Source organism: Plecotus auritus (genome assembly GCF_963455305.1).
Source record: "Plecotus auritus genome assembly, chromosome: 8".
Lineage (NCBI taxonomy): Eukaryota > Metazoa > Chordata > Mammalia > Chiroptera > Vespertilionidae > Plecotus > Plecotus auritus.
In genome coordinates, this window is record NC_137782.1 from 93,550,973 (window position 1) to 93,692,843 (window position 141,871).

At 54.4% G+C, this 141,871-nt stretch overlaps 2 protein-coding genes across 2 annotated transcripts; both read right to left on the bottom strand.

Moving 5' to 3' along the window:
• Positions 1–8,928: 8,928 nt before the first annotated feature.
• Positions 8,929–17,269, bottom strand: ZBP1 (Z-DNA binding protein 1; the record flags this gene model as incomplete). Its single annotated transcript, XM_080683933.1, has 7 exons — positions 17,163–17,269; positions 15,089–15,310; positions 13,831–14,013; positions 12,462–12,626; positions 11,270–11,461; positions 10,040–10,279; positions 8,929–9,074 (listed from the first exon to the last, which is right to left on the bottom strand). Exons 1-7 carry the CDS (start codon positions 17,194–17,196, stop codon positions 8,929–8,931), a joined length of 1,182 nt encoding a protein of 393 aa, XP_080540059.1. The 5' UTR covers positions 17,197–17,269.
• An 11,107-nt stretch (positions 17,270–28,376) lies between these two features.
• PMEPA1 (prostate transmembrane protein, androgen induced 1) lies at positions 28,377–81,904 on the bottom strand. Its single transcript, XM_080684565.1, has 4 exons — positions 81,353–81,904; positions 37,034–37,188; positions 32,841–32,894; positions 28,377–32,415 (listed from the first exon to the last, which is right to left on the bottom strand). The coding sequence occupies exons 1-4, from the start codon at positions 81,462–81,464 to the stop codon at positions 31,867–31,869; spliced, it is 870 nt and encodes a 289-aa protein (XP_080540691.1). The 5' UTR covers positions 81,465–81,904; the 3' UTR covers positions 28,377–31,866.
• Between the last annotated feature and the right edge of the window lie 59,967 nt (positions 81,905–141,871).

Here is a 141,871-nt window from a genome sequence, read left to right on the forward strand (position 1 = left end):
CAGGGCTGGGCCACACCGCTTCCTCATGCTTCTTCTAGAGCTAAGATGGGGGGTGGGATGAGACAAGATTAGACAAGAAACGGACCACTGCGGTGAAGCTAGGGGGCCCCAGGGATCCCCGACCACCTAGAAAGAGGGGTCTCTTCATGCCCTGGGCGAGGCTGCTGATTCACGAGCATCTGTACCCGGCAGTGTGAGCCACAGTGCAAACGGGAGTGAGGAGGCGGAAGTGAGCTGGGTGGATGGTTAAAAAGTGTTCATGTTTATTGAGCATTTACTACATGTCAGGCACTCAGCGCTCAACATCTGCCTGTCTGCTGCCCCATCTGGTCTGTCCCGGGGACACCCATAGCCTCTGTCACCCCAGGTTCACTTTTGCCCAGCACAACTGTCTCCAACAGAAACTACTGGGCGGCTAAAGGCCAAATCCAGGGCCACACACAGCCCTGAGGCGGTGCCTGGGGTTGTGGGTCCTTGCTGGGAGAGCAGTGTGAGCCCCCTGCCTGGAAGAGGGACACCTGAGCTGAGGCCTGCAGCCACATGAAGAGGGAAGGGAGTCCATGAGAGGGAACAACATATGCAGGGGCTCAGAGGCCAGGGCAGGGCTGAGGGGTGCCCAGTTCCAAATGCAGCGGTCATGGCTGGTGTAGAGCTGGGACGGGGCAGGGAGACAAGATGGGGGGATGGAGAGGCCAACAGGCCCGAAAGCCAAGATCAGGGGCAATGGGGAGCCATTGAGGGATGCAGCAGGGGAGTGTGGCAGGACTGGCATTGCATGTCCAAGTCCCCTGGATGCTGAATGGAGAATGGACAGAGTGGGCTGGAGGGGAGGCTGCTGCAGTGTCTGGAGAAAGATGGTGGTGGCCAGAGGGCTGGCTTGGAAGGGGGGCAGGGTGGGTGTGCTGGCACTAACAAGTGAGCGTTGTCAGGAGAGTCCCCGGAGAGATCTTCCTGGTCCTGGGAGGACTCGCTGAGCAGGGGTTGGGGATACCCGAGCCCCCCAGCTGGGCCCTTCCTATTCCTGGGACACTGGGAAGGGTCAGGACCCAGAAGGCCTGGCTCTAACTCAGGAGGAGGCAGGGCCACCTCAGAGCACCAGGGGAGGCAGGCTGGAGGGGGGCGGGGGCAAGGGGCGGTCACAGTGGGGTGCACAGGCGGCGGGCTGGGGTTGAAGTCCCAGCTGAAGGCAGAGCGGAGGTTTGGACTGGGCCCTGAGTATCAGCCCAGGAGAGAGCGAGGGGCCAGGAGGTGAGAGGGCGCCTCCCGCACCTCAGGCAGGAGGAACCCCCCAGTGCCTGGCAGGTCCCTTAGAAGGCCCCTGCCCGAAGCCAGAATCAGCAAGGAGAATCAATGCTTAACCGGTGCCTCCCAGGGAACACGCCGCCACTGCGTCAGCACCTGGACAGAGACCTGGGCCTTTGGCAGTGCCCCAGTCTGAGTGAGGTCCCTGCCCAAAGTCCCCGCCGTCAGTGGGGTTCAAGTCCATGCGCTTGACTCCGTTTGGGGGCGCTTGGCAGCTGGGACCTAAGGGAAGTGGGTGAGGAGACGGAGGGGTTCATAGGGCACCCCAAACTTCCTGGGACCCCAGGGCATCTGAGATGCAGCCCTGCTGTGATGGCTTCATGGGGGACCACAGTGGGGAGAGGAGATAGGAGCACAGGGACAGAGGGAGGGATGATGAACTGGGCCCCGAAGGAGGGCGTGGAGGGGCGGGCAATGCGCTGCCTCAGGAGCCCTCAGTCTAGTGGGAGGAGGGCCCTGAGCTAAGTTCCTCACTTCTGTCCAGAAACAAGGCACAGAGAGGGTGCGAACGTGCCCACAATTGCACAGCCTGGGAGAGGGTTTGACCTGCTGAGGCAGCCCTGGGGCAGAGCCCCTGCGCTGGGCCAGGTGGACGAGGAGGCCGCGATGAACTGCGCAGCCCTGGTCGGCGAAGGGCCCAGGTGGGGCGCTGCTCCGTCTGGTTCCATGTCCCTGAAGGAGCAGAACTGTCACCAGCTCATCCTGGGAGGCGGCTGCTGGATGCTGATTCCTGGGCCACACCCGCCCTGCAGGGCAGCACCCCTGGTCTGGGGGCCCTGGAGTCGGCATTCGATGGTGCTCACATGGGGTGCTGCCGACCCCCAGGGTGGTGCTGACCCAGGGAACACAGCAGGTGCCTCGGGCCGGATCCCGAGGGGCTGATAACGTGTGGGTGGAGCTTATAGGACAGGAAGACAGATGCTGACTCCGGGGAGGGCCAGGAAGCCTTCGTGGTGGAGTGGGAGCACCCAGGTGGAGGGAGGGCACTGCCCAGCCAAGGCCGAGGGTGCTGCCGGACAGACGGAGAATGGATGGGAGTAATCAGGTCTGGGGAGCCAGGGAGGCAGTGGAGACAGGTGGGTGGGGCCAAATGTTAAAAGCCCCTGAATGACAGGCTAACTGTCCAGGTTTCCAGCCCCAACTGGGGGTCAGTCACTTGCAGGAGCGAGTTCATTTGTCCATTGTTCATTCATGAAATGTACATTTCTTCCTTACCTGTGGGCCACCCTTGCTCTTGCACTGAGGGGACAGTACAGAAACCGCAGGCAGATCTCTGCCTGGCTTTGCTGAGGGTCGTCGGAAGAGGCTGGAATTGCAAGAACAAGGAAGTAGAATGATGGCCGAGTCCTTGGGTGCTCAGGAAGAGATGGCGAGGAGGTGTGGCACAGAGAGCCTGGGTGAGGAGAGGACATGGGAAATGAGACCCTGCAGATGAGTCAGAGGAAGAAAGGAAGCCAGAGAAAGTGTGCATGCAAAGGTCCTGGGGCAGGGAGACTTGACTACATGCAAGGTTGGTGAGGCTGGGGCTAGTGAGGGAGACAGAAAGCCCCGGGGGCCAGCAGGGTAGGCCAGCCCTCCACACCAGGTCAGGGGTGACTTTGAGCAGTGAGCTACCCATGGAGGGTTTCAGAGGGAAGAGTCGAATGAAATTCACACAAAATGCAGGTTTCTGGGCCCCACCCATACCTGTTGACCTGATGCTCTGCAGGGGTGGGGCCTGGGAATCTGCATGAGCAGACGCATTGGACAATAAGATGTGATCTTGTAGGAGGGGGTAGTGAAAGGGAGAGACAGACGGAGACATGGAGACAGAGAGAGAAAATCAGACACAGGCAGAGAGAGACAGGCAGCCAAGGCTCCAGGCGCTGACCAGGAGAGGGGTGGGAGGTGTAGCTGGCAGGAGCCCCACGGAAATGAGGGTGTCAGAGATGGCTGGGAGGGGCCAGGACAGATACACCCCAGAAGCCCCTGCAGGGACTGGAAGAAAGGTCACTTGGAGAGCACACCTCTGCGTGGAGAGGGTGGATGTGCAGGGTGGTCTCCCCTGCTCTCACAGGAGCTGCCAAGTTGGGGTGCATGGAAATGGAGTAAAAATGGAGTAGGGGAGGTCTTAGAATCCAAAGGTCCAGCTTTGGAAAGAACCCCAGCTAGTTGAGCTTGACGTGGAGGCAGAGAACTGACCCCCTGTCCTACTGCCCAGGTAACGCCAAGCTTGGGCTGTCCGCAAAAGAAGACCAGGGGCGCCACCTGGTGTCGAAGCTATGGCTGCGGCCCAGGTCAGGGCCCACAGTGTCCAGGGCACCCCTGCTTTGGTAGGTGTTTGTAGCCACCCAATTAATACATGTGCCCTGCAGGTAAAGAAAAGGCCCAGAGAGAGCTGAAGGAAACCGGCCCACCGGAATTTTCCTGAGCGAGCCTTCCTTCTCGATTTCTACCCCCAACTCAGCCCCCCTATCTTTTAACCCAAAAAGAGAATCGGACCCCACAGAGTTCTGTTAGCTGCCAGGGCTCCCCAAGCACCTCTCAGTGTGGCTGCCTTGCTGTGTTGGTGGATTTTTTTTTTAACAACATAAGCTGAGCGGCTGTGCACACACCAGGTGTGGCCAGGGTTGACTAGGGCAGGCTCAGCACCCAGATTGGATTTATAGGAGCAAAATGCGTTTTCCAGTGTCTGTTTCTGCTTGCCTGGAAGGAGTCAAACTTTAAAGCCCCCAGCACCGTGATGGGAAGGGGTGCTGACAAATCCGCATTAGGAGACAAGCACCGTGGCACTGGGTCCCCCAGGGTCTGCCTGGAAGTGGCCCCTGACCCACTCAGACTTGGAGTTGGGGGTCCTGACTGCCCATAAGGAACACACAGGGGTTGGGCGCATGGCAAAGTGTTTGCATCTGGTAAGTGGCTGAGTCCTGATGGGGCCCTGGCCTGGCTGCCCTCGGGGCTGGGCTGGAAGAGGGCCTGGCAGCGTGGCCATGGTGCCATGTGTGTGTGATGGTGAGAAGGGGGTCACCCTGTCGGGAGGTCTGTTTACCTCTGCCCCAGGCACTAAGCCGCGTGTCCATTGGGAGGTTGGGGTGCTGAGGTCTGAGGTGGGGGGGTCACTCAGGGCATGTCACAGCCCAAGGGGTGACTGTGTGTCACCCACTGCCCACCAGGCCTGGACCAGGGCGAGCTGGGGGTGCTGTGACTTCTGATTCTGTCATATCTGAGCCAATTTTCAGACTAAATGCTAGGACTATCCCAAGAGTCAGGGGATGAAGAAGGGGCCCAAGAGGGCACAATGCAGAGGAGGCGTGCCTCTGAAATACGGACAGGTGTGCCAGGCGCACAGTCAGCCACGGTGCTGACACGGGACTCCTGGGAGCAGGCATGAACCTAGTTCATCCTGAAAGCCATCTTGAGGGAACAATGATCCCATTTTACACAGGTGGAAACTGAGGCACAGGCAGACCAGGTGTCTGCCCAAGGTGGGCCAATGTCAGGGCATGCGGGCTGACTATGCTCAGATGGGGTTGTCCCCCTTCAGGTCCTGCAGCGCTAACCAGGGGGACCCAGCCCCACCTCCTCACCTCCCAGCCCAGCGGCATTTCCCAAGCACGAGATGGGACTGCCACACACGAAGGATTCCTTTCACCCCCACTTTGCCTTTCCACCCACTTTGACCTCTGGGTTTTATCCTGGCTGTGTGACCTTGGGCAAGTAGCTTAACCTCTCTGTGCCTCCATATTTTCAGCCTGTAAAATAGGGTGAGAGTCCCTTTCTTCATAGACTGGAGGGAAGGTTTAAGTGCGTTGGTATAAGGAGCCCCATGAGCATCAGCTCCTCGGGGGCTCAGGGCTGCGACACTGCAGTGGGGGCTGCAGTCAGGGCTCTGGGCTCCTGCAGGAGCTGGGCGGGGGTCCCAGCCCACAGTGGTGCTCCCCACCAGGGAAGAAAATCAGCCCTTGCCCAACATTGCGTTTTCGATGTTGGGGTGCTAGTATCAGCGGGAAAGGCAGCTCCCTGGGAGGGCAGTGCAGGAACTTAACTTGAGGTCTGTGGACAGGCTTAGGGTGCTGTGCTCCACCCAAAACCACGGGAGAAAGGTCGTGAGTTTGGCTCTTTTTGGCGGGGACCCTGGAAGTTCACAAGCTCTGCCAGTGCCGCAGCCGATGGCCAGCAGAGGGCGCTCGAACCAAGGCTGTGAAAGGCTGGGAGCTAGTTCAGCTGGTGGCTGGGCGGAAGATGCCGGCTGGGACTTGGCTGGGGTTCCTCTTCCCCCAGAGGCGCTCCTACTACAGAGATCAGCCAGATGGTGGTGCTGGGTCCGGGGCTGCTGGGGTCATGACTTTGCGCTGGTCCATTTAAAAATACCCCTGCCCAGGCCCCCCTCAGAGACTGTCCTCCGTTGGTCTGGGGTGGGTCTGGATCAATGTCCCAAGGGCAGAGAATCACTTGGCCCTCCTGTTGAACTCCTGGTGAGCACTGTCCTTATTTGTACCCATCTTACAGAGGAGGAGCCGCACAGCCAGGGCGAAAGCATTGTCCCTGAGAATCCTGGAGGCTTTCCTCCCCCTCCAGCCTGCCATTTGAAATGCAACATACTTTTTGGCATGCAGTCCTGTTTCGTTTAATCCCCAAAGGCTTTTAGCATCTTCTCTTTATCCCTCGTTTTCCAAAATTTCATTATAACAAGTCCCTCGGTTGAGGCTTGTAGTCACTGTGCCAAGTATCAGGAGGGATTTTCCACCTAAAAATTCAGTCTATCATTTGGCGACTCTTTGTTTTTGTTTTTGATCATTCATGCCTCCTACTTTATCCATACTCTCCATTTAGGAGCAATAGGGCTTATTCAATTAAGCCTGTAAATTTCTCACCTTTGTTATTGTCCATTTTACAAACAAATATTTATCTACTATCTGGAGAAAATTTTCTCACTGTCTTCTAATTCTTCTATGACTTTTTTTTCTTCAGATTTCAGCTTTCATACTTATAATGTCAAGGAGTTTCTCATTTCCTAAACTTCCTTTTTTTTTAGCAAACCATTCTTGTTTCCTGGTTGTGATATACTTTGCTCTTTGGAGGATGTTAATGACAGAGCTTTGGTGTTTTCTATTGTTCACTGCATTTTTTTTTTTCATTTTTAAAATTGATTTTAGAGAGAGAGGAAAGTAGGGGGGGAGAGAGAGAGAGAGAGAGAGAAACATTGATTTGTTGTTCCACTTGTTCATGCATTCATTGGCTGCTTCCTGTATGTGCCTGACCCAGGATGGAACTATAACCTTGGAGTCTCAGGACGATGCTCTAACCACTGAGTGCCCGGCCAGGGCCGCATTTTCTCTAGCTCCTCATAATTCCTCTTACGTTTGTTTGCCTTTTGTCTGACCTTCAAGTTGGAAGCTTATCTCAAATGTCTTGTGAAATATCTTTTAAAATAAAATCTGAATAGGGTTTTTTTTCTGTAATTTACAGGCCACTTAAAGACCTCAGACCTGCCCACCATGCACACTCCCCAATTTAAAGCTGCATATGCCCACCGATTGCACCTTGTCCCCCCAAAATTCTGTGAAAGAGGCATTCTTGATGTTGTGCAAAGTAGAAACTGACACACAGAGAGGGTTAAATGACTGGGCATCCACACAAATCCATGGAGTGACTCCACTCCATGATTGCCCCTCAAATGAAGTACTTCCTCTTTCCTTCAATAAAGAAAGCCTTTCCATGCTTAGGGAACCCTGGGAAGAAGCTCCCACACCCCCTTCCTGAAGTGGACACCTGATTTCTGCCAGCTCAGCACCCTTCCTTCTCCTTCCTATGGACTAGGTCCACGTGGATGACCTCACTTCCCCCATCACATCAGTCAATCAGATACTCCATTCTCCCTGGTTGGTTCAAGAATCAGCATGTGACCCATGCTCAACCAATCAGAATCTTCCCTGGGACATTCTACCAGCTGTATTTGGCTTGAAGAATTCTCTTTCTAAGTTGGCAGGCCATAAGCCTTGGGTGACTGGTGGCCACATAGAGAGAGTCAGAGATTTGGAAAGAAAGGGGCCTAACAATAATGCTTGAGCCCCTGGATCCAGTCATTCCTGAATTGAGGTATCCCTTGATTTCCCAATTGCATGAGAGAATAGATTCCCTTTTTTAAAAAAAATTATTTTTAAAAATATATTTTTATTGATTTCAGAGAGGAAGGGAGAGGGAAAGAGAGAGATAGAAACATCAGTGATGAGAGAGAATCATTGATTGGCTGGCTCCTGCACACCCCCTACTGGGGATCAAGCCCACAACCCAGGCATGTGGCCTTGACTGGAATTGAACCTGGGACCCTTCAGTCTGCAGGCTGATGCTCTATCCACTGAGGCAACCAGGCCAGGGCCAGATTCCCTTTTTAAAGCCCAGGTGAGCTAAGTTTCTGTCACTTGCAGCCCAGATGCTCTGGAATTATGGCCAGACTCTTTTTCTTGGTCTAAGCCCCTGCTGGGCCCACCTGTGATGAGTAGGGAAGCTGGGGTGAGAAATTAGAATTGCCTTTGTGAGCAGGTCATGGTGCTTTTGGAAAAGCACTTCTAACTCATAGGGTAAATTCCTCCCCCCCACCTCCTAGCCCCACCCCCACCCCCCATCCAACTTCGGGGGCTGCAAGCTCTGTGCACATGAAGGGTGAGGGAGGGTGGGTGAGCCAGGACAGTGGGGGTGGGGGACGAACAGGCTTAACCGTTCTCTGCGCTAACAGTAGCTAGCTAATTTTCTTCCTGAAGAGACCAGAGTTGACCTTCACCTCCAGTCCCCATTAACTGCCGCACGCTTTGTCAGCATGTTTATGACAAATTAATTACACAGAGAGAAGTCTCGCCGCAGCAGCTCTGGTGTGGGGGCCGAGGCTGAGCTCTGAGATGCTTTCTGATCGTGCTGACAAGGACCTGGTTAACCACAGACCTCGGGCAAACGTGGCGGCAAGCTGTGGGTTTTCAGCTCACCACGGAGGGCAGACAGAGCCAGGAGCAATGAGCCAAAGCCCATGTCAAGCCCCTGTACCTGGTGGCATGTTTGCAAACCGGATAGCCAATGGGAGAGTGATTTGGGGGCCCAGGCCACCGTGGTGGCCAAGATAACTTTGTCCCCAGAAGGCTGGGCAACTCCAGCCCATGGGAAAGAACCCCCAGCCCCTAGCGAATCCAGGACCTGCCCGGTCTCCCTGGAATCCGTGTGCAGGCAGGCTGGGCTCGTTCAGAGCACAGTGTCCCGCCCAAGTCCCAGGAGCACGTGGTCCGGCTCATTTCCCTCCCCCACACCTCCCACCCCCGCCGAGAAGGTCAGGCCTTAGTGAGGAGAGAGTGGGACCTGATGCAAAGGGAGTGCGGCCTGAGCCCTGCTGGCTGCCGGAGCACCCCTCCCATCAGCCCACCTGCTCTCCGCACCCGAGGTCCTGGGGTCGCACCGCAGATGCAGCCTTGACCCAGCCCCCGTGCTCACTCATGCTGGCCACGGCCAGGAGGCAGGAAGGTCAGCAGTGACACAGTTTATGGGACACAACTGTGCAGGGTGAGGGTCGCTGGCGCCGCTGGCTCCCTCCCGGCCTTGTCCGCCTTCCGCTGTTGGTTCTGAACCCCACCTCCCCCGGACCCTGTGCTGGGGCCAGTCCACTCAGGGGCTGTCCTCTGGGGCCTCTGAATCCCGGTTTTCAAGAGTCATAGCTTCCAGGTGGGAGGTGAACGCAGACATGTCGGGGTCAGCAGGACCAGTGCCATCTGGGAACTTGCCTCTGGGCTCCGCAGCTCTGGGCCGGGGCGCTGGGAAGAGATGGCGCCAGAGGCGTGTGAGCCGCCTCGCCTCAGTGGCCAGGTGATTGGTTCCCTGGGGACCACGACAGTAGCTCCCTGCTTCCCACCTCCTTGCTCTGTCCCGCCCTGTATCCATGGAGACTGAAGTCAAGCAGCTTATCGAGGTGCCCCTCCAGGGACCAGCTCACTTCAGCTAAGTCCTGACCTTTCCTTGGGACTTCCTGGCTCATCAGGACCCTCACTCTTGCTCCCTGGATGGGCCCCCCTTGTTCGCGCCTCAGGGCCTTTGCACTGGCTGTTCCCTCCACCTGCAATGCTGCCCTCAGATCTTTGCGTGGCTGGTTCAGGTGCCCCCTCCTCCCAGAGCCTCTCTTGCCTGGCGCAGGCAGCCCTCCCATCACGCCGCTGTCCGCCGCCCGCTGCCCCGTGGGCCCCAAGTCGGTGTTGTTGTTTTGTACAGCGCCCATCTCTCTTTGAAAGCGTGATTGCTTTGTGAGTTGTCCCTGTTCCCCCTGGCCCCTGAGCCCCGTGAGCAGAATCATTTATCTGTTTTGCTTGTTGCTGTGCCGCCAGGAGACGGGGGCTGGGACCCATGAGCACACGAATAGCTGCTGCCTCTCCTGTCTGGGGACTGAGTGACTAAGGCCAGGCAGGTGAGAACGGGAGGGGACATGCTCTGGGAGGCTCCCAGGAGGGGCAGCATCACAGGCGTGGGGCTGAGTAGGTCTTACTTCCCAGGTGGAGAAACAGGCTCAGCGCTCAGGGATGGGCTAGGTCTCGGCTAGAAAGATCTGACCCGCACCTCTCACAGCCTCGTGACTATGACGCTCTACCCCCAAGCCTCCGGGAATGGGAGGCACGACTGCTGAAGAAATGAATGAGAGAGAGAGAGAGAGAGAGAGAGAGAGAGAGAGAGAGAGAGAGAGAGAGAGAGAGGGAGAGGACTTTCAGGGGCCACCAGGTCCCAGGCTCACCCGCGTCCTCGGCCGGCTTCCCTGGGTCCCCACGGCTGGCCTCTGGCCCTGCCCCTGCTCTGAGGCCAGCTGCCCGCGGGCGGACACTCAGGCTGTTGCTGTTGCCGATGGCGGCGTCCTCCAAGAAGCAGGACTTGATGAGGACTCTCTGGGCCATGTCCCCCTCCTCCTCAGGGTGAGGTCCTGGTGTGGGCATTCGAATTTCAAACGAAGCTTCTGGGCCAGCAGTGGCGGCAGAGACTGTGGGTCAGCATGAGAGAGATGGAAGAGGGGGTGGTGAGCAGCTGGGCGGGCCAGAGCCAGATCCCCAGCCTGGCTCTCAAGCCCTCCCTGCGCTGGCGCCCCTGGCCCCCCACCTCCCCTGGTGCCTCTGCGGCTTGTCTGGGCTGCAGGCTCTGTCCTCTGCCTCCAGGTGGGCAGCGTGGGTCCCACCTCCTCCTGCTGCCTAGCTGACCTGGTCCTCCATGCTGTGCCTGGGACTCAGCCACCCGCTGCCCGCCTCCTGCCCTCCTCCCTGCCTCCTGCCCTCCTCCCCGTGTCCAGAAGCTCTAGAACAGTATCTCCAGCTTTGGTTAAAATGTTCTTGAGGCCCCCCAGCCCGGCCCAGCCTCTGCTGTCCTGCTCCTGCCCGTCCCACCCAAACTTCGGAAAAGACTGTCCACACTCAGCCAGCCTCCTTTCACTCCCCACACTCCTCTGTCCCCTCAGGTCACCGCTGACCCTGGTGGCTGGACCCCATGGAGCGCCTCAGGCCTCACTGGGCTCCCCCTTCTGGAAACCGCGTCCCTGGCTTCCCCTCCCTCTCAGGCCTCTCTGCTGGCTTTCTCCCCAGCTTGCCTCTGATTACCCGTGACCGGGAGGATACAGCCTAGGCCCTCTGGTCACCACCGACAGTGCTTAGTAGGGCACCAGGTACTTCGGTGGCTCCTGTCCTCCACCGTCCGAGATGCCATCCCAGTTGGCCATCTCTTCTGTCCCCCCTTCAGCTGCCCCGGCCTCTTCTGCTGCACGCCCATTGTACAGATGAAAACACTGAGGGTTCCGAGGGGCAGGGGCGTAGTAGGGCTGGGATCCTGAGCACTGGCTCTAAAAGCCCCACCTGCTCCACTCTGGTGGGCAGAAAGGAATTTCCCATCATGCCTCTCTCCCTGCAAAGACTGGCTTAGGTTCCATCCATTGAGGAGCCGAGTGGGGTGGGGTGGGGCGGATGGCTGCATGACCCCCAGTTACCTGGGGGGCTGTGGCCAGGGCCCATGGCCAGGGTGCCGTGCAGGTTCATCTCGTTGCCATGTCCCAGCTGCACCCGTCTGAGCACAGAATTGTCTATGCGGATGTCCTGCGGCCCCCAGGATCCAGCCGGGGGATCCTGAGCGCGGGGACCCACTGCTGGTGGAGGAGGGAGGTAGAGTGGGGCCATGGAGCCTGGCAGGAAACACAGCAACATGACCTCTGGCCCTCCCAACACCCCCACACACAGAGTGCTGGCTGGGCAGAGGAGACAGGCCTCCGGACTCTTCCTGGCACCATAGGAAAGGTGGGCCCAACAGAACAGTCAGCACGGGGTCCCCCAGGTTTTGGAGTGTCACTGGGGCACTCGAAACCCAGACAGTGAGCCTACCCTCTGCCTCCTCGTCGCCCTCAGTCCTCGGAGCCCTCGGGAGAGTCCCTCTTGGTGTGAGCGCATCTCTAACCGGCTCAGAGCCCCCCACGCTTTTCTCAGTGTTTCTTTTATGGTGACCTTCCTGGTTTCCCACATGAGGTAATGCTGCACAAATTTACTCGAAAAGTACATTTGAGCAGAATGAAAGGGAAACCATTTAACATGGAATCAACAATCAGACACGGGCATGGCTGGAATCGGGGTGTCGGGGAAGGCTCAGAGGATTGACGTTGGGCAACCGTTGATCTAGATTTTCAGACAAAGTTCTTCATTTCACAGTAGGGGAAACTGAGGCCCAGAAGGGGGAAGGGTTCTCTAGAAGTCACAGGGAGTATTCCCACTTTGGGCCTGATGCTTTCACTGTTGTCCCACGCTCGTCTGAGGGGTGGCCCTGCCCCCTCTCACCACAGTGCCTGCAGGGCCGTGTTTCATCATAACTAGGGCACCACTGGTGAGATGCATCCCAGTGTTAGAGATGTTTTAACATGGAGAAAACAGTGTGTCTCGGAATAAACAAAATGCTGCCGTGACCCTGAGGCCTCCTACTGAGGAGAGTGACCTGAACTGCTTCTCATGGGGAGAGATGGGTCCCCTGGAAAATGAGGCTAACGGTATTAGAATGAAAGGGAATCAGGAAGGGTTTGATCCAGGCGATCTGAAAGCCGCCCTTTCTCCTCGGAGGGTTGATTGCCCCCATTCCCTGACCCACCCAGACAGAGCAGCTGCCCCAGGTCCTCCCACGGCGTCTCCCAGAGGACTCACCGCTCTCTGCAGGGGTCATTTGTTTCATGATGTTGTTCCCGTGTCCAATCTGCACGGCTTCGGAGTTCTCGATGGAGATGTGGCCCTGTGGTCCGTTCTGACAGATCATGATGGGGGTTTGCTGGTAAATGATGGGGATGGTCTGACTTCTTCCCCTGGGATTCCCTGCGGAATGACATGCCACTCAACCCCTCTACATCTCCCGACGGATCAGGGGCTCCACCTGCCGACTGGAGCACTACGTCTTCTGGCAAGCCTGGACATAGAGTCCCAGTGCCCACCGGGGTGCTGAGTCCGGAGCCCCTAGCCAGGAACTGGCATGTCTGACAAATGCCACTGGCATCTCGGATGACCCTCCCCTGGACATTGTCACGGCAGGTCACCCTACCTGAGTGTCCTCTGCTACCCTGAGAGGATGGGGGGAGCGTCCTGCTCACCCTGCCCTCTGCCCCTCTCCCTTCGAGCAGCCACACGCTGACCATGAGCACCCTCCAGCCAAGGCTGGCGGGCTATCCACAGGCTGTTTCTGGCCACCAGATAAGCTTCGCTTGCCTCCCAAGGCATTTTTAAGAATTTGCCTTTGTGACGAGTGTTTAAAATCTGGCTGCTGTCACAGGTCATCATTCCTAGGATGTGAGAACCCTTGGTGTAGGGGTGTCCACCCATGCGGGCCAGCTGGACACCTGCCTGGGGCTTCGCCGCTGCACACACGGACCACATTCCCACCTCCGTGGGCCCTGGGCTCTTGCCTTTGCGGGCCCCTTCCTCCATTAAAATTTTTTTTTTAATTACATGTTATGACTGCATTGGGATAAAGACATATAATCTAGGCGAGAGTCGTTGTTATGATTATAATGTTCACTTTTTTCTTCTGATTTTAAGAGAAATGAGAACATTTCTGTGGGCCTGTAAAAGGACCGTGGGCTCTAGGCCCTGCAACTGCTGCACCTGGTGGATAAGTCGCCCTGGGACTCCGCCCCCGACTATCTGAGCCCAGACTGGTCTCCCTCAGCAATGCCAACTCCAAGTTGAGCAAAGTGCCTACAGAAAACTGCCAGCAACCTCAGGCTGAGCCCTGCCCCCAGGCCAATACAGTCAGGAGTGGGCCGCCCCTCCCAGCCCCTTGTCTTCTGCAACTACAGCCTCAGGCCCCACCTCCAGGAAGCCCTCCTTGGTTACTCCCCCATCATGCCCCTCCCTCCTGGAACCCCTTCCAGTGACTGGTCAGCAAGACAAGTGCAAGCTTCTGGGAGATTCTGAAGGTGGAGCAGGCCAAGTGCTCAGCAGGGTGCCCAGCAAGGAACACATGATGGGCATCCGAGTGTCTCTTTCCCTGCCCTGCCCAGGTGGGAAGCATGTCAGGGCCTACCTGGTTGGTAAATTTCCCATCTATTTGACTTCTGGTCCAAGTCCAGAAGGTGCTTTTTCTGCATGGCATACAGGTATCGGTTGACATCCTTTGACGTCTTCATCCCCAGGGACTGGGCGATGCTCACGGCCCTCAGGGGCCCGCTGGCGGCCAGTAACCTGTAGATCTGTCCCTGCACCAGCTCTGTGGGAGGCAGGATGGTGGGTGGTTAAGGAGGACTCTGGAGTTTGAGTCTGCTCCACTGCTTACTAGCTGTGCGACCCTGGGCAGCCGCGACCCCTCTGAGCCCATCCCTCATCCATCGGACGCGCATAATCACAGTGCCCACCGAGGCTGTCCTGGGGCTGGGGATGGGCACGGAGCCTCCAGGCGCGCCTGGCACACGGGGCTGCACAGTGATGTCAGCTCTCGACCGGAGACATCGATTCTCAGGCAGTTAGCTTCTTCCACCGCAGAGACTGAGCGCTGCCTCTGGGTGCTTTGTGGGAACCTTTCAGTGGGGTGGGAGGGCCTCGTACCCCAAACTCTTATAGCATCTCCTGTGGCTAAGGAGAGCTGGGGGTCAGAGGAAATGGGCCCCTGTCCCAGGAGCTGAAAGGAAGCCGGATGCTTCCACCAGTCACCGAGTGGAGAGCCAGGTTTCTGGGAATTGCAACTGCGTCTTGCAGGGGCCCCTCTGCTGAAGAAAGGAAGACGGCCAGGGGTGGTGGAGCAGGAAGGGGACGGGACTCTACCAGGCGAAGGCGGCTGGGTCGTGAGCTCTGATCCTGCCCTGCCTCTTTCCAGCTGTGCGGCTGCCCTGCTACCTGTCTTCCCTGGGAAAAGGGGGTTGAGTACCGTCTCTTAGCACCGAGGGAACCCCGGGTGCGCCCGGGCCCATTGTAAGAACTTGATAAATGTCAGCTCTTTTGGTCTGTGGGCTACAGAACTGGCTAAGAGGATCTAGTGTGATGTTAACTTGGTTCTATGATCATCACCATCATTGTCATCATTACTTTCTGTTGTTATTGTACTTTTCTGAGCACCTACTATGTGCTGGCACTAGGCTGAACCCTTTGCATCTAATCCTCTCGAAATCCCACAAAGCAGCCCTGCTCTTGTCTCCATTGGCCAGAAGAGGAAGTGAGGCATGATGAGGGGACATTATGCATCCCCGAGGGGCAGAGCCTCTATTCAAACCCAGGCCCAAATCCAGGCTTGTCCGTTGCCAGGACTGCTGGTGCTGGGTACCCCCCACACCCCAAGGTTGGCAGGTTACCATGGCTGGGCTGGGCCGGTGCTGTGGGAACCATTTCTCCAGTCCCACCCTCTCTCAAGCACCATGTCGCAGAGCCAGCATCATCCACTTGCAACTTAGCCTTCATCCGGTAGAGAACTTGGTTGATGTTCTTTTTGGGCACTTGGCATTCCTTTGCCAGCTGGGCAGCCTTCACAGGGGCGTCAGCATCCTTCAACACCCGCAGGATCCTCTGCTCAAGGTCTGGGAGAGGAGAGAGGGGCAGGGAGAGAACTGAGTGCCCAGGTTGGAACCTGGGCTAGAGGCTCTGGGGCAGAGGAGGCCCATGGGGGAGGGGCCCAGGGCAGAGCCCGAGCAGACATCCACCAACGACACTTCTGTTCAGTGAGTGGTTCATGGGCTGATCAGAAATGACCTTGGCTGGACAGCCTGGTGGCCAGAGGAGGTGGTCAGGCCTTTCACATGTCCTCCACTTGCTGAGAGTGGCTAGAAGGCAGGTGGGCGCTTAGCTCTCAGGTGTCCTCAGAGCAGAGGGGCGTGGAGGTGGCAGGATGGGGAGAGTGAGGGCAGAAGAGCAGGGGGTGGGGGGGCAGGGCAGTGGGCCAATTGCCCGAGGGAGGCATGCCACTCTGTTCCCAGATCCCAGCTGCCTCCTACCTTCAAAATCTGCCCTCCTGGGGCCTGCCATCCCTGCCTGTGTGGTCTGCCCTGGGAATGCTGTTCCTGGCTCCCTTGAGGCCCCTCATCTCCTCTTCTCTGCTTCCACCTCCTCAGGGCAGGATCCCCCAAACCAAGGGGATATGAGTTCAGGATGCAGAGGGCGCTGTGGGCAGCAGCCCCACCTATCAGCAGGAAACCTGGACCCCAGGAATCCCGAGGGAAATGCAAAGCAGGGCCCTGCTTGGGAAGTTGGGTCCCCTTCCGGGGAGGTGACCCTAGCGGGTCCTCTGTCTGCTGGTTTATCCGGCTCTGTGGTGGCAGTTCTAGTGGGGGATGGACCATCCGGTTCCATTGCTACAGCCCGGGCTGCGGCTCACCTTTGTCACAACGTTTTCACCTGCCGGCAGGTGAAGTGCAGTTAGAATACCTGGGGGTGCCCACTCCTTCACCCCAATTCTACCCCAAGCAGTCATCAGCTGCCAGAAATCCTCGTCCAGCCAACCACACACGGGCTCTGCCTTGTCCTGAAAAGAGTTTTGATTCTTGAAAAGCTGGTCCCTGGTCAGCCCCTTCCTGCCCCCTCCACCCTGACTGCAAAGGCCAGTGAAGGGAGCGAGCCCCCAGCAACTGGGAGGCTGTGAAATGGACGAGGTACAAGCGGCTAGTGATAAGGAAGGGGAAGCCACCAGAGAAGAAGTAGCATGTGGTTACCGAGTGCCCTTGACTGGTACCTGCGTGTCCCCTTGGGGAGCATGACAGGAACCTGGGAGCTGAGCCAGTCCACCTGGGCCACACCCTGCCCTCCCCTCCCTGCACCCCCTTTGCCTCCTTTTTGTTCTCTGAGGCTGGTTCCCCAGGTGTGAGCCCCAGCTCTGCCGCCTACTGGCTGTGTGACTCTGCGCCTCAGTTTCGCCACCTGTGAAGTGGGGTAATAGCAGCTACTTCAAAGATTGTGGTGAGGATGAAATGAGCTAATGAGAACAAAAACAACAACTAAAAACCAAAACCCCACCCGCAGCCTGCAGCCCCCAGGGGCACCCTAGAGCCCAGGGATTGCTCAGTGCTGGCCCCTCCACTGGGGCCTCGGGAGTGAAGCTCTCAGAGGGAGAGACAGCAGTGAAATGTGTGTCTCATCATATCGGCTTGTGCTGCTTCTCAAAATGCGTGTGAAGACGGCGCTCAGCCCCCAGCATCAGCCGATGCCCTGAGTGTTTTGCCTCTCAGGGCCTTGGTGGTCTCATGTGTGAAATGGGAACATCGCAGCGCTCACCACTGAGGTTATTGTGAAATGCATGGGGCATGTGGCCAGGCGCCTAGGGCAGAGCCAGCCTCCCAGACCAGCCCACACTCTCCTCCTTCTGGGCACTGTGTCACTATCATTGCTATAATCAGTCCCCCCAGGTCCCCACCATCACTTGGGAGGGAGTACTAGTACCTGTCTCATTGATATCTGCAGAAGCCTGGGCCATGCTGACAGCAGCAGCTAGGAGCCCGGGGAGACTTGGGGTCCTTGAGAAGGTGGGCTGGTCGAGGCTGGTGTCCCTGCGTGGCCGAGGCTGGGGCTTCTGGCAGCTGTGACGGGAGGCTGGTTCACAGGCAGGCACCAGCTGTTTATACCCCAGAAACAGGCCTAGAGAGCCGGAACTGATCAGCATTGTGGAGAAAAAGAAAATGAAACTTCTGTGTGTGGCTTTCGAAAGAAACAATATCGAAAGCAGAATTGATGAGTAAGAGGAAGTGGACTAGATGTTGGAGGGAAGAGCTGAGTAACTTCACTGATGTCCACCCTGACCCTCCCACACACAGAGGCTAGGACACTGGGTGCCCATGATCGTGTACACTTCAAAACGACAACTCTCTTTAATGAGCACCTACTGTGTGCTTTCAAATCTCATGGGCCCCTCTAACTCACCTACAGGGTAGGGACTAGTACTGGCCTCTTTTCTCAGAGGGAAACTGGGGCTCTGGTCAGTACGGCCACTTGTTCAAGGCCACAGACATGCTTGGGTCCTAACCCAGCCCCTCCCCACAGGTTTACTGCCTCTGTGACCTTGGGCAACTTATTTAACCTTTCTGTGCCTCCATTTACTTCCGGTTTCATTTACAGTCATGAGCACAATTGGGTACCCGCATGTTTCAGGCGAAACACCCCATCACTTTCATAAGTGATCCCCAAGCAGTCCAGAGCCATTGTTCTCTTTAAGGTAATAGAGGGAAAACTGAGGCCTACAGAAATGAAGGGCGTTGTGTGAGGCAGCCAAGAGGACCAAGAACTCAGCCCAGGAAGTCCCTGGGCCCGAGGTTCCAGCTCAGAGGCCTGGGCGGGCTAGCGGACATGCCCGTTCCCTCGGGGCACACTCACCGGGCAGCCTTTCTGCAAACGCAGGGGTCGAGAACAGCGATAGCAGCGAGGGAACGGGTCCGGGGGCTCGCCCAGAGGCTGCCTTTGCAGAGCAAGCATAAGTCCTGATGCCCAGTCCACAGCAGATCAACCAACTCCAACCTCCGCGGGCGGGGCCGAGCGTCCCAGGTGATGTCATTGGGAGGGTGTGGTGTGGAGAGTGTGACCACTCAATAAAATCAGGAAACCACAAGGGTGCTTTTGTTCCTCTTTTATGTAAAACCGAAGAAACCTGTATCTCTATATGAACTGACGATATTCACTTTAAATGCAGAGTGGTTACGGGTGTTGAGGAAGATTGTGGAAAGGGCCATGGGTGAGCCCCGGTGGATGCTGGGAGGCTCCGTACCGGGACCGGCCACCAGGTGGCGCCCGCTCACCAACCCAGGTGCTGGCCCACCTCCGCCTGGTCCCTCTGATTGAGGGAGGACCTCCCACCCATCATCTCCCCAGGGAAACCCGAGTCCATCTGGCCCTACCTTGGCTTCTCCCACGTCCTCTCCTCCTCAGGCTCCTTAACTCCTCCCAGGGTGGAAGCAGCAAGCCCAGGCCTTGACCCAGGTGCCTGGCCTCTTGGGCTTGCAGGCCAGGCTGAGGGCGGGCTTCATCCTGAGGGTCCAGTTGGCTTCTGGAAGGACCACTTGTGTTTCAGTGGTGATGGCTGGCCATCAGGCAGTGTTTGAATGGCCCTTCCTGTCCCCACTGTCCCGTCCTGAAGCCACGTGTGGCCTCCAACCTGGCTCTCTGAGTGATCCCCGGAACCTGCGGCAGGAGCCACTGTGCAGGAAAGGCCAAGCGTCTGGGAGGGCCGGCTGGGCAAGGATTCTGTCTTGCCTTCTTCAGGGCATGCCCTACTTCTCGCTGTGGGTCAGGACCGCTCTGAGTCTTAGTTTCTTCAACTGTAAAACAGAGATAATAAAGAAGAAGCATGTCTATATGATACTCGGTAGGTTCTCACAAGTTAGAAAATGTGCTGGATGCCTCTCTACCATATAACTGTGGGCACTAGGCAAAAGAAAAAAAAGTGAGAGAGAAAGAGAAAGAAAAACAATTGAACATGGCTAGGTTCCAACTTCCCTAGCATTGCACAGCACGTCTAGAATTCAGGGGAGCCATGAGCCTGCTGTGAGCGTCTTGCCACACTGAGTGGGATTCTCACTTTTAAATAATCCAAATGATTATCTTTTATTTCTCTTCTCAGTTTAAGAGATTTTCAAGGTAATTTTGACTTTAAAGATTGTCTTTAACCCAAATATCAATGGCTTACGCCATCCAGATGCTTCTTTCTTTTTTTCTCCTCAAACAGTCTGGTAGGTGGTCCAGGTTTGGTGTGGCACATCATGAGGTTAGGACTCAGGTCCCTTCTATCTTGTTGCTCTGCCATTTGTGGCCTCCATTCCAAGACTGGCCTTGGGTTCTAGAATCGCTGCTTAAGCTCCAGCCATCACATCTGCATTTTTTTCCAGCAGGAAGAAGGAAGGGGAAGAAGGGCATGTATCTCCCTTTTAAGAACACTTGCAAGTTGCACACACATTCCACTGACATCCCATTCATCTCACGTCCCAGCAAGGGAGGCTGGGGGGAAATGGTCTTTATTCTGGGCCGCAATGCACCCAGCTAAAATTGGGGCTTCTGGTACTTAAAAATACGGGACAACAGATATTGGAGGATACCTAGCTATCCCTTCCATTGAGAGGCTCAGGTGTTCCTCCGTGGAAGGAGCCAAGGTACCTCCTCTGTGCCTTTAGGTGTGGCCTATTTATTGATAGGTCCAAGTTCAAGGGCAGTTTCCACACTCTCAGAGCCTGCCACCCAGGGTGGAAGGCAAAAGGGGAGAGGAAGGGAGACAGGGACACCGGTGTCCTCTTACCCACCTGGGAAGGGCCTCAAAGGCCACAGGAAATCCCAGATGGCACCACTGACTGCTGGATCCCAAACCTCCTTTTGCCCTGAAAAGCAGACCCATTTTCTATGGCTTGTTTTTCCTAGAAACTGTTAAGAACTCTCCGCCCAAACCAGATGATAATGACACGTTACTGATCTCGAGTCTTTAGATTTCTCCCTTGCTCTCTTTGTGAAGAGAGATATTTTTACCGCACATTGTTTTGTCGAAACCCAGTCTCCTTTCTCCCAGGCAGCCTGATGTTATCTTCACATTTCCCCTGTGCATTCATCTCTAGGATCAGAAGGCACCAATGTGGGAAGTGACATGTCTTTGGTCAAGGGCAAAGGTCAGAGAACTGGAGGTGGCCAGAGAGGATTGCACAAGGTCCCAGGAGGTAAAGGAGAAGGGAGAGAAACCTAGATCAAGCAAAGCTGCTGCATCGAAGGCTCTGTTCGCTGCCCTTCAAGCAGAGCTTGGTCACCCATGTCCTCAGAGTCAGGCAAACCGGGGGCTCTCGTCCTGGCACCCCCACCTTTTAGCTCTGTGCCTGGAGCAAGCCACTACTCATCTGAGCCTCAGTTGTGGGGTTGTTGTTCAATGAGGTCATGGCTGAAGGTTGTAGCAGAGCACTGAGCACGTAGCATGTGCTCATTAAACAGGAGCTGGTTGTATCATCATCATAGGATCTCCAGCTGTCCCTCTCTCAGGTGACAGAGCAGTCCCATTTATTCAGCTGGTCATTCACCAAATGGTTTCTTGTGCCTTCTTAACCCCAGGCCACACGTTGGGGCCCGCCCAGGGAAGGGGGAGCAGGAGAAAGGCCCCTTCACTGGTTCCTGGTTCCGCTTCCCACTCTGGCTGCAGAAGAGGCTACATTGCCCAGTCCAGGGATTGACAGGTGGTCCAGGTTGAGTCCCGGGTCCTCCCATCCCCAGCTCTCAGCAGCAATGGATAGGCAGGTGGATAGGCAGGTGGTACTGAGTTAGGGAGCTGGGCAGGGCCGGGAATTAGCCGTGGTAGTAACCTGAGATTTTCCCCAAGGGCAAAGGAAGGGGAACTGGAGGATTTTCACACAAGGGGAGATGGGGATTTGGAAAGGTGTCCTGGGGCTGGAGGTGGGCAAGGGAGAGGGGTGTGGCCAGCACTGGGCTGCTCGGGCCCCTTCCTCTCCCACCAACTCTTTTCAGAAAGCCCAACAAATTTACTGGAATGAATTCACATCTAACTTTTATTTTTATAATCAAATGATTTCTAAAAATAATTTCACTTCCAAAATTATTTGCCTACAAGAAATTCATTTAATTACAATTGGCCACAAATTCTTCACCGAGTGTCCAGGGGTCTTGGGAATTCTCTCAAAGTGGGGCGACTTCGCCTGTAAATTTGTTTCAAATAATTAAGTGTGATGCAATTTTTAATGATGATTAAATGGAACAATTAGTGAACTTGACATGTTAGGTTTTCTAGGCTTTTAGTTAAACACGTATGGATTCCGAATTTGCAATGCTCCCCCGCCCCTATATTTTGCAGCTCAAACATTTTCAAAGGCATCTGGAAGACAGAGGTGCTAAGACTGCCACGTCCAGAAGGGAAAACGAAGGAAATGGGGAGACACATCATAAAAGAGAGGAGCCCCCGGGGCTGTGGCTCGGAGTGAGTGCAGGAAGCGGTTTCAGAGGGGCAGGATTTGAATCTGGATCAGATAGCCACAGCGCCAGCCAAATGGCTCCCATGCTTGGTGGCTCTGCTGGCCATCCCTGTGAAGAGCAGGCAGGAGAAGCCGAACACCATGGATCTAAAACAATCCGGTTTTAAACTTGATCACTCAATCAAGTTAGATGCTTTTAAAGACAAATTTAATTATTCCGAGCTCAATGAAAGCCTTTTAATAAGCTGAACACCATGATTTCAGCCTCCGCCCGCAGGGCTACCAGTCAAGGCAAGGAGGGAGCACAGAGGGGAAGGAGGGGAGGTGGTGGAGAGGGTGTGGGAGGAAATGTGGGGGAGGAGCACAGGGTCCTAGCAAGCACATGCGCACACACTCACGCACACGCACACACACACAGACACACACACAGACACACATGTGCACACACAGATGGGCATTTGTTTTAGAAATGTATTTGCACATTTAAACCCATCACTTGTTCCAAAGCGTCTGATTGTGAAGCTTTTTATAATGTTTTGTTTTATTTTTAGAAACAGCGCTTTTTCTTGGGGACAACTGTACAGAGTGCGAAAGGAAACGCTAGCCGTTTGGCAGACGCCCTGTGTGTTCTGCCTCCTTGGCTGGCTCGCACATTCTCCTCGCTCTGAACGTTCCATCGATGCCTGCGACAGGAAGCCAGACACACATGCTGAAATAATTTCAACAAATATCAACTCAGAACCAACTCGAAGGGCTGGTACAGGCGCTTCTGCCTCCCCCACCCCTGGTGCAAAGGAGACAGCTCGGTTGCGCAGTGCGAGAGTTGCCGTGTTTATAAACAGCTTTCTTTTTCAGAATTAACGCATTCACTTGTCCAGTCTAATGGCCTCTGCTGCTTTTATTTTTAAGATCTATTTTTATTGATTTCAAAGAGGAAGGGAGAGGAAGAGAGAGATAGAAACATCAATTATGAGAATCATCGATCGGCTGCCTCCTGCATGCCCCCTACTAGGGATTGAGCCCACAACCCAGGCATGAGCCCTGACCAGGAATCGAACTGGAACCTGGGTCATAGGTCAACACTCAACCACTGACCATGCCAGCTGGGTGGCATCTGCTGTTTTTAGCTACCTAGCACCCAACCTCCTTCTTCTGGTAAAACCGCCCCAATTTTCCTTTTTTATTAATTGATTTTAGAGGGACAGAGGAAGGGAGAGAGGGGTAGCGGGGCAGGGGGGAGAGAAACATTGATTTGTTATTCCACTTATTCATGCATTCATTGGTTGATTTTGTATGTGCCCTGACCAGGGATTGAACCCACAACCTTGGCATATGAAGATGACACTCTAACCAACTGAGCTACCCGGCCAGGACTCCCAATTTTGCTTTTGAGAATCACCTCTCTCCCTTCTCAATCCATGTGGTTGGAAGGGAGCTGACCCCACTTCCAGGTCCAGGACAGAGCATGTGACCCAAACCTGGCCAATCAGAGCACTAGCTTCTTGTGGCTCCGTTCAGGGATGGGCACGTGATCTAAGCCAAGCCAATGGGATTTAATTCTGGAACTTTTGGTGGAAGAATTGGAAACCAATTTCTTCTCCTTTGATTTAGAGCTGTCAGAAACAAACCAGGGAGAAGACACCACCAGGACAGGAGAATCTGCTTGAAAGGAGAACCAGTAGACAGAAGAGAAGCTTGATGGTGAGGGACAGACACCTTCCTAACGTTGCATGTGCACATCTGTACCTGGTGGTGTGTGATCTAGCCCAGCTCTGGCCTGTTGCTTTTCAATTACAAAAGTCAACATTTCAGACCTACTAAACATGTTCAACAGGGTTGCAGGATACAATATCCTAATATATAAAAACCCTGGGTCTGCAATGACCAGGAGGGTTGACCAACTGGTCTGCTATGACTGAAGGCATGGTGACCCAGTATTGACTGCTGAGGGGACTGCGAATCAGGCCCAGAGAGAGGCCTGAAGAGAGAAGCAGGGTCTGATCTGTTGATCAGCACTTGCCTCTTTCTTTAGCTCCGGACCTGGTCAGCAGCTGTGCCTCCATTTCTCTCCAGGCCTCCACCGGGGCTGCTGATCAGCCCCACCTTTCTGATCAGGCCCCGTTGATAGGCCCAGAGATGCTGACTGGCATAGAAACCGACCAATCAGAACCAAATTGGCTGGCAGAGGAGGGAAGTTGGGAGCAAGATCAGGCCAGCAGGGGAGGGCAGTTAGGGGTGATCAGGTAGGCAGAGGCAGTTAGGGGTGATTAGGCTGACAGGGAAGGGCAGTTGGGGGCAAGATCAGGCCAGCAGGGGAGGGCAGTTAGGGGTGATCAGGTAGGCAGAGGCAGTTAGGGGTGATTAGGCTGAAAGGGAAGGGCAGTTGGGGGCAAGATCAGGCCAGCAGAGGAGGGCAGTTGGGGGCAATCAGGCCGGCAGGGGAGGGCAGTTGGGGTGACCAGGCCAGCAGGGGAGGGCAGTTGGGGGGGACAAGGCCTGCAGGGGAGGGCAGTTGTGGGGGACCAGGCCAGCAGGAGAGGGCAGTTAGGGGTGACCGGGCTGGCAGAGGAGGGCAGTTGGGGGAGACCAGGCCAGCAGGGGAGGGCAACTGGGGGCCATCAGGCCAGCAGGGGAGGACAGTTGGGAGTGATCAGGCTGGCAGGGGAGCAGTTAGGTGTTAATCAGGCTGGCAGGGGAGTGGTTAGGGGGTGATCAGGCTGGCAGGCAGAAATGGTTAGGGGCAATCAGGCAGGCAGGCAGGCGAGCTGTTAGGAGCCAGCAGTCCCGGATTGTGAGAGGGATGTCTGACAAACCGGCAGTCCGACATCCCCCGAGAAGTCCCATATTGGAGAGGGTGCAGGCTGGGCTGAGGGACACCCCCTCCACAGTGCATGAATTTCGTGCACTGGGCCTCTAGTCATTATATAAAAATCAACTGCATTCTTATAGACTAGCAGTGAAAGATTCAAAGTAAAATTTGGAAAAAAAATTCAATTTACCAAAGAATCAAAAAGAACAAATTACTTAGAAATAAATTTAGCAAAAAAACCCACCACCAACCGTTCAAGACTATCACTGAACAGAAGTTGAATAAATTCTACATAAGTGGAAAGGCCTCCTGCACTCGTGAGTTGGAAGACTTAACCTCCTGAAGGCAGCCATAGTCCCCAAACTGACCTCTACAGATCCAAGGTCATCCTTATTGATACCCCAGCTGGCTGTTGTGCAAAAACTGAAAAGCCAATCCTCAAATTCATAAGAATCCTGGGATATGCAAAACGATCTTGAAATATGAGAACAGAATTGGAAGATTCGTGAAAGTTCCTGCAAAGTTACCATAACAAGGACTGGGTAGAGCTGATGTAAGGCGAGACACAGCTCAGTGAAATTGAATCGAGAGCCCAGAAATAAACCCATACTGTTGTGGTGGGCTGATTTTTGACAAGGATGCTGAGACAACTGAACAGAGCAAAGAAGAGTCTTCAACAGATTATGCAAGGAAAACTGGACACCCATGTGCAGAAGAAAGGATTTGCACTCCTACCTTATACCAAGTGCAAGAATTAACTCAAAATAGATCAAAGACCTAAATAGAAGAGCTAACCCTAGAAACCTCTTAGAGGAAACAGGTGTAAATCTGCATAAAAATCAGGGTTTGGGCAATGGTTTCTTCAATATAACACCAAGAAACCAATAAATAAATAAGTAATTCATAAAAATTAAAAACTTTCGTGCAAAAGAAAACACAAAGAAAGGGAGCGTTTTCCTGCAAACTCTATATCTAGTAGAGATCTAGTATCCAGAATACAGACATATTACAATTCAACAATAAAAGACAAGTCACCCAAATAGAAAATGGGCAAAGGGCCCTGGTGTGGCTCAGCTGGTTGGAGTGTCATCCCTGTTGGGGCACATAGGGTACACGAGGCAACTGATCAATGTCTCTCTCTCTCTCTCTCTCTCTCTCTCTCTTTCTCTCTCTCTCTCTCTCCCCCTCTTCCTCTCTCTAGGATCAATTAAAAAAATGGGCAAAGAGTTTGAATGGACATTTCCCCAAAGAAGAAATGCAAACATTCAATAAGTAGGTGAAAACATGCCCGCCATCATTCATCCTCAGGGAAATGCAAGTCAAAACCACAATGAGATGCCACCTCCCATCCACCAGGATGGCCTTAAACATAATACTTTTAAGAAAGGGAAAGAGCAAGTGTTGGTGAGGATGTGGGAATGGGGGCCTCATACATGCTGATAGGATGTGAATTGGTGCCGCTGATGAGGAAAGCAGTTTGGCAGATCTTCAAAAAGTTAAATATAAAACTACCATGTGACCCAACCAGCTAGTTCCTCTCTGAGGATGAGAAGTGAAAACCTATGTCTGCACAGAAACTTGTACATGAGTATTCAGGGCGGCATTACTCAGACTAGCCAAATGTGGAGACTACCCCAATGTTCATCAACTGAGCAATGGATAAACAACTGTAATAATCCACCCATACAATGGAATGGTACTCAACTGAAAAGTGTATTGATGCTCGTGACAAAATGAATGAGCCTTGGAAAACATCAGGCTAAGGAAAAGCAGCCAGACACACAATATAAGAAAAAGATCACATATTGCATGACTCTGCTTATACAAAATGTTTGAAGTAGGCAAACCCATGGAAACAGGAAGTAGATTGTGGCTGACCGGTGCTGGGGAAGGACTGGAATGGAGCGAAGTTTCACTGGGGATGATGTGAACGTCCTGGAATTCGATCCTGTGGATGGTTGCACAACTTTGTGCCTATACTAAGCCCACTAGGTGTTAATGGTGAATTTCGTAGTATGTAAATTTTGCTCACCTTCTAAAAAAAGAGAACTTTTATTTTTACAGGGAACTTCTGTTTCCGGTTTGAGGTGCAAACAGCCTTGAAGTCATCACTCTTATTCTCACAAGAGGAAACAAGCGGACAAACTAAAAACCAACAACTTTTTTTTACCCAACAGAGAATGGAGGCCACGGGACAGCCTCCACCTGAAATCTGCAGACAATTGAATCCAGATGGTTACAGCTGAGCTGCGTCCCGGGCGCTGGAGTGGGGCCCTGCTCATTGGACCGGCTCTGAGGGGACGCTTCAGCCCTTTTCCCGGCCGCATTCGGATGGCCTGTGTGATGTTCCTAACCATGTTCTCGGTGCCCCACTCCATATCAGGCCTCACCCAGCGCCCTCCCTGGTCGTTGTGCACAGTGAGGTTCAGCCTCCCCTCCAGGGCATCACTTTGCGGGTCAGCGCAGCCCTGCCAAGCCCCCTGGCGTCCTGTGCTCACGCAGCCACCTGGCTCACCCTCTCCCTCCTTTTCTTCCTCATGCCTCTGAGCTCAATAATGCAGCCTTCCGCAACCTCCCTCTCGCTTCTGACAGCCCACTCTCACCCTCTCGGGGTTGTGCTGTGGTCCCAGGTGAGTTCTTTGAGGTCTGGGGTTGGGCCTGATGCACTGGTACCCCCCAGGAGCCTCCTCAGCACCCCAATGCACAGCCACCTTCTATCATGACTTAGCATCTAATCATGCTTGCAATCTAATAGATGCTCCCAAAACATCAGCTGTTCCGAGTTCAGCCATTATTCTGGACGGACACCGCTATATTGCTTGGGCTGTTCTCAAAAGTGTGTGTTTGCGGGGTCTCCTTCCCATTGGAACCCAAGGCTCCCCTCCCTCTGGGAAAGGCTCTTCTGTCCTGACTTCCCGGAGGAGGTGCTGCCTGTGAGCTCAGCCCAGGACCTACAAACGGGCCCAGAAGCTCCAGGGGCACTGGGTTATTGGAAACCCATCCTGGGAGCCTGTTATTAATAAAAGCGGCTCACATTTGCATGTGGCAGGCACCCTTTCAGACACCAAGCGCAAACAGCTCACAGGTACTGCTATCAACCCATTCTACAGATGAGGTGGCTGAGGGTCAGCAAGGGAGGCACTGGGGCTCCAGAGCCCCGCTGGGGCACAGCGCTGCGATGCCTGCCCTGCTCCTAGCACTGAAGCATAAATGAGCTCTTTAGGTTTTCCCCCAAGTCTTTGCGATCTGAGGTTTTTGTACACCAGAGGGAGCAGGTAGCGTAGACGCGTGCTGAGTTCTGTCCCCACGCAGTGGGGCAGCTTTGTAAGCCTGTGGCCTAGAAGCTTAGGAAACCTTGGGGCTGAGACCAAACTGGTCATCGCTGTGGGTTATGGACCCTGTTTAGGCTGATTGAAAAACAACACTTAGACATGAGAGAAATGTTACAAGTTTCTGTCGTGGGCACTGTGGGTGCCCCACTCAGACCCCTGAGATCCCTTTTGGGGTTCTGTGATCCACTTCCCGACTCCCTGGTCTCCCCTGGGAGACAACCGTGATACAGCCCTTCAGACAGGGGCACCTCTCAGAGTTTACTTCTAGAAGAACCCTACCTCATACAGTTTCTTTCTTGCAGACCTTATCAGAGCTTTTGTCATGCTTTGGTGATTTAAAAATTTTCCAAGGAGGAAAAGTAGGTAATGTTTTGGAAATTCCTTTAACCCAAACACCACCCTCTTGTTAAAACCACCCGCCCGAGCTCGAGTTTGCTCGGGACTGCCTGCCCTAAAGCAGAGGAGAAAGGAATTGGCCAAGGTCTCCAGGCAGCTCTGTGGGGCCCTGGGGTTGTTGCCGAGGGCGGTGGGGGCAGGGGAACGACCAAAGAAATAAACCAGCCTCATTCCAAAGATTGTAAAATTTATTGTGTAAGTATTGCAGCTCTTCAGAATGTCATCCTTGCCACTAACAATTATTGATAACAAGCAATTTCATCAGGCCTGTGGACTGCATCGAATACAAAGGCTGCCGCAGCAGCGGCGTGAACCCTGTCCAAGTGACACGGACAGTTAGCAGTTTAACGAACTCAGGGTGGCAAAGGGGAGCAGTTCGGCAAGGACGCAGTTCGGCGATGCAAGGACACCACCGGAGTAGGTGGCGATGCCGCACCGCACACCACAGACACGGTCAGGTGGCATTGGGAGCAGAGCAGCCTTCGCAGCCCCACAGTTACAGCAATGTTTGTGTTCGATAGTGGGAATGTCTTTATTTCATGTGTCATTGGGGATGCTTTAACCTGGAAGCTTTGTGTTACATGTAGAAAAAAGGAATCTCTGAAGAATCAGACAGAGGACAAGGACAGGGATGGATTCGGTGCTCGCCTGGCCCTGGTGCTCACTGGATGGGGAAGAGGTCACTCTTAGCTCTTTGCACAAACACTGGGCTATGAGGGAACATGGACAGCTCACGGTGGACTTTGCTAAGTCCGTGTGCCTGGACAGGGCTTTGTGGGAATGGGGTGTGGGGGATGTGCTGATTGACAGCAGGAAACAATGAGCATTACAGACAGCTGAGCTCCACCGCCTTTTCTGAGCCCAACCTGGTCCCCCTCCAACCAGCCGCTTCTAAAAACCCCCAAATCTCTACTGGCAACAGGGGGCCTCCTGAGGGGTGCACAAAGGCTTTTCAAAGATAACAGCCTGACAGTCGAAACCTAGAGGAAATCGTGCCCCCCCCACCCCCCCGCACCCCAGCTCTGGGGTCCAGAGAAACCCAGAGCTTAGCTACGGCACCAATTTCTGGAAACACACACCACTGTTCTCTTGAGATGCACGCCCCAGCTGTCACCTGCTGGGCACAAGCCCAGGGACAGGCCGCACGGCGACCTGGCCTGCAGCACCGACTGGGACTGATCAGAGGAGCCAGCTCTGCCATCCAACCAGCTGAGGTCGGCCGCCCGGCCGCCCGGCTTCCTCCTAACTCCGCAAGTATAGCAGATCGGACCACGCCACTGGCAACGAGGTTCAGAGGACCTGGGGGCGCTGCTCACTGGCTTTTGGCTGATGCTGCTCACACAAAGGAGGCCCTCTTCCAGGTTTCCACCCAGGGGGGCAGTAAGCACAGTACTCGGCCAGGGAGGCTGGGGCAGGAGGGGTCACCTGGCCCAGGGAGGAGTGCAGGGTGGAGGGCAGGTGGGCTGGGACGAGGGAGGGCAAAGGGGGGTTTGAGAAGCAGCAGCCCTTTGCAGGCCAGGAGCGGGAGGCGGGTCCGGGCGAGCCAGGCAGCGCCAGAACGCCGGCCCGGCAACTGGAGCCCAGTGTTTCCTCAGTAAGGCACTAGGGAGATGCCCCGGAAAGGTACCTTTAAAACTGTTCCCTACAAATTGTCCCTGTCCTGTCAGCACAAGATGGCAGGGGCTTCTCTGCTCGGCCTTTGAAAAGAACCCTCTTTGAGGGCAGCAAGCTTCAGCCTGAAGACCCACGGAGAGGCAGGTGCTGTTAGGCGGACACCCTTGCCAGGCTGGCCGAGGACGCAGCGGCCCGTGCCTGGTGTTCGCCTGTTTGTAAAATTTGTATATAAACAGAGTTCAAGTGGTCATAACTTCAAAACTGTTCCCAGGTTTTCATTTTTCAAGTAATAAAATAGTTGCTTAAAAACAATAGTTATTGCCTCATATCTTCCTCTTTTTATGTCAGTTGACTAGTTGGCATTCTGCCAAGAATGAGCACACCTCCATGGGGGGTCACCCCCTATGGAGATTAGCGAGTCCTCACTGGGAGAAAGGGCTCCAGCTCCAGCCACCATCCTCGGTAGATGCCAAGGGACCCCCACTCTACTTCCTGCCATTCACCTCTACTCGCACACACGTGTGCCCATGCACACCCACGAGGGGTCTCCCCACACCCAAATCTACTCAGTAAAACCCCAGTAAACAGGAGTCGTGTCTGAGGAAGATGCTGATGGAAACATAGGGAAAGAAACACATGGAACAGGACTGTTTCCAGGAGGAACGGGAATGGACAGAAGGCAGAGGACCCGCAGGGGTGGGGAACCTTTTTCATTCGCAGGCCATCCAAAATTACCACCTTATTTAACTCACTCACCCCTAATGCCTTGGCAGGGCCAGACCCAATGATTTCCCAGGTCTTATAGGGCCCCTGGGCCGACGTCCCCAGCCCTGGCCTAAAGCCTCGCGCGCAGGGGTGCAGAGGCTGTGAGGGTCCTTCTGCACGTCCTGGGAGTCTCGCTTCTTCATCTCTGGTCTTCTGTGTTTGGACCATTAAGCGGGAATCATACGTAGAGAGTAAGACAGGGACGAGGCACAGCCCTAAGACTTTGGGCCTTTCCTATAGCCAGTGGACTGCACTGACCTTAACTGACCAGTTCTGGAGCCACCATCGAATTCTGCACAACAAGCTGTCTGTACCCCTCGGCATGTCAATAGCAGCACTTTCGCCCCTGCCTATGAGGACCTTCATGATTAAAAAAATAGGAGGGAAAACTCAATTCCTTCAGTAACAGTTTATTTTCATTTGGGGAGGCAAAGCCACCACCTGGAACTCGGTGCCTCAATTTCATGCGATTCAAAGGCTGTTCTGACCCCGAGGAGAAAGCATGTCCCCTTCAGGCAGGAATGTGTAAGGAGGGAAGAGCCTACCCCAGGCACAGCGCCCACAGCGGACGCGCTGCCCCAGCCTCTCCGCTCAGGCGGAGCTCCTCTGCCCGCCGCCGAGCTCGGCATCTCTCCCTTAGAGTCTCGACAAACGTGATAAAAGTTTCCGTCAAACAAGCACTGACATATTTATATTAAAAAATAGTGCAAAAGCTCAACATTTATATAAATAACTCTAAACCCCTGCTTTGTCATTGCTTTCTTTACAAGGTAATACACACGTTCTGAGCTGGCACTCCAAGTGGCCCCTTCCTCTTCTAGCTCAGAAAACAGCCTGTGTGTGTTTTAATAGGACTCTTCTAATACAAAAATACTCCTGCCCTCATACATACAGTTTCTTTTACTTTATATATATTTTTATATATAATATTGCAGATCTTTAAACAAAGGTTTTGTGCAAATATGTTTTTAAAGTTAAGTGAAATCGTCATAAACAAACGAAAGGAAGCCTTCACGAAGCTCGACTAGCAACAGAAAAAACTAGGGTAGAATTGTTTCTTCTCTTTTGCCTTCAAGACAGGGCTCAACAAAGAAACATGGTTTCTGTGTGTTTGTTGTTTTGCAAGCTTTCTTAGCTTGTGCATCCGGACCAGACAGACATGTGACTATTTATACACAGGGAGGGGGAAGGGGTGGCGACACGCGTGTCCACCCCGGCCTCCTCTCTCTTCTTAGAAGTGCGGAGTGTTTGCCTTTTCACCCACCACTGCCCTGGCTGGTGGCCGGACCCTAGAGAGGGTGTCTCTTCTGTTTCTCCTTCTCTTGGCTCCAGGCAGCAGCGCTCTCCAGGGCCGTGAGGTGCGCGGGGTGGAGCCGGGCCCCCTCCAGCAGGGAGGCCGGCCCGCTGCTCTGCTGATGCTGGAAGGCGGCAGACCCGGGGTAGTGCCCAATGACCTCGCTGTAGGTGGGGGGCGGCCCCTCCATGCGCCCTCCGCCCCCGTAGCACGTGGCGCTGATGCCCGAGTTGCTGCTGGGGGGACAGGGGCCGCCCAGCATGGCGCTGTCCATCAAGTCGCTGTCGAAGATGGTCCTGTTTGGGGGTGCGCGCACCGACTCGCGGTTGAGCTCCAGCTGCTGCTCGGGGTCCCGCAGCTGGAGGGTGCAGGGGCCCTGGTAGGGCGGCGGCTCCTCCCCGTCCGACAGAGAGATGGTGGGTGGCAGGTCGATCTCATGCTGCAGGTAGGGGTAGGTGGGCTGAAAGCGGTGGAAGCGGTCCCGCTGGGCGAAGGGGGGCACGGCCAGGCGGTCCGTGGGCCTCGGTGGGGCATAGACCTGAGGCTGGAGGGAGCAGAGCAGAGTGAGGGTCCCCAGAAGCAGGGCCCGAAGCAAGGTTGGCTGTGTGCGACTCTGCTCTCTGGGGAAAGGGAGGTCGGGGCGAGGCGAGCCTGGAGCCTAGCCTCCACCTGAGTACCGCCCCCTCCTGCAACACTGGTCTGGGATCATCAGAGCTGAAGGGGGTCACCCTGGCTAGCCTGGGGCAGACACGGGGCTGCTCCCTGGGGTAGGTGCATCCTGTCTGGGCAGGGAGGACCAGCCACTGCGCATTTCTTCAGAGAAGGGCAGAGTGTGAGCCTGTAGCAGCCAGCTGTTCAGGCCCGGGAAGGGCACTGCTGGGCTGGGGGCCTCTGAGTCCACTGAAGCACTTTGGAGGGCAGGTATGGAGGGCAGGAGGGGAAGGGGTGGGCAGGCACACTGGGGCTCACCTCTGGGATTCCACTGCCGGACACGGTGCTCTCTGATGGCCAGAGGCATCCTTCCTGTGTGGGAGGAGAGAGGCAGGTCAGGAGATGAAGGACAGCTGAGAGCCAGGGGTCCACCCGGTTCTGACCCTGGGACCTTCCATTTGAAATGAGACCTTGCACTATCCACCTCTCTCCATCCCCACCGGGCCCTGGACACCTCTCAGACACCCATTTCTGGGCTCCCCCTCTGTCTCTGAAAATGCACCCTCCACACTTTCTAAAACATGCAGCTGAATCTCCTTTCTCTGAACCCTCCAGCACCTCCTGTGGACCTTAGAATAAATACAACATAACCCATGGACTAGCTGCTAAGAAAGCCTGGCTGGATCCAGCCCTCCTGGCCTTGGCCACCCCTTCCTGGCTGTGCCACCTTGGCGAGTGGCTGAATTCCAAGACTGAAGGAGTAGAGCGTACAAACCGCTCGGAGTGCACGGCGCCCTCTGCGAGCATATGAAAACATTGGATGCCATCACCACGCTGTCTCCAGCCCTGCTGACTGCTATCTAGTGCATCGAAATGCTAAGTATGCACCTCAGGGCCTTTCCACTGGCCACCCCACTGCATGGCCAACTCCTTGTTTTTTTCTTTTTATCCTCACACGAGGATATGTGTATTGCTTTTAGAGACAGACAGGGAGGGAGACATGGAGGGAGGAGAGAGAGGGAGAAGTGTGAGAGAGAAACATCGATTTGTTGCTTCCAGGATGTGCCCCGATGGGGCATCAAATCTAAGACCCTTCTTGCACGGGACGATGCTCCAACCAACTGAGCCACCCAGCAGGACTCCTTGCTTTCTAATCCCAGTGTCCCCTGCAGACTTCCTCCGACACGATACCTGGAGGGCCCTCACCCATTACAAATCCTGTCCTCTAGTGATTTCCTTCACAAGACATCTTGTCTACTTGTTTATTTAGCTCTTGACTGTCTTGGCCTCCCCACTGTGAGCCCAGGTTATAGGTGAAGAAATACAAGCGTTGATAAGGGAAGCCCCACCTAGCTGCTTTGCCACGACATGATTCAGTGATTCAACAGATGTGGATGTGGCCCCACTTCTGTGCCAAGCTCCGGGCCAGGTGCCAGGCATGTCGCTGCCACCTCATGAGGCTTATGCCCTCTGCCCTGAAACTCTGGGTGGGGCCTGTAGCTCCCCTGGGGAATGGACAGGGATGGCTCTGGACTCCAGTCTGCGCACAGGCAGCCAGGCTGCACTGGTTCTGTATGAGTTCCAGCCACACTGCTGGCTCCCTCGTACCTACTACCCGCTGCTGGCAGCGTCTGTCCTGCTCAGGCCACCCTGACCTTGGCCCGTCAGAGGTTAGACAGTGAGCCCACCTCAGAGGGGCCAGGGGACAGGAAACAGCATGCTCTGCAGACATTGGGGCCTCAGCTCCCACCGAGCTGGAAACCCTGCCAGAGGTTCCTGGGACTTCTATCATCTGACGAAAAGACCCCTCCGTCTGTACTCAGATTCCTGTTTCATGCGGAGAGACCTGAGAGCCAGGAAAGTGGGACCCCCACACCAGGATCAGTTCATCTGAGGGGCAAAAAAATTTAAAAATTAAAGCTAGCTTTATTGAGATATACCTGACTGCACATATTAAAAGTATATAACTTGGTTAAGTTTTGGCATAGTATATACCAGGAACCCATCACCACAATCAGAATAACAAACACATCCATCATCCCATTAATTTCATTGGGGGCACTTTTTCTGGAGGGGTTCTCAGTTGAGGATTCCCTGGAGGGCTGCAATTTCCATTATGGCCACTAGGGGGCCCTGTGTCTCTCAAAACTGTCCCAACAGGAACGCACTGACTAAACCATGAAGATGCATTGGGGCCTAGTATGTTCCAGGTGTGGGGATGCAGAGAGCAGACATACACTGTTACTGTAAATATGGTCGTCAATGGCCATTTTGGTACTAATATTAATTAACAATGCCATATCAATTGCTGCCTTGGTGTCAGGTACTGTGATAAGCTCTTTTAAGCATCATTTCAATTCTCCCAGTAAACCAACCACCTGTTCCCAAATGGAGTCGGGAGCCCTGGGGAGGGGTGCAAGCAGCCACGGTGTCTTGGATGAAATGTGACCCATACAAGCCCCTCTAAAAGCCTCCTGTGAGGCCCTCCAGCCAAGCCCCGGCAGGACATGGCCGCCAACACCTCTTCTCCCACTTCCACCCCCACCGGCAGAGCCCTAGCCCAGAGGTCCTCCACCTGGTTGCAAAGTAGCACCACTCAGGGAGGTTACGAAAACACCCATCAGCGCCTGGGTGCCCCACGGCAGACCCAGAACCACCCACCATCCTTGCCACTGACTACCTCCACCCGTGCATTTGGAGGTCACCTCCTCCTTCAGAGAGTTCGGGGAACCACCCACCGGGCCAGATGCCTGGCTGGAGGCTCCCACAGCACCCCAGCTCCCCACCAGCCTGGCCCTGCGTACAGAAACCCACCGCCAGGGCGGCACTGCACGCAAGTACAACCCCTGCCAAGCGGCTGGTCTTCCTTGCCTTGTTCCCCAGTTCAGTGAATGGCCCCAACATCTTTCCAGATGCAAATGCCAGACCCCCAGGGTTGTTTCAGACAGCTCCTTCTTGCCCCCTCCCATCCCCCCTCCCATCCCCAGCACCCCCAGGCTCCATCATTTTTTTTTCTAGAAGCTTCCTTGTGGTGAGCCCGTCCAGCCTGGCATGGCTTCCCCATGTAGAACCAGGGGTCTGCAAACTGTTTCCTTAAAGGGCCAGAGAGTGAGCTAGTTCCTGCTTGGTGGGGCAGACGGTCTGTTACACCACTAACAACGTTGCTCTGGGGCAAACACAGCCACCAGGGAAGATTCCATGGGAATGGGCTTGACTGCATGCCAGTGAGGAAACAAATACCCAGAAAGTCACCCCGAAAAGGGGCCACGGCAGGGCAGCCAGGCCGGGCTGGGCCCAGCCCCAGGCAGACTGTGGCAGGGTTTGGGTCTCTCTGGGAGGTTGCTGGATCCAGAGATTCCTCAGACCCGCCCTGTCTGGCAGGGGGTCCTCAGGGGAGCTGCCACCCTTTCATCAGGCCTAACAAGGCTGTGTTTACCCATCTAGGCGTCCCTGGGGACCTGTGCAGGTGGCTGGGTAGATGGCAGGGGGGAGGGGCACCTTTCTTTTAGCCCCGGGTATCCTGAATCCTAACCTCCATCTGGGCATGAAGTCCCAGGTGCTGCCACAGAGCTGCCGCCCTCCGTGGAAGCAGACACACCTCCCCCGGGAGCCTCTGCACCTCCACAGTCGCCAACTTCATCCTCCAGGACCATAGGCTGGGCCACCTGGGGCGGCAGGAGAAAGGCTAGCTCCACCTATTCCACAGATGCTCACTCTCCTTGGAGGGAAGGGGACCCACCTGGAGCATGTCTATAGGGCTGGCCTGGAGGGCTGGTCTATTGTCCTTTGTGCAAAAGGCCCTCACTGGCTCCAGCCCAGAGGGAGAAACAACAGGGAGGAGAACAAACGGGCTGTGGGCTCTTCAAACCTCTCAAACCGCCACTTAAAAGCTGTGAGGCCTCAGAGCGGCAGCTCCTTGCCCTGGCAACCTGGTGGCACACTGAGGCTGTGGCCTGATGCAAGCAGAGATGCCAGAACCTGCCGGGACAGGCCTGCCTGTGGACTTGGCTCAGCCGGAGACCCAGGAACCGGGAGGCCACACCCAGCACCGCCTCCTGTCCTGTCACTGTCCTCCCGGTGCCAAAGAACATCGACTGAGATGTGCGCTGCCCACAGTCTCGGGGCTGCCTGTGAGCCACCTTCCTCGATTCCCAACTGCCCTCGGACCCCAGCGTCTGCCCCAGGCTTTCCCACGAGTGGGACTGAAGCCCGTTTCATGAAGGAGGGACTGGTCCCAGGGCACACGGCCAGGACCCGGGAGCTGGGATTACACTCGGCCCCGGGAAGAGTCCTTCCCCGGTGACCCGCTGCCTCCAAGGCGCCGAGTCCCTGCCCGACGCCCGGAGGCGCTGGCTGAGGAAGGGCTCTCCCGTGTCTGGGTCACCAGCAGGGCTCGGCACCTGAGCCACCACCCTGTCTGCCCGGCCTCTGCCTGAACCTGGAGCTCTGTCCCCTGCAGGTCCTGCGACCCCGGCTTGGGGCACCCTGGTGGTCCCGAGGGTGGCACTCACTGAGGACAGGGCGTCTTCTCTCCTCCTGCCCTGGCTGTGCCGGCTGATGAAGGAGCGCGCGGACAGCTTGTAGTGGCTGAGCAGGCACGTGATCACCACCACCATCACCATTACCACCACCACGATGATGGTGATCTCCACGAACTCCAGCTCCGCTGCAAGAGCAAGGGGACTCGTGAGCCCTGGGAACCCCACACGGCCCCCCACACCCAGCCCATAAACGCCCACGGCTCCTGCAGATGCCCCCACTCAGAGACACAAACAATCACACCACACACACCACCCTCCACGGACAGGAGTGTGAGGACCCCCTCTGGCCAAGAGGCTCAGAACAACCAGTTCCCGTGGCTGCAGACACTGCAATTCTTATTTCTGGTTTTGTTTTGTTTCCCCTCGAAGACAGAAAACCTCTCAAGTGCTGGGAAAGGAAGGGTATTTTGATCTTGCCGGAGGTTTCTGCTGACTCAGCAGGTCCCTGTTGAGGGGCTTGGCAGGTGGCCATGGCTGGTGCCAGCAGACCCCCTCCCCCCGGCCCCGCAGCAGGTGTTAGCCTCCCCGGCCTGCTGGGCAGAACACCCTGTCCAACAAGCAGAGGATTGTGCCTCCTGACCCAGATGGACAAGGAGACTCCACAATGCCACCAGGCACTCCAGAGCCACTCGCGGAGGGGCCCCCAGGGCAGGTTCAAGCTCACAGCCACTTGGCTCAGCTTTTTCTCCTCCAAGACAGAAGAGTGGAGTGGGCAGGGTGGGACAGGCTGCAGATGAGGTGTGGCTGTGGCTGCAGTGAGGCGTGGCTGTGGCTGCAGGTGAGGCGTGGCTGCGGTTTGAAGTGAGGTGTGGCTGTGGCTGCAGGTGAGGCGTGGCTGTGGCTGCAGGTGAGGAGTGGCTGTGTTAGCACTCTGCCTCCAACGGGGCCCACCCAAACTCCAAGCCCTGCAGGGCCAGCCCCTCTTGACTCTGGGGTCTGTTTTCCGGAGGATTCCAGCGGTGAACGTTGCTGTTGGTCCAACCACGGAAGCCTCTCCACACAGAGCCACATCGTCCGGGAGCCCTGGCCCTTTCATCCCGCGGGTTTCCAGGATGCCCACCTTCTCCTTATATTTCTGCCCACTTGGCACCATTAGTAAGTAAGTCAGGCAAGTCTGCCCCCCAGGGGACATGTGGCAATATCTGGGGACAGGAGTGATGGTCACAACAAGGGGTGCTCCTGGCACGTGGTGGGCAGGGGCCAGCAGTGCTGTGCAACCTCCTACGTGCACACAATGCCCAGCAACGGGATGATCCAGAACAGTGGCACGGGCATCCCTGCATGGGGCCGAGTACAGCCCAGGCCACTTTCATCAGCCACCTTAGAGGTCAGGTGACAGACTCCCGTAACCCAAGGGTCCAGAACTGGTGGCTCCTCCCACGGTCATTGCACCCAGGAATTTAATCTGGAGTTTGGGCCTTGGCTCTGGCCCGTGGGTGGAACTGTGTCTCCTTTTCGCTCTGGAGGGGCCAGGCGGGAGGATGGCCAGGGGCTTTGGTGCAACACGGAGCCCTGAGAAGGCTGGGGCCCCGCCAGGCAGAGACTGGGCAGCCGCCACCACCCTCCGGACACCCTGAGTTCTTGCCGGGAGGGCGGGCCAGGGCTGGGCAAAGGCCAGTCGTCTTGCCTCAACTCAGTTACTATGGCCACACCTCCTGCCTCCCTAGACAGGCTGGTCCCGGGCCTGGCAGCCTGGCTTGATTCCATAGGGCCAGGTCCTGGCGGTTAGGACCCAGGATAAAGCCACCCATTCAGGGACACACAGGCCGGCTGTGTGCAACACCATGGCCTCCCCCAAGGGACCTGTGACTCCCCGCCCCCCGCCTGGCCAACTCTGCCCCCAGCCAGACAGCAGCAGTGGGCACCCATCTCCCCTCCCCCACTGTCTCAGGGGCCCTGCCCATGCTGGGTCTGGAGGGGGGTGTGGGCTGCCTTTGTCCCTGCCCAGGTGGCTTGCAGGGCCCAGGCCAGGCTCTGCCCTCCTGCTGATGTCGCCAGGTCTGGATGGCGACAGTGGCTGCAGCACAGGGCCATCCATGGATGGGCCCCCGCAGACCAAGTGGGTGTGAAGAACCCCCACAGCTCCACGGACGGCCAAGAGAGGCCCAGAGGACCTGGTTTCTGGGGTCCGGTGTCCAGAGTGAAAGGATCACCCCCAGAAATGAGCACAGGCGGCTCCTGACAGCACTGTTGTACCCACCCAGGTGCCGGCCACAACCCACGAAGGCATGAGCCACAAAACCCCCGTGGCAGGAGAGGGAGAAACTCTCAGAAAAAGTAAGTACAGCTGGTTTGGGGTCATATTCTGGAAGCCAAGGCATGGGGTCTGGGCCCAGAGCAAGGAGGAGAGGCCAGGGTCCCTGAGCCTCTCTCTGGCCCAGGCTGGCACAGCCGCTGTGCCCTGACATGGCTCGAGTCCATCCCTACTGCCCAAGCTAAGGGAAGGATGAAGGGCAGCTGCCCGGGAAGCCTGTGGATGGTGATGTGTCCACACTCAGGGAGCGTGTCCTGAAGGTGACCATGATTACTGGGGGGCTCATTAGCACCCCAGCGACAGCAAAACAAGGGCAGCCCAAACCTATTAGCCCGAGGAGAAAGGGGTAACCTGAACGCCGTAGACCACACCCGGCACAAAGGCTCGGGGTGGGCACTGAGTGTGCAGGAGCCCCAGCAGCGGACTCCCCGGGACAGGAGAGAATGCCCTGGGCGGGGTTTGGCCTTGGCTATGGGGTGAGGGGACTCTGGTCCTACTGACAGCACCCCCATGCACTTTCACAAGCAGAGGACATGAACCCCTTCTCTGGGACGTGAACCCCGAAAGCACCTGCTGGGAAAGGTTGCACACTGGAGGCCTGAGGACATCTGCACCCACAGTTCCCTAACCGGGGTGGGCGGCCACCCTCTACACAGGTTGTGCCATCGCTTGACCCAAGCCCCTCCCAGGTCAGTCACCAGCCTGGCCCCTTGGGTAGCTTGGGCCTCAGCGTCGTGTGACCCTCACTCTGGCTCCCACGGGGGGTGAGGGTAGGGGGAGGATGAGGGGAGAGCACTCACAGCATGAGCCCCTCTCCCCAGTCCACACACCCCTCTGGAAGGCACTGCTGCTGGAACCCCATGGGCCAAAGGGGACAGTGGCCAGGCGGCTCCCCAGTGGGCCCACCTCCCCATCTCCCCAGAACCTAGGGACCCTCCAGGAGGCTGCCCCGCCTCTAGTGCCAGTGACTCGTCCAAGAGCTTTAAAGGCACTGGGAGGCCAAGCACAGGGTGGGCGGCTTCGGGACCTCCAGCCAAAGCGGAGTCCAGGGTCACTCAACTGCCAATGGTTAGATGCAGGGCCCTGCCTCAGTTTCCCCAAACTGACAGACCTCCCTTTACCCAGACAGGAGGCCAAGTGGCCTGGATGGTACATGCAGAGGTGGGACCTACCACTGACCTCCAACTTGAATCCCCAAATCTCCTGTGACCACAGGACTCAATGCCAGAGCCTGGTCACCAAGGGGACAGAGCGAGAGGGGGTGGGCGGGCTGGTCCACAGCCCCACTCGCGGTACTCATGGTAACTACTCGCTGTAACCATGGTGATGGTGCTAACAGTTGCAGCATGTGCAGGCCAGCGCTGAGCTCTGTTCCCCCGAGTGATGAGGTGGATGCCATCCCCATCCCCAATTTGCAGACGAGCAAACTGAGGCTCAGGGAGCCATTCCTAGAAAAAGCAGGGCCAGGTCCTGAACCCAGAGCCTCCCTGAGAGCTAAAATGGGAAAGGGCCTTGTTCTGCTCAATTCTCCTGGCTCTCCCACACCCCGAGCGCCTCTGAGGACATCTGCGTCTGCCAGCTACGAGGTGTGACCACACCTTGGGCACACGCACCTCTGTGAGCCCCAGTTACAACCTGGAAAGAGCTCAGAGAGGACAGGACGCAGCAGGTGCTCCGTGGTCACTGTTATCATGATTCCCAACACCCCTGTGGGGACAATGGCACCCCTCCCCAGGCTGGTGCCCAGGAAATGCTGGATCTGTCCCAGGGTTCAGTGTTTGGGGCAAGGTCATCCAAAAGGCCACCCAGGCTGGCAGCTGGGTCAGAGGCCACTAGGGACTATGGACCCTTGTCCCTGCTCCCGGCTGTGAGACGGAGCCCTCGGAAAAGACAGCACTTTTCCTCACTCACTCACTGTGTTCGGGCATCAGGTCTGCTGGGTGGGTGGGCGAGAGTAGCTGTTCTTTCACTCTGTACCCCCCTTGGGGTGGGTGACGGATGTGGCAGGCTCCGGGGTGACCGGGCCCTGCTTCCGCATGCAGAGTAAAGCCACTCTAGTTTAATTTAGCATCCTCTTTCCTTGTGAATAATTTCAAACGCACAGGTCCCTCTGTGGCCCCGGAGTGGTCAGACCTCCCGGCTTTTGTCTTCTCTGCCACAAACAGACGCAGTGGCTGAGACGGTCACACACACCTCGGATCCCCTGGGTGTCCGGCACGGCCCGAATCCCACGGACATTGCTTTATCGAATCCTCACTGTCATTCTGTGACCTCCCCCCATTACACGGAGGCTGAGAGAGGCGAGGGGCTGGCTGAAGGCCCTACAGCCCACGGGCCCCGATGAGGCCGACTGCCCACACCCAGGCCTAAGTCCCATGGCTCCAGTGTCGCCAACAGCCGCGTCCAGGCAAAGGCCTCGTGTTAACGGGACTGGCCACCTGGCTGGAGCGTCACCCACCACGTGGTCCTGGAAGCCAGTGGCTGTGGCCAGTGTTGCCCATCTCTCTCCGCCAACACGGAGGACAGTGAGGACAGAGAGGAAGGAACCGCTTGTCAGGCACAGGGAGCTGTGGGCACCACCCCGGGCACTTCATAAAGACACTAGCAGCTGCCCTCTCCTCTGCACCATCTAGGTGCCAAGTACCTCGCCAGGACAGGACTTCCCGCTTTAACTCCCATGACCACCCGGGTGCACGCCAGCCCCTCACAGCCAGGGGCCGAGGGGAGAGCATCCCGAAGCCACAGCTGCCAGGATGCTCTCTCAGAACCTGTTTTTAAGATTACATTAAAATCGAGGCTTAAAAAGAAATCAATTATTTCAAAATAGTTATGAAACACTCAACCAGATCTGTGACACAGGAAGAATACGCAGGGATACATTTTCGACACGACCGCATTAAATTGGGCCTGGCAGGTTTCAATGGGGATAGGACCCGTGCTTCCCACTGACCACAGTGCGGGTGCGGCTGGCGCCGCTGTGGTCTGGAGCACGTGTTCCTGAGGGGTGAGTGAAGGGAAAGATGGGATTCTTTTGAGTCTGAGTTTATGCCCCCTGTTCTTGGTGACAGAGTTGTCACCTGAATTATGGGCAGGAGCCTGGGCCACTTCCCAGCTGTAAATGGGGAGGGGCTGGTGTCGGACTTGCTAATCTGTGCCAAGAGCAGGCCTGGCTGTGCAAGTATTATCTATACCAGCCGTGGGCAAACTATGGCCCGCGGGCCGGATCTGGCCCATTCGGCTGTTTATCCGGCCCGTGGAGCCGAAAGAGCGGAGGGTTCTCTTGCTCTCCCCTCCGCTCCTTTACTTTGAATTTATATTAGTTCACACAAACACTCCATCCATGCTTTTGTTCCGGCCCTCCGGTCCAGTTTAAGAACCCATTGTGGCCCTCGAGTCAAAAAGTTTGCCCACCCCTGATCTATACTAATAAAAGGATAATATGCTAATTAGACCGGGAGACCGGTTATGTTCCTACCATCCGACTTCCTTCTGGACAAAGCTACAGTGTGGGGGCCGAAGCAGAGGCAGTTAGGGACAATAAGGCCCACAGGGGAGGGCGGTTGGGGGCCATGAGGCCAGCAGGGAAGGGCAGGTGGGGGGCCATGAGGCTGGCCGGGGAGCTGTTAGGCGGCGATCAAGACGGTAGGCAGGCAAGTGGTTAGGAGCCAGTGGTCCCGGATTGCGATAGGGAGGTCTGAATGCCGGCTGAGGCCCCATCCCTGCAGGATGGGACCTAAACCAACAGTCAGACATCCCCCGAGGGGTCCTGGATTGGAGAGGGTGCAGGCCAGACTGAGGGACCTCCCACCGTGCACAAATTTCGTGCACCAGGCCTCTAGTATATATATAAATGGGTGTGATGGCCACTGAGATTTTGGACAACCATTTGCATGGAAGTGGGGTGCTGGGGCTCATTTCTCTTTCCTCAGCTGGGAAGCTGGGCCAGAATTCACTGGCTCCTGCCAGCCCATGGGAGCTTCCAGACCAGACGACCCCCCACCACCCGTGTCTGCTCCGGGCAGAGGGGCAGCCCACAGGCTTCCTGGTTAACAAGTAGCCCGTGCAGGCTGCCCCTGTCTGGCCTCCCGGCTGCACACCGAGGAATTAGGAATTGACGCTGTCTGAAACTTATGAAAATCTAATCTTGTTAGGCCTGCCTGGGTGAGACCCACCAGGGAAGCCCTCATTGTCATTCCATGGCACCCCAGCCTGCCTGGGCTCCAGCCACTTCATTTACTGTCCCTCCTCCCTCCCTACCCCCACTGCATTTGAATGAGAACCCCCAAATTTCAAATAAAATCAAACCAGACATCAAAGGAATAACTTTCCGATCACTCCTGGCACCCTTTCTTTTCTTTCTTCCTTTCTATTGCCTTATTGAATTAATTGGGGTGACATTGGTAAAGAAAATTATGTAAGTTTCAGGTGTACAATTCTTTAACACGTCATCTGTATAATCCTGGTGCCAATCATTTCAGACACCTCCACGGCATAACTTTTTGGGTTAGATCATTTATAGGTTACCAAAAAATGGATATCTTCCTCTTGAGGTTTGGGGGTGAACAACAAACCTGGGCCAATTTTCTCGTTTTTTTAAAACAAAGTATACCGGCCCTGGCCGGTGTTTCTCAGTGATTAGAGTGGATCAGAGGGGCCAAAGGGTCTTGGTTTGATTCCCAGTCCTGGTTGGGTGCGTTAGGGAGGCAACTAATCAATGTGTCTCTCTCACGTTGATGTTTCTCTCTCTCTCTGTTTCTCTCTCTCTCTCTCTCTCTCTCCTTCCTCCTCCCTTCCTCTCTTCCACTCTTTAAAAAAAAGCAATGGAAAAAATATCCTTGAGTGTGGATTAAAAAAGAAATCCTATATAATAATAGGGTAATATGCAAATTGACCCTAATGGCAGAATGACCAGAATGACTGCTCGACCAGTCACTATGAGGCGCACTGACCACCTTGTGGTCCCTTTCCCTGGCCAGAGGCTCCGATCACCTGATGGTGAATGGGGAACTGGGGGTGGGTGGCAGGGGACACTGGTGGCACCAGGCCAAGGCCCCCGTCCTACCAGTTGCCCCACACACAGAGGGCAACCTGCGGCGGGGCCAGTGAGCAGGCAGGAACAGCTGATCTCTCGGTCCCTTCCCCCGGCCAGCAGGCTCCGATCACCCGATGGCGAACAGAGAACCGGGGGTGAGTGGCAGTGGGGGGTGGGGCCAGGAGCCGGCTGCAGGCAGCCGGGGAAGATGGCCCTGATCTCAGGCCAGGCCTAAGGACCATACTGGCACACGAAATTCGTGCACCAGGCCTCTAGTAATAATAATAAAAAAAACAGACTGTTCTGCATATCAAGTGCTCACTCCGTGCCAAGCAAGCAGCTGAGCGTCTGGCCCCCATTACCTGAACGTGAATCCTGAGACACTGCCTGGTGTGCCGGTGTCCAGGAGGGAACAAGTCACATGCCTGCTGGACCATGCCTGGCACCAGGGCCCGAGGCTCCCTGCCCTGCTGCTCATGGCAGAATTGAGGGTGCAGGTTCAGAGCATGAGGTTTGCTCCCAAGGTCCATGAGTCTGAATCCCAGCCTTGCCACTTACTGTGACTTCAGGCAAATGGTGTCTGGGGGGAATGGAGGGCTGACACGGTCCCCACTTCACACCGCTGCACAAGAAACACGTGAGCTCCTTTGGAGTCAATATCTCCAGGAAGGAGCCCCTGGATGATCGAATCCATCCACCGTGGCTGGAGAGGCCCGCGGAGTGGTGCCCTCTGCCAGGGCCGGGGCTAGCGGACAGTGTAAGCTGGGGCTCATACCCCTGCAGAGCAAAAAATCTCCTAGAACCTTTCAAGTGTGAGCCTTGACCAGGGAAAGCAACTTCTGGGCTTCACCCCCACATGGATTTCTCCTGGAATTCTCTCCCTTTGCTCCACGCTCTCTGTGACAAGACCTCGCCCAGGCTGACCTCGGGGCCTTGGCACGGGCTCTTCCTTCTCCCCAGAACGATCTTTCCCCACATCCAAGTGCTCGCTGCCTCCTCCCCTCGGCCTCTGTCCCAATGTCACCTCCCCAGGACGTGTCCCTGAGCACCTTGTCTGACTGTCCCAACCCCAGGACCCACGTCCTGTGCCTGCCCCGTTGTTGTCTGTGACACTAATCTGGAACGCCATCTGTGACCCGTCTAACCACTTATTTCCTGCCTCCTAGGACATCCGTGTCACCTGGAACGACTCTTAGTCTCTGCAGCCCCAGCACCGAGGACAGCGCCTTCCCTGGAGCAGGTACATAGCACAAACTGAATAAATGATCTGTTGTTCTCTCGCACGCATCTGAGTGTCCAAAAGGCCCATGCAGGTCTGCAAGGAAGGATAAAATCACCGGGAGCCCTGTCAATGTCCCCCCAGGGGGCGGCACAGCCAGGGAGATGGTGCGCACCAACTCGAAAACCGCCCGGCTATGAGAAAGAAGCCACCAAATAGGAGGAGCCCGTTTTTGTTTAAGGAAGTATAAATATATATATTTTAACATACAAGTGAATGTTGCACACCCATGTCTATGGGTATGTAGGGACTGGGGGCCAGCGGGCACCACCCCCCCACGTGACACGCATGCTGTATGCTCACATAATTCCATTCGAAGTGAAAGAGACAAGATGTGAGCAGCACCTGTCAGTATCCAGGATAGACAGAGGCCTCCCACGTGATGCTTCCCAGCACTTTGGGGGGGGGGGGGAAGGCCCTGAGTCTGGCAGCACTTTGGGGGGATGGGGCGAAGCCCAGACATCAGGTGGCCTCTGGCTGGCCCTGAGGTGACTGACCACCCCATCAGGTGTCCCTGGCTGGGGAGCCCGAGGTGACATCCAGGTGCCAGGAGGTCCCCCTGGGCCTGCCCCCTTGCTGGAGGGGAGACGCATGTGGCCAGACTCTCCTCAACCTAGACTGACTGGCAGCTACGCAGAAGGCAGTGTCCTCCCACCTGCGTGTTCCTGGAGAGCCAATGTGACAACCGAAGACAGTCCAGTGCACCCCATTCCCTCCACCCCAAGGCCCCTCCTAGACTCTCCTTGCCTGGCTGGCCGTCTCTGCCCCTCCTGCCTCCCTGGTCAAACACACGTGTGCACACAATGTACTCCCCTGCTGGGCTTGGCCCCCCTCTGGGCTTCAAGCACCTGGGTACCACGCTGAATTCTAACTCGTTTCCCCTCTGGTCCTGGGCGTCTCGGGATGGGCACCCAGGACTCAGCTCTGTACTCCCGAGGCCACTAAGAGAGAAGGTGCCACGTGAGGCTGCCCCAGCTCAGGTGGAAGCATGCGGAATCCCAAGGGTCCAGACACAGTCAAGGTGAGTGATGAGCCGACAACATGGGCCCAGGTCTAAAGGACTCTGAAGGTAAACCATTCCCTCCACCTGTCCTGCCTGCCGCGCGTCCTCCTTCCACCTGGTGGGACACCTTCCTCGGTGTGGAGGGACCACCCAGAATTGACTGCCGAAGCCCAAATGGCAACTGTGTAGAGCCTCCCTTGTCGGGGCTTCGGCCCAGGTTATCTTTCGGGAGGTGGCCTCAGAAGGGGCGGAAGGGCGGGTGTGGGTCCGAAAGCACTTGTGGGAACCAGCTGGTGGGCTCGAGGGACCGCAAAGGGCTATGTAATCATTTTAGAACCTCATGATTAAAAGCTCCTTCAACAGGAAAGACAAAGCAGTGCTTTTATCTTTCTTGCTATTATCCAAATGGAAAGAACTAATGGGATTTTTTTTTCTATTGTCACCGACATCGAACATCTTTAAACACCCACTGTCAGCAGGATATCACTCACCACGCGGGAGCTATCGGCAGAATGGAGTGAACTTGCAGAGAGACACCTGGTTCCATCAATGGACCCGCTGGGGGTGCAATGGAAAGTTACTTAAAATGCATCAAACAGCCCAGCCCACGCGGCTCAGTGGTTGAGCGTTGACCTATGAACCAGGAGGTCACAGTTCGATTCCCAGTCAGGGCATATGCCCGGTTGCAGCTCCATCCTCAATGTGGGGTGTGCAGGAGGCAGCTGATCAATGATTCTCTCTCATCATTGATGTTTCTAACTCTCCCCCTTCCTCTTTGATAATAACAATTAAAAATAAAATATATCAAATGCATTTTAATTCAGGAGAGTAGGTAACAAATGGGAGGGGTGGGTATGGGTGGGGGAGTTGTCTGCCATTGGTAGTGTTGGCCATAATAATCTTCTCTGGCAGTACCTACCAAAATTGCCCTGGCCAGGTGGCTCAGTGGGTTGGAGCATCGTCTGGTGCACCAAAAGGTTGCAGGGTTGATTTCTGGTCAGGGCACATACCTAGATTGCAAGTTCGATCCCCAGTTGGGGCACACGTGGGATGTTTCTCTCTCCCTCTTCTCTCTCTAAAATCAATAAGAACCTATCTTTGGGTGAGGATTAAAAAAATTTTTTAAATGCATGCTACCTTTCTAATCCAATGAATGTCACTTCCACGATTGTATCTAACAGAAAATTCACAGATGGGCTGGGAAGCACGGGTACATGAGGCTACCACCGCAGCATTCCTTAAGTGAACAACCAGCGGCACCTCCATCCCACTAAACACACAGTAAGTCACATTATGGAATATGACAGGGCCACTAAGAACATATACAAACCTACAGCAGGGCTTCACAGCCTGGGCGTTACTGACATTGGGGCTGGGCCACTCTCCACTGGGGAGCCGCCCTGTGCATCACAGGGTGCTTAGCAACACCCTGCTCTCTGCCCACCGGGGCCAGGAGCACATCACCCCCACGGTGTGACAACACACAATGTCTCTAGACGTCGCCCAGTGTCCCTGGCTGAGAATCGCCCGGCTGAGGCCCACTGGTCCATAGGTTGGTGGTGGATGTGCTAGAAATCACTGTTGGGCAGAAGTGAAGAGACTGGAACAGTGTATGTCATACAGACCCATTTCTACATCAAACATGACGATCTACAGCAAATGGTTAACAATGGCTACTTCTGGAAGAGGGGGACTATACTTGTTACTCTCTGTATTTCTATAGTTTGCATATGTTTGGTCACTTTGGTTAAAAAAAAAAATCTTAATTAGCATACCAGAAAGACCCAGGGGTGCGCGTGCCTGTGTGTGAGCTCGAGTGCGGCCAACAGTGCGAGGCACGCTCCCTGCAAACCAGCAGATGTTCCTCTCTCTCAATGACCCCTTTCCAAGAGCTGGTGTTTCCCAACACGAGCCAGGAGGGGAGGTGGGCCGGCTCCGGCTCCAAGCCTCTTGACACAAAGCAAGCACCACTCTGAGTTGGGCGGCACAATGCGGTCCCTATTTAGTCACTTTTCAATAGCTCCTCAATCAACTGGCCACGTGCTGGGGCGCCGCTGGGGTCGGCCGGGCAGCCACCATCTGCAGGGGCCTCCCCACTGACCCGGGGCTGCCCTTCCCTTTCAGGGCTGAGAGGGGCCCAGTTATCTGGGTCTGAGCCAGGGCAGAAGCCGGGAGGTGGACTGATGGCCAAGGTCAAAGGTCAGAAGGCAGGAGAAGGTGGAGAACAGGCTCCCTGGCCCCAGGAACTGAATTCAATTCTGTACACGCAGGGCAGGGTAGTGGGGCCCCAGAGCTGGCCTGCCGGGACCCAACCCCAGTTTTGCCAGTGGCTGAACATGTGACCCAAGGAAGTGATTTCATTCTGTGTCTCAGTTTCCCCAACTGGAGAAGGGGCACCACTAGCACACACCTCTCTGGCCCATCTCCCACCTTCAGACCCTTGGCCATGCTGGGGGTCTGTTGTGAGAATCGGTGGGAAAATGCGTCTTGGTGCCAAGCGCACAGTAAACCCACTAGTAACAGCAGCTCAGGAGGCTGCTGCTCACAGAGACACCTGCAGGGCTGGCTGCTCTCACCCGCCTCCCCAGGTCCTCCGCCTGGGTCTCAGGAAGGGGACCTGTGTTGCGGACTCCATGTCCGTGTCCCCCCAGATCCATTTGTTGAAGCCTGGACCCCGAGGGTGGCTGTGTCTGGAGATGGGGCCTCTGAGAAAGTAATGAGGCCATTGGTGTGAGCGCTGATCCTACAGGGTGAGTGTCCCTAGAAGAGACGCCAGAGCGCACACATCGAGGGAAAGCCTCTGACTGTCAACAAGCAGGAAGAGAGGTCTCACCAGAAACTCAACGTGCCAGGACCCTGACCTTGGACTTCCAGCCTCCAGAACAGGGAGAAAGTCAAGTTCTGCTGCTTAACCCCAGGTGTGGTGTTTGGTTAGGGCAGCCCCGGGCAGACTAGTATTCCTGGGAGAGACAAACAAAGGAGCTTCAGGCAGGGAGACCACCTGCAAGTCCTGGGGGAAGAACCCGTGCCTGAGATGCACAAGCACCCAGTGGGGACAGAAAAGGCCGTCCTTAGTCTAATCCAGGGGTGGGCAAACTTTTTGACTCGAGGGCCACAATGGGTTCTTAAACTGGACCGGAGGGCCGGAACAAAAGCATGGATGGAGTGTTTGTGTGAACTAATATAAATTCAAAGTAAGCCGAAACCGGTTTGGCTCAGTGGATAGAGCGTCAGCCTGCAGACTGAAAGGTCCCAGGTTCGATTCCGGTCAAGGGCATGTACCTTGGTTGCGGGCACATCCCCAGTAGGGGGTGTGCAGGAGGCAGCTGATCGATGTTTCTCTCTCATCGATGTTTCTAACTCTCTATCCCTCTCCCTTCCTCTCTGTAAAATATCAATAAAATATATTTTAAAAAAAAAAAAAAAAATTCAAAGTAAACATCATTACATAAAAGGGTACGGTCTTTTTTTTTATTATTTCATTAGTTTTATTCATTTCAAACATTTTAACAAGAAGAATGTAAACACTAATTATTATAATTTGAAACTTCAAAAAATGGAGGAATCATAGCACAATAACATACCTTATACTGAAGATGGCAAAGGCAAAATAAAATTGCCTAACAAAGGAAAGGTACAAAAGCCTTTCAAATTAAACTTAAATATAATAAAATAATTTAAAACTAAAACAAATAGAAAAGAACAAAATGTGTAAACAGTAAATTAAACATTTTCTTTAGTGCAATTTCCAAATTATGCCCGGAACGTAGATGTAGATGGCAATGTAGACTGGGTTGAAAGGTTTTTGGTCTTTAAAACATCAACTTCAGTGGGAACAGTGTTGTTGGTCTCCTTTTTAGCTAATGCTCTGATACTGTGCTCTCCAGGGGCGTGTCTCCCTACATCACCACGATAACGTGTCTAGGCATTCCCAGGGTGATGTCGGGGGACACGTCCGCGGGCATTACAAGGAGCCTCTGGAAGATTGAGAGGTTGTTCCTTCTACTGAATGGGCGGATATAAATCCGCCCACTCAGAAGAAGGAGCTGCGGCCGTGTTTCCCGACGTTGCCATGTTAACACTGCTGCTGGTGAAGGAGCGGAGGGGAGAGCAAGAGAACCCTCTGCTCTTTCGGCTCCGCGGGCCGGATAGAACAGCCGAACGGGCTGGATCCGGCCCGCAGGCCGTAGTTTGCCCACGGCTGGTCTAATCTATCCTGGGGACTCTGCAGTCCCGTCATCATTCAAGCAGCACACAGGGGCTGTGCACCTACTGTGTGCCAGGTGTGGGGCTCACAGCCGCCCTTGAAGCTGAGGTTTCAATCTTCCCATGACTGGTCTCCTCTACGGCACGGGATTCGAACCCATGTCCCTGCCTGGGTTTATTTCTGGGTGGATGCTGGATGCCCTGAAATCTCCCAGCGCCATTCTAACAAGGAAGGCCCGACAGGCACCTGTGCCCTCGCCCTGTTTCCTGCCCGGGGTCAGAGGTCTCCGTCATTCACCAAACCTTCCCGGACGACTCTCCAGAGGGTCCTCGTTCCACTGTCCCCCTGCTTTAGGGACCAGGAATCTGAGGCTGCCTGAGCTCACACAGGTTAGGGGGCCCGGCCTGGGACACTGAAGCCTGGTGTCCTGACCTCCACTCTCATCACAGAGCGACATGAACTCAACACAGAGCCACACCCCAGCCTGCCCCTCTGGCAGCCCCGTGACGACAGCAGTGCCAGTGCCTTCCTCTGTCCGGCCCCGCAGCTCCGAGAAAGAGCAGCTGACAGAAAAGGCCCGTGTCCCCCAGAAGCCAGACAGGCGGGAAGGCCTGGGACACAGAGCCCCTCACTGGCCCCTGGGCCGCGCTTGGCTCATCCTTCACTGGGACCCCAGGTCCTGCGGACAGGCCCCGGCCCGGGCTGGGGCATTCCTTCCTGCCAGTGTGTGTTGTGGGGAAGGTTCTAGGGAATAACCGCTAGACACAGTGGCACCGGCCCCTGCATGGGCCACCTGGCCGGGCAGGAACAGGGAGGCTCGGGGGAGGCGCCCAGCGCTGCGGGGGCCCCAGCAGGTGGAAGCGAATGTCTCTCTGCCTGTCTGAGTCTGGGTCTGTCCCAGGGCATCTGTGTGTGTCTCCCATCTGCCTGTGGACGTGTCTCCTTCTCTCTCGGGGTCTGTTTTTCTGGTGTCTCCATGTATGACCGGCTGGGGTCTTTTCCTTATACCCTGTTTGAGTCTCTTCCTCTTTATTTTCCAGGGGACAGGCAATGCGAAATACCCAGAGGGCAGTTACGAGCCTCCCGCCCTGGCGCCTCTCCTGGTCCCCTCTCCCCCCAGGCTGAGACTTTAGCCTTGGTATCACTTCCTTTGGACACAGCATCTTCCAGAGGCAGGAAAGCATCTCCCAGCATTTCCCAGGCCAAGCGCTGGAAAGCCCCCGCTCCGCCCGCCTCTTCCCAAAGAGAAACAGCAGGCCTCTTCCCAAAGAGAAACAGCAGCTCGCGGGGCCTCTGCTCCAAGCTCCGAGATTGGGATGCGACAAAGCTGTGGGCCAGAGTGGCCCGGATCCGGATTCAAATCCTGATGTGAGACCGTGGCACCCCTGCCTTAGTTTCCCCATCGTAAAGCATGGATCCACCACAGCATAACCCCCAGGACTGTCGAGCAGCAACTGAGCTGGTGGGTAAACCCATGCTGCCGACACCAGCTGGTGCACAACAAGGGCAGAGCAGGCGGCGGCCACCGTGCGCTAAAGGCAGGCACGGGCCGCAGGGCACCAGCACACTCTCATTCACAATCGATCGGAGCGGCTGATGCCACCCAGTGAGTTCTATTCCTATGCGAACAACCGGTGTGGGCAGAGGGAGAAGAGCAACGTGGCAAGAAAAGTCGAGAAACCAGAAAATCCATCAGGAGACAGACCTACTTGGGAATACAAGGTGCAGAGGCAGATGACCAAGGTGGTGGGGGCTGAGGGCTCTCTCCTGCCCTAACAGGGCAGAGCCTCGGATGGCAACTCAGGGGCCCCAGCCACAGAGAGACCTTGTCCTGGACTCTACTCCAAAGGGACCTAGGGGTGTCCCCAGGCTGAGGCTGGGCAGACGCAGGAGTCATCCTCAAGAGCAAAGGTTTTATGGACACAGACAATATGGTGAAGGCCTGGGGGAGGGGAGGCCGGGTGGAGGAGGGCAATAGGGGAGGTAAGGGAGGACATCTGTAATACTCTCAACAACAAAGATTTAAAAAAAAAAAAAAAAAAAAAGCAAAAGGTTTACCTAAGTGTCCTCCCTCATCTTCCTGTTTCCTCCCGGCACACTGGCTCTCCTCCCCCATCTATTCTGCACCTACCAGCCCCAGCATTTTTTGTTAAACATCTACTGAATTACTGACTCATGCTCAGATTAAAACTCTACAAGGCCCACTCAACCTCATTTTTGTACCTTCCACCTCCTTCCCTTGCTCACCACTCTCTGGTGATGCTTGCCTTTTTCCTATTCCTACCCCAGGACCTTTGCACATGCAGTTTTGTCCTGGTATCTTTGCATGGCCCACCTCAGGGATGCCTCCTGGTCATCCATCTCAAATGTACTTGCCTTTCACCTGCTGGCCTGTCTTGGCCACAAGGGACAACGCCGTATTGAGTGAGGAGCTGGACCACACCGGCTCTGTATTTTGGCTTTCAACACCTCTGCTTTTTTGTCTGCACCATGGTGGAAATGTTAGCCCCATCTCAATGGCCTGTTTGAGGACTTAAAGTACCTAGAAAGTGCCTGGAGTATAGGAAAGCACTGTGTACCTATTGGCTACTCTGAGAAACTACCTTCTCCTGTTCTCACTGCATCTCGGGTGGTTAGCACCACGCCTGGCACAATATGCTGCCCTCGGTTAATATGTGAAGGCAGAAGAAATCCAAGTCCCAGGTCCACTCACCAGGACTCACATCTCTACCCAGAGGACAGAGGGCACAGTGGTGTTGACAAGTGAAGGGTCTTTCACAAAACCAAACACGCAATAGCCATCTAACCTAGCCACTGCACACCTGGGCTTCATCCCAGAGAAATGAGACTGACGTCCACAGAAACCTGTGCGCGTGCTCACAGCAGCTTTACCAGTGACAGCCCCGGCCGGAAGCAGCCTGAGGCTCTTCAACAGGTGAATGAGCAAACTGACTGGCACGCCCGTATCACAGAGTGCTGCTTGCCCCTCACCTGCTGGCCTGTACAGGAGGAATGTAACCTGGTGGGATCGTCAGTTATGCTGAGTGAAAAAGCCCCATCTGAAAAGCTTGCACAGTCTATGATTCCATGTATACAATGTTTTTGAAATGACAAAATTATCGAGATGCCGGTCGCCAGGGGTTAGGGAGGGAGTGGGAAGGAGATGGGTGTGGACAGAAAGGAGGGATCCTTGTAATGGGCTGGTGGGATCACATAAATCTACATGTGATGAAACTGCACAGAACTAAACATATGCACACACATACGCACTCAATGAGTGCACGTGAAGGGGAAACCTAGGTGAGGTGATGGAGTGTAGCAAATGTCAATTTGCTGGCTGTGTCTGGGTAACATGTTACCACCGGGGGAGGGTGAGTGATGTGCACAAAAACTCTCTTACAACTGCATGCAATGCTACAATAATTCGAAAATAAAGGTGTTTTGGTTTTTTTAAAAAACAAAACTAAAGAGTCTGGAGGGCCCTGTCCCTTAGGGCCCACGAATCACGCTGGCAGAGGGCACTGCCAGCAGATTCAAGTGATCCGCGGGGTGCAGCCCAGGCCTGGCACTGGGAGGATGGCTTACAGCAGGGGGAGGGAAGAGCTGGGACAGAAGCTGCTCCCCCTGCCAGCACCCCCAGCTCCCGCTCCAGCAGCTGCCACCTGGCCATCGCAGCCAGCCAAATGAAACCATCTCTCGGCTGTCATCTCTCAACTTGCTGGTCTGGCTCCCAGGTTTGAAAATTAAACATGCCATTTAAAATTTAGAAACGAAGAAAGAAGATTTTAAGTGACCTCTAAACATTGGCTCCTATTGGCTCCCCTTTAGCAAAGAACCTACAGCTTCTTTCCCAAGGGGAGGAAGAGCAGCTGGGGTTCCCTAACATAAAGTATCATTATATCCCGATACAATCAAATATCCCACTACAATGTACCAAAGTGTCCTTCTATCATTGTCAAGTATCAATGTGCCGCCAATGATAAAGTGACTACACCTTCTGCGGCCAGCGGCCACCACAGGCCCAGCAGTAGGAGCTGCATGGGCAGCTGAAGACACCTGAGCATCCTCCATTTACATATGTACTGCTCACCTGTCTTCTCAGGAAATCTGGGCTGAGCTGGATTTGGTCTGCGATGAGTACTAGTCCCTCTGCATCTGGGGGTCCATGCCAGGGCCTGTGCTAGCTCGGGGGGCACTAACCCTGGAAAATACACAAATAAGCACTAAGTACCAGTAGCTCTCACGCTAGAAAGGTGATGCCAGAGGTGCTAAGCAGATGCTGCGTGGGAGGGCTCCTCAGATGGGCTGTCAGGGTTGGTATGTCTGAGGAGGTGGCCTTGACACCAAGACCTGAAAGCTGGGGGAAGATGGGGGAGGTCCACTCCTGGCAAAATGAATGGCTAGTGCAAATGTCCTGAGGTAGCAATGCCGGTCACATTCAAGGGCAAGAAAGAAGACTGATGCCCTGGGATGAGGAATGAGGGTATGATGAGGAGTTAGCTGCTTCTGGGCAAGTGTACATCGGACTCCTGGGTGCCTATGTGCGTGTATGCCAGCAGAGGCTGTGCAGAAAAGGTGAGTTTGAAAACGATCCAGGTATCACTTTCCAGTGTGATTTCCAGACAAGCCCACTATCAGAATCGCTGTGGAAGCTCCTTAAACACAGCACACTAAGCCCCATGGCCTCTGCATCCAACAAGACTGACAACATCTTTCAGTGGCCGGTCTAGGGACCTGCTGGATTTGGTATTTTTTGCAAGTGGCCTACTGTGGATTAAATGATCTCTGGCAGGCTTTCACTCCTTTAGTGGAGAAACCACCAGCTCAAATAAACTCTTATGTGCCCTAGCCAGTTTGGTTCAGTAGACAGAGCATCAGCCTGTGGACTAAAGAGTCCTGGGTTCGATTCTGATCAAGGGCATGTACCTCGGTTGCAGACTAGATCTCCGGCTCTGTCAGGCATATATGGGAGGCAACCAATTGATGTGTCTCTCCCACATCGATGTTTCTCTCTATCTGTCTCTCCCCCTCTCTTCCATTTTCTCTAAAAATCAATGGAAAAATATCCTCCAGTGAGGATTAACAACAACAAAAAGAGACAGATAAACAGCCCCAGACATGAAAGCAAATGCTGGCGTCTAACATTTAAACTCATTAGGTGGGTGCTGGGCACCTCGAGTGGCTCAGAGATCCCTGCAGCGCCTGGGCTCCAGAATGAACCTGGGCAAACAGCAAGCCGACTGGGTGCTGGGTGTCTGGGGGAGGCAGCAACTTGGAAATCCCGACATGGGTCAGATGCAAAAGGGATGGGACCAGAGAGGAAAAGACAGCTGCGCAGAGTCACAGAGCCACCCGGCAAAGCTGGATAGCCAGGGCCAGCCTCCAGTCTCCTGGGTAGTGGCCACTCACACTGGAGTACCTAGTCAGGTTCAGGCGAGAGTCTTTGCGAGGTGGGTCTGGCCTGTGGCGTGGAGCCTGGCTCATGCTCACCTAAAGCCCCAGGAACCCAGGGTGGACCAGTGAATGGAGGAGCGACTTCTGCCCCTCAGACCTCAGCGGGGAGCATTCCGGCCACCGTGGCTCAGCCGGGCTGTGCTAAGAGCTCTGAGTGCATTCTATCATTCAAGGCTCCCGACCAGCCATAGTGGGGAGTCCTGTCATCACGCACATTTGACAGATGAAGGGGCTGCCAGCCTGCCCACACTCACAGCTAAGTCAAGGGCAGGCCCGTGGGTTAGAGCAGTGTCCTCACTGGGGGCGATTCTGCCCACCAGGGGACAGCTAGCAGTGTCTGGAGACATCTGTGGTTGTCCCACCTGGGCGAGGGCCTGACATCAGCTGCCTGCTCCCCAACCCCCGCCCCGCCCAAGTCTGAGCTCCATGTGGGCCGGCTCAGGCCTCTCCTTTACCACGATCCATCTCAGCTCCTTGTGGCACAGAGCAGGAGTGTAACTATTTGATGGACAAACAGGTGATGGCCGAGTCCCCGAACACCCGGCCCACCTCTTTCCCTGCATAACTGCAAGTCCCTATACACACGGCTGCATGCGGCTGAAGAGTGCAGCCAGGGGGTGCAGCTGGGACTGAAGGCTTGAGCAGAACCTGGCAGTCCGGGTGCTTTTTGGGTCCTGCTTCCAAGACAAAACCAGCCCTGCCATCAAATTTTCGCATGACCTTGGGCAAGGTGTTTCTCTTTGAGCCTCGGTTTCTCATCCATAAAATGGGGCAATGACCCCCAGTTTCCTTGCAAACCAAAGCACAAACACTCCACTGACGAGGGGCCCAGGTCCTAGGTCTTCCTGGAGAGTCAGGGGCGCTACCTGCCTGCCCAGAGGGGTTCCCCCAGTTCTCTCTCCAACTGCCCCTCCTGGCAAAGAGGTGTTAACATGATGGGAAAACAGGGGTCTCTAGCCAGCACCCCATACACTCGGAAGATACGAAGACCCTCTGAGAGGTGAAGCCAGGAATCCCATTTCCCCATTAAAGACTTTTCAACCCACTGCAACAGCGCCCACTGCCTATCCAAAGTTCACGTTCCCATCACCACAGCAAGCAGCTCCTCCTGGACAGACGAAAGTGCAATTGACGAGCTATAAATATTTCTGCTCGCTGCTGCCGGGGCGGGGCTTTCCGCATGAGCAGGCCACACGAAAGGCAAGGCGGCTCACCAGATTTGTTTCGTATTATGGAAATAGATGTTGTCTCCTGGCCACATCTGTTTTATCTGACAAACGAGCAGCAATTTGCCTCCTAAAAAAGGCAGCACACCACGGCTGTCTTGAAAGTCTGGCTTCTCCAGCTCTTCAGAAGAGAAGAGCAAGGAGTCCAGGCCTCCCAGATGGGAGCTTTAGAAAGGAGACGTTTTCCTGCCCCACTGCGAGGCCGCGGGGCAGCTGTGCTGTGCCCATCCTTAGTGGCTTCAAAGTCACATCTTCCCGGGGCACCCGAAGCCGCTGGTTTAGAGGGAACGGGGACCCCACTGCTCTTTCGAAAGAAAAAGAAGTCCAAGAGATACACAATCAATTATTTTAAAAAGAAAAGTCTCCCAAACTCAAGCTGAGAGCACGTTTTTTATGTGCTGAGAAAGGCCAGCTTTCGGAAGGAAAAATCAATCCTGGTGCCACTCCTTTCTCCGTGCCGCACTGGCTTGGTGATGGGTTCATGTCACCATTTCCTTTAATTACTCCACGATAGACCAATTACAGCGCAGACAGTCCCTAGCCCGAGGCTCCACTACTCAGGGTCCATCGCTCCTGCCTGGAACTTGCTAAAGGCGCTGGGCCAGCATGTGCCCCATTCAAATTTGGCAATGCTGTTTTGGTCTCTCTTAAAATATATATATATATATATATATGTTTTTTTGTTGATTTTAGAGAGAAGGTTGAGGGAGGGATAGAGATAGAAACATCAGTGAGAGAGAAACATCAATCAGCTGCCTCCTGCACGTCCCTTACTGGGGATCGAGCCCGCAACCAAGCATGTGTCCTCACCAGGAATCAGACTGTGACCTTCTGGTTCGTAGGCCACACCAGCTGGGCTCCCTCTCCCTCTTTTTAAAAAAGATCCTTACCTCCAAATGGTACATTTGGGATTTTTCTCCTTAAACATGGGCATTACAGAAATGGGGGAGAGGGAGAAACCTTAAAGACTGTGTAACTCAAAATATTACAGACTCAGTCGCCGACTTCTCCCTTTGCAGGCCAGGAATTGCAGGTTTTCAGGCTAAAACGATGAAAAGGCTCAGCTCAGAGCCCCACAGAATCCAGCTCTCACCTCAGCTCCGTGCTGAGCTGCCCGCACGAAGCCGGTCCTAAGCCTGTGCCTGTGCCTGTGCCTGCACACAGGAGGTGCAGGGTTCGGATCGCTCTGCTGGTGGGGTTTGGACTGTTTTTGGGGAGAAACCAAAGGATCAGGCCAAGAAAGCCAGGTTTGGAGACGAGCTTCCTCTGCCACCTACTTGTGCAGGTGAAATGTCCAGTCCCTCCCGTGCCGAGTTTGCTTGGTCGGGCAGAAATGAGACGCAGTGTGGGGATCCCAGGAGACATCTGGGCCGCCTGCCCCTATCTCCTCCCCCACTTTTGTGCCCTCTGCCACGTACAACCCTGGAGGGCAGATTGATGACTTGGGCGGGGGAGGATGGAAGTGTTCTTCTGGGTCAACAGCAATGGCTCTGGTGTTCAAGCGGGGAGAGGAGGTCTGGCTGGGGGGCAGCAGGCCCGGGTTACCTCTCCAGCCTGCAGCTCCTGCTCCAGAAAGGCGCTCTGGCGGGCCTGACACACAGCTGGACAGGAACAAGTCAGTTCCCTGCTCCCAGAAGGAGGGGAGGGAGACTCCCCCACACACTGCAGAGCCGGAAGAAGCCCAAAGCAGTCCCTTTCCTGGTCACCAGCAGAACAGTGCCTACTTGAGGTTCAGCTCCTGCAGGGATGGCAATGGGTGGACTGGGCCTGGCAGGGGGCCCTCCACTCTCCCTGCTGGCCCCTTTTCACTGGGCATCCATCACCTAGCCACTCAGGCAACAATGTTAATTGATGCATCTACAGTAGGTCCTCGGGTTACGTCGTCGGAGATCCGTTCCTGTCGGAGATCCGTTCCTGTCGGAGATCCGTTCCTGTCGGAGATCCGTTCCTACGGTGCGATTTTCGCTGTAAGTCGGAACCCACCTACATAAGCACCTACGTCACTCACATGGAGCACATACACAGCAGTAATGAAGTGACACAGTAAAAAAAATTTAAATGATAACAATGCCTGACCTCTACTTGTGTTAAATAAATAATAAAAAACATAAAGCACATATGTACATACATCGAAATGACGGAACTTTTTTTTATATACAAATAAATGGGAGATGGCGACGTAACCACAAAACGACGTAGGTCGAGTCCGCCGTAACCTGAGGACTACCTGTATTTGGAATAACTCAAACCTCAGACCCATTCAGGTGACCCCAATATTTTTATCTTTAAAAAGCCAACCTCTGGCGCTTTAGTAGTCTATGTGGGCCACTGAAGAAAAAAGATTGCAAAGAGTGACAAAAAGGGGGAAAGTTTGCGGAGGGCATGAGGGGTCTCTGCGTGTCCTTCAGAGGAGGGCCTGGGACAGCACTTTCTTTTTTGGTTGTGGTATAAAACTAGTAGTCAGGTCAATGTGTTACGAACACAAGGCAGCTGCCAGGAGGTGAAGCGACTTAACTGCAGGGCGGGACAGTTTGGGGAGAGGGAGGGTGGTCCAAAGGCTGGAGGGGCAGCGTCTGCGCCTCCTCACTGTGTCCCATCAGACAGGAGAGCCCCTGAGAACGCACATCTGCAGGGTGTCTGGACCGGCATAAAGAGGACAATTAGAGAAGAAAGCTGCAAGCCCCAGTCACCCCTCGTCTGCTCCTCGCAGGGCGCCCGGCTGAGCTGCCGGACCAGACGAGAAAGGCCAGGGTGGGCTGGGGGAGGCCAGGGCTGTCTGGGCCGAACAGTTTATGAGCGAGTGTTTTGAAATTCTGCTTTAAATACGCCGGTAAATGAATTCAACCTTGTCAGATCTTTCTCCCTTGCGCAGACCAAATATCCCGCTGGCGTGCTGTCTAGACACAGATAACAAAGGACTTTTTACAGCACCCAGAGACCGCTGACAAAGTAGCCATTTAAAGACGCAGTATTGCTCTCTCCGTCTAGAACGATTTGTCAGATGGACTTAAATGAAAATGCTAAGTTATCCGTCTGGTTCGGGGGCTGCCGGTGGAAGGGGCGGGTGGGGGTGGTGAGGGGCTGGCTGCTGGGGAGAAATAGAAAACAGATCATCTTTGATTGGGCTGTACTCCAAGTTGCTCTTAAAATAGGACTGTGCGTGGCTGACCTGCAGATAATTCTCGGTCTTCTTGTTCTAAGAGGTCGACTGTTAAAATGTTTCTAACACCTAGTGTAGCTTCAGTGTAGCACTGTTCAATTTTACAAGAGTTAAATTAAAATCCTTGGGGATGAGATTTGTTTCCACCTGTGGGGTGGGTGTGGGGGGGGAACCGAGAAAAATAAATGGGAGAGCAGGAATTTTGTGCCACTTCCAACTATGCATTTGGCAGGAGGGGCCCCTGCTTTCACAAAGGCACACTGCAAAATGGGCTGTTCTCCCTTCGGGGTGGGGGTGGGGGCCGGCTTCAGGGGTGCACACTGGTACATACTGTGACCCCAAACATGCCCTGAAGCAGGGGATGTGCCTCTACTCAGCCAGGTCAGGCCAAACGGAGGAGGAAACACACCCGTGAGCTCGTGGGCCACCCCTTGGCCAGGTCACAACTTGGAGAGGCTGACAGGGACGGGTACCTCAAAGAGGGTCTCTGTTCTCTCCATTTGGGGTTGCCAAGGCCTGATGAGCGCCCACCAGGGTCATTCTTTCCACCCTTCACTGCCAGCTCTGCCAGGGTGTGGGCTACACTGCCACCCCCTCTCCACGCCCGCCCCTCCCCCTATGCTGTGCAATCAGACACTGGAGACAGACACAGATCACACTCCAGCTCCATCCCTTCCAGGCACCCAAGCCAAGTCACCGCTCTGAGCCTCAGTTTCCCCAACTGTGAAGCGGGTCCTGGTCACTCGCCCTGACGCTCTGTGTTGAGGATTCAATGCCTGGGTGAGTCCACCGCAGGCACGGCATCCTGCAGGGCCCTCTCCGGGCCTCTCTGCCCTCATCTGTGAATGGGCAGTGGCGACAGCTCACAGGGACAGAGCTGCGCTCGGGGCAAACACCAGAGCAGGCAGGACACACGCTGTCTGCATCTCCTCCGGGAGGCCATCCTGATGACACGAACTGTCAGACCTCGTTACAATGACCCCAAACCACTCAAACAGGGGGAGGCTATAGGCCACCTGTAGGACCAAGGACCCGAGTGCTCCCCGTATTCCTTTCCGGTTTCCGTGCTCTTATTTTTAGTAGCTGTGGGTAAAAGGCTGCTCCTCCCGCAGTCACGGATCCAGTCTGGGCAGAGCCTCGGCACCAGGATTTAGAAGTGTTCTCTGGCCAAGGGGTTCAACCGGGCGACGGGAAACAGTCCCGCATGGTCCCCTGAGCCCGGGGCAGGGCCGGGAGTGGACTGTGAGATGCCTCCTACCAGCCAACCCCAGGCCAGAGGGTGCCACTTGACCGGGTAACCCAGCAGGAGTGGGAAGCACCCACTGGTGATGGCCTACGCGCACGCGGCCGCTCTCCCTGGAGCTGGGCGGGCCCCCGCACCCACGAGCGCGCTCCCTCTTGGCCCAGTGCGGACGCCCCCACCAGCCAAGGGACAACTGCCCATCAAACAAACGAAGCTTTTTCTTGCCAGCTCTTCCCCAACATAGTCGAGGGGGCTCTGACGTGAGAGGAAGTGAGTCGAGAGGAGCCTGAGGAGGTACAGAGTCCTGCGGACACGGTCTGGGGTCCGGGTCGCAACAGAAGAGGCTGGCTCTGGGCCGTTCCGACCATCTACAACCACATTCAGTGCCCACACCCTTGCCCACACTGGACCCCACCCTACCTGCCTTTCTGGGTCCTGTTCTGCTTTCCCAAACTCACCCAAACCCACAGGGCCTTCCAGACAGCTCACTCCACATGGGTTCTCTGCCAGTCCCTCCTCAGGCTCCAATGGCCTCTGGCCCTGGCCTTTCCTGGTTCTGTGTCTGTTTATCTTCCTTCTTAGCTGTGAGCGCTGTGGGGTCAGGTCTGTTGGTCCAGGTCCTGCTGCAACCTGTCTTCACAACCTTGAACCCACCTTCCCTTCCACCTGATCTAGCACCATCAGCAGTGCTCTGGACCCTGGCAGGGTCACCCCTTGCTGCTCTCCTTGCCTCCAGCCCCATCCCCACAGTGTCAATTGGGCCCTGATCCCCCTCCCCTGCTCTACACCCTCACAGGGCTCCCCAATACCCCAGTACCAACTCCAAACGCCTCCACACCCAGCAGCTGTCTCTGCCGGCCACGCCTCACCTATCAGCTGCAGCCACTGGGCGCTTCGATGGTCCCGGAGGCAGTGCCCGCTCCCTCTGCCTCCAGGAAGTCTCCAGCTCTCAGATGCACTCTGCCTCTCCTTCCGCAAAGCCGGTAAGTGCCATAAAGCACCCTATTCTGGGGGCTTTTCCCAGGACAGAACTGGGAGGGGCCTTCTGGTAGAAACTGGCCATTCATAGAGGGCAAGCGACTGGCCACAGCAAGTCCTGGGCAGGGTCCCCACCCGGCTGCCCCCTGCACTAGCTTCGGCCCGTGCTCTCTTCCGAACTCAGCAGGAGGGGCGTCTGCCTGTTCCTTTCCTGTCCCAGACCAAACAATGCCAGTTATCCACATCAGGAGTGGGACACTACATGCCAGGCGGGATGGTCGCTTAGCTCAGGAAATCACCCCGTTATCCCCATGAGGATTTCCGGTGGCCATTCATGTCCCCATTTCACAGATGTGGCTACCGAGGCTCTGAAAGGTGACAGACCTGGAAGCAGAGCATTCCGGTGCACAGTCTGCATCTCTCCTTGGTCAGTGCCAGCTCCCAGGCGTGATACCCACAGCCAGGGGACCAGGTGATTCTGGGGTTCCCCGTAGGGAGGTTTGTCTGCCCTGCCCTTTACAAAGCACCGGGATGTGGCACAGCTGTACCCCTTCGCACGGGGTTTCCTGGGCTCCGGCCTGGCTGGGTGCTGCCTCTGGCCCAGACCCACTGGCACGGGCAGCGGGTTTTATTTAGCCATGTCAGCTGAGCAGCTCTGGGCACAGGCCTGCGTGGGCATCAGCTGGGTTGGGTTTCACCGGCATTTCTGTCCGGAGCTGCCCGGTCATTACAATCAGCACATGCTTTGCTTGTCAGGCTGGTCACTGACCGCCTCCTTTGAGACTGGTGTCCTTTCGCCCACCCCCACCCCTTTCTTCTCTTGGGGAGATTTCTTCCTGCTGGGGCCCCAATCCCAATCTCTGGGGCCACTCCCCAACCCCTGACCCTCCAGCACAAAAGGGAGCGTGAGCGTCTAGACAGCCCGCATGAACGTGAGAGGGGGCATTGTGTGTGGACCGGGGCCTGGCCTCCCGGGCAGAGAGGTTGGGCACAGGGGTGGGCGCTGGAGGCTCTGGCCGGGCCCACTCCCCGGTGACCTGCACTTCCTGTCTCTCTTGGGACAGACATGGCCAGCCCAGCACCCAGAATCCAGCCTGGGCCACAAAGCTGGGCACACTGTCCCCAGTGAAACTCGGGGACTTCGGAGCCGCCACTATAGGAACGGACGCACAGGAAGCCCTCAGAAAGTCTGGGACCCCAGGGCCCCAGGCACATCCGTGAACTCGGCTGTTTCCTTGTAAAGACAGGTTTAGAAGCTTCATGTGTGTTCCCGGTTGACGTGTGCACACGCGTGTGTGAGCTACGGGGTCTCCTGTTTCTGGAAGGCCCTGCTCAAGTGCATGGCACATTCCCGGACACGTGACTGGCTGCTGGCATGTGGCCCAGGCCCTGCTCACCCTCTCTGGTTTTTCAGACCTGTTTTACCAGCAGCAGCTTTCAATATATCAAATGGATGACAAAGCAGCCCTGCCAGGGTTGATGAGGCCAGAGGTCACGGCACGTGTGTAGGCTGGGCGGGGGGCCTGCACGCATCTCCCTAACCACTGTGCAGCCTCTATCAGCTTTCAGCTCAGACACCTGGAGACAGACCTGCGGGAGTGATCAGCCGAATAACCGACCTCCCGGTAGGACGGCAGGCATTTTGACTTTTGTCTTTGCCATTTATCAAATTCTTTGAATTTTGGTTAAATAAGGAGCATCTATCACTTCTTACAATTAGAAGAGTCACACCGTTTTCATTGTGACACAATAGGCAAAAATGCTAATGGTCTCTTTAAGGGTGGTGTCTGGCGCCCTGGGTGTGCTGCAGGGAACCCACTCTCAGAAACAGAGGCCAGGCTTCCAGGGCACCCCCAGGACCATCACACCGCGGGGGCCCCAGCCGACAGGACCCAGGAGCTGGAGCTCTTAAATCCATTTCTCCTACAAGAAAACTGCAAAAATGCAGACCCTGGACCTGGTCAGCACCGCGGAGGAAGCAGAAGGGCCGCCCTGCAGGTGCGCATACAGCTCAGAGGCACGGCACCTGGTGAATTCCATGCAGCCACAGCTGGGACCCAGCTCGTTTACAAGGGGCGTCCTGCCACCTCTCCCCACTGTGCGTCTGTCTTTCTCACGGCTGCACATTTCCAGAACCCGAGGCCCAACACAGAGTAGGTGCTTCATAAATGTCATGAGTTCACGAGTGAAGGAGTGAAATAGGAGGAAAACTGTCCATCAGTGAGGTCCCCAAATTAGCACGAGCGTACACGACCCGCCCAGCCTTCCAGCCCCACATCAGTACGGGATGGGGACCCCCTTTCCTGGTGGTCTTCCTCTGCAGCAGGTGCCCCGGGGGCTGGGCTGGGGGCCCTGGGCAGGCGGGAGGGGAAGGGTGCACAGGGGAGGGCAGGGGAGGCCCAAGGGGATGGCAGCAGCTCCCACCCCCAGAACTCCTCTTCTGGTCACTCGGGGCGGGGTGGGGTGAACTTCTCCCCAAAAGAAACCACTGCCCTGCTGTGGGAATTAAGCAGGGTGAGTAGAGGGGGGAAGGAGCCTCCGCTCAGCCTCCCAGAGCAGGCGAGGGACGCTGGGTCGCCTGGGCTGGGAGCCCTGCTCACGTCTCCTGGCCTCGATTTGGTCCACAGCACCTGTACCCACCTCCAGTGCCCACAGCCTCAGTTACCTGCCCCACCATCTGGGAATGGGGAGAACAGACTCTGCAGGTGATGCGGAGGGACTGGTACTTTTAACCTCACTCAGCAACTTCTCCCTCCAGGGCAGAACTCCTGCTCCAGCCTCAAGGCCCAGCTCATGTTCCCCTGGGAGCTAGGGGCCCCAGCCCTCCCTCCCCGCCATCTCCCAGGAGGTCCCAGGGCTTCTGGAGTTGGGGCTCCCTCCGTCGGACCACGTCTTTGTAGCAGAACAGGTGGCATTTCCTGAGCATGTCCGAGGCACCTGGCAGGGAGCCAGGCTCTATTCTCTCATTTGATCCTCACTCTGAGCTATGAAGCAGCTGATTCTCAGGACATCCAGCTGACAGACGAGGCAGCAGGCTCAGAGGGGAAGCAGCCCCAAGGACACTCTCCCGGGGTGGGGGGTGGTCCAGGCTGCTCGGCTCATGCCAGCCCGCCTGCTGCCATCCCCTCTGGGTCCAGGTCCTCAGCGCCTGCTCACTCCTGCACACGGGGCTGCCTCTTGCAGGGTCCCACAGGCTGGGCTGGATCCCCATCAGGGCACCCATGAAACCATGGGGTGGGACAGACAACCGGGCTGCCGAGGCCAGTGGCAGGAAACCACCAACAGCCAGGAGAGGGGAGGGGGCCCCCGGGCTCACCATCCTGGTGCCCGGTTGTCCCTGGGCCTGGTCCTCTTCCCCAAACCCTCTGCTCTGCTCAGCCCTGTTCCTTCCCAGGAGCCAGGTCTCTGGCTGCAGCCGCAGGGGACGCACGTTGCTCTTGGCCCCAGGAGGAATTCCTTGAGGGCAAAGGCTGCCAGATGGAGACGAGGCAGAGCGGCGGCCCGCTGGCCTGCAGAAGCAGGAGTCAGTCTGCGGCCCGGGGCCCTCTGTCCACCCCACCTCACCCGGACACGCAGGGTGGGCACTTCCTCTCCCACGGATGGATGGCTGACTGGCAAGGTGGATCAGATCCATAAGGGACCGTAACTGTCCCCGCCAGGCCCACAGCCCACACTCATAAATCGGAGCCGGGCAGCCCTCCTGCCAGGGTGGGAGTCCGGGCTCTGCCACAACAGCCATGAGACCAAGGCAAGTGCCTTCTAAACCTCAGTGTGCACATATGTACAAGGGAACCAACCATAGTAAGTACCACCAGGGGTACCGAGGACTCCATAGTGTGGGGAGGTTAGGGACACAATGGGGCTGCCTAGGAGCTCTTACCCTCAGGTCCACTTCCCTGGCTTTCACACCTCATCATATCAACTGTTGATTCAGTCCCTGCTATGGGCCAAGGCCTCCGGGAAGTGGTCAAACCCAATCTAACCAGAACCAACCAGGCAGAATTAAACACAAAGCCCAGACAGTCCCAAAGCAGCAGAACCATGGCCACCTGCTGGGCCAGGATCCTTCACATTCCAGTGGGGCTGCAAGGCCTCTGTGGGCTGCAATAAAAATTCCCAGACAGGTAGTCAGGCAGGAGGCAGGCCCAGGAGCTGTGCTCTCCTTTACCCCACAGGGAAGGCCAGTGGGTGGAGGGAGGCACCTCCTGCCCTTTCCTCTCAGTTCCTGGGACCAGCCCCAGGCCAGGATCTGAGGCCCAGGAAGGTCTATGAGTCAGGAAGGCGGCTGTCTCTCCTGGGCCAGGCCGGCCTCACAGGCTGGGTCCCCCGAGGGAGCTCTGGCCCCTCTCAGAGGTTCCATTCCAGTCTCACCATGGGGTCTTCAAGCAGTTCTCCCACTCCCACCCCCATCTTGTGCAAACCATTTTGAAAATAGTAGAAGCAAGCACAGTTCTGCCAACCCCCATGCCAGACAGGTGGCATGCACTGCCCCCGTGCCACGCCGCCACCACCAGGACATTCCCCAGCAGGACCACTGATGGTGGTAGCCATCAGGAGGCCCAGAGCTGGGACACACCTTTGCTCACTCGCTTCCCACCATGTCTCCTCTCCCCAGAGCCGAAAGGTACATTAGGAAGCCAGCTAATAAATCACAGATCTATTCTGTGAAATATCAAACCATGTCAGGCACTGAGGCAATTAAATAAAGGAGATTTTTTTCCATTACAAAAAAAGAAAAAAGAATGCAGATATCTTGGTTAAAACACAGAGTCCAGCCATAGCTGATTGGCTCAGTGGATAGTGTTGGCCTGCAGACAGAAGGGTCCCAGGTTCGATTTTGGTCAAGGACATGTACCTCAGTTGCAGGCTCGATCGATCGATCCCCGGCCCTGGTTGGGGCGTGTGGGAGGCAACCAATCAATGTGTCTTTCTCACATCCAAGTTTCTCTCTCTGTGTCCCTCCCCCTCCTTTCCACTCTCTCTAAAACTCTATGGGAAAAGATCCTCTGATGACAAAGAAACCACAGAGAATCCAGACGACACACAGCTGTGACCGGGCAGGTCACAGACACTCCGAGCCTCAGCGGAGAGAGTCCAGTGGGGCAAAGGGCTAGTGTCTCCACCATCAGCACCATCCTGAGAATGAAGCTGGACCCCATCTGCGGGAAGCTGCTCTGGGCTGAGTGACTGGAGGAAGCACGGGAGAACCTGCTCCACCCGTAACTGCCATCCATGGACTCTCCCCTTGGGTTTCAGAGGGCAACAGGATCCCATGACCTTGATGTCATTAGAACTGAGCTGACCCTGACCTTCAAACGGCTGGGTGACCTACGAACGCCAAAGAGTGAAGTGCTTCCATACTGTGATTGCTCACTAAGGCCCCTGAGGACGCCGTGGATGCGCACTAGACGTTGCTGCCGACCAGCCTTCCCAATTGCTGCCATTTCCAAACACCCATTAAAGGAATTACAATTCCTCAATAAGTTCATTTTAAATTTTCAATAAATATTCAATCAACTCACTTTGACTACTGAGCTCTGTCTTAAACAATAACATTCAGGAAATCAATGAGGTGCCTGTTCTGTTTTTTCCTAACACACATTTAACACTCGAGTGCGTGACTATTAAATGTGAAAGGCCCATGCACGGGCCCTCCAGAACTTTCTCACGGGCTACTGTTTGCTTTGGGTCACTTGATGCCTCCAAACCTATAAGGTAGGGTAGTTATGATGCAGGTGCCAGCTCAGCCAATTACCCTTGGGCAAGTGACCTCTGTCCTCGGAGCCTCAGTTTGCCCATCTAAAAAATGGCTTGATACAGTAGCTCCCGCAGGGCTGGCACACAGCAGGCGTTCAGCAAGAGCAGTGAACCCTATGTTGTCTCATAACCTTCCAAAGAAATCAGAACACATACTGATATCTGTTTTATAGATGCAGAAGTGAGGACTGGGGACCACAGAGCTAGGAAGCAAAGGAGCCAGGATTCCAGACTGCCACCTGGCTCTGCAGCCATCTGGCTATTGTGTGTTCTCCAGAGAATTCTAGAGTCGAGGGAATGGGAACCACAGCCTGCCAGCTCCTCGTGTCCCAGAGGCAGGCCCCAACCCCCAGGTCATACGCTCCCTTCCGAGGTCCAAGCTGACCACCAGCCACAGGAACTCGGCCCCGAGCTCACCGCCTGTGAGTAACCACCTCCCCCAGACATGATTCATACCTGTCTGGAGTCACCCACATCCTCATTCCCCAAAAGGAATGCAGGCCAGGTGAGGTGACCAGGCGGTGGGCATGAGCAGCTTGCGGGGCCCGGGCTGTGGGCTCTGCCACCACCTTGAGACTCCCAGCTGGGGCTGGACAGATGTCTGGGTCCGAGTACCTCTGTTTGGGCCCAGAGTCAGGTTACAAAACCTTTCCCCACGGAAGTGCCTGGATTCCCACCATGGGACATTCATTCCTCGGGGCCCCACCTGGCCGTGTCACACACAGTCCCTCGGCCCTTGTGAAAACTCAGAAATGAAAAGGCCCATCGCTGGCACACGGCACGGGTGGACCTGAGTCGAAGACTGCATGGCAGCGGCCAGACAGCAGGAGGGAGCATAGGGCAACCCCACTTACACAACATCTCCCCCAGGAAAATGGGATCTCTGGTGGGCGGCTCAGGAGCAGGTGTGGACAGAGAAGGCGGGGGCACATCTGGGCAGTTGCCTCCCACACAGGCTTGCCACAACCCGTTATAGCACTTACGCCTGAGCAATGCGACTGTAAATTACACCTCAACACACCATCACAGCGCGGAAACACAGGCCCCGAGAGGACGTCTAACGACCGAAGGGAAGAGGAGGGGCAGCTGTGAGGCCTTCCCTCTTCTCCCAGGAGCCCTGGGTTCAATTATGCCCATTTCACAGAGAGGAAAGTTAGGAGGGGGTGGTGGTGAGGGAGACAGAGACGAGCATGGGCTCGTCGGGGACAAGAAAGCCTTGTGTCCTGACCATTCTGACTCCCGCCAGCCCTGCTCCTGCCTCTGGGAGTCCCCCTCCGCCCCTGTGCCAAGAAACCCTGCAAGCAGCGGTGAGCCTCCCAGTGGAGCAGAGAGCCAGCCAAAGTTGCCGAGAACCCAGAGGGCCATAGTGGGGGCAGCTCCAACAAAGGGCCCGTTTCAGGGCCGTGTCCGGCCAGCCACTGGAAGCAGAGCAGGAGGCCAGCATCCAAGTCCGGCCCAGTGCTGGTGGAATGTGTGCCCACCCAGGCTGTTCCTGCCCACCAGCCCCAGGTTTCCCCAGCCCCGCGCTGGCAGGGCCACCCCGTCACAGCACCTGATCCGGAACATGAGAACGGCCAGCCCCGCGGGTCCCGGTCAAGGAGAGGCACGGGAGTGTGACAGCGGCTACGCGGAGCCCCACCAGCGCAGGTGGCCTCGTGGTGGTGACACTACAGTAGTCCCTATGGCCAGGACTCGGGCTGTGAGTGGCCTGGGTCCCTCCTTCCCCTCTAGCCCTCCCTTTGTCCGTGTGCCTCCCTCGGCCAAACCTTGGGATCACCAGCAGAATTTTAATTAGTGCGGCTGCCCTGCCTCATGCCCAGGACTGGCCCAGGTGCAGCCTGAGGGTTAGGGTTCCTGGTCAGCCAGACTGAGAAGGGGCTGGAGAGGGACCTCCTGTCCTAGTGTTCTCAGGGCTCCCCTCACCCATCTCAGGAGGCACCTCTCGGGGAGCCCAGCCCTCACAGGTCACGGGGACCCCTTCCTCCCCTCAGCTGCAACCTGATGCTGGACACATTCTTGCTCTCTGCAGCTTAAGCCTCAGGACCACAGCCAGGTGACCCTTCCAAGAAGGGGAATGTGGAGGAGGGTCTGGATAGGACACGGGCCCAGCAGGAAAAGCCAGAGGGCAAAGGCGCAGAGGCCTGGCAGCGGCCACAGCCTCACCTGGGGGATAGGTGGTTCTGAGGCCCAGGGGACAGTGGGCAAAGCAGCCCCAGTGAGAATCCTGCTCTGCTCCTGGAGTGGTGATCTCCACAGCCACGTGACTGACAGGAGGATCTGCTAGGATTCGAAAAGCTTCGCTGTCACCAGCAAACACCCAGAAAGCGGTAAGTTAAGTAAGCAAAAGTGCTGGGTGCTGAGTGCTTGTGCCTCTCAGCGTCTCCCTTTCTTCTTCTTCCCAAACCCCACCCCCACTTGCCTGAGTCTATTCTGGGGAAAGTGTCCAGAGCTCATTCTCACTAGAGTGTAAAGGAATGCTACACTGGGCTTAGGTAGGGCTCAAGACCTCCGGGAAAGAGACGGCAAGGTGAAATGGGGGCTTCTGTGGCATTTGAGTTGGTGGCCATGGTTCTAAAGACCAATGAAGTACTGTCGGGGGCTGACTGCAGTAAGTGGGGTCTCATTCCCCATCTCCCCACACGCAATCCCAAAGGTCCGAGGGGGACCCAGGCCTGCCAGCTGAAGGCAGGGGCTGGGTCCCTCCAAGGTGCTGGCACACCCTTGGAAGTCACAGAAGCTGACCCTGGCCTGTTAGGCTGCCGCCGTGTGACAGGAGGAGCGGCAGACAGGGAGTCCTGGTGGCTGCAAGCAGGAGCCGCTTCTCTCCTCCCAGGAGTCCCGCAGTCCGCCCTCCTGCGGCCAATTCTGCAGACAATGCCCAGTGTTTCCGGTGAGGACCACCTACACTGTGATTTCACTGCTGGAGCCCACCCTGACCCGGGCTGGAGTGGACATGGCACACCACCTCGAAGGGGATGAGAGCCCAGCAGGGGTGGGTGCGGGATAGATTGGCAATGTCTATCTCAGGCAGGAAGGGATGTGATGGGCTGAATGCCAAGCATTCATTCCCGATCCACACCTTAAAGTCACAAAGCAGCTAGATGTCCCCCCGACTAATGGTTTACAGGAGCTGAGGCCTCACACCAACGGAGCCAGACCTCTGTTCAGTGATGCCAAGGGCAGGACACCTCGGAGCACATGCTACAGACGGAGAACCACCCAGAGGGGGGCGGCAGGGAGAAGTGGCCGCAGGAGGAAACATTCTTCAACTAAACACAAGCAACTCTGGCCTGTGATTTGCGAGTCGGGCCTAGATTCATATGGGATTGGAAGTTGGACTCATAATTACACCTCGGCCATGCAGCAAGCACTACTAATTACCTCTAGATGGGAGGATGGTGACAATTATTTAGAGCCCAAAGTAACTAATAAAATTAGGTAAAACGAGCAGCTCCACGTGTAAGCAAATGAGAGGGGCGTGGAGAGTGGCCCCTGACCCCGAAGCAGAGACATTTAAACTGTTACAAGGTGGGCCCAGTTAGTAGACTATTTAAAAGGCAACATCCCTGCATCAATAGCTCCCAGCTTGAAACTCTGCTCCAGGTTAGACGGGGCATCCCTGCACGTAGCCTGCTCAGCGATCGGGATCCATCAGCACACGAGATGCAGCCGATAGGGGTGTGTTTAGCTGTGGTCTATCTTAATGATCTACAGCAGTAAATGGAGTGGTGTTTAAAGGGCTGGTTGGTGTTATTTAATCGGTTATATTCACTAATGTAATAGACACCCTCTCCATCATCTCAATACACCCACCTCTTTCTCCCATACCATAAATAGATTAGAAAAAAACCACTTCCTCCGATGGTCATGACCCCACGGGCTGCTAAGCCCAGCCCGGGATGAATCACGCCTGGCTCACCGCGACGGCATCCTGAAATGACTGAATGATGGCGGGGCGGCACAGACACCAATAAATGAATCATGCCTTCTGCAAGCCCAAACCTTTGGCTTTTACAGACACCAATTACCAAGTAGAAAAAAAAAAAAAAAAGGAACAAAGAAATTACTCAGGGTGTTTGCGCAAAGTTGATTCATAGGTTTACAGAATTAGTACTGGCTACATTGTTTTTAGGAAGGCAGTTAGAGTTAGACCTGTGAGTGGTTACTGCGCATCAGCCCCATGGTTTGGGAATTTGTAAAGTGGGGCGGGGCAGCCACCAAATTCCTGCAGGGCTCCCGGGGAAAGAATGGACCCTCCCACGACCTTCACTTGCTACTTTGCTCCAGATGGTTAAGACCTTCAGGAAGTCCTTCTAATGTGCAGCCACGTGAGCAGTGTAAATGGAGTAAGCATGGATATACATAGTTCTGGTGACAGTCTTGGCATTAACTTTTTTTTTATTCCTTCAATGGAGGGGCCATAAGAGAACAGAGATTCTCCCTTCTGTGACGAGGCTGTTGAAACACATCTTCGACAAGAACCAAACTCTCACACCACCTTTCCCTGGACATCAACTGTAGTTATAGCATCAGATCAAAGCTATTTCACCTGCTTTAACTTCGGCTGATGAAGAAGGAGTGTTTGCTGTGGCCACATGCATATTCTGAGCCTCCTTCATGGCAGTGTGGCTGCTGGGATGAATCACCCCACAGGGCAGGGGTTGACCCTTGTCGGACAGTACTAGCAAAGTCTGGGAGTGTTCCTGTCAGGGATGTCCAACCCTCGTGGGCAAGAGCAATAGGCGAGCCTACACCTGGCTTACGCTCTCGGGCAGCGGGCCCATGGCCACTCACTGCCTGCACAGCCTCCGGCAACGCAAGGCAGGTCGGTGCACAGCAGTCAGGGTGTTGACAGAGGGGAGCAGTGGGCGACCAGACTACTGGAGGGGGGGTAAACACTTCTTTGGGGAAAGGGTAGTGGGCTTGCCACAAACTTTGTTGAAACTGACTCAGCTCCTCACTTATCTTGCTTCTGAGGACAGAGCCTGGGAACCCTGGGGTCACCTTCCTCCGGGAGAATGGGGGTGGGGAGGTGGGGGCGTGGTTCCCGCTTAGTCCCATCACATCAGCAGTGATGCCAGCCTTGGGGAGTGGAATGCACACATTTAAAAAGTCTACACATTGCACAATAAAATACATCTTTATGTTTTATATACACAGAGATGTGTGGTTTTATATATAAAAGCACACATTTCTATATTCATAATCACTGGCCATGATCAGGCTTGCGGCTTTTTACCCTCACCTCCCAAGCCAGGATGGAAACCTCGCTCCTGGACACCCTCAGGACCAACAGAGACGCTCCCACCCTTGATGCCCCCGTGACCCACACACCAGGAATCAGTGACTCCTCAGCAGAGAAGATAAAGGGTGGCAGCCCCCCTCCCCAGACCCCATCAAGCGCCAGCAGTTCGCAGAACATCACTGCAAGCTCCGCTTTTTACCCTCACCTCCCAAGCCACGGGGGAAACCAAGGCACATCATAAACCCTCTTTCACCAACTGTGTCGATGTTTACTGAGCATCTACTCTGTGCCAAGATCATGCAAAAGTTCTATGGATCCCAACGCTGCCCCTCCCCCATCACCACCAAAGCCCATATTAGGGACAATGGACATGCAACAATGTCTCCAATTCAGACTTTGGCTGAATCTGCCTAGCCTGGTGGGGGTGGGGGCGGCGGCGCCCAGCACTGAGCCCTGGAGCCCCCAGAGGCATTTCTAGGATTGGCTGGTAGAGGCCAGAGGCAAATGTTCTCCAGGATTCAGATCCCAGAGCCACTTTTATACTTGTCACCACATAATTAAAACGCTCTTTCCTGCCAGTACAGCCATTTCCCAGATGCACTGATACATATGTGAAGGGGAGGAACATAAGGTTTCCCAATGACCTGGCCTCCCAGCATGCTTGTTGCAGGCGAGGATTCTAAGCCAAGCCATCCAGCCCTTCTCCACCCCCTACCCCGATGGAAAACACACGCATTGAGATCCCATCGCCGCCCGATACCTCCAAAGGTGAGTCACGTGCCTGCCTAACCCCTTTCAGCACGGGGCATCTCACCATCACATCACATCAGAGCAAATGCAGCTCCACCCGGGGTGCCAACGGGTAGGAGAGTAAGCGAATGATGCTCCAAGTCCGGGGCAAGTGTGTGTGGAACAGAATCACCAGAAACTCTCCCTGTGGGGCGAGGACAGGCCCTGGCGGTGCCTTTTGGTTACTCTGATGCTCTGACCAACACTGCAGCGACCCTGAGAAGCTGGACCTCTTCCTGCCAATGGGGCTGTGGGCATCTCGGTGCCGCGCACTTCCCATGGGTCCGGAGGCTCAGGCACAGCTTCCTGCCCGAGGAGTGGCGCACCCACATTACTCCTCTGTGCCGGGGTGCTATCAGTGCTCAGGCTCCTGTCCCGCAACCTGTGAGGACCATTGCACAGAGGGGCAGTGGAGGCCCGGAGGGATTCCGCCCGAGGGACCCTTGTCCAAACCCAAAAAAGGACGGTTTTCAGTCTGTATCTTGACTACCTCCTCTCCTATCTGGAATCTTCTGAGCCCATCAGCCTGCCCTGCCCACTTTCTCCCTTCCTCCTACACATATGAGTTATCTGCCAGGCTGGGGGCATCTCATGCTGGGTGACCAGAGGGAACGGGTATGGCACACTAATCACACAGTGCTCAATACTGTGCGGCAGGTCCCACAGAGAGACTCACGGGGGCTTCGGGGGCCCAAACAGGATGGCCAGTCTGGGAGCTGGGGGTCTCAGCCCTTCCCTGAAACAAGCTCATGTCTTCTGTGTCCTCACTGAACGGCAGCCCTGGGACTGCAGGGCTTTGCTGCTGATGTCCCCAGATGGCTCGGAGCACCTGGAAAAGCACTTGGAACAGCCAGCGTGGCATCAGACGCAACCTCGAGCTCTGAGGTCTGTTAGCGTTCCTCCCTGAAGGCAGGTCCAACACGGGTTTTGGTCTTAGGCCACAATCGAAAACACCACTGTAATGTCAAGTCTGACAAGTCGAACACGCTGAAGCTTGGAGAGGCAGTGTGGCCTCATGGGAAAGACATCCTGGGAGTAGGGAGCTTAGGTTTGAATCGCAACAGAGCATCAGTTCCTGGCTGTGTGACCTGCAGCAAGTGTCTAACCCTCTCTGATCCTGTTTTTGCATCTGCAAATTGGTGCTAGCAATAGCTCACTCACAGTGGTGTTTTGAAGATTGAGAAAAATGCATCACTAGTACCTGGCACATAATAAGCTCTCTGTATCCAAATAGGAAAGGGAGTGGAAGCAAAAACCCATCAGTCACCCTGGAAACAGAAGAGAGAAGCCGTTCTGTGGCTCTCCGAAAGCTTGGCAATGCCCCAAACAGTTTGAGGCACAAGCCAGGGTCTGAAGCCCCCGCTCGGGTGGGCAAGCCATTCCAGAACTTTCCCAGCTTGGTGACAAGCACTTCTTGCCAGAGGCTGACAAGGCCCTGATGAGACCCCGAGGTGTCACGGTTTAGCAAGGCTAGGCTGACTGTCAATACGCAGTTGTCATGACTTCGCAGAGGGGTGTGGCCCGCCCCGAGGGGGAAGGGCAGCAGTGCAGACACGGGCGCCCTGAGGCCTGCTTATTCACAGCACCCCAGCACCCAGGCTGCTGTTATCCCACTTTACAGACTGGACAAGTGATGCAGCCAGTGAGTTTTGGAACTGAGTTGGGCCTTGATTCCTCTGGCCCCACATCACACTCTTAATCGACTAGCACACAGGCTTCACCGGGTGTGCGGACAGGTGTGGGCCCTCATAGTAAGAAAAGTAGGCTATTGACAGTACTGAAAACCCCAGTTTTACATCAAAATCTAGCTGTCCAGGTCCCTGGAACTGAAAGATCTGGCCACATGGGGTCCAGGTGGCAATGGTGAGCCAAGCAGCCGGGCCCCTGGGGGCAGACCCTGTCCTCTGCAGCCATGCCAGAGAAAACGGCTCTCGTCACGGGGACCACGCTCCCGGCTCGGGGAGCCCCGGTGCACAGGCTGTGCCCCGCTGCTCCACAGGCACACTCAGGGAAGTGGGCACACCAGCACAGCCCAACGTGTGTCCCTCAATATGTGTGTGCACACGCACACACACACACACACATGCACATACAAACACGCGTGCGTGCACACGACATCTTTTAAAAAGCACAAGATGGGCCCTCAGCTTTGCTCTCCTTCCATCCACACGTGCACACAGCTCCCAAATCCAATGTGAAACAGCGGCCTCTCTTTGGGCAGGATCCCCGCTGCCAAGCTGCCTGCAAACTTGTCTCTGGGAGATGATACCTGAAACAAAAAGCCGCCCAGACCCTCTGGTTTGGGCCCCACCACCAGGACCCTCCTCTCAAACCCTTTCTTACATTTGAACAAACCATAACGTTTAAAACCCCGGGGCGGGGCAGCCACCCGGGTGCACCTGAGCGGCAGCTCTCGGGCACTGGGGCACGTGCATGCTCCTGCACTAAAGGCCAGCAGCCCCCGCAGGACCCTCCCAGCAGCCTCCTCTCCAGGTGGCTCCTCATGTCACTCCATTCCCCTTTCTCTCGAAGGGAGAGTGCATACAATGGCACAGCTCTTAGGGGGAGATGTGTGTGCACTTTCTCCCCATTTCTTTTCCTACGTGCCCAGGAGAAGTAACCATCCACACCCAAAGAGAAGCTGGCAGGAAAGGCCGAGAGGAGTGTGTGTGTGCATGTATGTGTGCGTGGGTATGGGTGCAGGCACATGGGAGTGTGCACACACGGGTATGCATGTATATGTGGGCAGGCATGTGGGGGCACTTGTGTAGCAGGAGCAATTACATCTTCTGTCTTGATAAGACTAAGCCCTCCCTGATCCTGGGCCTCGCGGGGCAGTGTAGCTGGCTTAACCCAGACCTCCTGCCCAACCTGAGGTCCCGCCAAAACTCAACCCCTAATCGCACCTCAAGCTAAGATCAGCCGTAAAATGCTATGGGTTGAAAAGCCCTGCTGAGAGGGCCCACTGAGGGCACAGCGGGCCCTCAGCACCAAGATTAACCCAAATCCTGAAATACCCACTTTCCACAGATGCCGGAGCCTCTCCTCCCAAGAAACGCAAACCCAGGATGGAAACTGGACCTTCATCCAGAGGGAGCCCCAGCCCTTCCCACACAATAGGCGCCAAACTGGAGAGCGAGGCAGTCTTCATAGAGACTGACTTCTGAGGGGACAGGGGATCTGGCAACTCAGATCTGCCCTCCTGCCCCCACCCCCGCAGAAACCAAGACCGATTAGAGCCTGGGTCTCAGCCAGGGGCCCTGTCTGGGGCATTGGGCAAAGTCTGCAGGTAGTTTGGGTTCTTACACTTGGTGGGGGGAATAGAAGCTACTCTTACTGGCATCAGTGGGGACGGGCCAGAGAAGCTGCCAAACCTCAGCACACAGGACCACCTCCCCCTCCCTCCCAAAAGGAATCATCTGGCCCAGGGTGTCCTAGTGCCAGGCTGAGACACGGGGACTTCAGTGTTCAACGGTACAGCGCGTGTCACGAGAACCATAAGAACACTGGGCGCCCTGCGTTCTGAAAGCTGTGTTGGACTACTGGTTTGGAACCAGCTAGAGAAGAGGAATCAGAGACTCATAGACTCCGATGGTGTTAAAAACCCAAACTGCCAAGCAGATCTGCCCGCAGGGGTGCCGGGGGCGCCTCCCAGGGCCCTCAAGAAATGTTGTCACAAGAGCCAGCAGCTGTATGGCAGACAATTCAGTCTGCCCAGAGAGCAGTCAGCTTCTATCTGCCCCTAAGAGCAGAAGCGGGTGAAAGACAGGGTCATTTCTAAGAGACACAGAAAAGAGGTCAACAAGAACGCCAAGAAAAAAATCGTACCAGGAGAAATCCTTCTCAAAGAAAGCGCAATGAACCCCCTCCCTGGCTGCCATCTTGGTGGGTTGTCACTTGAGCCCGCGGCTTTTAATCTCAAGACCCCTGCCTTTTAAAGAGTGGCGCGTTTTTTGTGGACTGTGTTTTGGGAACAGCGAACTGCCATCAGATTCTCGACTCTCAGAAAAGATGGAGCATCTTGTTAAAGTCAAGTCAAGCCCATTCCAGCTGTCTGGCCTCAGGACACCCCCGCCGCAATCCCTCTCCCTCCATGCTGCAAAAGGGATGCCACAGATTCCTTCCAGCCCCCCAAGTTCAAGGTGGGCCTACTCTGGAGCCCAAGTTCCAAATTCAAGGGACAGTGTGTGCACTCCACCAGAAATAAGCCTGGTCGGGGTCTGGTGGGTGGGGGACCTGGGGCGAAGCTTTCCATTGCCACCTCCCCTCATCTAGAAATGATGGCATGGATCCTGAGCGGGCCACAGCTACTCCCAGGGCTGAAAATGGGGCCACTAAAGACCCCACGGAAGACCCAGTACTACTGGAGCAGAACCACTTCTGACACGGAAGCCTCCAGGCAGAGCTCGGAGGGCAGGGGCCCCATCTTGAAAGATGGCAGAATTTCAACCTCATGGTCACTTTTATCAGGTGAGGAACCTGGGGCCCAGGTGGCTTAAAGGCCCTAACAAGGGCAATCCCCTCTCATAGAAGAGCCACCTGAATGCTGCCCGGCAGGCCCAGCGCTGTTGTGTGAACTACCCAGTGGCCACTGCTCAGCTTCTATCCACTCTTCAATCTTTCCATTCTTCCTTCCTTCCATCTCTTTGTATAAAGAGACTCCAGGCCCTCGGGCTTCCTCAGCAGACCCTTGACTGAAATCTGATTAGCACTTGCAACAAACTGTTACATTATACCTGGTTTTAAAGCTGCTTCCTCCGCCCTGGGCTTTCTTTCCATAAGCAGGGGGCCCTGTGTAAAAAGTACAGGCGAGTAATGGGCCGCCCTGGGCCAGTTCAGCGCCACAGGCCAGGGTTCTGGATGCTACCCTCAAGGGTCCCTGCAGGCCATGGGTTTACTGACACCTTAGTGTCAGTCGAAATATTAGCCAAAGAAGGGGCAGAAATAAGAACGAGTGCCTTTAAGTCCTGTACCCAAAAGATGGACAAGAGCAGAGTGTCAGACAGAGCCCAGCCCTCAAGATGACAAGTTCAACACAACGTGGATCCCTTGGGCAGGAGGGAGGTCCCCCAAGCAGCTTTACAGAAGGAGGAGGTAAAAACAAGGCATGGAGGGGACTTAAGCAGCAATCCATTTAGCACTGGGAGACTCCAAACATGTGCAAACATATTTTAATAATATCCTCGTGCATTTCATTAGCCTCCTGAGTTCACAAAGGGCCTTTGGGAAGCAATCTGGTTTAAATGCAACTCAATTCCGAAAACGCTGGCTCCAGGCAGGTCCTCCTGGCACATAGCTGTCCTGGCGCAGGGCAGCTGGGGGAGGGAGAGCAAGGCTTTCAATTGACTGGAGGGAGTGGGGCGAGGTGAACCCACCACCCAAGCCCGCCAGCCTGCCCCAGGAGGGCCGGTCATGGGTTATTTTTACCTCTTGAGCCTCACTGTACAGGCTCAGGGGCCGAAAGCTGTGGCAGCCGCCTTTGGAAACTGGCTTATGAGTCACCTAGTGACTGCCCTGGCTCGGTGGCAGCTGCCTCTTGGCTCCTGGTCCCAGCTGGAAGGCTGGCCATGCAGAGGGCTGTGTGCCCCCTCGCCTGAGGTGTCCAGGGGCGAAGATGGGGAAATGAAGTTCAGAGAGGCAAGAGGTCCTCAAAAGGGTGGTTGGGGGAGGGGTGTTGGCTAGAAAACAGGCCCCAGGGGGTGGCAGTCAATTCCCCATCCAACTATACCTCCACCTGGGTGGGCTATAGGAGGAAAGTACAGGACAAATCAGGCTGAGCTTCAAACACCCCCCTTCCTACCCTCCCCTCTACCTCCCCCTGTCAGGGCAAGGCAATCCCAAACACAAACAGCCCCAAACTTTGACTCATTTGTAACCATCGTCCCAGTCTGACTGAGCCAAGCTGTCCAGACAGGATATTTATAGGTACGTCGGGGACAGACACTCACACAATGACACACATACTCGGGATCCACGGCTGGGCTAGACCCACCAGCGCGAGCCCTGGATCCAGACACCTGGACACAAGCGGTCCCCAGACCCCCAAGAGAGGCACCCAGCCCGACACAGACCTAAGAAGACTCGCAAACACGTACTCCTGGGACAGACCGCGACTCAGACACACAGACATACACAGAGACGCACACTCCATAAACGCACAGAAACCCACTTACAGAGACCGAGACACACAGTGCCACGCGCACTCCAGACAGCCTCTCGGAGCCCCAGACACCTAGCAGGCCAGACAGTGTCTCACATGCCCGCCACCCCCCTCCCAGCCAAAGTTGATATAGAGCCGGCCTAATTGCTCCAACGCGACTGCCCCTTAGGGAAATAAAATGGAAACTTCACGCATCCACCCCAGCTATCTCTCGCCGGGCGCCCCGCCGCCCTCTACCACTCGGTCCCGGGTCCGAGTCCCTGCGGGCAGGGCGCGGGCAGCGGGGGCCGTGCCAGGCTCGCAACGCCGCGGGACAAAGCCGGGCCGGCCGCCAGCTGCCGCGAGCCGGGAGGGCGCGCCCGGGGCGCGGCGGGCGCAGCCGGGGCGCAGGGCTCATGGCCCGAGGGGGCGCGCACAGCCCGGGTCCCCGCCCGCAGCTGCGCCTTGACTCGGGGTCTGAGCCCGATGGGGCCTCCGGGGAGGGGGGCGCGGGGTCACTCACTGATCTCCATGCTCTGGAACAAAGAGCGTTTGCAGTTGCACGTGCAGGAGACATTGGGCTGCCCAGCGGCGGCGGCGGTGGCGGTGCTGTTGACCCCCATCAAGCGGTGCATGGACAGCGTGGCGGCGCGGCGCGGGGTACGAGGTGCGCGGGGGCGGCCTGGGGGAGCTCCGGCCGACGCCCGGTGCTCGGGCCCCGCATGCAGGAGGCGTGCGGCGGGGAAGGCGCGCCCCGGCTCGCCGGGCTCGGGACGCCGCCAAGTTTCCGGGGCGCCGCGGGACTCAGTGCGCGGGGCCGCGGTCCCCTGCTACCCCCGGCCGCCCCTCCGCAGTCCCCGGAGCGTCGACAGTGCCCGCGGGTGGCGTCCGGGAAATGGGCTGGCAGCCGGGGCGCGCGCTGCCGCCGGGGCTTAGCCTCTGCTGCTGGCTTCCCCCAGCCGAGCGCCTCCTTCGCCGCCGCCGCCTCCTCCTCATTCAAGTCCAAGGAGATCGGGTTTCGCTCCGAGACCGCGGTCGGAGGCAGGCAGACGGTCTGACGTCAGCGCTAGACGGGGCTGCCGGTTCCCACCGCGCGGGGGCCGGGGAGGGGGCGCGCGCTGCGCCAATCCCCGCCGAGGTTCCCCCGCATCCCCTCCCCGGGCCGCGGGGCGGGGTGACTGGGAAGGGGGCGGGTTCTTAAAGGGCCAGAGTGAGGCGGCCCGCAAAGAACCGGGACCCGCGCAGCTGAGGGGCGTTCGGTCCCCTTTCCAACGGGGTCGGTTTGGGACCCCTGCCCTGCACACCCCGGCCCGGGGAAAGGGAGACTCGGTTTAGCCGCACTGCCGGGTGCATTCCCCGCCCCCTCGGCCCGGCGGGTTCTTGACCTAGAGTTTGGGAGGAAGCCTGGGTCCCCCAAAGGAGCATGAGGTTCCTGGGGCTCAGGGCAGGGGAATTAGAGAAGGGGGAGAACTCCAGATCACCCATTATCTGATTTCGCAGGAAACTCCCCACCTCCAGGTTTGCAGCCCCACGAGGCCCCCAGCCCACTTCGCCCCCGGCGCACTTTAACCCGATCCCAAGGAGGTAGGCTGGGAAACCCGGAGATCCCGTAGACACGCCCCGGGCAGCTCCGATAAACGCTCTTGTCATGTAAATACGAGTCCCGGACCAGTGTGAAGTCCCAGCCCGCAGGGCCCCGGGCGAATCCACACCCATTGTCTGCTGCCCCAGGGGCCGCCGGCTGTGGGGAGGCGCGGCTCGCGAGTACGAAGAGGTACTTTTGTTTCATTAAGTTTTAATTACTCAAATGCCAAGAACACCTTCTGGTGTAAAAAGATGTTGAAATATTATGTAAGAGCCCCCCCTCCCACACACACATCTTTTGGCAATTTGGGGTGTCCCCTCCTAGACGCTTCCCTAAGTCTGTATTTTACATGGAGGGCCTACCCCGTGCCAGAAACTTACCCAATATGAACTCAACCTGGCACTTTCTGAGGGAGGCAGGGTTGTTATTATCCCATTTCACAGACCCGAAACTGACCTGGAGTCGTTGACTTAATTTAAGCTCACGCAAATGGTGAAGCCTGAGCGCGACCCAGGCCCTGGGGCACCTGCCCCCTCCCCTCCCCCCCCCCAAAAAAAAACCACACATGTCTAGTTCTTTAAATATCCACACGCCCCTGTAATGCCTGGAGTTTCAGTGATGAGCAGGGATTATTTTTGTGTTTCGGGGGCGGAAGGGGAAAGGGGTTCTAAAGGTATTATTCCCTTTCAATAGACTAGAACCAGCAGAGTGTCGAAAACGCGAAGAGGCCTGGGAAGTGGGTGAGTTCTCCCCCTGCACTGCTCGCCAGGATGCCTCTTGCTCTCCTACCAGGGTGGGCAGGAAACTTTGTCTGGAGGGGTGATGGACTGGTGGGAGCTTTATGGGGGAGCCGCAAGTGCCAGTACAGCAGAGGTCAAAGGCACTGACAATTTGTTTGGAGAAGTCCAAGCCCAAGGCCTGGATGGGGAGAGTACTGAGGGCAGACTCAGCCCCCACCTTGAGGAGGGGTCAGCTTCACCTGCTCATCCACAGAGGGGGAGGGGATAGGTTTTGCTGCAATTTGGCCTCTGCAGCTTGGAGAAAAACTGAAGGAGGTCTAAGAGTTCCTTGGGGGACCCTGAAAATGTTGGCTGGGCCTGGGGCTGACCTTGGGCCCCGTTCATATCTGAGGTCAAGGAGACCACCACCACTGCACCTCTTTTCAGCCATTCTTCCATTCATTCAACCAACAAACTTTCACTGGGCTCAGCTGTGAGTGCTGGGAATTCAGCCATGCCCGGCAAAACCCCTGCCCTCCTCCAAGTCCCTCGCAGACATCTGTCCTGTCTGGTAAGCGGAAACACACACACACATTGATTGTTTGGGAAATGAGGCAATCCAGGTTAAACCACCAGCAGGCAAAAATAACCAGTTAATTCAGTAGATTAAAACACATACCCCCCCCCCCCCCAGTCGATGGGTCTAGGGAAAGAGCACTGGCCGTACTTATTGAGTACCTACAATGTGACACCACTGTTCTGATGATGGTGGCACCTGGAACTGGTTAGTGGTCTCAGCCCTGGTTCCAAAGTTGGTTCTGCTCGAAGGCCTAACACAAGGTGCTAGGCATGGTGGTCACAACTGTATCTTCAAAGACGTGTGCCAGGCACCGCCCTGTGCGGTGCTAGGGATCAGCGATGCAGGGGCACACCCACCATCAGGCCAGGCACACAAGGAGGTGTTACTGGCCCCGATGGGAGAGCCTCACTCTAAGGGGGTTGGGGTGTTGGGGAGGTACAGGTGTTTGTCCACCTCTGCTGAGCCAGCCTATGCCCATGGGAGGGAGGCCACAAGTCAGGAAAAGATGTTTCCTGCATTCTGTCAGTAAGTATTATGCTCCCCATTCAGGGCCAGACTCCGTGCTGGGCACTGGGCACCCTGTCCTCGTGTGGCATCGTGGGGGGCAGGAGAGACTATAAGCCCCCATGCAAACTGGTAGCTATACTAGGTCACTTCAGATATGGCGACCATGAGCTAGTGGCCTGGAGGGGGGATCAGGAAATAACTGAAGAGGTGTTTTATTCCACTCATATTTACTGAGCATCTGCCTGGGGCAGTACAATTCCCTGCCCTCCTGGGATTCATTCTTGTGGGTCTGTAAACACCTAAGTCCAAGTGATGGCTTCAGAGAGGGACAAGAGCTGGGAAGAATACAAAGGGCCCTGGCTGGACCCAGCTGGAGCCCAAGGGGTCAGGGTGGCCTCTCTGGGGAGGTGGGACAGCTGAGAGGGAGTCTCATGCCAGGGGGCACAGGTGCCCAGGCCAGAGCCCTTGGTGGAAGAGGAATGAAGGGATCCTCATGGTCCCAGGAAGTCTGGGATTGGGGACACATTGCCCAACCAGGTTGGTTACGGGTCATGGGATTGTGAAAAGCACATGTGTCCCCAGACGACTGCTGGGGACACACCTTTCTGGGCCTCCAGACAGCACATGCCCTGTCTGCCCTGAGTGTGGGTTGGATCTGCCACAGGGGGACCTTTAGAGAAAGTCCAGTCTAAGCCAGTCAGAAGGCCTTGCTGAGCTCGGAGGCAAGGCCAGCCGGTGCAGGTACCGTGCCCCGTGCTCTGTTTAATGTTCTACTGTCACCATATTGAAATTCTTAATAATTAATCATTTTTGAACAAGGGGACCTGCAGATCCTGTAGTCGGTCCTACTGGGATGCCAGCCCTCATTGGCAGCCTGGCAGCAGGCGGGGAAGCTGGGGAAGCCAGCATGGGTTTTGGCCCCTGCTGGGGGTGGCTGGCCATGTCCTGACTGCGCCTGCTGGGCATTGTGGAAAGTGCTGGGCTGAGTCAACAAAGGGCGGCAGTGGTACAAAGCAGATCTCAGCCTTCTCAGGGCCAGCCATGTCCCCTCACCTCCCGCCACCCCAGGCCTGAGGACAGAGCTGCCTTTTCAGAAGCAATCCTAGCCCTAGGGTTTAGGGACCTCCCCTGCTGACTTCCCAGCGCTGGAAATCCAGCCAGCTGACTCATTTTCCCCCCAAGTCCTGCCTGTGGTTTAATCGGCCTGTCAACTTTCCCAGATTTGCATCTTTGGACTTCATGTTTTATTTTTTTGTCTTGTTTTACTTTTAATCAGTAACAAGAGCTAATGTTCATTGGATACTGCCTGGGTGGCAGGCCCTGCCCTAGGCCCTGAATATTCGCATATTCATCAGCTTCAGCATTCAACATATATGCCTCAGGTCCTATAGCCAGCCCTCAGTACCTCAATGCATCCCCACCACAACCCTGTGAAGTCCCAGCCACTACTATTCCCATGTGACAGATGGGGACACTGAGGCATGAGTGAGATGGAGTGGCATGTGACTGCTGGTACTTTTTCTGCCCTCCTCACCTCTGCTGGGGTCTCCTGGCCTTCCTGCTGGCCTCGGGCAACACTGGCCCTGGGCTTCCTGGAGGCTCCCAGCTGACCTCTGCAGGGAGGGGTCAGGTGGAAGTGGGCTCAGGTGGAAAAAAGGTGGAGACCAACTCAGAGAGGCAATTCTGATATCAGAACCTTGTGTGAGTGACTTTAGCGGGTCATTTTGCCTGGATAATCCTGAATCTCCTCCATGCCAAATGGGGGTGGAAACAGAATTGCACAGTGTGTGTGTGTGCGCGTGCGTGCGCGTGCATTAAGGCCTCAGCACAGTGGCCAACAGCACTGACAATGTGTGTTTGAGTGTTCACTGTCTGTCTGCCCTTGGTTGGCAACCCCAAGGGCCAAGACAGTCTGACTTGTCCCAATGCATCCCAGTGGGTGGGATGATCGGGGGCTGCCGTACTGTGGGTGCTCGGCAAACCTCGGGGGAGTAAATGAACAGCACCCACTCACATGAGCATTTGGGGCTACCTTAATTGCTGATAATTCTGTCTTCCTTTCTTGCTCACTCTCTCCACCCCCATACATCTCCTTTTGTCCTGTCCCTTGAATACCCACCTAATGACAAGCTTCTAAGAAAGTATTGGCAAGCCAGACACCTGGGCCAGCACCTACTAAGAACAGGTACTTGCCTGGTACTGGAGCAGAGCCAGTCTTAATCATGAAGTTGATTCGTGTGTGTGTGTGTGTGTGTGTGTGTGTGTGTGTGTGTGTGTACTCTGTGTGTTGTGGGTCCATGGGTGCCCATATGTGTGTTGCATATATATGTGGGGTGTATATGTACTCATGCTGTGGGGGTATATGTGCATTGTGTATTTTGTTGGTTGTCTCTGTGTGTTTAGGTGTTGACACAGGAGCTTAGTGCTTGGACAAATGCCACATGGTTGAGCTCTCCAGCAGCGAGCCAAACAAGCTCTGCCACACGGTCACAGTTCCCTACCCCCCCCTTCCCACGGGAGCCATCTCCTTCTCTCCCTCCAGCTTCTCATTCCCAGCAGGGAACTGGTTTCCACAGAGAACACAGGGCTTTGGGACCAAGGCAGGGAGATGAGGGGTAGGCAGAGGGAGAGGACAGTGGAAACATTAGAGCCAAATACTGTCTTCTGACAGATGGGTAGACTGAGGCCCAGTCAGGGACAAGGCTTAGCCAAGGTCAAGCTGCTGGTGAAGGCAGAGTTGAGCTAGAAGACTGTTCCTGACTCTCAGCCCAGGCCCCGCAGGGCACCACGATGCCCCATCAGTCCCTACAAGGGAGTGGCACACAGAAAACACCCTTGCCATCATGTTCAGTCCCCAGCCAGAGTTAGAGATATGGCCCCCTCCCCTCTGCACAGGGAGCCTGTGCCCTTGGGGGGCTTGGGAACACATGTCCAGGAGCCAACCTCAAAGGTGATGAAGTGTCACTGCCCTGTTGAAAGGGCCCTGGGGACCCACAGCTGGGAGCATTAGCGGCTCAATGCACATCTGCTGAAGGAATGCAGGACCATTTTGCAATGGGAATGAGGCCCTTAAAGTGTGAGCGTCCTCATGCTCTAGTTCCCTTTCTACAACACATTTTCAGGAAATAATGAGAACTGAGTATTAAGGACAAAATATTGATCCTATCTTCATTTTTGAAAGCAAAAAGGCAATAAAATTAATGAAGGGGTGGGGCCGCTGGTTAAACAAAGAAGGTCAAAGATAATCCAACTGTTAAAAAGGATGTTTTCAAAGATTATTTGGTGGAAGAGAGAAAAAAAGTCCTTTATAAAGTAAAGTTTAAAATAGACTGCAGAACTGATCCCAATTTTGTACAAATAAAATTATATTAAAAAAGACTGAAATGATATATGCCAAAATGTTAACAGTAGTTCGTTTTGTGGAATGTACATTTCTCTTATACTGTTTGCTGTATTTTCTGCAATGAATGTTAATTTAAACATTTTTAAAGGTTATTTAAAAGCGCCTCTGAAGCGACACCCTCCCACGTCTTCCCTGTGGTTCCTTTAACTCCAGTCAAGACACAGAAAAGGCGGGGGTGCCAGACACTTCCGACATCACAGGCAGCCCGAAATGACACAGCGGGCCGGCCAATCCCAAGTTCGGATTCCGGGAGCAGCTATTTGATTGGACACAAGTGCGGGCGGCTTCGCCCAATGATGGAAGAGGGGCAGGAGCCCGGGGGCAGCGTGAGTTTTAAATCCACGTGGTGGCGAGAGGGCGTGGCCGCGGCGGCACCGCTCTGGGGCTGGTGTCCGCTCCCCGCTTAGATGGGCAGGGTGCCGTCCTCCACGCCTCCCGCCGTCCGGGGCTTGTTTGTATCAGCAGGTATCTTACAGGATCTTATGAGGTCCAGTGGCATCGGTCCATTCGCCGGACGTTTACTAAGCATCTACTCTGTGCCAGGCAGGGTCCTGTGGGATAACAATCCATGAAAGTCGCTGTGAATCCCACCCTTCTGAGTAACCACGGGCAAATTTTACTCTCTCCTCCTCCTCCCTCTTCCCCCTGCCCCCCCCACACACCTCTGCTCCACCTTAGTTCCTACTCTGTCTCCCCTACCTGAGCTCCGCAGGGGAGGAGGTGGGGGGTGGGGGGTACGTTGTGCCTTGTGAAGGATCCGCCCCATGGTTCATGTTCCATATATACTTGTTGCATAATTATTTCAAAGACCAAGTCTTAGCACAGTACTAATACAAAATGACATCTTATAAAACTTAATATTCAAAAAATTACGCCTTTCTTCTCTAATTCGATATTCACACAAAAACAAGTTAGGTTCTGTCATTATCTCCGTTTTACAAATGTGGAAACGGAGGCAGAGGGAGGCCAGGTAACTTTTCTAAGGTCCTGTAGCTGGAAGGTGGTGGGGCTAGAGTCAAACCAGGTCTGTCTGTTTCCAGAGCCCTTGATCTGAACCACCACTGCACTTCTCCAGCACTCACCAGAAACTCCCTCCAGCCAGGCCTGTGCTACTGGGAAGCAAGAGAGGAGGGAGGCATAGGAATCATGTGGGTAGGGCACAGCCAGGTGAGCTGGGGTCCTGCCACCCCCCTCATTGCTGGCAGAGGTCAGAGTGGTGAATAGACTAGCTGCCACTGGGGCATACCAGGCCCCTGCTAGGCTAGGATAGGGGTACTCTGGTGGGCACGACAGGCCCATTCTTGCCTCATGGAGCCGGCAGTCTAAACCAGCAATCACTAAGGTGGCTGCGGGCATCTGCACGGGTGTTTCCACTGTCACTGACGGGAAGTTGGGGGGGGGAGGTTGTTTGTTTTTTGTTAGTTTACATCAAGCTGAGGTCCACCTGCTTCATAGAGTCCATAGCTTCATGCTCCCGGCAGCATAACGGCTTCAGAAATTGAGGTGCAAGCTAAACATTACCGCTTTCCATTCAAGACAAGCCATGTCATTTGTGGAGCCCGGTGCAAACTAAAAATGTAGTTCAAAACCATTGCGTGTCAAGGTGACAGCAGCAGAGCTCAGATCCGCTTGTGAGGGCAGAGTCCCATATGACTGCACACATCCCATCCCATGAAGCAGGCCCTGCTCCCCGCCAGGGGTCCCTGATTCTGCAACATCCTCCGGAACCTCCCTGGCTGCAGGGGGTCTGCCGGGAGCCCACGGAGAGGGGAGTTTCCGGCTGGGCCTGGGAAAAGCACCTGCGGGGGCGTGGTCTGTGTCTCTGCAGCTCCCTTGGGGGTCCAGATTCACAGATCCACCCTGCCGCCTGCCACACAGCTGCCGGCTCTCCCCTGGACTTTCTGCTGCACTCACTGCTAAGCTGGAGGCTCATCCTCACTGCGGGCATAGTGCTTTGTTCCTTTTGCTTTGCAGCACGGGTGACCACCTCGAGGCACCATTCACCTGATGATTATCTGATTGATCTGGGTTGTTTCCAGCTGTTGGTTTTTTTCAGACAGGGCTGCCAGGGGGACTCAGGTGCTCACTGCCCTCAGATTCTGGTGTCCTGGGAGGCAGCTCCCACGTGTTGGGCCTCACAGTGGGAGCGTCTTCCCTGGTGCTGGACGAGGAGGCGCTTCCCCGAGGTGTGGGGAGGAAGTTATAATGCACTTAAACCTGCCCGGTTACTATAGGGCCTGGATTTGAATTCAGACCCTTCTGGCCCTGGGGTCCACCCTGTCAGCCCCTGCACCGTCCTGTGACAGGAGGAAGAGAGAGCTAAGCCCTTGTCTGTCCCAGAGCCCGGGGTGTCTGATTTTTAAAAGCAGCAGCAATGTCCTGTGACTTCTTTCTTGAAAATCTTTTATTTTTGGCCTGAGACAACTAATGCGTGGCCAGGGTATCCAAGGAAACCAGGATGCTTGGAGCAAGCTGTACTAAATCTCTATGCTGAAACCATCAGACGGCTAATCTGGGCCTCTCTGGTTATTTATTTACTTTCCATCCCTCTGTATCATTTTACACTCTCCTGACCAATGAGACCATCAGATACACGCTTTCAGGGCATGCGGGGATGGGCCTGCCCTTTCGGAACGGGTGTGGGGGTGTGCTCGCTGTCCCTACTTGTAAGCTCCCCAGGTGAGGCATGACACCCCTCTGCCTCTCACCCCACAGGGGCAGATCCCGAGTTTCACCCCAAGTCTTGCTCTAGGTCAGGATCTTTCAATGGTGTCACTATTGACATTTGGGGCCAGATAACTGTCTTGGGGGCTGTCCTCATGCTCAGCAGCATCCGTGGTCCCTAGTCCCTACTAGATGCAAGTGGTGATGTCCCCTGCCTGTGACAACCCAAACTGGCCCCGCACATCACCACACACCTGCTCGGAGTAGGTTGTCTGATAAATACAGGACACCCAGTTCCATGTGGATGTCAGATGAACAACGAATCCTTTTAGTATAATTATGTCCCAAATGGATGCATAAGTATGTCTCATGTAATATTTGAGACATATTTATAGTAAAAAATGTTTCATTGTTTATTGAAATTCAAATTTAACTTTGGACATCCTGCTCGGAGAAACCAAGATGGTGGCATAGGTAAGCACCTAAACTGCTGCCTCTCACAACAATTTCAAAACTACAACTAAAAGACAGAATGGACACCATCCAGAACCACAGGAAAGCTGGCTGAGTGGAAATTCTACAACTAGAAGGAAAGAGAAAGGCTCACAGAGAATTGGAGGTACTGCAAAGGGTCTTTGTGCGCGAAGAGAGGAAGGGCGGCTGAGAGCCTGGCTGACTTTCTCTGGCGGCAGGGGGAAGGAAGCCCCCGACCGCACTGAACCCCAGTTCTGACCGCACTGAACCCCAGTTCCGGGCGAAACCCCATGGACCCAGGCTCATACAGGGGGCGTCTGGACTGTCAGGTAGAGAGAAAGGCACCCAGAGACTCGGAGACCCGGGGGAGACCCGGCGGGCAGGGGTCTGGAGGCGCGCGGCCGCCAGTGTGCACAAAGCCTGCGGAGGTTGCCACAGGCTTTCCCTAGGGGAAGGGAGTCAGAAGCACCTGACTGCACTGAACCCCAGTTCTGACTGCACTGAACCCCAGTTCCAGGCGAGCTCCTGGGGACCCACGCTCTTGTTGGGGGGGGGGGAATCTGGACTCTCGGGCAGAGACTCGGGAGCCAGGGAAGGCAGAGGTCTGGAGGTGCGCACTCAAGGGTAAGGCTAACGGGAAGCCAAGACTGTCTGCTCTGCCCTGAGACTCCACCCCATCCAAGCTGAGCACAGAGGCTTTTGCAATTTGGCAAGTCTAATCCTATAAGGTTGTCTCCAGCACCGAACTTCTCCCAGTGTAGACACAGCTGATCCTCACAGCCAACTGGCCTGGAGGTCAATTCCTCCCAGTGATACCAACAACAATCAAGACTTAACTACAACAAGGCTGTACACACAGTCCACAAAGGGGTGCACCAAGAGTATCCACCTCAGGTTAACTGGGGAGGCTGACCCACTGGGCCATATAGGAAACCTAGCACACAAACCTACCCTACCAACTCAGGGAAGCAGTGAAAATGTGGCAACAAAGAACAGATCACAAACAAAAGAAATGGAGGAAAACAAACGACTGGATATAGAATTCAAAACCATGGTTATAAGGCTTTTCAAGAATATCCTAGAAAAGGCCGATAAATATAACAAGACCCTCGAAGATATGAAAAAGGACCAACTAGAAATTAAACATACACTGACTGAAATAAAAAATATTATACAGAGACCCAACAACAGACTAGAGGAACACAAGAATCAAGTCAAAGAATTGAAATACAAAGAAGCAAAAAACACTCAATCGAAAAAGCAAAAAGAAAAAAAAATCCAAAAAGTTGAAGATAGTGTAAGAAGCCTCTGGGGCAACTTCAAGCGTACCAATGTCAGAATTGTGGGGGTGCCAGAAGAAGAGAGAGAGCAAGATACTGAAAACCTATTTGAAGAAATAATGACTGAAAACTTCCCCCACCTGGTGAAAGAAATAGACTTACAAGTCCAGGAAGCGCACAGAACCCCATACAAGAGGAATCCAAAGAGGACCACACCAAGACACGTCATAATTAAAATGCCAAGAGCAAAAGACAAAGAGAGAATATTAAAAGCAGCAAGAGAAAAACAGTTAATTACCTATAAGGGAGCACCCATACGACTGTCAGCTGATTTCTCAACAGAAACTATGCAGGCCAGACGGGAGTGGCAAGAAATTTTCAAAGTGATGAATAGCAAGAACCTACAACCAAGATTACTCTACCCAGCAAACCTATCATTCAGAATTGAAGGGCAGATAAAGAGCTTCACAGATAAGAAAAAGCTAAAGGAGTTCATCACCACCAAACCAGTATTATATGAAATGCTGAAAGGTGTTCTTAAAGAAGAGGAAGAAGAAAAAAGTAAAGAGAAAAATTATGAACAACAAATACATATATATCAACAAGTGAACCTAAAAATCAAGTGTGAATTAAAAACCTGAGGAACAGAATAATCTGGTGAATATAATAGAATCAGGGGCATAGAAAGGGAGTGGACTGATAATTCTCAGGGGGAAAGGGGTATGGGGGGATTCAGGAAGAGACTGGACAAAAATCATACACCTATGGATGAGGACAGTGGGGGGGAGGTAAGGGCAGAAGGTGGGGTGGGAACCGGGTGGAGGGGAGCTATGGGGGGAAAAAGGAGAAACAATTGTAATAATCTGAATAAAGATTTATTTAAAAAAAAAAAAAAACAAATTTAACTTTGTGTCTTGTACTTTTATTTGCTAACTCTGCCAACCCTAACTAGGGGTCAAAATCACTCCAGGGTGGAAACCATGGCTATCGAGCTCGGGTTCTTAACCATCATGCCTCAGTTTCCTTACCTGTGAAATGGATGTAGTATTAGTACTGACCTGGTTAAGGTGTTGCAGGCACTGATGGAGCCGAGGCTGGTAGCAGTAGCACGTGGGGCAAATGCCCGCTGCTCTTCTTCTCTAGGGGATATGTGCGGCCTTTGTGATACCAGCCAGGCCTCTCTCTTTCCCCTGCTCTCTGCCCCAGAACTGGGGTGGGGACTGCTACACAGCAAACACACAGGAGCGGTGGGCCAGGCCCTGCAGCCTACATCATCTTTAGAAGAGAGCCTTCTCCTGGGGCCAGCCCTCAGCTCACAGCCAGGTCCTTCTTGGTGCCCAGCCCTGTGCTGAGTACCAGGGGGACAACGGTGCCCAAATGCAGGCCCGGGCACTGCCTTCCAGGAGCTGGGGTGGCATGGGCAGTAAATGACAACTGTGATACAGGTTCTATCCCCCCACCCCAGTTCCTTGTTCCACGAGGCTGGGGTTGCTCTGACACCTTCTTGATGTCCCTCACCCCCCACATCCCAGCCAGTGGCCAATCCTGGGGTTCTGCCCTTACATTTAAAGACTAGAGGCCCCCAGTGCACAAATTCGTGCACGTGTGGAGTTTCTCAACCTGGCCAGCAATTGGGGCCAATCGGAGCTGTCTCACCCAGTCTCCATCAGGGCCATCAGGGCTGGCCAGCCGGGGAGAGTGGGGGGGAGAGAAGGTTGGCTGTGGGAGGGCACTGACCCAGGGGGCAGCTCCTGCATTGAGCATCTGCCCCCTGGTGGTCAGTGAGCATCATAGTGATCAGTCGTTTGGTCATTCAGTTGCTTAGGCTTTTATATATAGAGATAGTGTTACTGAGGCGCTGTTGACACACATCCTTAGCGTGGGCAATGTGGTCAGGTGTGACTTATGTGCACATGGGTGAAGCCATCTTCACAGTCAAGAGACTGAACATCTCCGTGGCCCCAGAAGGGCCCTGTGTCCCCTGGTCATCTCCCTCCACCTTCCTCAGAGCAACTGCTGACCTGCTCTTTCACTGTAGATTGCTTTGCATTTTCTAGAGTTTTATATAAATGGATTCGCACAGTCCATGCTTTTTTTGGTCTGGCTTTTTTCACTCGATATGATTGCTGTGAGGTTTGTGCATGTTGTGTGTGGCTTTTATTTCTGGATAACATTCTCTGGCATGGACCCACCCCAGCTTGCTCACCCAGTCACCTGTCGATAAACCTACCTCTTTTTTACGATGCGACTATTTATTGCAATATGGCAGGCACCCAGAGAAGTGCACCGATCACACCTGACCACAACGCGAGCACACACACTTGAGTTGCCAGCAGCCAGACGGAGAAGCGGCATGACCAGCGGAAGCCCCTGTGCCCTCTGGCCACGGCCTCCCCCTCAGAGACCACCCCACCCTGTTTTCTAAGACGAGGAAGAAGGTGCTGGTTCGGGAACTTTGTACACGTGGGTCATACTATATGTTCTTTGTCTGCATCTGGCTTCTTTGCTCACATTCGCCCTTGTTCTCCCGTGCGTCGCAACTTGTTCCTTTTAGGGCTCAGTGGTGCTCTGCGGTGTGGCCGTACCCGGCCTGTTTACCCAGCCTCCTGCGGAGGCCGGTTGGGCTGTTTCCCGTGTTTGGCCATCATGAATATTGCTGCTATGAACATTTTTGCACAAATGCCTCTCTCTCTCTCTCTCTCTCTCTCTCTCTCTCTCTCTCTCTCTCTCTCATTTCTTCTCCCTCTCCCTCTCTCTCCTGTCTCCTACTGGCCCTAATACCCTTGAGGAATAAGACTGTCTCTTACTTACTTTGTAACTTGGTGCCATGAACTGCAGTCACAGGCCCCTGGCAGAGCTAAGTGGACGGATGACTTTATTTCATTAACCAGCCTTCACTTCCTTGCCGTGTCTGGGTGTGTTCTGGCCCAGGCAACCCAAATGCAGGGCGCTTCAATTGAGGGATGGTGACTTGGTGCTGAAAACTTGGTTACAAAAGGGGAATTTAGGATTTGGCTCCCATCTTTCCCAAGCTGGCCTTATATGGCTGTTTTCAGGGCGTCCCCAGGTCTGCCACACAGGCCTCTCAGCAGAAGGCAAGGATTTGCCCAAGGTCTCTGCTCAGCATCTTTTCCATGAGGTCTAGCAGTGGAGCCGCTAGATAAAATAAAGGACACGCACTTAAATTTGAATTTCAATCCAACAATGAAGAAATGAAGTATGACCTGAATGCGACTGAAATCCAAACCTGACTGGGGTTGTGTGTATTTATTTGCTAAACCCGCAGCCTGTGTAGCAGAGCTGAGTTGGATGAATGAATGGATGAGCTTGTTATAGTTAGCTATCACTGTGTAACAAACTACCATAAACTGAGCAGCTTAAACAATAGACATTTTTTATCTCATAGTTTCTATGGGCCAGGAGTCTGGCATCTGCTTCAAGATCTCACTTGGCTGAGATCCAGGTGCTGATGGGGTTTGTGGTCTCACCTGGATTCAAGGTGTGGGGCTGGGAAAGAATCAGCAAGAAGGTCCCTCAGGCTATTGGTAGAATAGATTTCCTCATGGCTCATGTGGGGCTCGTAGCTGCTTCCTTCTTCAAAACAGTAGAAAGAGCAAAGTCTAGAGGAGTCTACTGGGAAGGTGGGGGTCCTTCAACATAATGTGGTCACAGGAGTGACACCAGTCCCCTTCATTGTCACCAGGGGCCCGGTTAAATAAACAGCGATACCTCCATACTCCGGAGCAGGTGCAGGAATTACAATGGGGCTGTGATTTCTCTGGACCTAGAGAAAGCAAACTGCACAATTTTCGAAATGAAAAATAGCCAAATCATTTTTTTTTACATCTCCACACCCGCCCCCAATTACAAAAACAATCCATGCTCACGGCAAAGTAGAAAAAACAAGAAAATTATAAGTGGAGAGAATGCAGAATATTACTGCCCATAAACACTACTTTTAAGATTTGGATGCATTTTCTTCCAGTTTCATTTCTGTGCATATTTGCACACATGGGGGGATGTACATATATATTTAAATAGATATTGAAGCCAAAATAGAATCTCCGCGGGTGCTGCTCAGTGCCTGGCTCTGCCCTCTCGCCTGTTCCCGCCCCGGGCTGATGAGTGCGGATTTATCGTCTTCGAGGCGGCGGAGCACGAGTGACTGGATGCAATCCCTGATGGGTGGACACGCAGGTTGTGTCTGGTTTTCAGAGGACACCCTGTGTACCGCCCTTTGTGTAACTGGGGGTTCTAGAATCAAAGGCATGAATATGAATTTGGGCTCTTCCCCTCACCCACCATTTCACCTGGGACACATCCCTAAGCCTCTTGCTGCCTCAGTCTCCTCATCTCTAAAATGGGAACAATAACTGGACTTACCTCCTGGAGCTGCTGAGGAGCCAGTGATTGGAAAGTCTGAGGACTGCTGTCAGCCAGCCCCGGACACTGAGAGTCCAGTTTGGATTTGCTGTAGGGATGGTGCTTTGGGGACTTGAGGACCTGCTAGAAAGTGGAGAATGGTGATAGCATGGTGATGGCTAACACTGTTCACCCTGCCTGGGGCTCTGTTCTAACCCTTACCCACCACCCAGTGCTTGGTGAAGCCTAAAATAAATTTTAAAAATAAATAAAACATGGCTTGTAACATTCAAGGGGCACCTCTCCTGTCCCCTAGCAATCCCAGTGGGAGGACTGCATCCCCTGGCTCAAGTGCACAGAGACCTGGTGTGAGACCTGGAAGCTCTGTTTGAAAAGTCACACTTGGGAGCCAACCTAAATGCCCTGTGATCAGGACCTGGGTAGTTAATAGTACAATTGCACAGTGGTCACCAGGGAGTTGGGTGGGGCTAGAGCTGGGCTGGGAAGTGCGGCCCACTGCTTGCTTTTGTAGGTAAAGTTTTATTGGAACAAGCCGTTTTGTTTACATTTTGTCTCTGGCTGCTTTCAAGCTGCAAGGGCAGAGTTGAGTAGTTGCGGCAGAGACCAGATGGCCCACGAAGCCTAAGATAGTTACTGTTTGACCCTTTTCAGAAAAATCTTGCTACATCAGTACACACTGTGGTGGGAGGCTCTCCTCATTCACTGCTGCCTGGGAAAAACACTGACAGCAGGGGGGACGCAACAGCAACGACAGTGTGATTTCTGCTTTGTGAGGAACAATGCGCAACAAACAAAGCCAGGGAAACGTGCGTGCAGATGGGTCTTATAGGTGCACAAACGTCTGAAAGGATCACCCGATCTGCTGTGAGTGTTTCCGCTGAAATTTGAGAGGCAATATACTTTGGGGAGCATTAACTAGTTACTGAGCACTATGCTGCATACACACATTCTCTCACTTTAAAAAATATATATTTATTAATTAATCTAGAGTCCTGGTGCACGAAATTCGTACATGGGGGGTGGGGGGTGTCCCTCAGCCCAGCGTGCACCATCTCCAATCTGGGACCCCTCGAGGGATGCCAGACTGCCCAGTGGGATCAGGCATAAATGGGCAGTAGGACATCCCTCTCACAATCCAGGACTGTTGGCTCCCAACTGCTCACCTGCCTGCCTGCCTGATTGCCCCTGACTGCCCTCCCCTGCCAGCCTGGTTGCCCCCAACTGCTCTCACTTGCAGGCCTGGTCTCTCCCAACTGCCCTCCCCTGCAGGCCTAGTTGCCCCTAACTGCCCTCCCCTGCCAGCCCAGTCACTCCTAACTGCCCTCTCCTGCTGGCCTGGTCCCCCCCAACTGCCATCCCCTGCAGGCCTGGTCCCCCTCAACTGCCCTCCCCTGCAGGCCTGTCACCCCTAACTGCCCTCCCCTGCTGACCTGTTCCCCCCAACTGCCCTCCCCTGCTAGCACGGTCACCCCTAACTGCCCTCCCCTGTTGGCCTGGTCACCCCTAACTGCCCTCCCCTGCTGGCCTGATCGCCCACAGCTGCCCTCCCCTGCTGGCCATCTTGTGGCGGCCATCTTGTGTCCACATGGGGCTGGCCATCTTGTGTGTTGGAGTGATGGTCAATTTGCATATTACCCTTTTTTAGATAGGATTGATTGTGGTGACATTGGTCAAGATAAACATTTAGGTTTCAGAGGTGTATATTACATGGTATGCCCACCACCCAAAGTCAAATCTTCTGCCGCCTTATATTAGGACTCCCTTCTCCATGCCCACCACCAGATTCTCTCACTTTTACAAGAAGAATATGAGGTTGGTGCCAAGAATGATGTTCTCTTTTACAGACAAGACAATAAAGGCACAGAGAGGTGAAGTCACTTGCCCAAGGTCACACAGCTTTCAAGTAGCAGAGCTGGGATTCGAGTGTGCAGGAGAAGGGCAAACACTTCTTATTTTACAAATGTCTCTATTGTTTGACAAACATGAAAAAGAATAAAACGTGACTCAGTTGACACAGTTCCTGTCACTACCTACTTGATCGCAGGCCTCTCTGAGGCCTGCCACCCCGGGTGTTCTTCCAAGTGGGATTCACAGCAATTTCTCAGGAAGGTCTCAGCAGGACCCTAGACCTGCACCGCAGGTAGGAGGGACCCCCCTTTAATCCTAAACTGAGGGTGCATTTGCAGGGAAGCTGAGAGCTCCCCTGCTCTGCCCAGATTTTCCAAGGCATTGCGTTTCATGAGTGTTATCAAACGGTGACATTTTGGAGTGCAAGTGGGGTGGTTGTTAATATGGATTTGATGGTGCTAAAATGATTAAGCATGGCAGGCTTTTAAACAATGGGTTCATAAAAGGTGTTAATAACTCCTAAGTGCCTCGGTGATATCATAAACTGCTCCCAATTAGGTCTCTTCACTTCTCTTTACTCAAGGAATGAGCAAGGACTTGCTGGAAGGCTGCCTGAGCCTCTGGAGCCTTGGGGAACAGTGAGGAGCTGGGCCCAGTTTGGGAAACTATTTAGCGAGGCCAAGAGTGTGCTTGAGCTTTCTAAAGGAGGACCCACTTCAGGCTTTTCAGAAAGAAATGTCCAGGAAACCCCAAGAATGTGGCTCTGGGTCCTCAAGCCATTCCAGGTTGTGTCCTGCAGGCTGCCCTCCCCCCAAAACCCAGGCAGCAGTGATGCGGGGGGCTTAGGCGGGGACTGCATTTGAATCTGGCTCGACTACAGTCTCTGGGTCAACATGGGCAGCTTGCCTTCCTCCGTCTGTGCAAAATACAAATGCCTGCCCCCTCGTTCAAGAGTTAGTAAGAATTTCAAGGTGGGACAGCACAGCATCAAAATAAGTATGGAGCCTTTCTGAGCCTGGGCACTGTGACTGTACGGTGCATGCCCATGATGCTGGTCCTCCTGTGCCCTTGATCTTCCCATCTGTGAAATGGGCTTAGACACATAAGTCACTCAACATTTTCTAATAGTCACATTAAAAAAGTAAAAAGAAACAGACATTACTTTTAACAATATATTTAAAAGTTATGTTTAATGTATCCAAAATGTTACCATCAGACATGTAATCAAATGAAACATGATCAATGAGATACTTCCCGTTCTTCGTTTGTTCATATTAGGCAGTGGAAATCCAGCAAGTATTTTACACTTACGGTTCATCTCATTTCAGACCAGCACATTTCCAGGGCCACACGTCGCTGCCACATGGCACAACACAGATCAAAGGAAGGGCCCCCCCCCGCGCGTTTGAAACTTAGCAAACACTCAGGAAGCATACCCACCCCTCTCCTTGGCCTAGTATGCAGAAGGCATCTACCAACTGTACCACCTCATGGTGGGGGACAGGAGAGGATACAGCACAGGATACAGTTGGTGCTCAATAGAGCTCAGCTGTGTGTATGTCTTTGGTCTCTTCTCTGCAGCGCCCTTCCCCCTCCTGGGAACACACTGGATCCCCATCTGAAAATGGGGTGATGATAGTGTCCTCCTGATGTGGCAGTGCTAAGACTCCTGGGAAGTGTCATTCTCTGTCTTGTGTTTTCAGCTTCCAGAACAACTCCCAGACTGCAGTTTGAGAGGAAATGAGATACTTGCCTCTCAAACTGCAGGTGCTCGATAAGTGTCAGATAAGCAACTGAATGAATGAATCACGGAAAACTGAATGCCCATTAGATGGAGGCATTTTGTTGTTTGGAGTTTGAAACTATAGTGGGAGCCCTGCTTGGGAGGGGCCCAAGGGGACAAAGGTGGAGATTTGGGACCCTGGGTGGGGACTCTGAGGCCTCTCACACCTTCTTCTGATGGGCTCATGGTCTCTGCTCCCAAAGCCCTGAGCCTCTCAGGGTCTATCCCAGCTCCAGTGTGGGAGCGCCCCCCTGAGTCTGGGTAGACAAGGAGGCCGGCTACTCCAGCTCGGAGCCTGCGGTCCTCTGGGTGGGAATTGCAGCTGGCCTGGCAGTGACCTGTGAGGAGCCCTCCCCTGAGCCAGGCCTGCTGATCCTGATACATTTGATTTCCAGATTAGAATTTTTTCAGCAATACTGCACTTCTACACCACTGAAGGAGAAAGATGCAAAGGCAAGGCCCTCTTTCCTTCCCTCCCTCTCAGGGTGGACAAGGATGACACCAGACCACGGACCTCTCCTGCTCCCCCACCCCACCCCCACCCCAGGCGGCTTGTGGGAACCCCAGGTACCAGCGTCTGTGCATCTCACTCATTTGCACCTCATTTTTGTTGTTTCTGCCACATCTGAGTACCTACCACTTTAGACTATGATTTAACCTTTTTCTTAAAACAGATTTCTTTTAAAAATGTTTATATACAAATAAAAGAAACCCTTTTCCAATGGAAAATTTCAAACATATACAAAAATGGCCTGAATAACCTAATATAAGTACTCATCATTTGTAATATAAAATATATTGCAATAGAATATATTATGTACTAGAGGCCCGGTGCACAAAATTCATGCACAGGGGGTGGGAGGGGTCCCTCAGCCCAGCCTGCAATGATGCCAGTGTCCCACACCCCGGCCTCTGGCCAGAGGCCCCTCCCTACCTCTGCATGGCTGGGGCGCAGGATGCTGGGCTCGCGTCACCCCCAGAGGCCCCTTCCTCCCTCCGCGCAACCAGGGCATGGGACACTGGGCTCACATCACCCCAGAGGCCCCTCCTTCCCTCTGCGCAGCCGGGGTGTGGGACGCTGGGCTCATGTTGCCCCCAGAGGCCCCTCCCTCCCTCCGCGCAGCTGGGGTGTGGGATGCTGGGCTCGCGTCACCCCCAGAGGCCCCTCCCTCCCTCCGCGCAACCAGGGCATGGGACACTTGGCTCACATCACCCCCAGAGGCCCCTCCCTTCCTCCACATGGCTGGGGCGTGGGACGCTGGGCTCACATTGCCAGGGCAACGCTGCCAGCGTCCCACCCCGGCCACTATGGGCGCCACCATCTTTGTGATGGAGTGATGGTTAATTTGCATATTACTCTTTTATTAGATAGGATAAGTATTTATTATAATATATTAAAACATATCATTTACACAGTTATATATAATCTATATATATAAAAGCCAAGAGACTGGAAAGGTGGAACGACTGGAACAACTGGTCGCGCTATGATTCGTACTGCAGTGGCCAACTGGCCCGTTGGGGGCCCCAATCGCGCCCCCCCATAACCTCCTGCAGCCCCTCTACCCCCACCAGCCTGGCTCCGATCAGCCCCCATCGGGGCCAGCCGGCTGGACCCACCCATGCACGAATTCATGCATGGGCCTCTAGTTTATAATATAATATATAAAATGTATTAAGATTGTATGTAAAATCATACAAATAATTATATATATATATATATATATATATATATATATATATCCATCAGCTAGCTTCAAAAAATTTCAACTCATGGCCAGTTCTGCTTTTTTTTACATTTCTACTCCCTGTCTCCCCACTCCAGATTATTTTGAAGCAAATCCTAGACATCATGTCATTTCAGCCATAAATATTTCAGTGTGTGTCTCAAAAGACTGACTTTTAAAACCAAGTTTACCTTAAAAGTGAACTCTGTATCACTGCCTTAAAGGGAACACCAGGTCACTTTCTGTAGAGGTGCAAGAGTAAACAGAGGGGGCAAAGCAGTGTCCTTGGCTCCGCTTTTGGCCTGTGCTCTTGGTCTCAGGGGAGCCAGCAAGTGCGAGGGGTGTGAAGGGTGCGCAGCGCCAGTGGTACTTGCTCCTTGGCAATCTCCTTGCAAGGGCAGAGGAAGATGGAAAGGGAAGAACCTTCTCTGTGCAGTTTGCTGTGATTTGATGCTGGGTCCAAGGACCCCGAATAGCCTCACCCTTGGCCGCACCCCTGCCCTGAGGGAAGCAGGCCATGCCTAGGCGGCTCTGCAGGAGCTGCTGTGAGGGCTGCTGCTAGGCAGGGCCTGGGCTGTGCAGTGGCCCCCTGGGCTCCCATCCTGGGGTACCCCTTCCTGAGTGTGTGACCTTCGGCACAGGACAAACTCCCCAGGCCTCAGTTTCCTCAGCAGTAGGATGGGGGCAAGAATAACTTGTACCACCAGGTTGTCAGGAGGCTCAGTGAGATATGTCAAGCAAAGGATTTAGAGCAGGGATGGGCAGAGTGAAGTTGCAGCGAATGGTAGCTGTTATTCTTTTTGTTGTTTCTGATTTTGTTAGTATTAACTAGGTATACCACCCCATTGATTTCTCAGTGTCTCCCTGGAGAGTGGGGTTCGGCTTTCCTCTTCTCTCTCACTTTCCCAGTGGAGGTAGGGGCATCCCCGATGGTAGAATCCCCCCAGCCCCGCAAGGCCTTTGGCACCTGAATTCCTGAAACCTTGGGCCACATCTAGGCTCTCATGAGCCCCTGAGCCCAGCTTGAAAGCCCAGGAGTCCCTTCTGCTGCCTGGGGGAAACCGACCAGACTCTCATGGGCGTCCCAGCTGCCAGCTCCTGGGGGCAGCGCCACCCCACCCCCTTCCCTGCCAGACAGTCCGGCACGCTGCCAGGTCTGCGATTCACACCCTGGATGCAGCAGACAGCCCCGCCGGCTGGCGGGCAGTGTGCGGCGTGTGGCTTTCCCCCTCTCCGAGGCTGGCTTGTTGTGCTCTGGGCTGCATATTCATTTTTAGATCCCAGCCTCCTCCCTTGCCATCTCCCGCTTCTATTCTCAGAGAGCAAACTGGGATGTGCTCGGGCTTCGTGGGGAAGTCAGACAGAAGTGTGCCACGTGCTCTGGCCGCCTGAGATATGGAGTTAATTAAAAAGGAGGCTCTGAGCAGCAGGCTCATTGGCCAGAAACACAGCTGGCTGGGACTGGCTGCAGGTTCGATGGCCACTCTGCTCACCCTGGCCCGCAAGGCCGGGCAGTGTGGTGCTCCTGGGATGGGGCTGCCCTCCCGATCTCGGCTGGGTTGGCCGTGTGTTGGTTAAATATGAACTCTTCCAGCATGTTGAGCTGCTGAGAGTTTTAATTAGGTAAATAAATTTTAAAGGGCTTGGAAGAAGGTTTCCTTTAGGCCCCTGAGCTGCTGAAATGTGCTTTGTCTGCGGAAGGACGGAAACTGACATCCCTCAGGGCCAGCCCCCGCAGTGCTGCTGTGGGAGGGCAGGAGGTGGGGAGAGAGGAGAGGAGAGGAAAGAGGGAGAAATGTTGGGGAGGAAGAGGGCCATGGTGGGGGGACTGCTGGCGAGAGGGAAAGCCTGTAAGGAAAGCAGTCCATTGAAACCGTGAGGTCTGGATAGAGGAGCCAGCCTGCACGGGTCCAAATCTGGGCTGTGCCCCTCTCCAGCTGTGTGACCGTGGGTAGTCACTTACTCACTCTGTGCCTCCAGATGTGTACTACGCATATGTTATCTGTAAAGTCAGAACGTTGCTCTCAATAGTACTCCTCCCTAAGTGAAGACAAGGTGCTCCAGCAACACCTGTACAGAGTAGTGATTGTTAACCCAAATTTATTGTTGTTATAAAGGAGATGGATGCCCGAGACAGGAAAGGAGAAGGAGGGACTCTGGTGTTTGTGGGTAACGGCTCCCCATTCTGCCTTGGCCCAGCAAATCCTAATGGCACTGGAGGAAGGAGAGGCAGGTCCTACCAGGACTCACTCGTCTTGCTACAGAAGCAGGTGAGATCAAACAGAGGGGCCCTCTTTAGGGCCGCTCCTCTGTTGACTCAAGGAGAGGAACATTCTCTGAAAGCTCAAATGCCTCCTCCTCCAGGAAGCCTTCCCTGATGCCAGTTCTTTAGCTGCCCTCCTCTAGCTTCCTAATGCCCTGGGCTCCCCAGAGCACATATCACACTGTCTGATGATTCCTCTTGTTTAAAATATATGTTTTCTTACCTAAAACATCTTCATAAATATTTTGCAAACCTTATTATAAACAAATTAAAAATTCCAGATGTATGGGGAGTAAAATGAGGTCTTACTCCCCCCTAACCCTACATCCCTCCCTACAGCATGTCCCTCCCCACCTTCGGGAGAATGATTGTGAATGTGTGTATGTGTATCACTTTGTCTTTAAATGTGGTTGCATTATATATATTAAGCAAAACAAGTAAGCATCAAAACAACATCTTGGCATCTTCCCGTGACAACGCTTATTGAACTTATTCTTTTACTAGGGGTCCAGTGCATGAATTCATGCACCTTGAAAGGAACTGTGGGCCACAAGGCTATGGTAGGCACAGATGCGGGTCTCGGCCCATCCTCTGTGCCCCTGCCCGGCCCATCCTGCTGCGGTCCCCAGTCCCCTGGCTGCTGGCAGGCCCGCTCCTGCCATTGCCGCTCCCATGTGCTGATGGTGCCAGCCCTGCTCACACCCACGGATGGTGCCAAGTGATTGGGAGCGGTGCCGGGCACTGGCAGCAGGTGTGAGCAGTGGCTGCCAGCCCTGATTGCCCCTTAGGAGCAAGGGGAGGTGGAGAAGCCCTGAGGGGCCATCAGGCATCAGCAGCAAGTGCGAGTGGAGGCTCTGGCGCTGGCAGCAGGTGTGAGCAGGGTCAGCGTTGGCAGCAGGTGCAAGTGCCAGCATGGGACCACAGCACATGGGAGCAAAGAATTTTCAGTAACCACCAGAGGCTCACCCTGATGACAGCGACCTGTGTCCCGCCTTGGTCTGGCACCCCCCCGCTCACCTGCTCCACCATCCTGCTGTGGCCAATGCCCACTATGTTCCATGCTCTGCAGCCTGCTGCCAATGCCCGCCATGTTCCACGCCCGCCCCCCTTCCTTCCCCCCCAGTGGTCAGCATATGTCAAAGCAACCAGTTGTTCGGTTGTTCTGCCGTTCTGTCTATTTGCATATTAGGGTTTTATATAGAGAGATTTTTAATTTTAAGAAATCTTTTCCTTGAACTTGAGATATAGACACATGCTAAAAACAAAATTGTGCAAAAGAGTAGAAAGTGACAATAAGGTATCTCTTCTTTCCCTGAACTAAGGTGGCTGGGGAAGAAGGAAGGGACAATGGTTACATGAAGTCAACCAGGAGTGTCCGCGATATTATTTTTCATGCTAAGTTTCTCATTAACACATGAGAATAAAACCAACACCCATTTATCCATTCAATTAATCAATTGATGTATTAGTATCTGGTGCTATGTAACAAATTATCTCAAACTGAGTGGCTTAAAGCACTGAACATTTATTATCTCAGAGTTTCTGTGGCTTGCCTTTGGCTGGTGGCTCTGGCTCAGGGTCCCTCATGAAGCTGCATCAGTGTGTTAGTGGGAGCTGCACCATCTGAAGGCTGGACCGGGGCCGGAGGGTTTACTTTCAACATGGCTTACTTGATGGAGGTGGGCATGAGGCCTCAGTTTCTTGTCATGTGGGCCCCTCCATAGGACTATCCGAGTGTCCTTACGGCAGGGCAGCATCTTATCCTAGACCAGTGGTCAGCAAACTCATTAGTCAACAGAGCCAAATATCAACAGACTAGTCAACAGAGCCAAATATGTATTTCAATCAAGTACAATTGAAATTTCTCTTGAGAGCCAAATTTTTTAAACTTAAACTTCTTCTAACGCCACTTCTTCAAAATAGACTCACCCAGGCTGTGGTATTTTGTGGAAGAGCCACACTCAAGGGGCCAAAGAGACACATGTGGCTCACAAGCCGCAGTTTGCCAACCACTGTCCTAGACCAAGGGAAAGAACAGGAGGTGGCTGTGTGCCTCCTGTGCCCTAGTTACTTCTGCTCTATTCCGTCTGCTAGAAGCAAGTCACAAAGCCCAGCTGTCACTCAAGGGTGAGGAATGCAGCCCCACCTCGAAGGGAGCAGGATTTGCGAACAGATTTTAAAGCTACCACAAGGCTCGCCACCTCTCACCTCTTTTCCTGCAGAGGTCTACAGAGCAGACCTGCAGGCACAGGCTCTGTGCACTTGGGGCTGGAACCAGTCTTCACACAGCTCCATACTTTCTCCGGGCGGAGGGCTTTCTGCCACAGGCTACTCTGCTGAGCTGGAGAGGAAAGCCCAGAGCCTCATGGGGTCTCCCTGAAGCCTTCCTCATACAAGTCTGCAGGAGCCCAGCTCCCCAGCAGGCAACTCCTTAATCCAGCACTTCCCTCTGCCTGTGATCTGCACATCCATCCTCACCCTCCCTGCGGGGCATTGTCACTGCCCCTGAAGAAACTGGGACACACAGGTGAGAGGGCCACCCAGATCGTCTGGTTCATGTAATAAATACCCCCTTGTCCTCTCTCCTGTATGGTTTCTGTTAGGTAGCATCTTCTAGAAGTTTGATCTTTTTGTTGCTGTTGCTAATCCTCACCTGAGGCTATTGTTCCCATTGCTTTTCGGAGAGAGAGGAAGGGAGAGAAGGAGGGAGGGAGGGAAGGTGGGAGAGAGTGAAGGAGAGAGAGAGAGAGAGAGAGAGAGAGAGAGAGAGAGAGAGAGAGACCCATTGATGTGAGAGACTGGTTGCCTCCTGCATATGCCTGGACAAGAGGCAGGGAATGAACCTGAAACCCAGGTATGTGCCCTTGACTGGGAATCGAATCTGAGATCCTTAGGTGTGAGGCCAATGCTCTAACCATTGAGACCGCCGGCCAGGGCTAGAGGGTTTGATCTATATTCTGGACTTCAGGAGTCCCCTCAGGCCACACATGAACTACCCTCCACGTTTAAGCAATGTCCACACACTGTTTACAAGGACTTGCATTGCTCTGGGTGCTGTGTGACAGTCTTCGCAGCATCTCATCTGGTCCCCACAGCAGTGGCGGTGAGGTGGGTTTAAAGACATTGAGCAAAATGCCCGGGGGTCCCAGCTGCTGAGCAGCCGGGCTGGGTCTCTATCTGGGTCCTGGAGCTCAGTTCCCTTGTCCTAACTGCTGCCTAATAGACAGATCGGCATAGGCAGGGGCTCCAGCACAGCGGGTCCCTCATCCCCAAGCGGCCTCATCACCTCAGCTGGAGCCGCCCACAGTCCCAAGTGGGGGTGACCAGGAGCCTTGCTTGTCTGCTTGGGGGGTCTGTCCTCAAGCAGCTCGCAGGCAGGAGGAAAGGCTGCCTTCCCGAGCCACATCTCTATTAATGATGTGACTGACAGGCCAAAGGGGGATGAGGCTTCTTGCCTCCTGGCTGTCCATTTGTCGCCCAGTGATCTATTCTGTCTTGGCAAAGGCAGCGACTCCCAGCGTGCGGAGAGTGACAGGCGTGCTGGGGCTGGGCCGGGCGCTTGGACCTCTCCTGCTCTCCGAATGGCCAGAGACGACCAGAGCTGGGATGTGCACATCTGGGGGTGGGTGATCTGCATTCTCCAGCTGCAGACCCTGACGACCACCCCTCCATGCACGCAGCCTGCTCCAGAGCAACGCTGCCCAATAGAACCCTCTGGTAACCAGCACGTCCCTCTTCTCCAATGCTGTAGCCACCAGCCACATGAGGCTGTACAACTGAGTTTTTCATTTCATATAATATTAAGTAATCTATACTAATAAAAGAATAATATGCTAATTAGACCCGGTTGACTGGCCATCTTCTGGACAAAGCCATGCTGGTGGGGGCCGAGGCAGAGGCAGTTAGGGGTGATCAGGCCAGCAGGGGAGAGCAGTTAGGGGTGAGATCAGGCTGGCAGGGGGTTAGGGGCGATCAAGCCAGCAGGGGAGGGCAGTTGGGGGTGACCAGGCCAGCAGGGGAGGGCAGTTGGGGGCAACCAGGTCAGCAGGGGAGGGCAGTTGGGGGCATTAGACAGACAGGCATGTGAGTGGTTAGGAGCCAGCGAGAGGGATGTCTGACTGCCAGTTTAGGCCCGATCCCACAGCAGTTGGACATCCCCCAAGGGGTCCCGGATTGGAGAGGGTGCAGGCTGGACTGAGGGACACCCCCCACTCCTGTGCATGAATTTCGTGCACCGGGCCTCTAGTTTAAACATAAGTGCAAGCAGCTGCCTGTGGCTAGTGGTGAGACCTTTTCACAGCAAAGCACCACACCCCTCCCCTCCTGCCACCCCCCTCCCCACCCAGCCAGGCAAGTTGGTGCCCTTGGACCTTTGGGGATGGAGGGCCAGCCCTGAGCAGCACGCGTAACAGGAGCTGACATCGCTTTTCACTCTTTTTTCTATTTATTTACTCCAATCGATCCATGCTCCTAGTCCGAGCAGTCATTCAGTGTTTGCTGTGTCTCCTTTTGCTGTGTGTGTCCCTGCAAAATACATCTTACTATCTGGTGTGTGCATTTTATGTTATGAAAATGATATATGCCTTTTGTTTTTTATTCAACATCATGTTTTGAAGCTCATCCATGTACACATACATGTACATCTTGTCCATTGCTCTCAATGCTTCCTGTCTGTCTGTCCATGGGATTCAGAGAGCAGCCAGGTGGTCTCCAGGACCCACACCTGGTGGGTCTGTGATGAACATTCTCAAATGTGTCACCTGTGGACCTTGGTGAGCAACGTCAATAGAATTCAGAATTGCTGCAAGTTTACTGGATGGGACCCCCCCTCCCCGGGGGGAGGGGCAGGGCACGAGGGCCCCTGCACCCCATGTAGCCCTCAAACCCTCTGTACTAACTGCCTTTTAAATGAATGTCAGTCGATGTTTTCATTGGCATATCTCTAGTTACTAATGGATTTCAACATCTCTTTCTTTGTTCACCAGCTTCATGAGTTTCCTTGTCTGTAAATTGCATTTTCATATCTTTTGTCCGTGTTTCCATTGGGGTTTTTCTCTTTTTTTGTTGATTTGCCAGAGTTCTTTGTATTGTTCCTTGTTTGTTCCTCATTTGTTCCCTGTTGGAGACTGAACGCTCACTAGGCGGACTCGGTTCTGCTCTGTTCACCGCTGTGATCTGGGCACTGAGTGGGCAGCCCGGGTGCACAATCAGTGCTTAATGAATGCTTGGCAGGCAGGTGAGTGACTGAGGAGGTGAAGGAGTGAGGGGGAAATGGCGAGTCACCATGCCGCATATGGAGACCTGTAAATGCTAACTGCTTCGCCCCAAGGCCCCGCACGTGTATTTTGCAAGAAGCAAGCCTTCTCTCTCCTTCCCTGGGCTGTGGTGACATCCACTGAGACAATGGGGTGGGAATTTGTGAAGTGAAATTACTGTGCACACTCACCACGCTGCTCTTGGGCTCCCGTCCTTTCCTGGAGGCCATTGGCTCTCACCTGCTGGTACCTAAGAGCTCACCTGCAGATCCCTTACTCAGAAGCTAACACCATGAAGAAGGGAGCACCTCCGCTCCGCCTCCCCACTGCTTTGCAGCTCATGTGAGCTCGGAAAAAGTTGACAGAGCACATGAGATCAGCCGCATAAAGTACAGAAGTCAAGGTTTCATTTGATTTGTAATGGGAAGGGAAACAACGTCAATATTTGTGTGGAGATTGGGAACTAAACCTAGGAAAACCTTGAGCACTTGGGCACAACTCAACTGACAAGAAAGTTTCCAGCATATGGTCCCATGGGAGACCCCCACAGACCCCGGGCACGGCACTGCTTCTGCCCACCCCAGCGCTCCCCTCTCGGAAGTTGTGGTTGCTTGCAGGATGGGAAAACCATCTCCAGGTTTCTGTCTGACAGAAGTGAGAACAAATAACCTGGGTGATGCCCCGATTTGCCTAGAAGTGCCTGGTCCAGTCAGAGGAAGCTCCTGGGGAAGCAACCATTCACTCAGCCAAGTCTCCTGAAGGAAATACTGACATCCAGTCACAGCAAGAAAACAATGAGGGACAAGTATGTCCTGGCAAGAGAAGGCCACAGTGCAGCCGGGAGGGAAGAGTGTGCTGGGCTGAGGGCCCAGGAACCTAGCCAGCCAAGGGGGAGCCAAGGATCGACACTGGGCTGGGTGTGACCACTTCCATCCACGGAAACCAATCAGGGCACTTGTAGCTGGTCTGCACTCATTCATCCATCCCTGTATCCACCCATCTCCTTATCCATTCATATGTTCATCCATCCATCCATCCATCCATCCACCCATCCATCCATCCATCCTGCCATCCATCCATCCTGCCATCCATCCATCCTGTCATCCATCCATCCACCCATCCATCCATCCATCCTGCCATCCATCCATCCATCCATCCATCCATCCATCCATCCATCCATCCTGCCATCCATCCATCCATCCATCCATCCATCCATCCATCCATCCATCCATCCATCCTGCCATCCTGCCATCCATCCATGTATCCACCTATCCGACCATACTCTGGGAAGGAGCACATGAGGATGTTTGCTGTGGAAGCAGAGGAAGCTGGTACCTGGTCTAGTCACTGGCTCAAAGCAGGTGAGGCCAGGGGACACTGAGATCCAGAAAGGGACCACATTCTTTCCTTGCTTCCTTTCTTCCTTTCCCAAATACTGAGCCCATTCATTCATTCAACCTCTGTTCATTCATTGGGCACCTGATACCTCCTCGCCCCCCCTCCAAAAAACACAACAACTGTGCCAGGCATAAGTGACATGGAGTGAAGCTGACATCCTGCCCTGACCTCATGAATTTACATTATAACAGGTGAGACAAATAAACAGGCTAAACATGTACAATTGCAGGTTGAGGTAAGAGATTTGCACAAAACAAATAAGCAAGCATAGAAAGCAGAATTGAGGAAGCCTTCCCTGGGAAGACGAGGATGAGCTGCTCTGAGGTCATATGGGGACAGAGTGTTCTATCTGTGGGAATAGCATGTGCAAAGGCCCTGAGGTGGGAAGGTGCTTGCACCCACAAGTTGCTGAGAAAGGGTCTGGCAGAGGATATATGCTCAGCCAGCATCAGGATGTGTAGACTGTGTCATCTGGGCTCCCACAAGGGAACCTCCAGCCATCATTTCCCAGATAGCCCCTCTCCCATCTCCCCACCACAAGGAGTCACTTTGGATTTGGGAGTCCAGTTCAAAGGCTTCCCAAAACATCATTAACATTCAACAAAAGGAAACCATCAGGCAGTCGATGCAGGAAGATCACACATAGCTTGCCAGTTATCAACTGGAGATAATTAAATCATGAGTTTGCAATCGTCCCCTCAGGACCAGGCATGCTTCTTTTCTTCCCTCCTGTTTTGTTGCCTGCAGTGTGGACAGGGAAGTGGGCTTGCTCCCAGGAGACAGAGGGAAAGCAACACAATCTACCTGGGAGAAAAGTGAAAATCCTGAAGATTCCACTCCTTGTTTGATTTCCTTATCAGCAGGATAGTGCTGTCAATCACCAGGGATGGGCGTGTCATTGAGGCGTTCTGCTCTGAGAAGCCTTGAACTTGTGTTTGTAAGTGAAGTCCACAGGCCATTGTGTGCGAGCAGAGGAGACAGTATGAGTGTCCCCCTTCCCTGCTGTCCCCTTCACAACACCCACCGGCACAGAATTCCGGGAGGCTCCTGGAAGTTCAGCGAGACTCAAGCAAGTACAAGGTCAGGGCATTCCATCTGCAACTGAGGCAGAGTGGCATGGACACCCCGAGAGCCCACAGCCCCTGTGAGCCAGAGCTTGCTTCTAACACAGAAAGAAGGCAACCTTGTTCTAAGAAACAACAATGACCAAAGGAACCCTATCGTATGCTTTCTTATGTCACTTCCCTGTCCCAACCAGTCCCTTCTGTTAAAAACAATGCCATAGAGCAGGGGTCCTCAAACTTTTTAAACAGGGGGCCAGTTCACTGTCCCTCAGACCTTTGGAGGGCCGGACTATAGTTTTAAAAAAAAACTATGAACAAATTCCTATGCGCACTGCAGGCCCGGGACGAGTTGGCTGCTAAGCAGGACAGGCAGTGGCACCCGGCAGGCTGGATAAATGTCCTTGGTGGGCCGCATGTGGCCCGTGGGCCGTAGTTTGAGGACGCCTGCCATAGAGGAAAGGGGAAGAGAGAGCAACCTTGAAGTCCTTAAGTCCTTCCCGAGTCACCAGTGAGCCCACAGGAGGGTGTGTGCAGAGTTGTGCTATCTAGAGAGAAATAAAACAGCTGAGTCAGTTTTGTGCAGTGTTTCTACAGTTCCAGAAAGAACAAAATACATATGCATGTATGAGCAATGAAATACAAATAGTGTAATTTCGGTGACTCTGCATATGAGTCAAATGCTCTCATATTTGCATTTAAAATTGACATTGCATAATAAAAAGATGAATGATCCAATTCATGCTAATAATTAAACCTGCATTCTTAGGACAACTTTGAATGGTAAATAAAAAATAGGAGACAAGTCAAGAGTCTGCAGAAGGAAGGAAAGAAGGCTGTAGTTGCGATGACAGAGGCAGTTCCCCTTGCTTTTGAACAAGGGGCCCATGTCTTTATTTTGCACTGGCTCCGCAATCTACATAGCTGCCTTGCTCCCAGGTGACAAGGAGGGGCCTGGTTCTTTAGTGCTTGTGAGGGCCTCTGACCTGTGGTTGGCAACTAAGCAACGTGCTTTGCAAGAATCACTTTCCTGTCATACTCCCAGCAACCCTAAACAGGTTACTGCTCTGATCTTCAACTTACAGATGAGGAAGCCAAGGCTCAAGAGGTGGACTGACGCGTGCAAGCTGGAACGTGATCAAGCTGATCTTGAGATACGTTCTTTCTGTCTCTAAACCCCAAGCTCGCCCGACCTCTGGCATCCCTTTCTGCAGATGTGCAATCAGCATTCACTTGGGCTCTTTGCTTTGCCAGATGTGCTTCCTCCATCAATCCTTCAATCCACAAGTCCCTGGAACTCTGTCTCCTCTCACTGTTTCCAACCCCTCTCAGAGAAGTTTCCACATAAAAGTTCAGAGAGAGACAGGATTGGGAAGAGAAACTGGAAAAAGGCAGCAGATTCTTCATGTTCTGTTTATCCCTCCATGTTTCCTGGGTTCTGGCCCATGTCCTGTTTGCTTGGCTATGCAGATCAGAGCCGAGACACCCATCTCCCGGGAAGGAGCGGCATTGAAGTGTTAATTATATTTTCTATCTGCCTCTAAACTCCTGTTTGGGAGAGCCTGGGCATTCTTAAAATAAATGGCAGTATAAAATTGAAAACAGCTAGCGTTCTGAATCAATTTTCACGTCTTATGGCTTTGAAGAATAATTCATTTCTCCCCCTTGCGCTTCATGGGGACAGGATGGCTTCCTGCTTGCCGTAAAATTTCAATGAGGAGCAAATCAGTTCGTAATCTGTAGCATCTCCGTGTCTCCCACCCCTCAGAGCCCTTAACTAGAAGCAATAAGTGCCCAGTTTCCCACTGTATTAATCCACGTGGGTGAAGAGGGTACAGGGAAGATGTATAATTTATTTGGTGAACTGAAGAGACAACCGCAAAGAATTCAACCTGTAATTGTGAGGGTAATGGCTCCCATTGCCTGAGCGGTGGTTGTCAGCTGCATGGGGTAGGATGCGGGCGGCGAGCTTGCTTGTGTCACAAGTGTGGCACCAGGCAGTGCTGTGGCGCACACCTTAGCTGCCACGTTATTTAGAAGAGGGTTTTCTTTAAATATGCATATACTTAAATTGAAGTATAACCAACATCCAGGTGCGTGTCTTATAACACGTCCACTCCATGTGGCTTTGCACGTTGAACATGCACATTTTGCATTTTGCACAAATGCATGCTTCTCTAACCCCTGTTGTGATCAAGATACAGAGCATGTCAGCCCCTATCTGTACCTCCTGCCAAGGTAAGGGCTGTTCTGCCTTCTATCACTGCAGCTTAGTTTCTCTTGTTCTTGAACGTGGTATGGGTGGAGCCATCCAGTATGCGTGTAACCTTTGGTGCCATCATTTTTACTCATTATTCCTCTGCATTTTATCCGTGTACTTGTGCATTGCAAGAGCTTGTCCTTTTTCATTGCTGCATACTATTCCATGGCATGACTATGTCACAGTTCATTCATTCCTTCTTTTATGGATGGGCATTTGAGTGATTTCCATTTTGGGGGCTATTCTAAACCAAACATGCTGTTCTGAATACCGGGGGGATCTGTTTGCTGTTATTAAAAGCTGGTTCTTCCCCCATGGAGTCATATGTCATGTACCCCCGTGTGCACACTTGAGTCCTTACCATGTTCTCAGTTGCTTTTAGTCCTTAGTTTTGACAGAAGCAGGAGCCAGGGGAGCACTCTTAGCGCCTGGCTGGAGGCTCCGGCCTGATTCTCTCAGGAAGTGCATTCATCATTTCTGAGCCACTGGCTTCTTTCTCTGAAGTCGCTGAGTCCCCGGGAGGTCCCGCTTCCCTTCTGGGTCCTGGCCGTGTGTGGCCTGGATTTTGAGTTAGCTACTACACTAATTAAGCAGCACCAGCTCCTGTGAGTGGCGAATTTCCTTCCCGTCTGAATACAAACGAAAGTCCCGTGCCGTTAACATTCAGGTCAGTTCATCACAATCGGCGGCTTTCAAAATCAAAGGCCAAAGTGGTTTCAAAGGCAGTCACCCACGTCTGCTGGGATGGCCCGCGTGACCACGCACAGCTGATCCCGTGGGAGGAGCTTGCTCAGACGGAGGTGGTGGGCCAGTGGCTTCAGAGGGTCCACGGTGACCGGGGCCTGGGTGTGGTCTAATCAGTCTGATATCACACCCATCCCTGCTTAGCTGAGATTCAAAATCCTCTTTATTTTGTTTATGGAGTCACTTCATGGAGCGAAAGTGGACCCAGCACCTTCCACGGGCCAGGCACCGTGCTGGGCCCGCGGGGCTGAAGCTCACAGGACACGTGTGCGGGGGACAGAGGGGAAGCAATAAGCACCCACAGTATGAGTGCAGCTGCTGATGGTGTGGAGGCCGAGGAAGGACAGGGGCTGTGAGCAGTAGGGCAGTGTCCTAGTGCAGGTGGAGGCTGGCGTGTTGTAGGCAGACACTCAGCTAGACCCTGCTCCCTCTGTGGAATGTCACCGCTGGCCACAAGATCCTTCTGGCGGTGAACTCCGCCACTGGAGGGTCCAGCTTGTCCAACCTCGGGACAGGTGGCCCTCCTTCTCGGGCAGATGGCGCATGGCGATGCCCACGTCGCTGGAAGAGCAGGGTGAGTTCTCCGGATGCCTCTGCCATGAGATGCTCCAAGAAGGGAAGCCATGGTGCCCAGCAGCCTTGAGAGCATCACTGGGCTCCGGGACCTGACCATTCCTGGTGACGACTCCTGTCCCCTCTCAGATGTGGCCATGCTTGCTAACTTTCAGGGCACAGTGTGTGTTCCTCTCTCGACTGTCTGCCTCCAACTCCAGGCCCGATAAGTAATACAGATGGGCAGCCCAGGCTGGCCTCTGCTGGTCTGATGGAGGGCAGACCTTGTAGGCTCAGGTTGAGAGCGATTAATTAGAGCACAATAAGGGGGTGCCCAGGGGCCCAGGGACATGTGTGCCTCCTGGATGCATTTATGCACATGCAAAGCCAGCTCGGCCTGACTGGGGAGGGTCTGTTGTGTTGCCATCATTTGGGGCACAGGAATAAGCCCCCCTGTCCTTGAATGTCGCCACAAAACCTTGATAGCCGGGCCAGGCCTGCTGCCGAACATGCCAGGCAGGGGTCAGGCTCCCTGCACCCACTTTGCCTCCGTGGCCTCAGTTTCCCCATCTGTGAATTGAAGGGTACAGCAGCCGTGGCTGCCTGCTCCCAGCAGCCTGACTTTGTGCAGGGACCACCCCTCAAGTGGCCTGAGCTTCAGCCCCTGCAGCTCAGGGCCTGAGCAGCCCGCCCCCCGCGCCCCCCAACCCCCCCGCCTCCCTCGCTGTCCTCAGGGTGACCCTGGACTTTCTGAGGGTTTGGATTGGGGTCTTTGATTAGAACCAGGATATTTCAGTTCACTGTCTTCTAAGGATGCTAATATTTAGCATTTACTGAGCGCCTGTAGGGGCCAGGCTCTAAAACCAAGCTTTCTACTTGGTTTTAGAGGACAATCTCAGGGAGCTTCAGGAAGATTTGTTTCCCATTGTCCCCATTCAGTGCCTGAGGAAGTGCAGGTCACAGCCTTAAAGTGACTTTCTCAAGGTAACTCCATATAAGTGACAGGCTGGGTTTTCACTCCATTGTTATTGTTATAAAAGTTGTCAAATATACAGAAGAGTTGGAAGAATAGTACTTACCTCCTACACTTAACAAAGGTTACCTTTGGGCCACTCTGCAGCATCTATGTCAGTGTGGTGTGTGTGTTTGTGTGTGAACTATTTCAAAGGGAGTTGCAGGCATCAACATAGCTCCATTTCCAAAGGAAAAGGCCATTTTCCTTGATATCCACACCACTGTTTTCTTACCTAAGAACATTAACCTTAAATCTTTACTATTAACTACTGCCCAGTCCACAAGGAAACTTCTCCAATTTCCCCCAAACATCTTTTTAGTTGTTTTGCTTTTGAACAATGATCCAACAACTTTCTCACATTGCACTTAATTCTCACATCTCCTGAGTCTTTAGAAATCTAGAATATTCTCCCTCCACCTTTCCTCCATGACCTTGACTTTTTGAAGTGAACATCCAGCTACCCTGTAGGCTGTCCCCCATACTGGATTTTCTTGTTCTTCTCTCTCCTCTATTTCCCATAAAAACATAATGTCAGGTGGTTCCACTCTTGGAGATGCCAAGTGTGATCACTGGGAGATGGTGGCCACTAACTTTCCCTCCGGGAAGTTTTATTTTCCCTTTGAAATTATTCTGTAGGGAGAGATTTTGGCCCTTTGCAAAGAATCTGTTCTCCCAACACCCTTTCAACCCATGGTTTGTGCCCATTAATGATTCTTTCCTGAATTAATATTTTATTGGCAGTTGCAAATGGTGAGTTTGTTAATGTTCTCCTTCCTCCCGTATTGATAAGCTGGCATTCAGCTCCAGACCATTCCTGGATGGTTCCTCCTGAAAAGGCTGGTGCAATGGGACCACAGTCCAGCTTGGTGACAGAGTGGCTGCCAGAACCCCAGGGTTTCCTCTTACTTACATAGTGGTTTAAGAGATAAGAGAATGTCTCTATCTTTTTGGCTCCAGCAGAAGTCCTGGAGAAGTCTTTCATTGGCCTTTTGTGTGTCATGGGCACATCCCTGAACCAATCACTGTGGCTGGAGGGAACCAGTGTTCTTATTGGCCAGGTTTGGGTCAGACAACACCCTTAGACTCAGATGTGGGTCAGCTATATTCTCCAAAGGAAAATTGGGTGCTCTTTCTAGAGGAGAGGGGATGGATGCTAGACAGACGAAACCATACTGACCACTGTCCTTGGGTTATGCGTGGACTGGATAATGAGGATGGATAGGGGGGCACCCACAGGTCCAACCAGCATGAGGCAGAAGAGCAGAATCACTCCACAATGCGAGGGGCGAAGACCACCAACTCGCACTGAATTCTCAGCTTAAAGCATGATTTATATTTAGTACCAGGAAAGCTGTTGAGCTCTTAAATATGCATGGGGCTGGAAGAGCCGGGAGAGAGAGAAAGTGCAGATTCTGCATGTACCAGCGAGGAATTAATTAGAAATAAACCCCATACGAGAAGCTGCCGGAGTTCAATTCTGCTTTTGATCTGCCTGCCAACCCATGACTTTGGGAATTCTCTGCCAAGCAGCCAGCTCCTGCGGGCCTCAAGAGGCCACTATGGCACACACGCCCTGATGGGGGGAAGGCCTTCCTCCTGCCCCACCCCTTGTCACCTCTCGGCTTGTGGGTGACTCCCTCCAGTGAGGCGTGTTGATTGAGGGCCCCCCCCCTGGGAAGGTGGGGTTGTTCCTGAGGAGCCAGGGGCCGGGGACAGGCAGGACCTGGATGCTCCTGTGCAGGCCACCAGCAGCCCTTGCTTTGCTGCTCCAGTGGCCCAGGATGTTGACCCTTTGCTAGGACTTGTGGTGGGGTCCTGGCTCTCACTGTCCCTTCACACTGACCCTCATTGGTGTCCGGTTTCACCACCCAGATGTCAGATTTGGTCTCTCCTAGGTCTGACAACACCTTGCCCTGGGCTGCGTGCACAGTAGGCACTTTATGAATGCCACTTAGCATCAGAGACTCTGAGCTAGAAGGGACAGGGAGCCAGATGGAGTGTTTAAACACTTAAAACCCTCACATCCTGGCTCTGCCCATAACACTTTGGAGTGTTTTGTTAATATATATATTAGAAGCCCGGTGCACAGAATTCCTGCATGGGGGGGGGGGGGCGGGTGGGGGGAGAAAGGGGGGCTCAGCCCAGCCTGCACCCTCTTGCAATCTGGGACTGCTGGCTCCTAACTGCTTGCCTGCCTGCCTGCCTGCCTGATTGCCCCTAATTACTCACCTGCCTGCCTGATCACCCCTAACTGCCTCTGCTTCATCCGGAAGGACGTCTGGAATGACATCCAGAAGGTGGTTTGGCTGTCTGGTCTAATTAGCATATTATGCTTTTATTATTATAGATGGGCTTAATGTATATTTTTGAATAAAAATAGTTTGATTGAATCCTTGGAATAAGTTAATAAACAAATAAAAGCATTCAAAGGTCATCAAGTTCATCCTACTTTTTAATTATAATTTATAATTAAAATATGTATACATATATATATTTTAACTGAGATTATAGATTCAAATACAAGTGCAAGAAATCACAGAGACCCTTCGTGTGTTTTGCCTGGTGTCTTGAACCCACAGTGCCCACTCCTATAGCCTTGTCTCTTCCTCCCAATCTGAGTTCTGGGGTCCCTCTGGGACAGAAGCCAGTGGCTGTCCCCTGGAACATCTCCGCCAGCAGGTTCGCACATGCCCTCCGCAGAGCCCAGCCCGTCTCCACCTTCCCACAGTGAGGTGATTTATTCACACCCACTCGTGGGGGTCTGCCCTGCTGGAGTTCTGAGAAACCTGCTCAAGATTCTGACTTCATCCCTTCTTAATTTTTTACCCTGTGAAGCCTGGAATTCAGGGATACTTATCTCGCTGGGTGTGTGAAAGCTTAAATAAAATAAGCTTTATCTGTTGGAAGCTGTCAACTGATAAAAAAGAAAAGAATTAAGCGTGTTCCTCTTGGAGGAACTCTCCAGCAGAGGCAGCTTTCTGCCCTGGGCTCAGCACTTTCTGCAGACACAGCCTGTGCTGTCTGAGAACCGCCCTGGGACGCCTCTTTCTGCCCCAAACCCGTCTAGACAGAGAAATTGCAGGCGGCAGCAGCGGCAGCAGCAGCATTGTGGAGGAGGAGGTGTTTGACATGTTGGGGGCTGAGTGAAGATTCACAGCAGAATGGCCTGGGGACCAGCAGGTCCCGCCCCTCCTGGAGCTCTTCCCCGCATGGGGCTCAGGTGGCAGGACCTCCTTCCCTCAGGGACCTCCTCACCCTTTCCAGGGCGGCCTCCCAGGGTGCGGGGCCAAGGGGCTGGCGGCAAGGGAACTGCGGTGGTGCTCCGGTGCTCCGTGGGGACTTCCTGGGAAATGCTCCTTCCCCAAGAGAGCGCCCTGCTGAGAAGACCTCTCCCAGCCAGGACATCCAGTCAACTCAGCTTCCGGAACCTATGCAGGTCACACCACACCTGCCGGCTTCACCGGAACCAAGGCAGTGGCCCACTCCCAGTCTCGCTGCCGCTGTGCCCACCCCTCTAAGCTCCCAGTCATAGGGCAGGGCCTGTCAAGTCTCTTCAAAACCCTGTAATGTTTGCATTTCTGTTTCGATCTCTGATCCATTTGGAGTTAGTTTTTGTGAAATGTGTCAGGTCTGTGTTTAGGTTGAGGTTTTGGCAAAGGATAAAGATGATGATGATGACCTGACAATGTTGATGACAATGATGGTGACAGCTGCAGCAGATGCTGGAAGGGGAACCTCATTGCTGTCAGCTTCCTGCTCTCCTCTGCCTCAGGATTTCTCTGACCACAGGAGGGTTACTCTGGGGGAAGGCAGGGCCGGAGAACAGGTGTGGCCAAGGTCATGAAGCAAATCAGAGCCCAGCCAGGACCAGAGCAGCCTTCCCAGTCCTGCTGGGACAGGGGTGCAGACACCTGTGGAATCAGGAGTGTGCAACTGGTGACTGTCTCATTCACTCACCCACCCTTCATTCGCAGTGTGTGTGTGTGCGTGTGTGTGTGTGTGTTCCTGCTTCACAGGTGAGGCACACGAGCACCCACCACAGTCCTTGCCATCGTGGGGTTTGTGTCATGGGAGACAAACAAGGGTCCAGGCAGGAACACTATGAGGTTAGTGATGTGATGAGGGAAGTTCAGGATGCTGGGGGCTGGGACAGGGGCTCTGTCACCTGCTTGCACAGTCAGGAAGGGCGCTACCAGGTCCTGCAAGCTGAGAGTCTGGGCAGTGTTAGGGGGAGACCCCGGGCACCTGCGGTGGGCTTGTGGGAGCAGAGGGTGGGGGAGGGCTCCCTCTTCTCTTCTCGGCTCTGCTCTGACTTGCCTTCTGACCTTGACCACATTCTTCTCTCCCTTGACCTCAATGTCCCCAGCAGTGAAGTGCAAGTAGGACCCGAGGTGCCTCCTGACATCTGTCCCTGGTGAGGAGGGGGCAATTCTTGTCCTGGGATAGCATTTGGCTGGTCGGCTGTACTCAGCATCTTGGGGGCGGGCCTTGACCAAAGAGTTGACCCAGGATGGGGCTGAGGCTGCGGGGCAGATGGACTAGCATCTGGCCTAGTCCCCCCAGACCAGGGGTGGGCAAACTTTTTGACTTGAGGGCCACAATGGGTTCTTAAACTGGACCGGAGGGCCGGAACAAAAGCATGGATGGAGTGTTTGTGTGAACTAATATAAATTCAAAGTAAAGGAGCGGAGGGGAGAGCAAGAGAACTGGATAGAACAGCCGGATCCGGCCCGCGGGCCGTAGTTTGCCCACGGCTGCCCCAGACCCTCTGTGATGGGTTCACACTGGCGACAACCTTTTGGGGGGTCACCTTGGTGCTTTGTCAGGCGGCTGATGGGCTTTCAGATTCTGGTCCCACAGCCCATGAAAAGACGTGTGTCCTCAGGCAGGGAGGCCCCACCGCCCACTGCAGAGACACCGCACACTTGAATGTAGGAATGAGGTTGAGGGGCAGCGTGTAAATGCAGTCTCTGTTTGCCGCTGGGCCAGCCGGCCTCCTGCCCCATGTGGAGACACAGAACACAGAGTTGACATTGGCTCTGAGGGTGCTGCAGCCCTGAGCTGATGTCTGGCAGAGCAGGGGCTGAGTGGTCCCTGGAGCGCCTGGCCTAGGAACTTGTCTGAAATCGGGGAACGATAAAAAGGAAACATACTGTTTCCAAGCCCTTACCTCTAATCTTTGTGATCCGCTGACAGGAGGAAATGTCTGCTTGTGGGAGGCTGCTGGTTGTCCTTTCTCCCCAACGTGTGCCCACCAAGGTGGGGTTGATCACATGGTGAATTTAGAGTGAGTCGGGAACCAGTGTGGGCAGAGGGAAACGGACTGTCCCAGCTCGCTTAGCTTGCCCATCACACATCTCAACCAAGCTCTTAGTTGAGCAGAACACCACCAAATTGTTTGTAATAAAAAAAATCCCTAAAAATGGGATATATCTGTAATACTATCAACAATAAAAAATATATTAAAAAAACAAAAACAAACAAACAAAATCCCTATTGTGGGGAATGAGTGACCAGCCCATTTCTCCTCGCAGGCCGACTCCACACTGGAAGATAAAACCAAAACCATGACAAGGGAAGTGTCTTCTTAGTGGACGGGAATACTTCCCAGCATTGGCCAAGGACATCCTAATAACGTTCCATTCAATATGTACTGGCCAGTGAGTCTTAAAAGTTTACACACTTTATCATATTTAATCATTTCAACCACAGGACCTTTGCTTGTGACAAGGTCAAACCCTCCTATCACAGGCCCTTGTCTTTGTAGAATTTATCACTATCATCCTATCTAATAAAAGGGCAATATGCAAATTAACCATCACTCCGTCACAAAGATGGCGGCGCCCATACCCACAAGATGACAGTGCCCAGTCCCCTCAGCCTCGCTGGAGTCCCCCAGTCCTGGGGGGCAGCTGCTGAGAGCGGGCAGTGTGAGAGTTCCGCCCCAGCCCCACAGAGGGCCTCTGGGCAGCGGGCATGGAGCAGCCGGGGCCTCTGGGGGACAGGGGGGCCAGCCCGCAGCCTCCGTGGCCAAGCGCAGGCCGGGAGAGGATACAGCAGGCCTGCCTCCCATGGAAGCAGTGTGGCTCCTTCCCACAGAATCGGTGCAGGTCCCTCCCAGATCCCGCGGAAGCCACATGGCTCCCATGGAAGCAGCACGGCTCCCAGCAGCATGCTGCGGTTCCCACCAGCTCCCATGGAAGTGGTGGGCGGCCTCCTCTGCACAATATCACACGATGGGCTACAAGTCCTATATAATAAAAGGGTAATATGCAAATAGACCAAATGGCAGAACAAACGAACAACCAAAGTGTAATATGCTAATGATATGCTAAGACTGCTCAACCGCTCACTATGATGTGCACTGACCACCAGGGGGCAGATGCTCCGACTGATAGGTTAGCTTGCTGCTGGGGTCCGGCTGATTGTGACTGAGTGAGATGACCCGGACATGCCCTGGAGCCCTCCCATGGTCCCTCCCTGGCCTGATTGTGCACCCGTGGGGTCCCTCTGCCTGGCCTGCACCCTCTCGCAATCCGGGATCCCTCGGGGAATGTTGGAGAGCTGGTTTCAGCCTGATTCTGCAGGCCACTCCCCTTGGGAGGGCGCCAGATGCAGGCCTCATGACTGGCGAACGCTGCTGCTGCAGCAGTGCAACCCTCTCCTGATCAGGACTGATTGGGCATAAGCCCGCGCAGGCACAGTGGGGCTGGGATGAGCGGGAGCGGCAGGTAGGAGCTACAGGTGGCGCTGGACTGTGGGTTTTGGCCCTATCCCTGCAGGCCACTCAGAGGGACCCCGCCTGTGCATGCATTCGGGGACTGGGAGTGTAACAGACGCTCCTGACTCTCACTGCCCCTGAGCATGCCATAGCAGGGTGTCCTACTGCCAGAGAAGGTTTGCTCTGGCTCGCGCAGGGCGAGCTGGAAGTGCCCTGAGGGCAGGCAGCCTTCAGTGTGAACAGGAGTTGGTGGGGTAACTGGGAGAGGCGTGTTCTGTGTGAACGAGAGTTGGTGAGGTAACTTGGAGAGGGTGTTCTGTACCACCTCCCCCAGGTCCCAGCAGGATTGAGCTCATGTTGCCCACAGTCTAACCTGTTCATCAATGTGCTTTGTGCTGGCTTCCTTTCTTTCTCAGACTCACCTTCCCACTGCACGACCTTGATAAAATCCATTTGCACTTGAGTCCTTGACTTGGGGTTTGCTTGTGAGGAAACCCAGTCAAAGAGAGGAAGGAGACTCAAAGGGGCACCCGGCTGTCCACCCGCCTCTGAAGGAGCCCCCTCCACAGTTCCATGCTCATCTCAGTGCCCAGCTGCAAGGACAGCTGGGAAATGCCGCCCGTTAGCCAGGGTCCCTTGTCAGGAAGGCGACAGGAGCACGGCTGTGGGAAGGCAGCCAGCACTGCCGCTGTGAATGAAGGAATAATTAGAGTTTCCGCCTTCAGCTGGGACCAGATCTGACAAGGAAGTGCCAGGTCCCTTGGCCCCTTGCAGCTTCCTGGGAAATGTATTCATTTATTCCACTTCTGGTGCTCACTGAGCGTCCACCGAGCGCTCAGCTCTGGGATGCCTCAAGAACAAGACATGCTTCTCACTCTCGCGGCTCCTGTTGGCAGCCTAGAGGAGGCAATGGTGGCTGGAGGCCGGAACGGGCCAATGGTGGGAGACGAGGCTGGCAGGGCCTTCCCTGGGCAGGACATAGCCTGTCTGTCAGGGGAAGCTGGGTTATTCTGCAGCAATGAATAATTCAACTCTCAAGAGCTCAGAGCCACATATAGGTTGGCAGGGAGCTGCCATCTTGAACGTGGTGGTCATTGTGCCTGCCCAACCTCATCAATGTGCAGCCTCAGGACACTGCTGCTCACAGCTCACTGTCCTGTGGTCACAGCCCCCATCCCACCCCCCAATGCAGGTGGTCTGGAAGTAGAGTTGAGGCCACCACACACCGGGATCATTCTGTGCATTTCCTTCCAGGCGTCTTTCTCTGAGTTTGCACACATACATAGGTGCCCTGGAAACATACACTGCATCCTACTATGAAGATCGTTCTGCAACCCCTCTCGTCCCTGAAAAAGTCTCACAGAGCTTCTGTGTCAGGATGTGTAACTGTTTCATGCTTCTAAGGTCCCATAGTTTATTCTGCCAGCCCCCATGGGGGCTCTTTTAAGGTGTGAGTTTTTGCACTAACAGCCCCCACAATGGATGTTCTCACCTCTGCTCATCCCTCAGAAAAATGGAAGTGCTGTGTGCTGGTTGTCATTGAAGATTTTCAGACACTGAAAAACCACCCTCCAAAGTGACTGGGTCCATAGATGCTCCCACCGGTGGTGTATGGAGATTCCCCACATATTGGCCAACAAGCGATATCACACAAGTTGCATGTGTTTTCACTGTGATGGGAGATCCCCTTTTGATTTTTTTAATTATAAAAAGTTACCTGCAAAACATTGAAGCAGTGGAGAAATATGCATGGAGCACAAATCATTTCTCCTTTCACACCCCATTCCAGAGGGAACACAGAAAAGCAAATCCTTCCAGATTTCTCTTTATGCATTTACATAATAGGCATTCATATATATGTATATATATCGATGCATAAATGTTATCACTATTTTACTTTGCTCTGAAGCTTGCTTTGCCGCCTTCCTCCCCCCCTGCCCTCCCCCCTACATTTTTACCATCTCTTATCACACTCGTTCGTATGAAATAAGAAAACCCTTTACTGATGCTCGCATTTCCTTTCCCCTTGTGTTTCTGTCTTCTCGCACATGTATGGGTGGAGGAGGGGGAAGCAGGGGAAGTGGATTCCGGGATTGTGTTTTCTCTCCCTTCCTGAGCCCGGAGTTGCATGGGGTGAGGGGCCCACTGTGGAGAGGGAAGGAAGGCAGCGGCTGCAGAGTCCCTGGGGAGAGAATGGGGCGGGGGCTGCTGAGGAGGGGGTGTAGGGCAGACAAGAGCCCTTCCAGATTCCAGGGGGACACAAAGCTCTCCAGTGGCAGAATTCAGCAAAATGCTATTAAGGATAAATTTTTTATTGTTCTGTCCTGCAGGCAACTTGGGAAAATACTGTCATCTCATCATAAACAAGTTCCTCTATCTTATTTTATTTTTAAGTGACGCTTTCAGCACTAGTTCTGACTCCGGAACATGGAGACATCCCCTCGGCCCCACAGCAGTGGCGCTGGGAGCAGAGGTGGGAGACTGGCCTCTAGGTGGGCAGGGACACGTGGCTGGTGGATCTGTCCTTCCCTCCCCGCCTCCACTCCCCGCCCCACCTAGGGCTAGAGGAGGGAATTAGAGCAGTCGTCTGTGTAACTGCCCAAGGAAAATCAAATAAACCGGATGACAAACCAGCTGGTCTAGATTTATTTACTTATTGACAAACTCCTATGTGGTGCTTCTTATATGCCAAGCACTGATCCTAGTGCCTTAGAAACAGTCATGTATTTACTTTTACAACCACATGGGGTAATGCTTGGCTACCTGGCTTGGTGTAGGGATGGTGCGTGGGTATCCATGAAATTGGTACACGGTGTGAGTGCTCAGCCTAGCTTCTGTCATCCCAGGACTCCCATGGCCTCACTTACTCCCTGGGCCTGAGGCTTTCCCTAGCGAGGGAGCATTCTGTCCTCAAGGGCATAAACCATCAGCTACCTGTGTTGTTGTCACATTTTTGTACCCCCTCCCCCCCATGGTGGTCCAGTTTTAGCACAGCCACATCTTGCCCTTAGTGTTGGGGTCACAGCTGCTTCGGGTTCCGTGCATACCTGGAGTGGACTCTTAGATGCTCTGGTTTCTCCAGTAGCCACCCCAAGAGGCAGAGCAATGTACCCTAAGAAGATGGGGAGCAGGCAACACCCAGCAGCGCAGAAGTTTGGCCAAGGCAGGGAAGGAGCCAGGAGGTAGGTCACTGGCCGCCTTTCTCAGCAGACTGTCCAGGAGTCAAAGACCCCTCTGGCCTCACTGGGACATCTTGCCTGACCCCGCGGCCAGCTGTGTCTTCCGGACCAGCTGTGGCCTCCCCGCTGCTGCCCTGGGACGACACTCCTCAGGTGAGTGGCATGCGGAGCTTGGCCTCCAGACCTGCTTTCCGCTCAGCCGGGGAGAAGGAACCTGCATGCAGCAGCGCCATGCCCGTGGCACGCTCGCGCCAGGTCCTGCCAAGCTGCAGGCATATCAGCTCCTCTCGTCCTCTCGGCAGCACGGCCTCTGTGTGGATGAAGAGGCTGTGGCCCCACCCAGCTGTGGAGGAACCCAGTTGTGAGCTTTATAACTGGCTCCATTTAGTGGCTCCTCCTGTTGGTTCCATTGTTCAAATGCCAAAGGATTCCAGAAATGAGAACACCTTCCCTGCCCCCAGCCTCCTGGCCCGTCGTCTGAGCCAATAAAGCACATTTCCTCTTGTCCCCCACTTCTGAGGGCTTATAGGGCTCAGAGATGTGTTTCTGATGCTCTGTCCCAAAGCCCGGGTCCCAGACCACAGGCAGGTGGGCGATTCTTCCGGAAGATTAACCATGAGGCAGAGTGGAGAGTGGGCTTGGACAGGGCTCCTGGCTTGAGCGGGGTCTTCCATGTTCCCAAGTACAGCTCTCCAAGGGCAGCTAAGCCCAAATGAGAAAGGTCAGACACAGGAGGCCTGGTTGCTGGAAAAGCCTGTAGGTTCCCAGGACTGAGTGATTTTAATTCTGGGGACTCACCTTGTTACTAAGGCCGGGGTTCACTCAGCACCTCGTGAGCTTGGTGGTTTGGGTTGGCTCACATAGAAAACTCAACCCAAACTGACTTTAGTGACCGAGGGGAGTCCTTGGGACCTGCTGTGACCTGACAGTATGGCCAGGCTGCGCCTCCTCGCCCTCTGTGCCCACGGCTGGGCTTCTTCCTCAGACCACCCACCTCTTGTTTAAGACAGTCAGCGTGTCTTGCTGCTGTCGGCACCAGGTTTAAAATCAGTAGGAAAGAGAAAGTTAATTTCCCGAGAGCTCAAGCCAAGGTCCCAGGACTGAGACCTGCTGGCACCAGTGGGCCTGTCTGGGGCTGGGGCCCATTTGGGTGGCAGTGCCTATGGTCAGACCGGACCTGTTGGCCACTTGGCTAACTGGTCAGGGCTCGTCCTGAAAGAGGGCATGGGCCATGTTCATCTAGGGTGGCCTGGGTCAGCAAATTAAAATGCAGAGTCCTGCCCTGGCCGTTGTGGCTCAGTGGATAGAGCACTGGCCTGTGGAATGAAGGGTCTCGGGTTTTATTCCAGTCAAGGGCATGTGCCTTGGTTGCAGTCTCAGTGTGTCTCTCTCACATCGATGTTTCTCTCTCTCTGTCTCTTCCTCTCCCTTCCACCCTCTCCAAAAATCAATGGAAAAATACCCTTAGGTGAGGATTAACCAACATAAATAAATAAATAAATAAATAAATAAATAAATAAAGCAGGGTCTTCAGTTCGACTTGAATTTTGGATAAATAATTAAAAGTTTTTCAGTATAAGACTTTTAGTATGCCCCCATAAATTAAAAAAAAAATGCTATACATGTAATACCACGTATCATCCTATATAATAAAGAGGTAATATGCAAATTGATCCTCATACCCTTGCACAAGATGGCTGCCCCCATGTGGTCAAAGATGACTGCCACAAGATGGCTGGCAGGGAGGGCAGTTAGGGGTGACTAGGCCGGCAGGGGAGGGCAGTTGGGGGCGACCAGGCCTGCAGGGGAGGGCAGTTGTAGGGGACCAGGCCTGTAGGGGAGGGCAGTTGGGAGGGACTAGGTCAGCAGGGGAGGGCAGTTAGTGGTGACCAGGCTGACAGGGGAGGGCAGTTGGGGGCAATTGGGCTCACAGGAGAGCAGTTAGGCCTCGATCAGGCTGGCAGGGGAGTGGTTAGGGGGTGATCAGGCTGGCAGGCAGAAGCAGTTAGGGGCAATCAGGCAGGCAGGCAGGCAGGTGAGCCAGCAGTCCCGGATTGTGAGAGGGATGTCCAACTGCCAGTTTAGGCCCAAATGGGCCTAAACCAGCAGTCGGACATCCCCCAAGGGATCCCATATTGGAGAGGGTACAGGCTGGGCTGAGGGGCACCCCCCCCCCCCGGTGCACAAATTTCGTGCACCGGGCTTCTAGTCATATATATATTTATCTGTGTATTGAGAGTATATATAAATGTAAATATATATGTAAGTGTATTTAAATTATTGCTTATCTGAAATTCATATGTGGATATCCATATTTTGTTGGGCAGCCTGGGGACTTTGAGGTCCAGAGAGGCTGGGGCTCAGGGATACAGGGTGGCAGCTGTCCACTGTCATGCATGAAGGACATTCCCCCTGCACATGGCGAGATTTATAGCAGGAAGCGGGCACAGGGGTGCTTGTCCACACAGGGTGAGACGACACTCATCTGTGGATTGATTGTTCTAACTGCAGATGACAGGGAGCTTTGACAGCAAGAGCCTCAGCTGCTGGGGTCGCCATGATTAAGCGGAGCTTCCTGGAGGGGTGATGGTCCCCACGCCGCCCCCATCTGCGGAGCAGCCAGCCTGGCCGCAGGCTCTCCATCTGCAGCTCCTGCTCTGAAGGTTATCTGGACTGCCCCATGGGCATCTGAGCTGGTTTTCCGGGCAGGTGGCTGGATGGTGGGAGCCCCATGGCTCCCCTGGGCCCGGAAGTCTTCCAGCTGGACTCAGTGGAGAAGGTCAGCCCCCGGGCACTGGAGGGCCCAGCCCTGCCCTGGAACTAGTCACCTGTGATGAGGTGGGACCTGAGGCAGCTCCGGAATGTCACCACTAAGTTTTAGCTTGACAACTGGCCTGCAGACCAGGTGTCAGCACGGGGACTATTCATAGCAGCCCCATCCCTGGCTGCTCTGCCATGTGGGTGGGACTCAATTTTGATTAATGACCAGATGGATTGAGACAAGCAGATTTTTAGACTGAACTATGCCAAACAGCCCTAGAGATGATATTCACTCTTCAATCATTCATTTAGTTGTTTGATGGATATTTTTTGAGCAGTGACAAAGCACCAGGCAGTGTTGTAGACACTGTAGAGACATGACACAGATGCAGTCCCAGTTCTCACACAACTTACACGGCATGTAGTTGAATAATTGAACATTGCTAATGCACCTACTAGATGCAGGCAGTGTTCCAGACATTGGAGAGAAAGCTGGGAAAAAGGTAGACCCATTTCTATTCCTGACAGAGCTTATAGTCTACTAGAGGCCAGGTGCACGAAATTTGTGCACGGGGTGTGTGTGTCTCTCAGCCCAGCCTGCACCCTCTCCAATCTGGGACCCCTCCGTAATTGGGCATAAACGGACAGTCGGACATCCCTCTCACAATCAAGGACTGCTGGCTCCCAACCACTCGCCTGCCTTCCTGCCTGATTGTCCTTAACTGCTTCTGCCTGCCAGCCTGATCACCCCCTAACCACTCCCCTGCCAGCCCGATTGCCCCTAACTGCCCTTTCCTGCCAGCCTGGTCACCCCTAACTGCCCTCCCCTATGGGCCTGGTCACCCCTAACTGCCCTCCCCTGCTGGCCCAGTCTCCCCTAACTGCCTTCCCCTGCTGGCCTGGTCAGCCCTAACTGCTCTTCCCTGCCGGCCTGGTTGCCCCTAACTGCCCTCCCCTGCAGGCTTGATCACCCCCAACTGCCCTCCCCTGCAGGCTTGATCACCCCCAACTGCCCTCCCCTGCAGGCCTGGTCACCCTTAACTGCCCTCCCATGCAGGCCTGATCACCCCTAACTCTCCTCCCCTGCAGGCCTGGTCACCCCTAACTTCCCTCCCTTGCTGGCCCAGTCACCCCTAACTGCCCTCCCCTGCTGGCCCAATTGCCCCTAACTGCCCTCCCCTGCCGGCCTGGTCACCCCTAACTGTCCTCTCCTGCAGGCTTGGTTGGCCCCAACTGCCCTCCCCTGCAGGCCTGATCATCCCCAACTGCCCGCCCCTTCTGGCTATCTTGTGGCAGCCATCTTGTGTCCACATGGGGGTGGCCATATTTGACCACATGGGGGTGGCCATCTTGTGTGTTGGAGTGACAGTCAATTTGCATATTACATCTTTATTATATAGGATGCAGTTGTTTGAACAATGGGTCTTTGATAAAGAGCCTACTGTGTGTCAGGCGGCATTCTATGCCCTGGGAGAAAGCTAGGAACAAGACAGAACTCACCAAGCTCACAATCTATTCAGCCATTCACATGAATACTCTTTGATAAAGCACCTACTGGGAGTCTCTGAGGAAGGACCTGGGCCCCAGCTATGGAGGGAGGACCCAGGGAGCCCTGGCCCGGGAGCCTGGACACAGACACCTGATTGTGGTGGATAGGGTTGGGGAGGGGTCAGGGCAAGGAGCATCTTTGGGTGCCTATCTAGCATTCTCTCTGAACTCTAGGCAAGGGCAGGCACCAGGGGTGGAGGAAATGCTTGCAGGTGAGGTTGGCAAGTCACTTAGGTTCCCAGAGGCTCAGTTTCCCCATCTGCGAAATGAGTAATTGTCACCTTTAGATTTCAAAGTTCTGTTGTGGGCATGTACTTGTCTGTGCCAAGTATTTTACAAAGCATTGTTATTTTTACGCAGGTGTATTAGATTCACAGGGTTGTTGTAACAAAATAGCACAGTTGAGTGGCTTAACACCAGAAGTTTCTTCTCTCCTTGGTCTGAAGCTGGAAGTCTGGAATGAGGGTGTGTGCAGGCCAGGCTCCGAGGGTCCTTCCTGCCTCCTGTGTTTGCTGGCATTCTGTCCCGTGTTGGCTTTTAGGCACCTCCTGCCAACCTCTGTCTCTGTCATCTTGTGGCGTCTTCCCTGTGTGTTTCTCTTCTCTGTCTTTATGGGCTGAATGTGTCCCCTCAGTTCATGTGCTGAAAGCCTAACCCCCATATGATGGCATTTGGAGGTGAGACTTTGGGAGGTGATTAGGTTAGGAGTTCATGAGGGCAGAGCCCCATGACGGGATTAAGGCGGCTGTCTACTGGCCAGGAAGTGAGCTCCCATCAGAACCCGCCCGTGTTAGTGCCCTGATCTCGGGCTTCCAGCCTCCATAGCTGGGAGGGATAAATGTCTGTGGCTTAAACCGCCCCAACTTCGGTCTTTGTTCTACAGCCCAAGCTGATGGTAAACATCAATGTCTGTCTCTCCTCTTCTTCTGAGGACACCAGTCACACAGGGATGGGGCAGCCCTACTCCAGTGTGCCCTCACCTGAACTCCATATTCTAGTTCCAAACAAGATTACGTTTTGAGGCTCCAGGTGGACATGAATTTTTTGGGGGACACTGTTCAACCCAGTACACTGGCTGTCTTGCTTATTGCTTCATCTAGTCCTTATTGCTTCATCTAGTCCCAGTGAGGTCAGCCCATTTCTCAGATGAGGAAACTGAGGCTCAGAGGGCCCAAACAGTTGCCAAGTGACAAACACAGGATGTGCACCCAGACCCTTAGACACCAGGACCCGATGGAGAAGGCAGGGAGTGTGCGGGTCCCGAAATTCACGTCGCCTCTCCAGCTCTGCAACCAACATAATCAGCAAAAAAAAATAAAAATAAAAAAAATAAAAACCCCCCAAAACAAAAGAGGAAAACAGAAAGAAAACTCAACCTGACTCTGTTTACAACCCAGGAGTCTCTCCTGGGAGTCGAGGAGGAAATGTTAATGTCTTAGGCAGGCAGGCCATGCTTCTCCTCTAGACACGGAGAAGCGTTCAGAGGCAGACTTCTTCCGATGCTCAGCTGAGACCACGCCGTGCTGCATCCCCAGAGGAGGGTGTCGTGTACTTTGCTGTTGGAAACAGACATCGCAGAGGCCCCAGCGCCGCGGAGGCCCTGGCAGCAGCGTTTTGTCACTTTGCAGGGGGACCCAAGAGAGGCTGGCTGGCTTGCATCTTCTCGCAGGCAACTGAGCTGCTTACAAATCAATGAGAGCGGGTGATTGCACGAGGGCTTTATCATACTGGAGGCTGGCACCACTGTGTGAATGAGGCGGCTGTGCAAGAGGATCATTAAACCTGTAATTAGCTTTCAGAAACACTGGGCAGGGAAGGGGGAAGGATGGGGTCGGGTTGGCGGTTCGTGTTGTTTTGCCTTGTTTCTCTCTTATTAGCCACCTGGGGAGGTAAGCAGGCGTGGGTTCTGGGTTGTGGAAGCCAGAACCAGATCACCAGATCCACCCTCCTCTAAGCCGTGCGTCCTTCAGCCGCTTCTTCCCTTCCGTGTCAACTTCCGCCTTTATAAAGTGGGCTCCGGTGCCAGGGGCTGGCTGAGTTGGTAGAACTGGTCTCTTCGACCTCAAAGTTTGCACAGGACCCAGACTGGAGATCAGTGGGTGAGGCCGGAGGCAGCTGTGGCCGTTTAAGGAGTGCCCATCATGTGGTCAGTACCAAGTGGTTCTCTCGCCTGCAGATGGGGAAATTGAGGCTCAGAGCCAGGTGGGGACCAGAGTTGCCCAGAGGCTCTCCCAAGAATCTGACGCCCCAAACATTCCCAGCACCGACTGCCTGGGCCAATGCTGCCAGAACCTGGTAGTGCCACAGAGCCGCCAGGGCTGAGCAGAGCAGGCGGACCCTGGCTTCCCCTGAAACCTCTCATGGCAGAACACCCAGGGAGGGCTGTGGTGGGCCAGGCGCCTTTGCCTGTTCAGGCTACTGTGGGCTTTTCCTTCTCCCTGTGCCCACACCTGGGGTGGTGTTTCGCCTTGTCTGAGCAGTGGCAGCCGAAGAGGCATCAGAATGTTGGGGTCACATGCCAGGCCTGGCGTTGAGTCGTTCCTTTATTTTACACCAGGGGCCCATGCATGAATTCGTGCACCTTGAAAGGAACTGTGGGCTGCAAGGCTGTGGTGGGCACAGGGGTGGGTCTTGGCCCCTCCTGCCACAGCCCCTGGTCCCCCGCTCCGCCGGCCCTGCTCCTGTTGCCGCTGCTGCCACACGCTGACGGCACCAGCCCCGCTCACACCCACTGATGGCGTGGAGTGATTGGGGCCGATGCCAGCAGCGGGTATGAGTAGGGCCAACGCTGTCAGCAGGTGCGAGCTGTGGCTGCTATCCTGATTGCCCCTCAGGAGCAGGGTGAAGTGGAGAAGCCCTCAGGAGCAATCGGGGCCGGCAGCCACTGCTCACACCCACTGATGGTGCCAAGCAATCGGGACCAGTGCTGGGTGCTGGCAGTGGGTGCAAGCAGCAGCTCCAGTGCCAGCTGCGGGTGCAAGTGGGGCTGACGCCAGCAGTGGGTACAAGTGCCTGGTGGGACCATGGTGCTCAGGAGCAAAGAATTTTCAGTAACCACCAGAGGCTCGCTCCAATGATAGCGACCGGCACCCCGCCTTGGTCTGGCGCCCCTGCTCACCTGCTCCACCATCCCGCCATGGCCAACGTCCACCATGTTCACGCACACCCCCTGGTGGTCACACACATCATAGCAACCAGTGTATGGTTGTTTGGTTGTTCAGTTGTTCCACTGTTCGGTCTACTTGCATATTAGCCTTTTATTATATAGAATTATTTGTTGCCCAAACCACGTGCTGCCTTTCTTCCAACATAACTGTGAGCACCTCCAAAATGCTGGCCGAGCACCACTGACACTGCTGAGCTGGCGGCCCCACCGCTGTTAGGCACTTACTGCTGGCTCTGTGCTCAGGACCTCTCAGCCTGATCCTCGGAGGGAGCAATGCCATCATCCCATTTCACAGGCGGCGAGAGTGAGGACTGGTGAGGCGAGGGCAGATGGCAGAATAATGGCCCCCGATGGTGACCCTCAGAACCCGTGGACACGTCATGTCTCATGGCAAAGGGAGATTAGGGCTGCAGGTGGCATGAAAGTCACTAATCAGCTGACCTGAGACGGGGAGAGGATCTGGCGTGTCAGGCGCCCTGTGGAGCACAGGGTGGTTACAGGTGAGAGAGGGTGCAGGACAGTCAGGGGGTCAGCGATGCGACGCGAGGCAGACTTGCGGCCATTGCTGGCTTTGATCTACCCAGACAAGGGATGTGGGAAACGGCTAAGAAACAGATCCCCCAAGGGCTTCCAGAAGGAATGCACCTGCTGACACCTGGGTTTTAGCCCCATGACACCCATTTTGGGCTACTGACCTTTGGAACTTTAAGAAAATAAATTGTGTTGCTTACGTGTGTGGACATTTGTCATGGCAGTCACAGCCCACAGATGCGGCTGCTCATCCACAGGCACACACGCAGCAGACTGTTGGCTGGATTTACACTCAGGCTCAGCAAGTGGGTTGGGGATGGGCACGTGATGAAGGATGGCAAGTCTGAAGCCATCCTGGGAGTTCTGTCGGGACAAATGGGAAAGGACAGCTGTCCTTCTCTCAGGGAGGCCCAGGCAGAGGTGAGTCTGGAGGTGCCCCCACTAGGTAAACGTGTCTGAATGACAGAAGTTGGGGTGACAGGAGAACAAGAGGGTGACATTGCTTGAGCCCCCGGGTACCACCATGCCTGACGTCAATGCCTTTCCATTCCAGGAAACGATGAACGTTGGCTCAGCAAAGGGATATGAACTTGGTCCTAGTTTCTCCTGGGCAAAGCCCCCCTTTCCCGTTCTCAGACGCGAGCTGAAATCAGATGCTGAGGCTAGGCAGGGGTGGGCAAACTTTTTGACTCGAGGGCCACAATGGGTTCTTAAACTGGACCGGAGGGCTGGAACAAAAGCATGGATGGAGTGTTTGTGTGAACTAATATAAATTCAGAGTAAAGGAGCGGAAGGGAGAGCAAGAGAACCGGATAGAACAAGGCTGGGCTAGAGTCACATGCTTTGCAGTGGCCTGGCCCCAGGAAGCTGCTTCCCTTTGCTTCATGCTTTTCACACTGAGGCACAGAGGGGGAAGGTGACTTACCCACGGTCACAGAGCTGTTAGGAGACAGTTGAGACTCAGATCTGGGTCTCCTCCCCCCACGCCTCCCTTTGTCCCTGTGTTCCACAGGAAGGGGCTCTGGTGTGTGATGTCTGGACACTTTTCCCACTGACAGGACTCACCAAGAGCCAGGCTTGTCCAGCCTCGAGTCTGCCACACTCGTGATATGGCTCTCATTTGCTTGTGGTTGAGGCCTGAGAAGTCAGCATTCTGGCTGAGCCACTCTCCAGCCCAGGATTCGTCTGGAAGTTATTTGTGGGGCTGCCCATCTGGTTAGCTGTGGTTGTGCAGTTAATATGTCCCAGGCTAGGCGTTCTTCCTGGTCCCCGGCTCTCTGCCCCCTCAAGGTTCTGAGAAGAGAGGAACGTGCCCCAGGAAGGTCGCCCTGGCTCACCTGATGGGTACCTGCCCTGCTCAGGGGGACCGATGGCTCCAATAAAGTGCAGCTCATAGCCAGGCTCTCCGGACCCAGGCGGGTGCTCTCAACTGCCAGGTGTGTCCAATGCAGGCTCCTGCTCGGTCCTCTGCTTCCTCCCTTTTCTCACCTCTCTCTGCCTTTGTTTTCTGTGGGCAGCCCCACCATGTTCATTGCTGAGGCCCCCCACCTCCCCCTTACTGTGAGCTGGTCCGAGCAGACGCCCAGTCTCTGATCCTGAGCCAGAAACTTACTGAGCACTTGCTACGTGTCAGGGAGTTGCAGGTCGTATTAGTTCAATGGCAACCCTATGCGGTTGGTATAACTAGTGTCCCTTTTAGACACTAGAGGTGCAGAGTGACCATCTTAGGACAGCACGGCTGGGAAGAGGCACCAGCGGGGACAAAGGTAGCATGAATCTTTTTGCCCATTTTACTGTTGAGATAACTGAGGCCCAGAATGGAGAATTGACTTGCTCAAAGGCACACAACACAGGAGGGGCCTGTTTTCTGACTCCCAGTTATCTCTCTCTCCCCTAGGGGCTCCACGGGCACCATGGGCACCAGGCTATGTGTGGCACGTGGATGGACCTTCACCATGGGCCACCACGGGTCCCTTTGGAAACCTGCCATGGCCAAGGTGATTGAAAATCCTTCGTGGTCATGGGAGCCTTGTCCTCCAGTGAGAGGTCCTGTCCAGCCCATGGATCGATCACAGTGACCCCACCCCCTGACACCCCCACCCTGCCCCAAGATGACCCCCAGGAACTTCAGTGGTTCCTGGGGTGGGGGGGAGCAGTGGAGTAACTCAGCTTGATGCATCGCTGGAAGCTTTAAAACAGGTTCCATTCAAGGTACCGCCTCTCCTTCCCAGAGGGAAGGCTGCTTTCTCAAGTCTTTGAAAGTGAGCAGAGCGGGCTTCATTCAACCACAATTTTGTGTGTGTCTATTATATTCCAGGCATTGCAGTAGGCAATGGGAAGGTGGCATTGAGATACAACTTGAACAAGGATGAGGACGTGGCCACATCTATATTTGAAGACAAGTTCTGAAGGGTTCCAGGCAGAAAGAATGGCCCGTGCAAAGGCCCCGAGGTGGGAATGAGCTTGTCTCACTGGAGAAACCAGAAGGTCAGTGAAGAGGGGGAGGGTGGTAGGAGATGAGGTCAAAGAGACAGTCTTTCTTAGAGAGAGACGTAACCAATCGATGGCGTATTTTGCAACCCAAATACCCAGTTGCCATTGGGCCAGGGGGAGGGAGAAGGGAACTTAGATGTGTCCATGTCAACTGTGTGCCATGTACAGCATTTCACGCCACCCTCGCAGAAAGGGGCAGCGAGGGCTCTCATTGTGCCCATTGAACAGGCGAGGAGCCTGAGGCTCAAGGAGGTGGAACTGCCCAAGGAAGCGTGACTGACCAGGCTGGTCTCAGATGGCCCTGTGGGCTGAGGGGGCTGGGCTCTTTGTTAAAAATATCTAGGGAGGGAGCTTGCGGCATCTTAGCTTTCTTCCATATCACATGGCTCCACTTTTCCTATTTTAGCCAAACGTTTTGGAAACTCTGGGAGGCGTCAGCCCCTACAGTCCCGGGAGCTGCTTCCATAGCGGCTCGCTCTGGATTTCCGCCAGCCTCCTCGCTCAGGTCGGGCGGGGGATCTGGGAAGACTGCAGCTGCAGGCTTTGCGGAGAGTCTGGAAAGCTGTGCTCACCAGGAAGGAACTGAAAGTGGGCGCTGTTTGGGCAGCACGGCCAGATTCGCTCCCAACTGGCTAGACGAGGCCTGGCGCCTGCGAGCTCTGGCACCTGGCCCGGGAGGGCTGCCTGCACGTCGCTGGGGGCTGTCACCCACGAAGCTTCCTCAAGCCGTGTCTGGTGGCATCTGGGGTCTCCCGGGCACTGCTCTGTGCGGGCTCAGGTGTGATGGGACTCAGGACCACCTGTTTAGGAGCTTGTCTCCATCGGAGGCCAGAGTCTGTCCTTGGCACTGAGGCTGCCCGGGCAGGACTGATAAAGTCTTTTCTCATGAAGCTCATGATGCACTGGACGGTCACACACCACACAGAGAAACAAATACAAGCATACTACCTGTGAGTGACGAATGATCGGGGACTAGGGTGACAGGCAGAAGAAGGAGTCAGAGAAAAATACTGTGAGGAGGTGGACTTGAGAGACCTGAGTGGGGACAGAGGATCCCGGGAAGGATAGGATGACAGAGGGCCTCATGCACCACCTTAGTGTTATTTACCAGCTGTGCCCTCGTGGGGGCCCATTTCACAGGTCAGGAAACTGAGGCAAAGAGAACCTAAGCAACTTGCCAAGGTCATAAAGTTGAGGAACAGGACAGGTGAGACTCGAACTCAAGCCTCCTCCCTCCAGGGCTGCACACGTAACCACTAGGTACACTGCCCCTTGCAGATACTGATCCCCACTGTAGCCCAAGGCTCCAAACCGAGGTCCCATGCACATCCGAAGACCAATGGAAGGTGGCTCTGGGCACTACAGCCTGACTGATGCACAGCCGTGCCCATCCCCTCCTGGCCCCACCCCTGCCAAGGGTCCCCACCATATCTGGGTGCTCTTGATGGGGGCCTTGAGCAGGCTCACTGGACTGCAGCTGCCCACACGTGTGGCAAAGGGTGGGATGTTTCCTCTCATGTGTCAGTCCTGGGGGTGGTCCCACTGTGCACGGCTCTGAAGCTCCTGGGACACACGACTCCTTCGAGTTCAGCATGGGCAGGCCCGCTAGGTTGGGCTCCCTGCAGTGTCTATCACTGCACCCCTTTCTGAACACTGCCAGTGCCTGTCCTCTCACTGCGGGCGAGTACCAAGAAGGTTCAGGCCACGAGGTGCGCTGAGCTGGCGTCACCACACAGCGTTGCCCCGACCCCCCAGCGCCTGACCACAGAGTCCCCTCCGCCCGCCTGAGGAGCCACTGGCATGTCTCACCGATGTCATAGCAGGAACAGCAGTGCCCAGGCTGCGGCTCTTCCCCAGAGGCCTCTCAAGCCCTGTTCCCTGGTCGCCAGGATGGTTTGTGCTTCTGGGGAGAAGCAGGGGCAAGGCCCGCTGCTCAGCTCTGTGCTGGCCTTTCTGAGGCCCGCAGCACAAGCAGATGCCATGGGCCCGGTGACCTGTCTCACAGGATCACACCTGCTTCTGGCCTTTAAGCTGCTGCCCACAGCCCACCCATCCCTACCCCTGAGCCCCAAGTGTTTCTTCCAGCTCTGGCTCACCCAGAACCACCTGTCTCAGGAACACCCAAAGCTGGCTTGTCTCTGGGCGGCCCAAGCCTGTGCTGGCGGGAGGGGTGGCTCAGGCCACCAGCCCCAGCCCAGCCAGCCCCAAAGGCCTCTTCCTTTGAGCCATGTGGCCAGCAGCAACCTGCGGGCCATAGAAGAAGAGGATGGAGGGAGGCTCATGGCAGCCAGTGCAGCAGAAAAAGGAGAAAACACAGCATGTTGCATTAAGCTCAGGCAGGAAAAACACTGACTCGTTTCCTCCCTCCCCTGCCTTTATTTTTCTTTCCAAAGCAATCACTAAACTCTTTCCACTTCCAGTCCCCAAAGCTCATTACATCCTCTATCAGGTTGGGGTTGGCTGTGAGCTCAACTCGAGTCATGCTTTGTTCTGTTAGGCACTCCGTCTCACCAACCAGGTTGGGGTTTCTCAGATTTGGGGTCTCTGCCCTTTGCCCAACTTCACCTCGGTTTTAGGGGTGGGTAAAGGGAAACCCTTGAGCATGGGCTCCTGGGCGGTTTGGGGCTATCGCTAGTTTGACTTGCTCTTGGTGGAACCCTGGCTGCTTTGTTTTAAGAAGGTAAAGGTCACACTGTCACTGAGTGATGGTGAGAAAGCTGCAGAGGCCCTTTCATTCGCAGCCCAGGAGGCACTTTGTCACTGCGTCCTCTCTGGAATCTCCACCAGAAATATGCGACATTAAGATGCAAAGCTATTTGTCAACGTCATCAAACTGCAGCCAAAAAACACGATATTTTCTCCACTATGACTTTTCTCTTCCATCACCAAGAAAAGGGAAGTATAAAATCCAGCAGGCCACTCCGCCTCCTGGAGTGGCTCTGCCGGCTTTTCCGACGTGTGGCCTCTCCTTAGGTCCAGGCCTCTCTCCATGTGGGGCTCCGGCTTCATGCAACTAGAAACCCATTGTGTTTAACTAGGTTGTACTAGGAGGGAACAGCCAGGCCCATAGAACCGCGATGCATATTTGGGGAACTTGCAAAAGCAGTATCAGGAAGCTCACTGTTATTGCTGGTGAGAAGAGCAAAAGTCATCTGCATTCTGTTCCGAGTGATTGGACAGGCGTCCACTCTGGAGAGGCTCCAAGGACTGTCCCTTCTCTAAGGCACCGCATTTTGATTGGGTCCTGGCTTCCTCCGGCCTCTGGGCTGCCTCCTCTCAGAATGGAGGGACTTTAACGCAGGCAGTTATCTGGAGAAATTTCTTGCACTTTGGTGTATGGTGTGGGAGCAGACATGTTCATGCTTCATTTTCTTGGGGCACATGGTTCAAAGACAGCCCGAGGGCCTGAAACGTGGGGTAAAGGAAATCACTTATCATGCTGCCTGTCTCCGTGGGCCATGGTTTAGGGCAGTGGTCGGCAAACTCATTAGTCAACAGAGCCAAATATCAACAGTACAATGATATAAATTTCTTTTGAGAGCCAAATTTTTTAAACTTAAACTTCTTCTATCACCCAGGCCGTGGTATTTTGTGGAAGAGCCACACTCAAGGGGCCAAAGAGCCGCATGTGGCTTGCGAGCCGCGGTTTGCTGACCACTGGTTTAGGGCCTGCAAGAAAGTAACTGAAAGATGCCGGCTGGGATATAATGGCACAATCCAAGTTCAAGGTTAACTCACTTCCTGACAGTCGGGAAAGCTGCCAGGCCTGGGGAGGAAAACCGACCGTCTCCAGCCTGAGTGTACATAAACCTGCCTCATCTTCACAGATGTGTAAAGGGTTTCTCAGATACCCACCCGCTTCTCTGAGAACAGGACTCCTGTTCAGCCATTAGATCAATTTCTGGACCAAGGACCCTAAGACCTCACCTCACCTCCTCTGTGTCTTTATTTCCTGACTGTAAAACGAGTGGTAAGAGAATGTAACTGAGTATTAGTTCACGTGTCATTCCTCAAATGTTTATTTCCAAGCACATGAGAGAAAAATAAAGGAATAAGACATGTCCCTATCCTCCCGGAGCAAGGTCCTTCGGGAGCAGAGCCTGAGGCCAGGATGGGGGACTGAAGGTGCCAGCCCAGGGCAGGCAGGTGAGGGCCATGGAGCGAGGCAGCGAGGCAGGTGTGACCTGCAGGGGCCCTGGCTGCCAAGCCCGGACACGCTGAGGGTGAACACCTGCAGGGGTGCTCACTGACCACATGGACTTCACTGCAAAGGCCACGGGGGACACACACCTGTGAGGACCCCCCGGAGAAAGAGTGGAGAAGGAATTCTGCCCGGTTGCCTTGTCCCCCTGGGAATGAGTGTCTTCCAGGTTTCCTCACTCAGCCCCTCGGTGGCTGCTCGGAAGCCAGGGGCCCCGCCCCGCTGTGTAGAGATGTGGGTGGTGGAGCGTAGCGCTGCCCACGAGGGCAGGAAGGTGTGCCAGGTGTGCGACCCAGTTCAGGAAGACAGGCCAGTCAAGGGGCAGGGGCGTGTGAAAGGGGGCAGGACAGCGTAGAGCAAGCAGACGGACGCAGTGTGTCCACCCTTGATGTCTCCACGTCTGTGGGGCCAGCAGACTGGCTCCAGGAAGGAGTGTATCCTGACACCAGAAAGGTGAGGGGACTTGGCCAGAGGGAGGATGTGGGGTGGGAACAGTGTCTGGGCAGCTGGCCCAGGAAGGCGAAGCCAGGAGGCTGGGGAGAGCATGGGCTGGAAGGAGCCTGGAGATTCAGGGGCAAGAGCTGGGACAGGCAGGGCCTGTCAGCGGGCTAGGGTTGGATTTTACTCCCAGGACAGTGGGAGCTCCCCTCCAGCATCCAGCCTGGCCCATGACTCTCCAGAATGGCTATCTGCTTCTCTTTTACCTTTCCTCACCCTCTCTGTCCTTTTCCTCTCTCCTTCCTCCTGGGCAGGGAGCCGAGAACTGGCAGCCTCCTCCTCTGCTGGCTGAGCAGCAGCAAAAAGGAGGGCAGGGAGGTGGGCATGGGCGGCCGGCTCTGCTGTCCCCAGAAGGGCCCCACCTGGCTGGCTGGTTGGCTAAGGAAAGCCCTCAATGTGAGACTGGCCAGCCTCCAGTGGGAGACCTGGGGATGTGGCTCATGT

What these genes read in the sequence shown, in the direction of transcription:
- PMEPA1 (XM_080684565.1), bottom strand. Translation starts at nt 81,464, where the DNA reads ATGCACCGCTTGATGGGGGTCAACAGCACCGCCACCGCCGCCGCCGCT. An exon ending in GAGAAGACGCCCTGTCCTCA is followed by an intron (nt 32,895 to 37,033) that starts GTGAGTGCCACC and finishes CCTCCCACACAG; the next exon opens with GAAGGATGCCTCTGGCCATC. An exon ending in CCGGCAGTGGAATCCCAGAG is followed by an intron (nt 32,416 to 32,840) that starts GTGAGCCCCAGT and finishes TGCTCCCTCCAG; the next exon opens with CCTCAGGTCTATGCCCCACC.